Here is a 120,797-nt window from a genome sequence, read left to right as displayed (position 1 = left end):
GCAGGATTATGTATTTTTTGTAAATGTAAAAGCTAATAAAATTTTTGTATTAGTTTAAAAGAAATGATAAAGATGTAAATTGTAATATATGTATATTAAGAGAGAGAAAGAGAAAATATAAAAAAAATTGACCCGTATTTCAGGACTGGAAAGAATAAAAACTGAGCAGTACGCAGAGGGTTAAATTGATAAAAAGTTCTAAGCTTTTGATTTCCAAATAGAAAAAAAAAAAAATAGTCTGCAGTTGTGTTATCGATGGTTCCTTTCTTTTTTGGTGTACAATGAAATGTTACTTCAAAAGAGCAAAGATGAAATTAATTTTTGCAAAGTGGGAGGTTGTGCTTTTTATAAAGCATTTATTCCATACTTACAACCTGTATTTTTCTATGAACAACCAGTTAACATAGTGAACACCATTTTTTTAAACAAAATTAAGAAGTTACAGAACAATCTCCCACTTTTTTTTTTTGAAACGTAGATGGTATGAAAGTTAACTAATGATTATCAATAAGGTCATGTGTTTTAAAAATTAATAATTTGTTTGATTAATTAATTTAATTTTCATATGTATTTTAATAATACTGTTTTCTATACTTTCAATGGCAAAACTAATGTCTGTGTGTTTGATATTTATTTTGGTGCATGGGGAGGCATTTTGTTTTCCTCTGTAATCTTAACTTTAAAATTTTATTTACATCTAAAAATATTGAAAGTTTTTCCACAATTTTGCTTGTTTGTTAAAATTTTGATTAGAAATAGCAAAATAGTAGTCACAAAAATACATATTTTCTCACTTTTTATTAACCTTTTATGCATACTTTTGATAAAAAATGAACAGTATACAGTTGAACTCATGTGTTAAAAATTGTCAACAATCCTTGAGGGGCACCCTTGAGTAAACAATTATACTGTTTTTATTGGTTATGCAAAATATTTAAAAATTTTCTTGATACATGTTGGGCTTTTTACTACCTCACAAAATAAAGATTAATTTATAAAAAAGAAAATTACAGCATTCAATAATGAACATTTTCAGTGAAGAGGTCAGAAAGTTTTATTCATCTTTAGCAAAACTTTCAAATTATTGCACGTATATTATTAGTAATATTTTCATGCAATTATAACAAACCATACTTAACAAACAAAATAATCATTTTGACTGTGATTTCTTGTTACACAAGTTCATATTAAAAGGGTTCATTTGTACTTAAAAATTCAAATTAAGTTACAAAAGTAGCAGTTGGAAGTTTTTGACGATAATGCTGTTTTTAATGTTGCCAAGCTAGTTTTTATCACTATTGTTTGTGGATTATATTTTTTGAAAGAGTAGTGAATTAGTTTACACATTGATTGTTTAAAAGAATATAATGTGGTACTACTTTAATGTCTTAGCTGTTGAAATAATGTTTGTTCCTGATAAAACTGTTGTGACTATTAATTTTGAACAGCATAAAATTTTGTTATCTTGTTTCCATCAAATGCTAAATATTTAAAACAACCCAAAAATCATCTTGCAGAAAATGAGTTAAGCTTTTACAAAGGTGTATAACTGAACAAGACTTAAAAATGCCTAAATATAGTACTCTGTTGCTGAATGTTCTTTTTTTTTTTTGCTACTGTAATGCAAGTTTCTTACTTTTTACTTTTTAGGTTCAATTTCTCTCAAGGGGAATCACTTAGAAAAATACTCACTGGTAATTGAATCTTTTTACTTTTTTTCCTATTAAAAATACTTATAGTTTATAGATCTGACGTGTGAAACTATTCAAAAGGAATTTAATTCTTTTAACGTGCAGTGGAACCCTGATTTAACTCTCATGCATTTTAAAGTTTTCTCTTGTTGGTCCCAAATTTTTTCTATGCTACTCATGTTATTTCTTCCTGCAAAATGCGTTTCTCTATTCACCGCTTTAACCTTTTTTTACACAAGTAATGTCAACTTGATTTTGCTCTTTTGTTTATGAAAAATTCATCATTACATTTCTTTTGGGACCAGTCACATGATTTGTACCATTTCTCATGACTTCTTTCCATTCAACCTACTAAAAATACAAGCATGGGAAAAGCCTACCAACGTACTATAGCACCACGTTTCATATAATTTGCTTGAAAAAACACATAACTGACACAAAGCTACACAGCTCATCGATTCATTAAATGGAAATTTTGGTTAACACTAAATGGGGATTCTGATCAAAATGTTAACACACTACTGTTCATTTTACGAATATTAATTTCAATCTTGAAGAATGCAGGGGTTGTGATTCAAAACTTATCACAATAGCTAGATAAAGTAGACGCACGTTGTGCACGGATGTATTTGCTATAGATATGTGCGTTACCTGATAATTGTGAATCAATATCAATATTCAAGAATGAAAAGTAGATAAATAAGTGAAAAAAGTTTATATTTTGATTTTATGGATGCATGATTGAAAGCAAAAGGCATACTGGCTAAAAAAATTACCCTATCTACTGTATATTGATTTTCAAGCCAGCAGATAGTTTTGAGTTGTGTGTGCAGATACTTTTTATTTTTATATTACTGTGCTTATCACCTCAGCAGCTCCAGAAGCATTAGCCTTAGTAGAGTCAACCAACAGCAAAACTAGGAATTAAGTATTCAAGTTCAGAACTGTATTTTTGCTTGATGCTGCTGTGAAAGGACTAAATGACTTTAAAACCCTTTTGAGTGGTTATGATCCACAGGAGCAGCTCTTGCGAATTCTCTCAGTGGTCGTGAGGGCTCTTTCTGAGACGGAAACAAAAAATATGAGGCAGGCAAAAGCAAATTTGTGATAGTCATATCTGTACCTCAAAGCCAGGCTTATGTAAGTCACATAATCAGTACTTTACAGGAGGAAAAACGGTCGCTAGCTGCATATAAAGCATGGTGCAAGTGGACTCGAGCAAAATTTTCTGAAGTTCTATCCCCCCCCCCATCCTTTCCCCTTAAATACTCTTCGAATATGCCTTCACAGGGTTCGTGCGCTCTGGGAAAACCTGGAATTGCCAGGGAAATTGATATAGTTAAAAATGTCAGGGAAAGGTCAGGGAGTTTTCCAATTCCCCCCCCCCCCAAAAAAAACATAGACCCAGAAAATACTTTCACTTTCCCAACAGTTATTTTTTAATTATTTTTTTTAATGTCAGATTTGTCAAACAAGGCGTCGTCTTGATGACGTCACAAATGATGCTCTTTGGCACATCTTTCTACCATGTTTCAACGTTATGATAATCAAGAAGCGATTTAAAATTGCGCTGTATGCGCTAAATATATTGCTCTGTGAATGGCAACACTGAATGACATTTCATCATTTGTGATGTCGCCGGACAGAAGCGTAAATAATGAAAGCACACTGATTTAAGTAATTTTTTAAAAATATTATACCTAAACAAATTATTTAAAAAATGGTCAGATCCTATGTTTTTAAGCATGCTCTTTCACGAAAAAAAAAATGGAGACGACCCCATTATGCACAAACTCAACAGGGGAGAAGACAATTTACTGCTTTGGAATCACAAGCTTGAGGATGGGAGAGTTGATCGGGAAAATCGTTTTTTGATCAAAAGTTTTTTCAGTAACGTGTGAAATGTGAGCGGCATTTTTGGTCATTCACAAGATGGAAGTTGACACGATGCTTAGAAGCCCAAGTTTCCAAGAACAAAGCAGAATTATATGTTTTCTTTAACTTAAAACTAATGAAAGTAATGCAAAATGTGCTACAAATTGTTTTTTTTTTTTTTTTTTTGATTTGTACCTACTTTTCTTGAAAAAATCAAAATTTTGTTCTTAAAAAATAATCTTATCTTCATTGCCTTGAACCCAAAAGTGTTAAAAACTTTTCAACTGGATTGTAATTTCGTGATGATTTATTATTCTTGAACTGTTTTCATGTTACAAATTCAAAACATTATTTCTTAATTTTTGCCGTAATCGCCACATTTGGTCATTCCCAAGACGGAAGTACACAAGACTTTTTAAGTGCCTAGGTTTCCGAAAACGGCATTGTATGTTTATTCAATTCAAACTGTTAAAAACAATGAAAAATGTGCTTTTTTTTTTTTTTTTTTTTTGTGGATAATTTGTAAATATTTTCTGGAAAAATGCAAAATTTTATCTTTAGAACATTGTTTTTATTCTTGTTGATTTAGACGCTTATGTGCTAAAAACTGACTATTTTGTCTTAATTGTAGTTTTTTAAGGATTATTAGTTATTTACAACTACTTTTATACTACAAATTCAAAAATCTACTTATCTTCAATTTTTCATTCAGTCACCATATTTGCTCATTTGCAAGATGGAAGTAGACGTAATTTTCCAAAAACAAATTTGCATGTTTATCTCAATGTAAACTAATGAAACAAACATAAAATAAGCAATAAATGATGAATTTTTAAAAATTTAATTATTTTCTAGAAAAGAAAAATTGTAATTTTGATGTAAGCATCGTTTAATATGCGAAAAAAAAAAAAAAAAAAAAACTCATGATTATTTATTGGCATTGGGCTATGTTGATTGTTGTTATTATGCATAATGTGGTATGCCGATTGATGCAACAAGTTAATCATATTTATACTGAAAAATAGCTTTGTATTTTGCTCCCTTTGTTTTGTGTTATACAGGGTAAGTTCGATCGAATCTGCCATACAAAAGGGGGTGATAGAAGAGTCTAAGTGGAGCATAGAACCACCAACAAAACAGAAGTAGCCAGTTTGCAGGAATTGAGCAACTGGCTTGATGGAGCAGTAGTAAAGCTAAGAAATAAAATTTCACGTAGAGCAACAGTTTTTTTCCGTTCGCAAAAGGTCTAGGGCATGTATGAGAAGTGGCGGCAACCAATTTAAGCATCTATTGTAAATTTTGAAGGTTGATTCAATGTACTCATTGATGTTTGTGCGACTTTTTTATTATTGATTTTTCCTAGTGAAATGCACGGAAAAGAAATTCTTCTTTCATTTCTACTTATTCTTATCTCATTGTTTTTTCACTAAATAAAATGTTAAAACTATTATTTTGATTGAAAAATATCATTTTCTTTAACAAAGAAAGCAACATGTTTACGTGAAACAGAAAATTCAAAGCAGAGAAGTTCGACTCTTTGCTGGTTTTCCTTTTTCAACAAATACAGATTTTTACACTGTTTCAAACAAAGGCCTGAATTTCTGCTGAACGTGAAGCCCAATATGATTTGTTGTATCATCTGAAAGCTAAGGAAATGGGCCAGTTTTTGGTACATTTGACCGATTGTAGCTCATATGGTTGTTTTTGAAAATGTCGATTGAAAACTTTGGCACCATTTCAATTCTGAGTGTGTTCAATATTTCAAAGCTTGTAGCTCGTTGCAAAATGCGACTATTTTGATGAGAAAAGTGTCATTTTGTAGGATTTAGTCTGCTCTTTCCAAATATGTACTTATTTTGTGTGTAGGTTTAACAGGAATTTCAGAAATCGGTCGTTTTCTCAGAATTTTGTTTTTTTACTCATTTTCCTTGTATCTGCCATAACTCAGTTACGGTTAAGGATTGGAGACAATAATGGGTGGTTCTATGCTCCACTTGGGCTCTGCTATCACCCCCTTTTGTATGGCAAATTCGATCGAACTCACCCTGTATACTAATAAAAAAATAAACTGAAATATAGCATTGTTAACCAAAAGCAAATGCTATAAGACTGCTGCACAATTACAGCAAAATTCTAATGTTATGCATGAGATGTGGCATCAAAGAAACACTAAAATAAGTATGTTTTCAACAAGTAGTAAATAAATTAAAACAATTTTGAACAAAATATTGAAAAAAAAAACTTACATTTTGAGAGAAAAAAAGAAAAAAATCCAAGATTTCTTTTTTTAATCTAAGGGAAAAGTTTCACTTTTTTCTTATGGCTACTTTAAACAATTGTAATTATTTCGAAAGCATTGTAATTTAAACTTAATTTTGAATGAAGCGAGTAACCTGGAATTTTCTAAAAAACGACCTGGAAAAGTCGGGGATTTTTTTTTTTAAACCACACAAGTGTATGAACCCTGCTACAAAAATCATTGAAATAATTGAAAAAAAAAAACATTTAAAGGTTTTTTTTTTTTTTTTTTGTAATGTAATTTTTTAGTTTTAGAATGTTGCTAGATTAAAATTTTCGGAAACAGCAACCCAAAGTTTTCGGAAATTTCAGATTACAAACACCCCTGATATAAAGGATTAGACTCGTGCTTGTTCAACACTGTTCAATTATTACAAATAATTTTTTTTTAGAATTATGTTCGTATGAAATCACAATTTTTGGGCTTACGTTAGTCTGGCTCTGAGATAGACATTTTTCAAATCGTATACAAAATTAATTCCTGTGCAATGAATTCAATGGAAGTAGATTCACAGAGTAAAATATTTTTTACTGTGTGAATCTAGTTCCATTCAAATTATTTTTTGTAGCATTTAATAAGAACTCGGTCAACCCTTGTATAACGTTTTCCCGTCCATTAGGTTTTTTCTTGTCAGTCGTGCAAAAAATGTTATATCAGGGTTTTACTGTATTATTGCTATTGTTAGTTTAATTTTGAAGTTTAAAATGATTGCACGTGTTCTCAACTTATTAAGCTTCTCAGTACTGGCAATGCCTGTTGGATACAATAAACGACACTCACAAAAATGTAAATAAAATGTGTCAATGCTGCACAGTATTAGTTAATTTTCTTCTTAGTAGATGGATAGAAGATGTTTCACAGATTTATATTCATAGCTATTTTACAGTCAAGTTAAAATAGCTGTTAGCATAAAATATTATTTTATTTTATTTTTTTTATTCTCGGTCCACAGCCGATAATTTAAAGAAAATAATTTAAAGTTAAGTGTACCTACTTTAAGCCCAGTCTGGTAAAAGTAGAACCTGTGAACTAGTTGGTGCTAACACTTCAATCGACGATTCCCCCACGCCATAATTAATGGCGACTGTTTACTGAAATCATTGGAGATTGCATGTCTCGATGTGTCGATTCAGAAAAGTTGAGTTGTCACCTGATCGACTCGAATTAATTCCACTCGTTGACCGCACGTGCTATGGAGAGGAGTACGAATATTCGCGGCAGTGGAATATGCAAATGAGTGATGGTCGAAGTAGAAGTTAGTGTAGGTGACGTCATCGAGGCATGGAATCTCATTGGTTGATAAAACATATATATTGTGGCGAGTGGCAGCAAGCGATCACACTCTCGTTTTTCTTCTTTCAACGATCCCCAGTGGTTGGTTCTGATCGTGAAGCCTAGTCCGGCTCACGTGTAAGGGGGTTTTTCCCCGCGATGCTAGCGGGGGTTTTTGTGGTATGTGATGTTTAATATTCCAAGTCCTGGAATTAGTGAATCCAGGTGAAGAACCTGTTGTGTTGTGTCCGGCCAATTAAAATGTCGGGGATGTGAGTTCCACGTGTCTACCTGTGATGTTCACCGATCTACGAATTGTGTAATGTTGCCTGTTCAGTATGGACATTCCTGAAGTGTGATTCGGCGGACCTTTTTGTGAGTCTTCAAGCTGATCCTTCGGAGTGGCAAGCGATTGCATCGACGTTTTGGTGACATTTTTATTTATTTTCTGGAACCACTTTTGTTATGATATTTTGGGGGTGTATTTTATGGGGATGTTATTCTAGTCATATTTAATAAATGGTATTTTTCTGAAACATGTTTTTTGCTTGTCTCCAACTTGACATTACACGGCCAGTTAATGTTGGCTTAGTTTAAATATCTTAACTTCTGGATTTTAAACTTAACCTAAATTTATGCCAACAATAGCATTTTCGGAAAAAAGAAAATCACAATTCTGCACACCTGGAAGTGTAACTATTTTTAATTATTTTTATAGCAGAAATTATTAAACATGCTACTGAGTTCCTTTAATATTGTGTTTTGCAATGTGAGGTTATCATATCCCTTGCAAATCTCCCTTCTTCTGTTTTAGAATACTGTTATTTAAGTGTCACTTCTCCAAGAGACACTAATTTTCTCATAAATAAAAAATTAAGATTTAAAAATATTTTTTCTATATTTTTTATGCGTTTATCATTACATATTTTACTTGAATTTGGTCTTGAGTCTGAGGAGGTTTTAAAGTTTCATTTATTTATTTGTATTTTAATCTTTTTTTAACAGGAGGCATCTAAAGGAAATTGCATCGAGAAATCAATGAAATGATGTATCATGAGTAAGAGTTTCTCATTCTAAACAAAATAAGTGATGGAAGAACAGAGAATGCTTGATTTAATTTACTACTCATTCAATTGAAAAGTTGGAATGAGATGTGTTGTATTTTATCTTTGGTCAATAATTTTACTTTTTATATTTTACACATGTTTGAAAGAGTCAGAGCCATTGAATGAAAGTTTTTAAAACATCATTTATGTAAATTTTTCTGAGGTGAATTAATTTTAAATTTAATCATTAAATTGATAAAAGGTGATTTATATACTGTCTGGTATGTTTTAAAAATTTATACATTTTCTGTTTGTTTTATGATGTGAAACTGTGCTGTGGAAATAGTGCATTGATTTTAATTAATTATTTTAGATATATGTATTTACCTTTTAATTACTGTACTAATTTGTAATATCATGTTATCAAAATTTCTTTTTGAAAGGCCTGTTAGTTTAATCCTCTTAACTGCAGGGCCACACATACTCAATATTAAACACCATTGAACAACTTAAATATATTTGAGCCTGCTGTCAGGATTAAAATTGCATTTCAATAAGATAAATAAATACCTTTGTGCTGAACAGTAAAGTAAGACAAACAACGTTAAAAAAAGCACAAATTTGCCAATTACAGCAGACACGTGTTTCGGCGTTACAGGGAACGCCTTTTGTCGGATGTCTTTTCATCCATAAGCTCATTACTTTTTGCAATGAAAAAGGCGTTCCCTGTAATGCCGAAACACGTGTCTGCTGTAATTGGCAAATTTGTGCTTTTTTTAATGTTGTTTGTCTTACTTTATTGCATTTCAATCTTTGAAAATTGTTTTAATCATAATACTTGGAATGTATTGCATTGCAAACATAGCAATGCTCTTTAAAACATTATTAATATTTAAAAGAATGTTTTATAAATTATGTTAGAAAGGGCATTAGTCTTACTAATGAAATTACCTGTGCTTAGAACAGAAACTGCATGCGTCCACAACTCATTCCCTTTCTGCACTAAATGAAAGCTGTGTCCATTAAATAATCTGTTGTAATGATACTCATTTTCCTTCTTCACCAATCGATTTACCTTCCTTAGGGTACGCCAAAAGCGAAGCATTACTCAATTTTATAACAAATGTGACTCATGCCCTTTTTGAAATACGCAAGTCATTCATTTTCTTTTTTAAGGTTACTGCAACACAGAAAAAAAGATTCTCATATGAAATTGAAATTAAGTTCAGGTTAATATGTGTCTTTAAAGTTTCATTTTGCATTTACAAGTGGAAAAATAATAAAAATCATACAGCTGAGATAATTATTGAAGGAACTGAAATATAAAAGTTTATTTTTTTCAAGATAATCTTTAATTTTTTTTTCAAGAAATTCAAGTGAGATTTAATTTCTGTGCGTAAGTTTTTAACAAATCTGCGAATTTATGACAAAGTGTTGCTAATGACTTTAATTTGTTTATGTATAAATTTGTAATGATCTCATATTTAACAGTGGCTTCAATTTTAAAAACTTGGTAAAGATTAAAATGGTATCAAAAGTTAAAAATGATTTGTATCTACATTTGTAAAATTTAACTTATGTAAAATAAACAAAAAAAGTTTTATTTCTCAAATAAGTTTATTGTTTATAATTTGGAAAAAAGTAATGTATTTCGATGTTTCGATTAAAATCTATTTAAAAAATATTATTTTTTATTAATTCATAGTAATCACATTTTAACCTTTTAAGTTATCAAAACAAACTTTTTGTATGTAGTTAGTACGTTGGTTATCACTGTTCGAGATGGATAAAAAATGAAGTGTATCGGTGCTTAATGATTTCAATTTTATGTTATTACACATTTCCTTGGGGAAAAATATTTTTGATAAGCATTCTCTATTTTACAAATTATGTAACGACTTATGTATGGGGAGGGGGACAATCAAATCTACAAAACTTTAAAGAGTATTTCAAATGTGTAGAGATGCTTATAAATTAACATAACACCAAAGAAAAAAAAAAATTGTGAACATATTTTGACTTTTATTTATTTAACAGAACTCTTTGTTTTTTCTACTTTGTAGTTTTCCTCATACTCATACGGGCTATTTTTTTGTGCTCAGTTTGACTTTTGCACCTATATGGTGCAGGCATGAGCAGTCAAAGCTCTGGATTCTCTGGCATGTACCTCATTTATACTAGTTAACATTTTGATTCATAAATATCATTACTGAATTGTAGATCAAAACTTATCTTCTCATAATCTATTTTTGAGCGTAGAATCTTAGTGAATGGTTATCGTACCTTATAATATATGAAAGATTTATTTAGATAATCTTTAAGAAACTAAAATTATTTTTGATCACACTGGCAATACCAAGGAAGGCTGCTATCACATTAAATGATGGATAATTTCAATTTCTTTTCGAAATTGGAATTTTTTAATTTGCATCCTTACTGTATCTGTAGCTTGAATTTTGTGATAAATTTACACTAGCCCTTATACATTATTTTGGATGCAAAGAACATGGCAATAAATCATAATATCACAAACATTTTTATATTCTCACATCAAAAAAAGAAAAGAAAAGTTAACACTATTTACATGAAATACACCACCAGCTCAGTCATTCCATCCGAGGATGTCCTCGAATGGAATGACTGAGCTAGTGGTGTATTTCATGTATTTCTTCCTTAGAACTGGCTATAGGGTGGTAACTTACTGAAAACACTACTTAGCTTGTGCCAAATATTAATCCTTAGGGTTTTTTTAATTTCATTGCTTGAGCAATGGAAGCTTGAGCAATAGTTCTATAAGCCCCCCCACCCCCCAAGGAAGTAACTTAGTAACTTTACATGACCTATAAGTCAAGTTCATTTATTTAATGAAAGTTTAAGCATAAGAAAGATAGTCTCATTATCTTGCTATGATACAAAGAGAAAAAGAATCCCACCAAACACATAAAATTTTCAAAAATGAAAGTCTTACTTCCATCGTAAAAAGTTGTGTAATTTCATGTTGTGTGACACTCATTCCCATTGATTGTACTTTGAACAAAAATGTAACATTTACGTAATTAATTTTTGTTTGTCTTTTAATGCAAATTTTAAACGACCGGTGAACATATTTAAATAAATCAAGAAAGCCTCATGCAGCCTTTTGCTGCAGTTTCCCCGTCCTCGGTATGTACCTTTATGTGATTTTAGTTTTGTCAGTATTTTATGGCTATTTAGTTCAACTAATAAGCGCTGGAACTCACAAGAAAATGGTTGATATTTCGGATTTTATTTGTATTTTTACGTTAAATGTACAAACAATGTTGACGTTTTTATACCTATATTTGTAAATTGTAAAAATATGTAGAAATGCTAATAATTTTCAAAAGATTAATTTCTTGAAAATTTTATTAGAGAGAAAAAGTTATTTATGATTTCTGTGTATAACCTGTTATTTTATGATATTTTGTGCATTTGGCATCTTCAAAAAATGGCAGATTAAAAAAGAAAGTAAATATATTTTTAAAAAAAGGCAATTGGGACTAGGGGAAAACTAGATTAATTGGGCAATTATTATTTCAGTTTGATTCGAATTTTACCAATATGTACTGTAAATCATTCAATTTTAAGTTATGCAGGTTGTTTGAATTTTATCAATATGTGTAATCCTTCAATTTTAAATTATAATACTTACATTGAATGCATATTGCTTGTAATTTAACAACAAATTCTTTTTGTACGACAAAGTTTAGGTGACTTACTTTGAAATGTGTAATACTGATTGCATGCTTGGCACCAACTCTTTCTATGAGGTTTTTTTGCATAACATATATGAAATGTATTCTTTAGATTTCTTGAAAAAAGAAATTATTTTGTATCATAATGCACAGTGTGATCTAAAAATAACCAAACTTTTTAGTGGTAGAAAAAATAAGTTTGGTAATATATTTTAAAGTTAATATTTATTCAATATAGGATCCATTCAACTCAATACAATGCTTTGAATAGTCAACCAATTTATTCATAGACTTTTTAAACTTGTCTTGGGAATGTTCTTTGGCACTTGTGTTACTCTGCTTGAATGGCTGAAACATCAGTATAATAAACTTATTTCACTGCAGTTTTCAGGAACAGAAAACAAATTTGGGTCCTTGATCATCCTCTGTATTCGCCTGATCTGTCACTGTGCGACTATTTTCTGTTCCGGAAACTGAAAACTGCAGCAAAAGGAGCTAAAAAGCTCTAAAGAGATGATGTTCCAACCATTCGAGCAGCTGTCGCACAGGTTCTAAAGAACATTCCCGAAAGTTTTGAATAAATATTAGCTTTAAAGTATATTATCATGCTCCTTTTATTCCATTACTAACAAGTTCAGTTACTTGCAGTTCTCATTGTATTTTCTAGGCATGTCAACCTGGGGGGGGGGGGGTCATGGCACAGGGGGGACTGCACCATTGAAAATTTTAGGGGTGTTTTTTTGAGGTTTATTTCTTTTTTTTGGGGGGGGGGAGGGGAGGGAGGGCACCCCTGTATTTTCTATAACAAGATTACTTTTCATTCTAATGCTATTCTAAATTTCTATTCAAGTCGCACTGTACATATACCTCAATTAAATTGAAATGCATTCAGTTAAAATAATAAGTTTTGGACATGGAATTTGGGAAAAGTTGATTTCTATATTTATTTTAAGAAATTTAAACCAATCAAAATCTTCTCTTGAGCAAGTTTTTTTATAACATCTCCAGAAATCTTTGTTGTTGAATCAGAATTTACTTTCTATTACCTATTTTATTGGGTAAGCTTGTTTTACAAATCATCGACATGGAAGCATTTATTTCTGTATGGAAATGTACATAGTACATAAATTAATTTTTACTATAAAACTTTGTGAAAATAATTAAAATTCTATTTTTAATGAATAATTTTGATTTAATTTATATAAATCTAATAAAAAATTACAACATAAGTGCTATTTACGCTTTTTGGAAAAATCATATTTGGTGCAATAACAAATAATTTCAATTGCTCCACAGACTTGTAAAAAATGATAAAATTGGTGTTATAACTGAAAACGGTGATATTCCAAAACTTTATATAAAACATGGTTGAAAACATGCAAAGCCATTTCAGTGAACCATGCTTTCAGTTGAAGCATTAAACATAAATAAAAAAATACTAGAAAATTTTTTGCATTTGAGTCATTTGCTTCTTAAACATCATAAAAAATTTCATGAGCCAGAGAATACAGTATTTAATCAAGAACCAGCTATGAAATAGCATAAAATCATTTTAATTGCTGTAACAAATAATAGTAGTAACCAGTAAAAAAGTTTTTTTTTTTTGTACTGTATCTGATACTGTAAGAGAGCTTAGACAAAACATTATCTGTGAAAAGACTCAATGACAGTAAAATTCAGCTGATATAAAATCTTTTAGCTACATAAAAGTAATCATGACATATTTGTAATTCTTCTGCTTGGAAACTTGTCTAAGAAATATCTTCATTTTGCATGTAAGGTTATTTATGTTTTCTATATTTTTCTTTACTGCGATGAATGAAACAACAGTGTCATTTATGTCTAACTGTGCCAAATTAGTGTAGCTGCACGACCCTTGTGCCATATTCATTGTTTTGAAAATTTTTGTAAGAACTTGTACTGAAGTTTTGTAACTACACTTATTTTGAAGTTCTTTTTAGTCAGAACCAACACTAACTTTGTCACTCCCTAGTCCAGTGGTTTCCTATCTGTGGGGCATGCCTCCCTAGGGGCTATTGAATAATTTTGAGGGGGACACACAGCTGTTACCAACATATCATTTTTAATACACACACAAAAAAAGTGTTGCAGAAAATAAGGATCGGCTATACCTCATTGCTATGGCATTCTGGTTTGAGTGCCCTTACTAACAGGGTCTGGGCGAAGCATTTGTCATCACACCAGATGCCATAAAATTGTACATTCCGCAAAACATTTGTTTTGTTGAAGCTGTTGGTAAAAACAAAATCCTCCAAAAATTCAACGGGAAAAAAAAAGCTCCTCGATCCACAAAATTATGCTATAAGATTGTTAAAAATTCTGCTTGGAAAAATTAACTCTACTAAACAAGTGTCTTTTTTAAATTTTGGCTAATGTACCAGCTAACAATTTGAAATTCCTAGCGCAGGCTCTGAATTTAGAACATCAACATCTTTTCAATGACATCACAGTGTGAGAAAATTTGCTCTCATAAGCAAGCCTATCTATCTCATTAACATAGTACTAACATACTTGATTTATTATTTTAAGCATTGATTTTTCTGTTCTTTTCTATAAGTTGTTAAATGTAATGTAATTATCAACACTCATTTTACAAAATTATATATCAATGTACTTTGGTGCATAAAATCTATTTTAGATGAAATATGGTATTGTTTTTCCAACCAATGACATTAATTGTAACTTCAGGATAGTGTTTATGATATTGAATTATTACAAAAATTGAAATGGGGGGGGGACTTTTTTTTAAATGGAAAAAATAGGGATGCAGGTAGAAAAAGTTAGGAAACCACTGTCCTAGTCCTTTTTAGTCTACTTTCCTTTAAAAAGTTTAAAAAAAAGAAGAAAACTGAAAGAAGGAATGATGTATTTTTAAAATATTGCTTAAAAAATGAAATAAAAAATAAATGAAGTAATTAAAAATAAAAAAATTGGCAAGTAGGGTTTTCAGATGGGAAAAATATGAAAACCTCCCTTTACTTACAACCCTGGTACTTATTATGTAGTTTTCTGGTGTTGTAATTTAATACATAAAACATTTTTTTAATTTTTATTAAATTTACACCCTTGAATTTGAGCACCTATTGTTTATTGCAAACTGGGTTTTTGTTTAATGGAAGTATGCTAAGTGTAGTTACTAATTGTAACATAATTTATTTAAGTATTTACTAGAGACGTACCGAGTAATCGGTAACTACTCGGTACTCGGCCGAATTCTGATCAGATACTCGGCCAATACCGAGTAGTTGCAAAAAATTGAATATTGTCCGAGGCAGATACTAAAATTTATAAAAAAAGAGCAAGCATTATATTCTGCAATCATTTACAATAAAAATTTATAAGTCAAATTTAAATTTTGAGAGTAATGAAGTTTGTAATGCTTCAATGGAATAAATCTTTATTTTAGTGCCCCCAAAGTTAATAAAACTTATTTATTAAAAATTATGCAAAAAAGGTAAGTATAGAAAATATGGAATTTTTATATTAAAAATGGATTTTTGCTACAAACAAAAATTAGTTATAAAAAATATAAAAATACCTTTGCTTAAAAAATAAAAGGAAATAAAACAATGTTAAAAGCACAGTGCAGGAACACTGCAGACACGTGTTTTGGCGTTATGGGGAATTCCTTTTTCAATGCACAAAATGGGAGCTCGTGGATTTAAAGGCATCCGACAAAAGTCGGGTTTTTTTGTCGAATGTCTTTACATTCTTTAGCTCACGTGTAATGCACTGAAAAAGACGTTCCTTGTGATGGGGGGGGGGGCAGAAACACGTGGGTCTGCAGTGTTCCTGCACATTTGTCCTATTAAAATTATTTATGTTTGGCGGACTAAAACTATGATTGGTATAAATTTGTTTTAATTCCAACTTGATTAATCATACCTTTTATTTATTTATTTTTAATTAAAAAAAAAATTTTTTGTAAAATTTTTGACACAAAATTGTTTATATAATGCTTAATTGAATTTCAGCAGGAATTTAGTTTTAAAAACTATTATATGGACAAGGAGGTCTATACTACTATTCCAATAAGTTCAAAATTCATCACATGTGTGTCGGTGGTTCTTCTTAAAACATAATTGGGACTTGATAACTCGGCCGAGTAGTGAAAGGCCGAGTAATCGGTACTCGGCTACTCAGTACGTCTCTAGTATTTACCATAACTTAAGACTAGTGGCAGTGAAATAATGTTGAGAATCAAATATTAAAGCTATTAAAAATTTAACGTTTTGGAACTCCAAATCAAGCTTAAAAATTCAATTTTCAACTTGGTGATTCATCTAGCTTCAATGGTAAACAGCCAGTTTCGCAAGGTTTCAAAAATATAAAATAACTCTCCAATATACCTGCAATATGATTTTTAATGTTTGTGATACTTTTCAATTTACATAATTAATGCTATTGCATCTTTTGCTCAATTGTTACTATAAATAAACAGTATAACAACAAGCTAGTCATTATAAACTTGCCTTGTGTCTAATGCAAGACAGTTCTTTTACAGTGTAGTTAATGTAAATATATTTGTGTCTTTTTTTCTGCTATTTGCTTTTTAAACTGCAGTTTGTTCGATGTATAATATCATTAACATCTCTGAAAGTGTATTAAAATATTTAAAAATCCATGCAGTTTGTATATATAAAGTGAAAAAAAAAATGGTTTCATTGTGATGGAACTCTGTTTAAATGTTTGTAAATTTGGACATCTTTGAAGAAAATAAAGAAATAAATTTTAATTACTCAACACTTATTGAGGAATTTTCTGCCTGAATTTCTCTTAACTCTCGCATAACATTTTTGAAGAAATTTAAGAAATAAATTTTAATAGCCTCGCACTTGATGTGTGAAATTTCTTGCTTGAATTTTTCTTATGATCCTTTCTAGTAATATTCCAGACCAAGCCAAATAGTTGACAAAGAAACTTAAATCAGAGGTGGCTATTTCCGCCCAAAAATATTACACAGGATTTAATTAAAAGCCAAAACTTTTGTCAGATACCTTTTTATCCACAAGCTCACACTTTCTTGTGTTGAAAAAGGTGTTTGTGTAACCAGGGCTTGGGTTCCTCGCAAGATCTTGCGTTCTGGGAATTGTGTTCGAAATTCTTGAATTTGGGTTTATTTATGAAAAAGGTACATATTATTATTCATGAGAAACATATTTTCACTAAGATATAGTTTTTTTGGCTAAGCAATCTAGAATGCACATGCGTTAAATTTTTATAAAGGTTGAGGTGCGAAAAAAAAAAAAAAAATCTTCCCTCTAGCCTTGGATGTTACAGTAGACTTTCTGTTCTAAACACTCACATGGGACTGAACAAAAGTGTTCAGCTTATGGGGATGTTCATTATAGAAGGAGACAGGACAATGCTTGTATATATATCCTATTGCATTAATGGACTATGTTTAGTATTTTTCTAGGGAGCTATACCAGTTACTGAGATAGAAGTGCTGAATTTCGGATTGGTGACTAGTGCAATGTCTAATTCAAGTCTGTAAGAACTAAACTCTAGCATTTATTTCTTTCTTCTTTAATTTAAAAAGTTCAACATAACATTCAACAATAAAATATTACAATACAGGTATCAGTAAAATACTTGAGAAAAAAAAGAGTAATTTAAAATTGTTTTTGCATTGTGTATTCTCATGCAAGGTACGCGTTACTGTCCAAATAAAAATATTTTTTGGCAATTTTCAGCTGCATTTTGCCTAAAGGTAATCGTATATTAAAGGTATTGAATATACGATTCGTAATTCGATTTGAATACTACTTGATGCAATGGTTGGATTCTTAAAATACAGATCAGGTGGCAGAAACTTCAGGCTCATATTGCTGAGCTGCATGATTTTATATGATGAAATAATACAGTGAAACCTGTGTAAGTTGACCACTCGCGGTGCACTTCTTTAGTGGTCAACTTACAGAGGTTTATTTATGTGATAAGGGCTAATTCCGTGCCTGAAAACAGCGGTCAACTTAGGCAGGTGGTCAACTTCACAGGTTTTACCGTACCTAAGAAAATAATTTTTCTTCTTCCTCTCTCCATCTTCCCCTTAATGCCTTTCAATCATTTTGATGAAATTGAGAACGTGTTTTAGGCTTCCCAATTTGACTCATTGAAATTCCAGAGTACGGATTGTGAACATGTTCAGTTTTCATGTTATCATTCAGAAGTAATTGAACGGAGTTTTAAAAAAAGTTTATAATACTGAGGTGTTTATATTATAAGGTGTTCTGAGTACCAAGAGATCTGCCTATGCTAAGTCTATGTAGTTTCGCCTGGATCATCAAAATGTGTTTAGAATATTGGGGTGTTCACATTAGGGAGTGTTCAGATAGAGAAAGTGCACTGTATTACTTTATTTATGTTTAACTTTCCTGCCTATCTTATTGTTGTTGTCATCGTGTGCCAGCTAGGCTGGCAATTTGTAGTGTGCTGCTTCACTTTTCCAACTGTACAGTAATTTGGTGTGAAGTCCGACTTCTACAGTACAAAATCTCTATCAGCCTATCTTGGGCTATCTGTATGATTTCACCATATCAAGACATAAATAAAATGTTTTTCTTTTGCAGTAGGAAACCCAGTTTTGTAAGAAATTGAAATTATTACTGACCTCTCAATTTTAGTATTTATTATCATATTTTTTCACTTTATCATTTTTAAGATTAATAATTGGCTAACTACAATACTAGCAAGAATTTTTATTTACATGATCTTGGGAATTTCATGAGCTCAATCTTTGGTTTAGTCAAAAATCCCAACCACAAAACTTGTCTGAAGTTCAAGCAGTCTTTATTGCATTTTGTACCTTAAATGCTGTTATACTTTGTATTAGAGACGTATCGAGTAGCACTTTGGCCGAGTAGCCGAATACCGAGTACTCGGCCTTTTACTACTCGGCCGAGTTACCGAGTAACTCGGCCTTTCACTACTCGGCCGAGTTTCCCAGTACCAATTATGTTGAAAGAAGGACCACCGACACACCTTCGATGAATTTTGAACTTATTGAAATAGTAGTATAGACCTCCTTGTCCATATAATAGTTTTTAAACTAAATTCCTGCTGAAATTTAACTACAAAATTTTGCAAAAATAATATTTTTTAAATTAAAAATGAATAAATAAAAGGTATGACTTATCAAGTTGGAATTAAAACAAATTATACAAATTTATTCATTATTGGTCTAGTTCGCTAAACATAAATAATTTTTAAAAGCAAAAAAACAAATGTGCAGGAACACTGCAGATACGTTTTTCTGTGTTACAAGGATCGTCTTTTCAGTGCATAACATGTGAACTAAAGAATGTAAAGGCATACGACAAAAAATTCGACTTTTGCCGGATGCCTTTAAATCAACGAGCTCACATTTTGTGCATTGAAAAAGAAATTCCTCGTAACGCCAAAACACATGTCTGCAGTGATCCTGCACTGTGCTTCTAACGTTGTTTTATTTCCTTTTATTTTTAAAGCTAAGGTATTTTTATATATCTTATAACTAATTTTAGTTAGTAGCAAAAATTCTATATTTGCACAATTTTTAACAAAAAAGTTTTATTAACTTTCGAGACATTCAAACCAAGATTTATTCCATTGAAGTATTTGAAACTTCATTATTCTCAAAATTTAAATTTGAATTGTAAATGGTTGCAAAAAATTATATATGCTTGAGCTTTTTTGTAAATTTTAATATATTCAATTTTTTGCAACTACTCGGTATTGGCAGAGTATCTGATCAAAATTTGGCCGAGTACCGAGTAGTTACCGAGTACTCGGTACGTTTCTACTTTGTATGTTACCATGGATTGGGACATTATTACGCAGGTGTAGTGTGTAAAATGAAAATGACATTAAAAAAAGCTGCAATAATAAAGAGAAAGAAATATTACCTCGGATAAAAGATGCACAAAAGGAAGAAATTCACGTAACAAAGCATAAAATTGACTTCTTTTTCCATGTAGTGTGAGTGCCATTTGTGTTAAGAATCTATTCATGTTGTACTCATCAAGTACTTTTGTTACAGAATGTATTTATGTGAGAATAGAAATCAAGTCAATTGTAGTTATCATAAAATGGTTACTAGCAACTAAAGTGCAATGTAAAAGCAATTACAAATTCAAATCAGTTATACTACTTGAGAAGTTTTTTAATTTCGGGTTCAAAAACTTAACCAATTTCAAAATTCAATAAACTCATATTTTGAATCAATGTGTTTTTTTTTTCTAATTTTTTGTATCAATGTAGTAAATATAAAAAGTTTTGTTTTAGTTTTGAAAATCATATCAGGTAGAGACAATGCCACTCATTGTTCGTACATTTAATAAGCTGACTTTGTATTTTAAGAAGAGTAATGAGTGCAAAAAGGCATCCTTAACTCAGGATTAACTGATGCCTACTTATGCAATTAAATAGTTTAAATAGAAAATAATATATTATCTATAGTAAAAAAGTTACAAAAAAAAAAAAAAAAAGACAATATGAAAAAAGTTGTGAAGTTCAAAATGTTAGTCAGTGTAACAGTACATTGATGGAATTTATATGAACAAACAGAGATTGCAAAATTCTAAAAGTATATTTTTATTAAATCTGTGCACATAGAAATACTGACACAATCAACAACTAAAACATTATCACAACTTTTCTCTCAATGTACTTCATTATTGGAACAAAAGTTTTAAATAAATGAAACATATACATGTATAAAATACTGTAGAACTATTACGACTTTCTTTGTACAAAAACATATCAGTCTTCCAAATCCCATCAGACAGTTATCAGATAAATCAGTAAAAATGCATGAAACCACATACACATTCCCATCAGTTACTCTCTTGAATTCTTTGACATGACTGTACTAAAATCAAATATTGCCGAAAATGTTGGCTTATTGATGTAATATTATTTCAGACTTAAGTTGAATCATTCAAAGAAAATATCAGATGGGAAGGTGTTAGCCAATGCAGAACATGAAAATGGACATTTAGTGTCTTCCTTTACAGAATTATCTTGGAAATGTTTAAAATTCTAAATCTATACAATATAGTTTTCAAATTAAAAACAGAGACATAATGTCAAATTTGGTGAATTATTTGGTAGAATAAACTAATTCTATTAAAGATGGCGAACCCTTTTTGAAAACGTAAAAATACTGTATGTTATAAATTTCTTCCTTACATTTTTGATGAAATTAAAAATGTCATGATTTTTCTGCAACTATTCAAATGACAGGGAATTTTTCCAATACCATAACATTCTTATAACTAGAAGGTGGTGGGCAAAAATATAGACACATTTGGATGATTTTTCAAAAACTTTATGCTTAAAGAACTGTTGCGTCTCATGAAATGTAAACTATATATTATTTTAAAGATAATTTAACACTGAAGTGGATGCAAAAAGTAAATATTTGCATACGAAACAAGTTTTAAGTACTGTAACAAAAACAGCTATACAGTGGTTTGTAATATCTTTCTAAGTAACTTTTCTGGCCAATCACAGTTCTTGTTTTTAGAACCAATCAAATATTAATAACTGCTAGCAGATTCTGACATGTGAACAGTTGGAACAAGTCATGATTGAGCTTTGTTCTGCTGAAGGCAGAATGTTCAAACCAGAATCAACTATCGCTTACATTATTATTTTCTTATACTGTAAATGTTTGAATTTTGTTCTTTGTATTGAATTTAGTACAGTTGAACCTTGTTACTGCAAAATTCATAGGACCACGAAAGTTGTTTCAAGGTCACCAGATTTCATCCCATCTGATAAATTTATAAATGACAATCAACTCACGGAATCAAACAAGTATTTCATGTAAAGCAATATTTTACATTAAGCAATTTTGCGTTAATGCGGTTCATCTGTATTAAAACCTCTTTAAAATGATACATGCAAGTTTGCATTTTATGAAACATAACATTATCTATTAGTCAAAGGTTGATAAAATGCAAAAAAATGTCCACAATTTTATCCACCATTGTATATATATACTCAAAATGGAGTCATATGTATACGAATGAGTGGAAAAGTGGACATTTTTATTTTTGAATTTTCTTACTAATGTTGGGGAGAGTGCAGATCTCATGTTTGGCTTAGCCACTGATGACCCTCTCTGACTGCTTATCTTGCAATTTCTATACTTGAACGAATGTAATAAGTATGATATTTGCAGACATGCATCTATTCTAAGGCATATCCTACTGTTTCAACGTTTAAAATGTCAATTCATTGCAATATTAATCTGTATCAAGTCAAATCATTGTGGTCTTTATCATTCAAGTAAGGTAAAAATGCTAATTCCATGCTCTAATGATTACTTTTTACAGTTGGAAAAGGACACACACTCAAATTATTTACAAATCATAATTAATGTAAGAAAACAATAAATACAATGATACATTTAAAAATCGATCTTAAAAACAAATCCGCAATAGAAAACAGTGAATAATGAGTTGAAGCTAAAAATTTGTCTGAATACATGGATGAATTTATGTGAAAACTTCAACCATCAGTTCAGCACTCTGTGTTGTAATTAGACTTTAAAAGGGTAAATTGCAAAAACATTTTTGAGATTAACAAGAACTCCTTAGCAATCCATAAAGTTGTAAGTAGATTTCATAAAAATTTTTTTAGAAATATGCCATTAAATTTTAAAATAAAGCAGTCTGATGGGATAGTTTCTAAACACATTGCTTGATCAATATAAGTAATTTGAAAACTAACTACATAACATTACATTTTTCAAAAGCCTAGAAAACGAATTTAATGTTTTTTATTACGTTTCATTGGTTCGCCAAGTTTAATACAACTGAAAAATATAAAAATTTAATTTTATGCAGAAATCAAAATTACAAATAAAATACAAAACTATTTACCATAACATACTATCAAACTCAAGTATATCACTTTCAAGTATTGTGCGAAGTCAGTGGCAATCTTTAAAGTCATGCCATTTTTTTTACAGGATATATAAAGTTCTATAGTATATAAATGTAATGTATTATGATGGTGCTAAAACTTTTAGAAAATACATTGTATCTGTTAGATTAAAGAAATAAGAGATTATCTTAAATTTTAATAGGGATGCTTAGGTTTAGCCAAAATATCTTACCAGTAATGCTATTAGTTTTATCACTAACATAAAACTCATTGATAAATATTGCAGACAGCAACTGTCAAAGGTAAAGATCTAACTGAAAAAAACTTACTGTTATCGGAGCAGAGGCATCCAAAATTGTGGAGTTTAGTTTTGAACACGCTGAAACACGTCCAATTATCCTTTGTACCCATTAGAGTACACGAACTTTAAGTACACCAAAACCAAGAAAAAATATTTCTGCAGACATAAGTCCGAATTTTTCATGCATTTAATTTGTGTAGTTGGTTAAGAAAATAGATTTATTGTTCAATTTTTATACATGATAGATAGAATTCCCTAATTTCCAGTTACCTGTTTGAAATAAGGTCAAGTCCAGATGAGGCTTAACTTGAGCCACTGGAAGAGATACACACAATTAGTAGTTCATTTTCTCACACCTTGCTTTCGACTAAGTCGACAAATTTTAGCTATGAGCCAGGAATTTGGGGGAAGGGGACCTTCTTGGAGAAAACATAGTTAAAAAATTGTTTTTCAAACTAACTATATCAACATTCTAGTTTCAAATTGAAAACTGTTTTTGCAACAGGAATGAACTCTTAAGAATAATATTAGTACATTCTTGCATATCAACTAATTAAGTTCAGAGATTATAATTCATCGAGGTGGAAAAGATTTTTATGGGCCACAGATTAAAAAAACAGGTTTTTAATTACCTATGAAAAATAGACAAATTTCCTAAGTTTAAAGCACTTATCCTATAGAACTCCCCCTCCCCCCCTTAGAAAAAACTTCTAGAATTTATGAACATAGTGCTGGTTTTACCATGTGTGTGATGTTAAGAAAATTTCTACTGTTCTTTTGTGCATTCACTCTCATCTTTACTCTCATCTTTTTTTAGTGAAAACTTCAACATTTGAAAACAATCCACATTTTTTCTGAGCATATCAACCATGAGAATCTTGGGAAACAATACTTTTAATTAATGTAATAGACGTATGAGAATTGTTCGCTCATTGACTGTAAATCCCATAATTAAATAAGTTGATGTAACTGCATCTGTTTTTTGGAGAGTTATGAGTTATCAATTCTGCTATGAAGTAAGCTACTTGTCATTGTTATTGGTGGTGTTGTGTCCGCCAAAAGACCAAATAAATCCATGGGTGGCAAGCACACAAGAAGCAATCTGTGATGTTCTCACAGTAGAGCGTCGCTGTTGGTGTGAAACACATATCAAAAATCATTTAGACACAATAACGATAACTGTTTTGTTGCCATCACAGTCAATGTGAATCTAGCATCGCTGTTCCGTTAAACAAAACTACTACTTTTATCTATGAAAGATCCCTTATAGAATTTGTTGAAATAAAATGTGTTATGTAAAAAGAAATAATAGTATATGACACAAGAGGATAAACATAGTTTGCACTTCACGTAAGAACAATGCTTAAACAAGGACAACGTTAAAGACAACGGAAATTCAATACTTTCAAAAACAAAAATATTAAATTCATAACCATAATAAGTTATTCAAAAAATTCTTCATTATCTTGGACATAATAACTAAAACAATATATAGCTTCACACATATAAACATTTTATCTGACTTAGAGCACTTAAAACGAAAAACTATCTTTAAAATTATACACAAAAAATGACTAAGTTTAAAAAAGATTTCTTTCTTAAAAATCAATATTTTTGTTTCAACTCAAAAGCTAAGAAATAATGTACTTTTACACAAAAACGAATAAATTAATAACTTACAACAACAAACAAAATACTGTTAATCAAAGCAGGAAAAAAATTATAAAAAAAAAAAAAAAAAAAAAAAAACACAGTTTAAACTAAGAGGTATATCAAACAAACATGTACAGCTTCTTGTTTACAAGCAAAAGCCTCATCTAGTATAAGCGCCCATAATCCCCCCCCCCCAAAGTACGCAAAATGTTTGGAAGATAATTCAGACTTTAAAATCTTCTGCAATTTATCTGGTAGTTAATTGTGAAATATATTAAAAAAAATAAAGGAATAATTATTTGATTTTAATAGGTTTTTCCCCCCAATTCTTTTTTGCTGGCATCAACTCCCTTTAAAAATAGCCTATGACGTCAAAAGGAATCTCACTAAGCTTTTTTTAGCTAATAAATTTTAAAAGCCTAATAAAAGTTTTAATTTTTAGCTTAACCAATGTCTTTAAAACATCTAGACATCAAAATAGGACTGTACTGTAGCTCAGAATTTCCCTATTGCTTTTTCCCTTATGGGCGCTTATGTACTAGTTTTTCTAAACCTTGATAATTTGCGCAATTGCTGACAAGGTAAAATTTATATCTGCTATGTGAGGTAGGCTTTAAAAATTCATTCACAAAATTTAATTGCATTCATATTCAGAACCAATAATAAAATAGGGGAGTTGGGAGGTGAGATGGTTATGACATGAAGCCATCTCTTAGAGGCGAAGACAGATTGCTTACTTCTGCCAAATGGATATTGTTCTGAATCTAAAATGCATTACATAAATCAGAAATTTCCTGAACTTTAAATGCTGCAAACAACTTTTTAGAAGCCCTGTTCACACAGCAAAAAATACTTTGCGCATTATTTTCTAAAATATCTGACCAATTAAAGACGTTGCAGAAAGAAACCCACCTTAATTATATTTTCTGAAAGGAGTAACTAAAATGGGTGAAAGAGTTTTTCTACAGGCTGCAGAAATTAAGTTTAAGCTTAAGGCAGGTAGCACTACAGTTGTGACAATCTACAAGGGTAGGGAAAGGAAATTTCTGGTACAGGTAGGAAATCTAGACGTAACGGCTTATCGAGGTTTGGCTTTTAGTTTTGTCACAAAAAATAAAAATGCTTCAGATAATTGTTTCTTTTTTGAAAGTAGTTTCTCTTTTGAAATTTTCTAATTCACCCTGACTTGAGTAAGGTAAATACACATGCTGAGTGTCAGAAATTTCGCTTCGACACAATGGACAGGATTGACAAAGTGGGGCGCAAGTACTGCAGCAAGCTACATGTCTGCAGGGAAAAAATACAGTTCCAACATCAGAGTCCATGCACACTCTACAAAGCATTGAATCTTGGAAAGTCGCCAGCTGCTGTTGGATAATCTGAAAAGAAACGTGTTCAATACAATCTGAGAAACTGAAGAAGGTTGGACAAGGTTTTGCATTTGAAAAATGATTTGAGTTTCAAAGAGAGAAATGATGATTGCATTCTGAAGTGAGCAGATTCACTTCAGTTTACACTCTGGCTTAGAAATTCAAACTTGAAGATTAAAACTTTGTTGGCTAAAGAAAAAAGTAGTTTGGATTTTGAGATCTTGAATTCAAATTATGTTTTTTGCAATCACGAATTGATATGACTCTACTCGTTGGGTTTCTCGTTTCTACTAATGACTTTTATTGCAACTATAATTTGAATTTTAGACATCAAAGTTCAAATGAATGCAAGGAGCTGGATGTTGTGTGCTGGATACTGTTTTTGCATAAAAAGGATTGTGTAAAATTGAAAAAGTTGTTTATAAGTTATTCGATTCGGACGCATATAGACGCCTGCATCATAAGCATAGAAAAATAAAATCAAAGGACCAACCTCATTTAACGGTCAAGTGAAAAGAATAAGCAATTTGTGATAGTCAAAAAAAAAAAAAAAAGGTTTTATATAATGTAAATGCTCTAAATCTGAAGTTTTCATAATCGGTTTACTTCTATCACACAAGGTTTTCTAGCAAAATCACTTTAAACTTACATAGTTAAGTGAATTTCATCTAGAACCTTTTCATTGAACTTTATTTTGAAGAAAAAACAATACAGTCGGACCCGGACCTCCATATATCGAAGTAGCAAATTGCCGGGAAAAAATTCGATATATAGAAACCATCTTATTTTATCCTAAAAAACTCCTAAAACATTAAAATTAAAGCTAATTTTCATGTATGAAACCCAATTTCTAATTTATACAGGCATCGGATTAAATGAAAATTAATGATTAAAAAAATAACAGAAATTACATTTTTGCACCTTCTTACATCTTCATTCTTTTGGCAATTCAACTTGATCTGCAACCTTAGGGGGATTTTCGTTTTAACAACATAATCGAGAGAAAAGTAAAAAATCAATCTACTTAAATTGAATGATTTTTACTGCAGCTAAAAAGACTATGAATGATAATCAACGGACAAAAGGGATAACTTGATAATTTTACATCAATGTTACTGGTTACTACTAAGATTTGAAATAAACTTGAGGGAATTTAAGAACTCCAGAACAAAACAACGACCTAGCTACATATCCCTCAACCCCAGGTTCTTTATGAGTTTTGTAGCAATCTTTAGTGAACATTATTTTCTCTCAACAAGTTCAGTTTTTATGAGACAAACAGTCTAAAGTGGAAAAAAATCTACGAATGTCTCGAAAAAAATCGATATATACAGTTTCATTTTCGATATATAGAAACAATTTTTCTATGTAATGAACATAGAAATTTTCTGGGATTTCGATATATAGAAAATTTTGATATGTGGAAGTTCGATATATGAAGGTTCGACTGTATTTAATATGAATCGCTGTTTGTTAATAGGGCGTAAGTTTACTTACTAATGAGTTACGCCTTTAACGACTTACTCCTTTTTAACAAAAAGCGATTCATATCATATGCCCAACTTGCTAAATTTGCGTGCACGGTTGTTAATACATGTTAATACAGTTTTTATTTCACTTTGTCTTGCTTACTTCACTATTGGAAAGTAGCAGAAAAGAAATGTCAGATATCCTCTGTGTTTACTATTAACACATTAAAAGTATTCTAAAAACATTTGGTTCATGATATCACAAAACTACATATGGTTAGCAGCAATTTTTGCAGACTAATGGTATGGTTATTTTGTTCCCAAGCATCGGGCCAAAGAGGAAACCACCAATATGTTTGTGGAATTAAATCACTATACTTTTGAGCACAGCATTAGTTACAGAAAATGTTGTTCCAAAGAAGTCCATATTTGGAAGTCCAAATTTGGCATTTGGAGTTTTTCCAAGCATAGACCCCAGTCTTAAAATGGCACCCAATTCTTCCCTTTTAATCATATTTTCAAGATTTTTAACCTATTCAGTATCTTGTCTGAAAATTGATGTGGGAACATTTTCTTTCTATTTATTTCTTTTCTTGGTATTCTTCACATAACAGTATTTTAGTGTAAAACCTACACAAGTTCAGTATGTATCCTAATGCAAGTGGTGACCAAATAAAACGCTATTCTAATCTACAATCCAAGTCATTTGTATTGAATATTGAGTCTATAGTTGGGGCAAACCTAACTTAGCAGCATCCTAATGCTGTGATTAGGATCTGTGTAGCCTTCACAATGCTGCTAAGTTAGGTTTGTCCCAACTTTTGATACCAGCTTCAAAAGAATTAAATGGGCATGTACAAAGGTTTATTCTATGCAGGGGCTGATCCCGAGGGGGAGGGGGGATCATGAGGGCCAGGACTCTACCCCTCTTAAAGATCCCAAACATTGTCTAAAGGTGCATTTATTGACTCAAATCTCGAAAAATTTGCCCATAGCTTCCTATCTAAGCCCAAAAACTGCTTTTTCACCCCACCCTCTTCCGATAATGACACTCTCCAAAACCATAAGCTGGATCTGCCCTTGGTTCTATGAAATGAATGTCACAATGAAAAAAGTTTTCTCACCTTGCAAGTGGTGGAATGGCATTCTCCGTCAAACAAATCTGTTGCACAGTCACCAGGGAAATCTGCACTGTCCGAATCACAATTCTTGGCGTTCTGTTTGACATCCATCTCCATCTGGTACATGACCCTCCTGGTGTGGTCATACACTTCGCGACAAGTTCTCTGGATGTCGAACACATAATTTTTGCCCACGGCCGTGTTGTCGTTAAACAAGGAGGCTATGGTTCCCTTGAGATCCCTGATGAACTGTGCCGTCACAGCATTGCGTACCGTTTCACAGCTGTAGAAGGCGTGCTTTTCGGTCACGGCCCGGTACAGGCCGTTGGCTGCATCAGAGTTTTCCAGTTTGAAGCCCATGGTGTCTGCTTCTCCAGAGTGACCGACAAACGTGAGGAACATACAGCGGCCAGAATGAGTTGCTAAGTGGATGGACGCGTAAGTGATGCTGGAAAAAAACAATGAATAAGTAAGTACTGCATTCGTGCGGTTTGGACATAATCAGCATAAATGGGACTCAAGAACGACAAGACAGAAAAAACACATATCAAACTTGTCAACTTCTGAAGATCATAAAAAAGTAGTCATTTACAGTAACCTTGAGCCACGTCAGTTAACTTTGCATTTCTTCACCTTTTTTAATACATTTAATTTTTTTAAAAGGGGGGGGGGAGTAGAAGGCACAGTGTTGTACACCACTGGCTAGGTTATAAAAAAGTTTTCTACTTTTTGTTTTAGATTAAAAAAAGTACACAGCTAATCACATCAAAAAGAAGAATTATATCAAACCAATCTTTGAGGCGTCTTCAAAGATAGAAAAAACGGGAAAAATGGTCAGTCTATCAAAAATTCCCGAACTTTGAAATTAACTTTCTCGGCACTTATTACAGCTTCAATAACTACAAAGAATGCTTTTTAAAGATAATTTTATGCTCTTTAATTCATTATTGAGTATTTTGCTCACAATAGTTTTTTCAGTTATAAAACAAAAACTGAAAAAACATACCTAAAATCCAAGAAGCCAGCATGACCCCCCCCCCCCCTCCCTTAACACCGGGGACTTTTAGTATGCTCATCAGGAACCAAGGTTCGAAAATATCATGATATTTTCGAAAATATCCAATATTTTGATGTATATCCGATATTTTCAATTAACACAAACTAAAGTCTTCAAAATAGTAAGTGCATCCTCAAATCACTCTTTATTTTCTTATATAATTACAATATGCAGACTTAAAATTAATGTTTCTTTCATTATTTTTAAGTCAATATCTAATATTTCATTTTACATTTCTATCAATTTTAATGGAGTAATTTAGCATTAGCTGTTAAAAAGAAATAAGTAATATGCATTACTCGGTGTATAGTCATAAGACATTTTCTTTTTTTTCTGAGCAATGTTTAACATTTCACAAGGCACTTTTAATATGATTTAAAATTGTTACATTACTAATAATTTTATGAGCATAAAATACCAGTAAATATGGAGTATTATATTACTTTGTTATATTAATGATGTATTATGCATCATAAAAATACAGAACATAAGTTTTTGGTTATTTTTCATGATAAGTTATTATAAAAAAAATTTGAACTATGATTAATATACTATGATTAATATACGTTTTATTTAAAATACCATAGTCGAAAAAATGAATATCGAAAATATCAAAATATCATGATATTTCTAAAATAAATATGGGATACATGTGATATATATCATGATATATTTCCACTGATATATATCGGCGAACCCTGTCAGGAACCTTTTCTGTATGAGAGTACCAATTTTTAAAACTGTATGCTTCTTTGTTTTTTTAAATCGCTTGTTGACTAGATATTCGACGGCTAATATTAAGGGCAGGATGATGCATGCAGAAATTTCTCAAATCCCCTCCTTGGGCGGGAGATTCCTAGCCTAGGAAGATTCATTAGCTTTCAGGAAAAATAATTGATTGCTACAAAATTTGGAAATGAACACAACAATTCAAACACAAACTTTTACAATATATTGGAATGCTACAGAAATTAGAATTTTAGCCCCTGATATCAACAGGGTGCCACAAGATGAGCAAAATCATTTTCCCCTGTTGAACTAAAATTTTCCCTGATTTTTCTAATGGTCGGTTTTTTTATCCTCCTAAGGCTATATTTACATACACCTAGCCTTTTAAACTATTCAGACACTTATTACTCATGTACCAAAATGAGCAACAATCCACATGAAATGGGTTGAGACTGCTAATTTGTAAGGGATTTTTTTTTTCATAGTTGGTTTAATTTATTTAATAACTCTGCAAAAATCCATTAAAAATTGCAATGTTTTTTCATTTAAAATTAGTTTACCACTCTCCCTACATCTCCAAAGAGAGCATAAAACTTTTAGGCCAAAAGTTTCTTAGACTTCAGTTTTTAAAAACTTTTAAAGAACATCAACCACCATTACAACTTTCTCCAACTTCACAAAAGATAGCTTACAGTTGCAGTGGCGCAGCCAGAAATTTTTTCTGGGAGGGGTTTTCAAATTCGAAATTTGTTGCTTTCTTTCCCATTCATTTACAATGCGTAATTATTCAATATCAAAGAATTTGTATAGATTAATAATTATTCATTCACAGTACTTGCTCAAAAACAATTAATAATTCATATAGATATCACTATGAAACGAAGAAAGTGGGAAAAAACAACGAATATTAATTATTAGTTTTACTTTAGTTTTATTTTAATTGTTTGTGTTTTTTTTTCGCGAGATCATCCTCCTCAAAAACATTCATGTCTTTATGAATGTCAAATGCTAGCCAATAACGGTTTAGATCTTTCGATGAGAATTGGTAAAGAGCCTCAGAAAATCTGGTGCGGGAGGCTCTGTCTCTCTCTGTCTGTCTGTCTGTAGACTTCCTCTCTCTAGATTTCCTTAAAAAGGACTTGTGCAGTGATGGAAGTGCTGAGAGGACCATGATACCCTGTAGAGCTTTATTGACACCATTTTAGCTATCTTATACCAATGGAGACGCGGGGTGCTCATCATGAAATATAACTTTAAAATTTAAGAATTGAAAAGTAATTTCTGACTGCTTCCCGATCAGTAAAAGCAATAAGATATTTTGTTGAAACCTATTCCGCTTGGAAAAGCTCAAATACTCTGCTTTTCCCCCTTGGTTTTAACAGAGGAAATGAATGTGCTTATGTTCTGGGAGGGGTTTTAACCCCAAAACCCTTCCCGTGGCTGCGCCACTGTACAGTTGGATTTTTAGGACTTCAATTTCGAAAACTTTACAGAGGTGAGCCCATGAACCCTCCCAGCCTTAAATAGAAGTTTGGTAAGACCTCATTTGGAGTATGCTGTTCAGTTTTGGTCTCCTTATCTTAAGAAAGATATTAATGTATTGGAAAGGGTTCAAAGGCAGGCTACAAGGCTAATAAATGGACTTTCTCACTAAGGCTAATAAATGGACTTTCTCACTTAGACTATGATTCCAGGCTTAGAAGGCTAAAAATGTACAGTCTTGAGCAAAGAAGAGACCAAGTGGACATTATTCAGTTGTTTAAATTTATTAAAATGAAAGATGTTACGGGGCTAAAGTTTAGCACTGAAAACAGGACAAGGGGTAATTGTTTTAAGCTATTTAAATCTCAGGCTAACATGGACATTAGGAAAAAGGATTATTATAGCAGGGTAGTGGAACCTTGGAACAGCTTACCGGAAGAGGTGGTAATGAGCAATGGAGTAGATAGTTTTAAGAGGGCCATTGATCTTCACTGGGGATTGTAAATTGACTAGGACCAGTCTAGCTGGGCCCAGAGCCTGTTGCTGGTTGTCACTTTTGTATTTGTATAAATCATCTAAATATGACCTAAAATATTATTATAAATTCTTCAGCTACGAATAATTTTCGAGAAGGAGCCCCTGAACCCTTTCCCCTAAGTTCACAAAAGATGGCCTAAATTTATGTTTTTAACACTTTAGTATCGGAAATTTTCAAAGAAGAGCCTAATTTGTACCTCACCACAGCCCTTAAATGTTCAAAGACATTAATTTAAAATTGTTTTCAGCAGAGAGAGCCCTAGTCTCCCTCCTCCCCCCAAGGATTTCCAAAAGCATAGGCGGATTTAGGCTGTGAATTCGGGGGGTGCAACACACCGGGGATTGGGGGGGGGGAGGGACTAGTCAGAGAAAAAAAAATTAAAAAAAAAGGGTGGGGGGAATGAAAATTCGCTTTATCAGAAAAAAAGGGAAAGTTTTACCACGTTTATTTTTTTTAAACAATCGTTTAAAAAGTGGGAAAATTAAATGTTTAAAAAGAGTGGAAATGAAATGAAAAAACATTCACGACCAAAAATGTGATGTTCATATTTTTGTACAAAAAGTTTCGTTTTTGCGATCGCGATTTTTGTATAGGTATGGTTTCTGCGAGTGATTTTTGTAAAGGGTTAGTTTTTGCAATCGAGATTTCTAAAAAAAGTTTGTTTACACTACAAATTCTTTTAACTGTTTTTTGGTTTCTAATTTCTTGTATCCGAATTATTGATTTTTTGAAAACGAGAGCTAATTAATTATCTCTCGATCTGAAACAAAATGAATGCGACGCTTCTCTAGTTGGGGCAAACCTAACCTGGCAGCGTCGTGATGCTGTGATTAGGATCTGCGTAGAATTTACAATGCTGCCAGGTTAGATTTGTCCAAAAGCTCTTTTTGCACAGTCAATGTTTTACTGTTGTCTTTAATTAACATTACTCTCCGAGCGTCCTTGTGCCTATCACCGAGGTGACTTGTCCGTGTCAGTGCTGGTTTCTCTAGCGTTTATTCAAAAAAGTTGAACTCGAGTTTGGATTCTTTTTTTTTTTAAAGTTTTCTTTTCCAAGGGTTGAAAATTAGCCCCACGTATAGGTCTTTCCCACTGCTGTGAGTGGTGTCTATTTATTGAAGTATCATTGCATTAATATGATTTTTTTTTTTTTTAATGTGAGACTAATATAGAAACTATTTTCAGCATCTGGCAACTATTTTGAAAACTGTTTTTCATATTAGAGGCTACTAAAGTAACTATTTTCAGGAGCGGAACTCAGTGGCAGCCCTGTAGGGTATTTTCAGGACAAAAATGGGGTCTTCGGGGGCCTTCCTTCAGAAAATTTTGAAAATGTACAGTAAAAATGCTGGTTTTAGTTGATTTCCAAGCAATTTTATAGCACTGTTTACTGGAATGATATGTAAGGACTTCAAACAGTTTATATTGTTTTTGAGGAAGTATGTTACAATAGTTATATTTTTTGACGTTATTACCCATGGTTGTTTCAAAGCTAAAGAAATCGTAATGACATACCATTAAATATCCCATTATTTTATAATACAGCACCATAGGCGGATTTAGGACTGAGTTCCTGGGGGATTTTTTTTTGGAGCAACATTTTTAATTGCCCCCCCCCTCCTATGTTTTTGTCTCTTTTCTGTGATGCGTAAGGCCATTCTTTACTTCTTTATGTGTCATTTTCATTACTGTGTGTAATCATGCTGTCCTTTTTAAATTGACCTTAAAAGAGAGGGAGCTGGTATTAAGAGAGTAACACAGTGCTCCCTTTTAAGTGGGATATAGAATATCTCCAGTTTTAGGGGGCCCGGGGGTTACTCCCCCGGAGGAAATTATCTAAAATGGATATAAAATTCTGCATTTTTAAGTCTTATAAAGGTTAATTGGAAATAGGCAAATAATTTTTTTTTTAAGTTTTACGCTTTAAAAGTGCTTTGTGATGCAAGTTAATACTTTAAAAGAAATGGTGCACAGATTTAGAGAATAGGTATCAAGAGAGTACATACTACAAATTTGAACAATTCTTAATTTATACACTTGATAAGAAATAAAATTGAAGCACACTTTGCTTAGGAGTTTCAAAGACTTGTCTAATTATTTTCAAGGTTTGGTTGGTTAGATTGGGTTTTTGGTTCAAGAGCCCTTGTAGGCTATACTACGCCAATTCTTTTCTGGGACTTTAGAACCTATCAATAATTTGCACTTGAGTAGTAGATTATGCACTTGTACAGTATTGTTCAAACTTTGTAAGAAACGGCTGTTTTAAGTTTAAAAGAAAAAATAAACTTTAATTTCCTATTCAAAAAAGAAAAAATCATGATTTTTTTTTTGTTATTAAGATTTTGGAAGATAAGTTGTTACTTTATAAACTCCTCCCAAATCTGGGGGCATTGTCCCCTCCCCCCTATAAAGCCACCCATTCTCTTCTAAACTATTCAAAAACGAAAAAATAATGATTTTTTTTTTAATTTTTGGAAGATGTGTTGTTACTATATAAAGTCCTTCCAAAACTGGGGGGGCATTGCCCCCCTCTGACCCCCTATAAATCCGCCCATGTACAGCACTGAATAATAAATAATTTAAAAAATGTGTTTATTTGATGCATGTAATTATGTTTTTTTTTTCTTTCTTAAATGGATAAAAATACTTCTTAATACGTAGCACAATTTCTCTTGCACTGGCGATGTGTGGTGACCGAATCACACAATAAAACTGTATATTATTGTATTTTTGGGTTTGCTTTCAAGTATATTAACTTGCATTGTATCTGTAGAAAAGTATAAGTTCTTTTACAAACTTCCTGATGATTTTTTTTTCTTCCGGATAAAATGTATTCCATTTCAATGCTTTATGAAAATTCAACCAAAAATGTTGGGGGTGCGTCGCACCCCCTGGCAACGCACCCCCTAGCACCCCGTAAATCCGCCTATGTCCAAAAGTTGAGTTACTTACATACTTTAAATTTAGAAGTTTTTCAAGGAACATTCCTCCAACCCCTAACTTTACAAAAGATAGCAGCTTAAAATTGGGCTTAAATCATCAATTTAGAAACATTTCCGGGGGCTGGAAGAGAATCCCCAAACACTTTCCCTTAAATTCACTAAAAGAACCCCCCCCCCCTAAATTTGCACTTTTAAGACTTCAGTTTCAGAATTTTTTTATAAGTCACCACTCCCTCCTACATTTACATTACCTAAGACAAATTTAAGTTTTATAAATTGAATTTTGAAAATTTTTCGGACGAGAGCCTCCAAAATTCCCTACCCTTGAGTCACACAAAGATAGTTATAGTAGAGTTTTCAATAACTCACCTTCGAAAAATTTTCGAGAAGGAGTTCCCAAACCCCTTTGGTTAAATCCACCAGAATTGCGTTTTTAATGCTTCAGCTTCGGAACTTTTTCTACAAAGAGCACCTGCCCCACCTTTACATCACCAAAGACAATCTGAAATCTTTTGGCAAACAGCCTCCGACCACCATCTCCCGTAAATTACAAAAAAAAAAAAATTAGCTCAGAGCTAAAGATAACTAGAGAAGTTCTAATCCAGCTTCAAAAACTTGTCGGGGGGACGGGGGATGAAGAGACTGGAATCCCACCCTTTATTGCTCACTAAAGATTACCTTTTTCTCTACAAAGAATGCCTCTTCCTTTTACCTTGACCCTAAGATAGCCTAAAAGTTTTAAGATTTCAATATTGAAAATGTTTTGGGATAGAGTTTCAGAATCCTCTTTTCATTTATTCATCCAAAGATAACCCAGGACAAAATTCTTAATTTTTTTGTGTTTTCATGACTCCAGTTTCATAATTTTTTCAAAAAAGCCCCCCCCCCCTCCCTATTAATTTTAAGGTCCTTGAGCAAAAATAAGTACTTTTAAGAGTTCTTATTTTTAAAAATAAAAGATAAGGAGTTTCTAAGAACTTTAAGTACCGTGAGAATCCAGAAGGTTAAAAGGGGGAAATGGAATAAACAGTGATGCAAAAATGAAAATTATTTCAAAGACCGAATACAGCAAAAGGAAAATAAACAAAATACAGTCGAGCCTCCATATATTGAACTTCCATATATCGAAATTTTCTGTATATCGAAATCCCACAGCAAATTTCAATGTTTATTACACAGAAAAATTGTTTCTATATATCGAAAAAATCTCCATACATCGAAATTTTTTTCGAGACATTCGTAGATTTTCTTTTTCCACTTTAGACTGTTTGTCTCATGAAAAATGAAGGTTAGAGGAGAAAATTATGTTTGCTAAAGGTTGCTAAGAAACTCATAAGAAATCTGGGTAAGAAATGAGGGGTGTGTAGATAGGTCTTTGTTCGTTTTGGAGTTCTTAAATTTTCTCAAGTTTATTTCAAATCTTAGTTGTAACCAGTAACACTAAAATCAGTTTCACGTTATCCTTTTTGGCTGTTGATTATCATTCGTAGTCTTTAGCTTCAGTAAAAATCATTCAAGTTAAGTAGACTGATTTTTTACTTTTCTCTCGATTACATTGTCAAAACGAAAATCCCCTCATGTTGCGAATCAAGTTGAACTGCCGAAGTATGAAGATGCATGAAGGCACAAAAATGTAATTTCTGTTAATTTTTCAGTTATTAACTTTCGTTTAATCCGATGCTCGCATACATTAGAAATTGGGTTTCATGCACGAAAATTAGCTTTAATTTTAATGTTTTAGGAGTTTTTTATGGTAAAATAAGATCGTTTCTACATATCGAAATTTCTATATATCAAATTTTTTTCTGGCAATTTGCTACTTCGATATATGGAGGTCCGACTGTATTGTCACCTCATATTGGTCATCAAATTACATAAATAATGCTTATAAATTATTTCAAACAAAATACTTAGCAAAAAGAAAAAAAAAAAACTCCCAAACCACAACATTAAATATTTTTTATTCGTCAGAAATTACTAGTATGTTTATATTCTCATTCTTGATTATAAGGTTGCGAAAACTAACAAGCATTTTGTAAAGGGTAACCAGTGCCAGATCTACGATTTTTCCGAGCAAGAGCAAATTTTGAAACTACCGCTATTTGAACTAAATGACCCTCCTTCCTTCAAGTTTTAATATTGAGTTTCGACGGGGGGGGGGGGAGCACAAATGGCGTTAATCTGCCGCCTCCCAGAAGTTGCCGCCCGGGCCTATACTTCTGAGCTCCCGGCTCACCACACCCCTCCCCAAGACCGGGCATTGCGGGAAGTGCGTTTTCTGCTTATCAGAATTTGGTTCATTTGTTAAGAGCTTAGCTAACACGAAAAAATTCATTAAAAAGGGAGTACGAAAAAAAAAAAGATCGGTTGGTGTGCACATGACGAATGAAAAACGAATAATTGAGGCAGTTAACTGGTTTCATCACTGCCAATAGGTTTTTTTTTTTTTTTTTTTTGGGGGGGGGGGAGTTAATGCTGGGAAGTAGCAAACTGTTCTGCAAACATCCAATATTATATCGCATTCTTATTTGATGCTCAATGTAATTGTGTTCTACTTCGCAGCTGTCTGTGTCACGACAGTGAAAAGACAAACCTAGTTCCACATAAACTAAACAATATGTGTCCGATTTTGCGCATCCGTTGTTCATTCGTGTAAATAAACGAATGAATCAAAGAAGTAACAAGAAATGGGGAAATGGAATACGAACAAAAGATAGCGCAGAAGTAAAAACGCATTCTCGTCGCAAGTTGATGAAAACCAGGGGTTAAAAGTTTAATTGGAACAGCAGCATGCATTTTCTATCATGTTAGCTAAACCTTCTTTCACTTTCAGAGGTTAGTGAAACCTTCTTTCACTTTCAGAGGTTTTTAGATTTTGCCTTGCACTGCATTTTAATAACGAACGCAGCGATTGTTAAATGTTATGCAGCAACAATAGGAAGAATTAAGCTCGGTGGGGGTGATCGCCCCAGCACTTTTGCATCATCAATGTTCACACAACCGTTTTAAAGTTTTAATTTCAAAAAACTGCCTGTGAGATCATCCGAACCTAACGTTACCAAAGATAGCTTAAAATTGAAATTTTGAAAAGAACAAAGATGGCCTAAATTAGCATTTTTTTAGACTCCAGTTATAGAATTTTTTCCAGGAAGAGAATTCCCCCCCCCCCCCCAAGACCGCAGCCAGGGTTTTGTTGGGGGGGGGGGCAGTAAGGGAGTCATATGGAATGTCGTTGAATTAGACGTAGTAAAGATTTCAAGTTACTACGTATTTTGAAATATCGCATATATTTTATGATAATATTTCTAAAAAAGGGAGTAGGGGCTGAAGGTTTCCAGCAGAACAGTGGGGCAGGTCCGTCATTTCGAATTTTTCCAGGGGGGGGGAGGGAGCAAAGGGTACTTTAATGCAAATTATACCAAAAACAATAAACTACGCCCACTAACATGCAAATATATATAAATTTTCCAAACGAGGGGGGGGGGGCAACTGATCCCTCTAAATTCCAAATACCCAGTGGCGGCTCGTGTCTTGAAAAAGTGAGGGGGCTAGATAATGGGTGCACTCGTCCCCCTCCCCACCCCCGACTTCTTTATAAAAAAAACTTGTTTTTTAACATTTAAACTTTCTTAAAATAGTTATTTGTGTTAAATAAATAATATTAAATTCATTTAAAACTTAGAACTAGCTACAGAATACTTAATAATAAACGCCAAACGAGAAACCGGCACCTGAGAAAAATAAGCTTAAACAGTTGCTGTTAACATAAATCTCTATGGGGAAAGTTGACGCATTTTTACGTTAACTTGAAAAGATTTTTGCGTATGGTAATAAATAAGGTATCAAATTGTTCAGAATTAAATTATGCATAACATATATTTTTTCCAGAAAGTCAAATTTTGAAGGTTAAAGGTCTTTAGACTCCTTGATTAATCAGATAGGGAAAAGCTACAAATTGCATCACGAAAATGATTAATCTTACATTTATGTTTAGCACGCTTTTCGGCGCTGCAGTAAGCTTCCCTTGCAGCACCGGCAAGGGGCTTCAAGGGAGGCCCTTTCATCTCTGACTTTTCAAAATAGATCAATTTTATAAAGCAATATTAAACTTATATTTTTAATTGTAATATTATTTTAAATCTATTAATAACTAATTATATTGAATAAGTAAAATTAATTTTATTTTAAGAAGACCAAATTACAAAAGTGCAAAAATATTGTGATCAGAGAAATATGTAAAAATTATAAGTTAATTAACTTTAACAAAGATGAAAATACATCTTAGTATTCGCGTTAAAATAAATAAAATAAAAATAGATAAACTAAATTGGAAAAAAGAAAATATATTAATTAAAAACTAGTGAAAAAATTCTTAGTGATTTACATGTGGGTGTACCCTTTTGCATATAAATCTGCCGGCGTCCATGGGACAGATTCAGAATATTTATGCAGGCAAGAAAAAAAAAAATATCGAACCATTTTTATTGTCGTCAAATTATTTTCTTTAAAACTATATGAGCAGTAATTTAAAACAAGTATTAGTTTCTGTGTAACAATGGGAGGACATTTTTTGAATTAAAAAAAAAAATCTCGTAACGATATATGCACAAAACAGTGGTGCAACTAGAAAATAATTTTTAAGGGGAGGGGGAAGAGGGGTACAATAGGTGAAAAAAATCTCATCAATTTGATTGATTTGCTCATCAAATCTCTCAATTTTGAAACTTGTAGTTTTAAAAACGCAATTTTAAACGGTCTCTGGTGATGTTAGGGGAAATAGCGGTACAGGAGACTCCGCTGAAATTTGCAGAAATTGAAGCCTTAAAACGTGGTCATAGGCCATATTTATTGATGGAGCTCCGGGACTCTCCCCGATCGTTTTCTTTTCTTTTCTTTTTTAAAGAAAATAAATAGAAATAAGTTCCTCCTCCTCCCTCCAATTTTTCGAAATTGCAGTTCTAAAATGTATTGTAGACAAACTTTGAAGACTTTTACGGGAAGGGTTCTGGAGCTCTCTCTTAGATTTTTTTTCAAAATTGAAGTCATAAAAACTTAACCACAATATTCTATGATATTATGAAGAGGGGTTCAGAGATTATTCCACTTAAATTTTTCATAAGTGGCTGTTTAAAAACCTATTTTTTGTTATGATATTAACTCTTTTATTATGATATTAAAGTTTGGGGGCCCTTGCCCGAATATTTTCTGAAAATGAAGTCTTAAAAACGTGATTATAGGACCATATTTGGTAATATTAGGGACAGCAATCCTTCGAAATTGAAGCTCCAAAAACGGAATTTTAAGCGAATTTCGAACGCAATTTTAAACGATGTTGAAAGTATTCGGAGTCTTTCCATGGAAATTTTGCGAAATTGAAGATCTGAAAATGAAAGTTGAGACGTCCCATAATGTTTTTGGCTGGAGGTGGTGGTGTTGGGGGGGGGGGGGGGGTAGCTAATCAATTAGCTGTAATTATTGCAAATTTTTAATCCAAAGATTTCTTTTAAAAAATATATACATTATATTTAAAATCTCTTCTGCCCTATTGTATTTCTCAGGTACGTTTTTAGAAGTTTCAAAGAGGAAATGCTCTTTTGCTAGAAGCAGATGTTGCAGAATGCATAAAAAGACCCCGAAGAGCTCGGAAAAAGAGTAAAACTTGTCCGAATGGTTCTTGTTGTTGAAAAAAGACAAGATGGCCTTCAAAATTAAAAGTAAATTCTACCCTTGTCGAATTTCAAAGGTACTTTTCGATTTTTTTTTTTTTTTTGAGTTTTAAAATTGAGTAGTTATTTAAAAAATTCAACTTACATAGTAAAAGTCTTTGCACGCAAATAGAAACTGTAGTTTTTAATCCGAGTTGAAGCCTTCAAACTTGTTCAAATTCAGAGCTTTGAATGTTAACGAACACGATTTTTTGCGATAATCTTCATTCTTGGGGAAAAAAGGAACGGGAAAAACAATAACGTCTCCGACCTACCGAGGGAGTTCTGTTGGGTGAATACTTCCTAACAATGCTCTGGAGAAAAGGGGAAAACAGACAGGCCCTGGGAGAAATGTCCTGTGTTTTAGTGATCGGCCGGCTTCGCGCCGATCTCAGTGGTTGGAAAAACTACATTTTTTTGTAGCGAACTACAGCTACAACTACTTTGTTACAAATGTAGTTAACTACAATTGCAACTACTTTTTTCAAAATGCAGCAACTACAAACTACTTTTGAAAGGTAGTCGCTACTTCGCTACTTTCCAAAAAATAAGTAAATAAAAACGTCACATAAAAAGCATACACAATAGGTTGTCAATCAAAAAATGAAAGTCAATTTTTCAAGTCGCATACACTCTTGTATTTTTTCTCTTGTGTCAAAACAATCGTGAAAAAAAGTTTCACATAATTTGCACAACGGCAACCCGTGCCGACTTGCACCTGAAAGTGTAAAACAGGACTTGTATGCTAGGCCAAAAAAAACTTTTTTTAGAAACTCGAAATTTCTGTTGATAAAACATTGCCCCTGTACCCAACACCCCACATGTCCCACAAGAACATTTATTCAAATTAAAAAACATTTAGATATGCCACACTTGACCTAAAATTTATAATTTTATTTAAAAAATTGATATTTTTCAGTTATCTTTCAAAAAATTACATATAAATTTAAATAGAATATCAAGTTTAAAAATTACTGGCGAACACATTTACAGATCAACATTTACAAACGAATAATAAAAAAAAATATTTTAAATGAAAAATTTAACTCAACCTGGAAAAAATCCATATCTTTGAGTACTATGTGAGAGACTTAAAAATTGCAGGAAAACAAAAATTTCTATTTAATGCTAATACATTTTTTTTTTGACGTAAAGGAATAAAATATAAGAGAGTGTGCGACTTGAAAAATCAACTTTCGATTTGGGGGGGGGGAGGAGGAGGGACACCCTAATACACAAACACACCGTAAGAGGATTGAACAAAAAAAGATTGATAAATTAGCTCATCAGAAGACACTAAGAAAAATGTCCGTTATCATACTCTCATACATTGTAATGCTCGCAAGTCCTCCAGACCAGTTCAATTTCATCCTTTTCTATAACAGTTTCAGTAGCTTCTTTTTGTTTGGTGAATACTGTCGAAAATTTAAGCCTCGCTAAAATATTTTTGTTTTTCAATCTTCGGTCTGTTCATATAAAATTCACCAAATTTTCAACTTGCGAAATCACCAATATCTTTATTTTCACGGAAATAAGTGCTTTTTTTCAATATAAATATTGGTGAAATATGAAAATTACGACGGCAAACAAACTTATGGCGTCGAACAGATAGAAAGTATGGCGTCAAAATGAAATGCCTGAGGGCAGCTCATATTTTTTATGAGTCTTATTCCTCATTGCATCCGCTGATGTACTTATGTAAAATTTGCGCCAGTCAAATTCGTTTGAACATTATTTATTTATTTATTCTTCAGTTTATTTAAAAGTAGTTTCCAGAAATCGCTACAAACTACTATTTTTTGTAGTTAACTACTCACTACACTACGTTTTTTAAAAAGTAGTGCGCTACACTACAAACTACTCAAAAATGTAGCTACTACAGTAGCGTCACTACTTGTAGCGCGCTACTTCCAACTACTGGCCGATCTTTCTTGATGGAAAACTAAAGGATATTAGATACACATTTCAGGGGGAATACAACAAAATATATCTTTAAAAATATTTCCTGCCTCCCCCCCCCCACATTACAATTCATTTTTCTCAATTTCAAGCACGTTCGAACAAAAAAAAAAAAAAAGGGAAAATAAATAAAAAGTTATAAATCATTGCCTGACAAAAGTGAGAGGGTCCTGCCCCCTCCCACGAGCCGCCACTGAAATACCCAATAATAACCCACTTTTAAACCACCCAAAGATGGCTGGGACTTTCATTTACAGGGCACGGAAAAGCGCTAGACGTCTTATTTTATGCTTCAATATTTTACTGATGGACTATCTCCCGTTAATGATCCCTTGCAAAATTAGAAACCGGGTCCGTTCTTCTCAGCCTCAAAAGCTTAATTTTATAAATATTCTTGAAAATACAAGATGTTTGGAAATTTGTAAGCACAAAATACATGGTAGAGGGGGGGGGGGGATACGCATGAACATGCACTCGAAAAAGCCCCTCGTAATATTTTCGATTTTTTTTCTTCGAGCTTTGAAATTCGCGTTTTGTAGAAAATCCTGACGTGATGGAAGAATGGAACGAATTGAAGGTAATTTCCGAAGGTAATTGAAAATATAAATTTGATACCAAACAACTGCTGTTTCGCATAGAAACATTCTTCTGATATATGAAACGACAAATTCATCCAGCAAACACCAAAGGCGTATTCAAAGGGAAGGATTTGAGGATACAGTCGAGTCCCGACTTACGCGAGGGATGCGTTCCAAGATTCCTCGCGTAAGTCGAAATTTCGCGTTGTGGAAAAACATATGCATACAAATTTTTTAAAGCATATCAAATACTTTAAGACACTTATAAACAGCCCTCAAACTAAAACTTTAGATGAAAGTGACACTAAGGTGCCATTATATTTCATCAACTTTTATATTTAGAATGAAAAAAATAAATGAAAGAAGCTGAGAGTGATTATTTGATGCACTAGACTAGTTTGGGGTGTGAACTTTGACTGTCAGTGATGCTTACAGGGATGTGATAACATTCACGAAATCTATATTTAGTAGCCAATAACGAAGCTGATACTTCCTTCCAAAAAATTCGTGTTGTGGGCAAAAAATTCGTGTCAACTCTAAAATTCGTTATTCTTGAAAATTTCGCGTTATAGCCATTTCGCGTAAGTCGAATCGCGTTGTAGCCGGAGTCGACTGTATATCCTTTTCCGAAACCTAAAATACTTTCCCTTTTTGACCATAAAAAAACCTAATAGTAAGCAAAGTAACCATTTCCCGTGCCCCTCTATTTTTTTTCTTCTTTTGGCTACATCACTGTCTAATACTCTCTTTAAATAAGTTTCCCTTGCATGCTCAGCATTGTCGGAATTTTCAGCCATTCCATCGGAGAAGGCGTTCTCTGTGGTGCCGGGAACACCGGAATTGGAGAGACAATGAATGGGGACGAGTACTCTTTACAGATGAGAGCAGATTCAGTCTGAGTAGCGATTCTCATCGCATACTCATCTGGAGAGAGCGGGGAAGCCGCAATCATTTCCCGAACATCATTGAAAGGGACAGGTATGGAGGTCGCGGTGTTCTCGTTTGGGGAGGCATCATGCTTGGTAGTCGTACAGACCTTCACATCTTCGACGCAAGTTCAGTCAACGGGACCCGTTATTGTAACGAGATTCTTCTTCCATATGTGCGTTTTTTTAGAGGCGCTATGGGTCCGCAGTTCCTTTTCATGGACGACAATGCACCATGTCATCGCACAGTAGCTGCTGAACAGCTCTTAGAGAGCGAGGATATTGAACATATGGATTGGCCGGCACGATCTCCGGATCTCAGTCCCATCGAGCAGGTATATGATTTTCTAGGCAGACGCTTGGCAGCTCGTACCTTACCACCAGTAACGATTCGGGAGCTTCGATTGGCGCTGCAAGACGAATGGGCAGCAATGCCTCAACAACTCACTGACACCCTCATTCTCAGCATGGGCAGACACTGTGAAACCTGCCTAGCAGTCGGAGGAGATCATATCCCCCTACTAAAGACCGGATGTTTCTTGCTGGACACCCATCACAGGGATGTTTCGGCCTTCAATCGCATTGCGCTCCATGCTACTTTTTCAATAAAGCTTCTTTTTATCCCTCTGATTTCTCTTTTAGTAAGTGTTGCTTACATTACACATGTCCTTACGTATTGGGGATCTTACAGTATTAAATGTGTTGATTTGGAAAGCTTTTGTACAAAGTTATATTGAAAAAACCGTCTCGTCCTTAATTTTTGCACACCAGTGTAGTGTATTTAGCAATGAAGGTGCTTGAGAATCCTACAATTCAGGAAAATGTCTATTGTTAAAGATGGATAAATATTAACGAGGTTGAACACTGTATTAGAGTATTAACTCTAAAATTAATTAAAACTTAAAAGACATTTTGAAAAATCATTTAATGTTTCATTGTTTTCTTTTTCCTAATGGGAGGGGTTTAACCCCTAAAACCCTCCCCTTGGACACGGCTTTGGTGGCAGTTATTGCACATTCTTGCCGGTTGATAACATCAGAGTAGTCTGATGCATTAAAGTTAATCCTTGAATTATAGAATTCCCTTGTTTCTTCATGAACAGAAGTCACTTGTCTGGCCTTCAAAATCTTCGCAAAGCCAGTTCTCTGATGTACTTCGTTCATCAGTGATCACTGTTAAGAGAATATTTTCCGGGTGGCAAAAATAGGCATTTGGTTGAATGACAGGATCAATAATTTTTTCAGATTTTCACTTACGTAACGAGATGCTGTAATAACACTGATGAGGAACAGCAAAGTTTTTTTTCAATTCCAGAAGAAGAAAAATTGCAACGGCTATGCTCCCGCCAACAGAGCCATCAGCATTTTTTGGTGTTGATGTCACTTCAAAAGTGGAACAAATGCGGCTTTATCTGCCAACGCTATCAAGAGTGTGCTACTAGTACGGCATTTCTGACAGATGTGCGATGTGCTGCAGCAATTACTTCAGAAACATTACAGGATTTTGGTACTGTATCAAATAATTATCGCTCTAAAGTGGTTGATAGGAATAAAATTCGAAGACAGCGACAGAAGTGTCACAGGTGTCACAGACGAAGTACGTGCTTCTCTTGAAAACCTGCAAACTAGAAGTGAAAGGGTTTGAAAGTACATTTTTCGTTAGCCGAAAAGTCAAAACTTTGACAAAAAGGAATGGTTGGAGACAGATACCGTAGAAGAACCATAAGCGAAGAATCCATGGTTGAAAAATCCAATTCTCTTTATTTGAGTCATGTGACGCCAACTTCAGGAACGAGAAAACATGTCGCGACAGCAATGTGATTTTTGAACTGAAAATTTGTTTGAGCCTTAAGGATCTTTTAGCTTTTGACTTTGATGGCACGGCCACGAATACCAGAAAAACGAACCGTGCAATTGCGGCCATAGAGAATAAAATTGAACATCCTGTCCCATGGTTAATCTACGAACTGCATACAAGCAGTCTTTGCGTCACCTGTTCACATTACTTGATGGTGAAACTGCTGGCATACTTGCCAACCTTCGAAGGAAAAAAAAACAGGAGATTTTATTAGAGGTATATAGGTGATTCACTATCGACATATCCTCGCTACGGAATTATTAAATATTATGCTTTTAAATAACATGAATTCTAAATTTAAAGTGAAATGGGGATTTTTTGGAGATGTAAGCAAATTGGTAGCTGCAAGAAAAATATACTGCAAAGCAAAAACAAGATAATGAGGAATGAATTTGCTTAAAGCTTTGTACATTCTCCAGTCTCTACCAGAAAAGTAGCTACAAAAATTTAATTACTAAAATCCGAAAAAAAAAAAGAAAAAAGGAAATCAATACATGATGAAAATACAATATAAAATAAGTAGGTATAGAGTAGCACACACACATGTTAAAATAACTTCAAACATTAAAAGTAATTGAAATAATTTCAAGATGCAAAAGGATTGAAATCTGCTGCAATTTTCGGCAAAGCACGTGCTTCATTGAACATGCAATGTGGAAGAAGGCTTCTAAAAAAGTAATTATTACTAAATGAGTTATAAATTGGAAAAATTCTTATTCCCTGACATTGGTAGACTAGAAAAGGGCCCAACTATTGAGAAGAAAGTGAAACCTTTTGTTGATTGACTGAAAAAACTGCAAAAACGGGAGAAAATCATAAAAAACGGGAAATCAGGAGATGGAAGCAAAAAACGGGAGTCTCCCGTTAAAAACAGTAGAGTTGGCAAGTATGTGCTGGTTCGTGTGAATTTTGGCAGGATCAATAGGCAAAATGCTAGACAGGTGCGACAATTTGCCACTGGTCCAGTTTGAAGCAATTACGCTCCTTGTCGTAGGTGCTGGGCTGTTAATATAATCTTAATATAAAAAATCAATGTCCTGAGATAACATATATATATATATATATATATATATATATATATATATATATATATATTAGGACTCGACCGATGCATCGGCGCCGATATGGTTCAACAATTTAGCCATCGGCATCGGCGGCCGATGGTAACTTGCAGGAAATATCGGCCCATCGGCCTTAAAATCATCGAAAAGCCGATGGAATTGGCCGATGTTTTCGAAAAAAAAAAAAAAGATCTTTGCAGTTTTACTTTTTAATGCAAAGTAAAGGGAGTTATTGTTTTCATATAAAATTGTTTACTTAAACTTCAGTATGAATTTCTATTTTAGTCACGCTGAAAGAGTTTTTAATACTGCATTCAGGTACTAAACAAGTTAAATATTGCGTTGTTTCTTGCGGCTGGATGTACGTATGTCTCATGAGTCTTAACTCAAAAATGGTAAGCTGTAGAAGGTTAAAATTTCGCATGTGGAGTGTGCGTACGTTCCAGTTGTGCACTTCCCTTTTTGTTTTCAATCGGGTGTTCTAAAAAGCCTATTTACTCATTTTTGTGTGGCTATTAATTACTTATTTCAATACAAAACTAATATAGCGTCTCAGACTCTCATTTGTTCATACACTCTATAACAAAAAAAAATTGACGCACCAAGAAAGGATGATCCGATTGAGACGAAAATTGTAGATAGGAATACAATGCACAAAATAGTAAATGATTAAATTCTTAGAACAATTGAATAATTTATGTCAGAAGTTACAGTAACAAGTTCAATAAGGTATTGACCCGCCTCTAGCCTAGATACAAGCTGAAGCACAACGTGGGAAACACCGATAAAGAGCTCCCGGAGGTTGTCCTGCGGTATTTCCGGCCAAATTCGCTCCAATTGTCGGATGAGGTTATCAACATTCCTCGCCAGATGCAATCGCGATCCCATCATATCCCAGACATGCTCGATGGGAGAGAGAGATCTGACGATCTGGCAGGCCACAGAAGAGTTTGACAAGTTTACATACATGCATAGCAACACATGCCGTATGTTATCTTGCATTGTCCTGCTGAAAACCAGACGAGGGTACTACAAAAGGAACGGCAACAAAACATGTCTTGGGATGTCGTCGACGTACCACTATGCAGTAAGTGTAACTCTAATTACGACTAAAGGGGTCCAGTTATTAAAGGAAATGGCAGTCAAGTCTTCGATGATCGAAAGTTGGAATCGAGATTCATCGCTAAAGACTATACATTCCCCGTCGGCACCATTCAAACCTAATCGAGCCATGCACCACTGCAATCTGGCTCGGCAGTGTGTAGGCGTCAGTGGCGCGATTTTTTTGTTATAGAGTGTATATTGCCGAATTGGAGACAATGGAAACACATATGAGATGGAAAAACCGATTTTTGTGTCATTTTGTTAGATTCCCGTTGAACCAACGGTAATTTTTAGAACTCTTGCCTGCCCCCCTCCCCCTCGCTGTATTTCTGAAATTAAACTCTAGTTGCACATCCGAGTTGTTTAAAACTAACACCATTTATAAAATTAGAGATTTATTTTTTTCAAATTTAATCTATTGTTTAGAAAGCATTTAGAGCATTAATGTAAGAAATTGATTAAAGACGTTTTGAATGGTGACATAATTCGGAAATCAAAGGGACTTTTGAATTTTTTCTTCGGAAGTGCCAAAGTTGACTCAGAAACTCATCCGGGGCGTTGGTGGTAGCGCTTCTGCACTAAACAAATGAGGCCGAAGTTGTGAACGAAGTTTAATGTTGTGAGTTACTCCAAAATCAGCGGGTGCCCCCCTCCCCGCCCCTCCTTCGTCGTTTCAAGCATTTCTTAAATATTTCGCGATTATTTATTTTGCTCAAGAAATGTCATTTTGCGTATTTCTCGTTCTTGTTTCATCTTTATTTCGTAATGCGCCATCTTTTTTGCATCATTTATAGCGATCGATTTTTTTTCTATTGTAAGTAACTATTTTCATGTATTTTTATAAAATCAATGAACGAGTTATTTTCGTTTTCATCATATTTTTAATAATATGTTATAGAAAAGTTTCAAGGATTTTCTATTATGCAATTTTTCAAATTTCAGAAAATTATTGTTAAATTGAAAATTTTAATTTGAACTTGTTTGTAGTGCTTCATAAAACATTTTAAACAATCAAATTGTTCAATATTGTGTGTGCAAACATCAGATAGTGTAGTATATGTATTCAGTTATTATTAATTTGGAGTAAATATCGAGGTTTTTTTTTTATTGTAGCTGCGTTTTAAGAACCTCACTCTTTTCAAGGCTATTTCTTTTTTCAGAAAAATTTATGTCACTGTTATAGCTTTTGTGAAAAATGCAAATTTTTCTGTTCATAAATTTTAAATAAGTATAAAAATATTCCTATTATGATTTAATATTGTAATTTATCTGTTACCTTTTTTGTTTAATTTCATGACTAAAAAATGTCTACGTGCAATCTTTACACTTTAATTGCGTAATTTGTTGACGGTTTCCTTTTTTTGCGTCAATGTCGCCCCCCCCATGGCGGGGGGCCCTAGATTCCGACTAGGATGACATGGTCTCTCGTCGGGTCTGTGCCCCCCCCCCCCCAGCGTTGCCAATATAACACAAGCAGATTTTAAACATTTTATTTCTCTCAGTTACTCAAAAAAAGAAGGAACACTTTCAATGAGGAATAAAGAATTTAACAATATTTGCATTTACTTTTCATCGGCTAAGACTATTTTAGAAAGTCTCTTTTGGTTTTAACCTCGTAAAAATCTTTACAAGATAATCCAATAGCACTTTTACATGTCAATGCTACAAATAAAAAAAGTACTTATCCTAAACAATCCTTCACAGTTAATTACTTTTAGACATTTTTAGTCATCTATAATCAAATTTATCTTTTACCGGGACATGAAGTAAACCGGCTGGGATACCGGGCTTTTGTCTGAAATCCGGGACTGTCCCAGTCAAACCAAAACGTCGCTAGTTAGCATTTTAAATTAAACCGATTATTACTATTATTATTATTATTATTTAATGAGCAATCACGATTGCTAATTGTTTTCATTTGACCGTCCTTGATGTTGTGGTTCCTTTTTCCGCTTGGACCAGGGGCGTCTGCAGCACCACCGCCCTCTGCAGGCGCGCCTCCTCTGATTCTGAACACTGTCCCGTGTCCCCCGGAGTCCAGTGGTGTGCATGTCCTACACACACGCGCGCTCATACACACACACACGCGCGTGCCTTTACACACATACACACCCGCCTTTACATACATACACTCACGACTACGTACATACACGCAGTTCTACACACAAACACAAGCTTAGCCTACACATGTACGCATATACGCCTACACACACACATAACTATACAAACGTAAGCGCCAAGGAGGAGGGGCAGTCTTGACGGGACGAAGCCGTTTCCAAAAACAATAACGCCAATGAGTAGGGTTCTGTCAAAACTCGTGATTGCGAAAAACAATTTGAATTGAAAATTTCAGAATTCAAATTAGTTTTTTTTTAATTTTTATTTTTTTTTTACGATTAAAGTCAGGGACGTTCCGTTGGGAGGTCACGGTTCTCTGTGACATCCCATAAAATGTCCTATTCGGCTAATTTGGAGTCAACATTGCAAAATTGCAATTTTTTAAATTGTGATTATTATGATTTATATTAATTCTATTTTCCAGAAATCTTTAAAAATTGACAATTTCCATGGTCAATTTGGCCCTTTTCTGATATTCACCTATGTGCGCAGGTTCGTATTCTATCATTTGATAACATTCGGAGTTTCATTCGACAAACTGAAAATTTTGCCGCCACTCCCAAAAATTTCACTGCTGGGCGCCGCGCCGCTGATTATCGCTCTTTTTTTTTCACAATCGAAGGAAACCCGCAAGGGCAAACACGCTTTTTAAATAAGCCTTCGAATAACAAAGCAGAAATGCTGCCTTACTTCCAATGAAGTTTGCACAGCTTGGAACTGAAAACAAATGGTTCACCCATTTCTCTCACGTGAATAACCTCGAAAGCAGACACGGGAGATCCATTTTTTTTTTGTTTCATTTCCTACTGCGCTCAGGAAGTCCGACAAGGAAGCGAGAGTGTTTACTGTTCAGTGAAGTTTTAAAAATCACGAGGGTGTCGAATTCGGAATCGAAAAATCTGCCATCAACTAAAACGAAACAGCACGTTAGTTTATTTGAGCTGCATCCAAACATAAAAAATCAATTAAACAAGAAAGTTTTCGCAGAAACAGAGGAAACTAAGGAAATAAGAGGGACAAGCAAAGGCGGATTCAGCTTTTTTTTTGTTAAAGGAGGGGAGGGAGGGAGTGAACGCCCCAGCACTTTTGCAGCATCAATGATCGCATAAACGTTTTAATTTCAAAAAAAAAAAAAAAAAAAAAAAAAAAACTGCCTAGGAGATCATTCGAAACAAAAGATATCAAACCAAAGATAGTTTAAAATTGAAATTTTTAACCTTTAGTTTCAAAAAAAAAAAAAAAAAAAAATCTGGGGGATAACCCCGGAAACGCGTTCCTTCCATCTCCCATCTCCAGAGAACAAAGAAGTCCTAAATTTGCGTTTTTTTAGACTCCAGTTTCAGAATCTTTTCCAGGAAGAAAATCCCCTCCCCTCTCCTCCAAGACCGCAGCCAGGATTTTGTTTCGAGGGGGGGGGGTCATAAATTTTAGACAAAAACACGAAAAAAATCATCTGTTGCTATGATTTTGAAGCATATTGCGCATTGGTAGTCATATGAGGTTGAGGGGACAGAAAAATGAGAAGAATTTAGGAAAAAGACATGGTAAGGGCCAGGCGGTTGTTTTTTTGGAATCTTTTCTTTTGAAGATTCTTTTTTGAGTTTGCCTCAAAAAAGATTTCTCGTAATTTAGGTTTAATTACTTTAAGGTCCAATTTGCTTCCTGTTGATGTTCTGTTTATTTTATATTATTCTTTGATATATTCAGTTCTCAATTATGGTGTTCTTGCTTGGGGCCAAACAACTAAAAATAATCTAAACAGAAGAAATATTTTATTAAAAAGATTTCACAGAATAATTAATAGAGATTATATTGTGGGTAACAGTAACAGAAGCTTTTCAAAGATCGTGGAACAAATTCATAAACATAATGTTGGTATTTTTATGCATGATTTAGTAATAAATGGTTTGAATTTAGAAATAGTAACAATCCGTGAATTGGTTTTTAATTACCACACTAGAAACCGTGAAAACATTATCCCTATTAACGCAATAATGGCATTAACTCTTACGGACCAAGATTGTGGGATCCTTACCCAATTGTTTAAAAACCATTAATAATCGAAATTTGTTTAAGAAAAGGCTAAAAAATTTTATACCCAATTCTACTGCAGTTAATTTAGGATAAAGTAGCATATTTGTAATAGTATATCTGGGTTCCGTTATAAAATTAGACGTACTTTATTGCAAAATTTGTGTTGTGTTCATGTGTTCTTTGTATGATTATGCATTTGTTTTTTTGTTATTCTATCTTATGTTATAAATTGACCCTAAATTAAGTTCTTTTCTGTGGTGGGAGCTAGTCAGGCTATTGTTATAGACTTTATTCCCATTTACTCAAACAGGGATTTTCAAATAAACGGGGTGAAATATATTTCTGTTTGTAATTTCTTTTATTTTATATGTGAAATGCATATTTGTAAAAATAAATATTTCTCTGATTGAAATAAAATTTATTGAATTGAAAAATTTAATTAATTAATTGAACAGTAATTTTACTGAATAACTGAATTACCATCAAAATTTGAGCATATATTTTCTCAGATAATTTAAATGTATTATTATATTATCATTTAATCATAATTCAATAATGTACAAGTTTTGTTGGTTCAGAAAAAGATGCCTGGTGTTGTCAATCACATGTCGCAATTGCGAAAGATATCAATGACATAAAGACCTTTAATTGGATCTCAAGTTGGACAAGGAATAATAATTAATATATGCCACCAATCACTTTTTATGAGCAATGTGGGTCAGGAGCTCCCAAATGATTGTTTGTAAGGGAGGATAAACTTAGGAGTAAGGAGTATTTTTAAAATTTTGAAACACATGCCAAACTGATACTGGGTTTGGTATCTCATTTTAGACTCAAAAGACATTTTTTTTAAACACAATTTCAGGCTACATTTGGTAGTAACACAAGGGAAAGGGTTTGGTTTGTGGATGCTCATTGGAAATTTTTGAAGCCTTAAAAACGCATTTGGGACTGTCCTCGGAAAATTTTGTCATTGAAGTTTTAAAAACGCAATTTTGGGATAAATGTTGAGCTGTTAGGGGATAAGGTGATTGCTCTAACTCAGAAATTTTTTGAAGTTATAATGACGCTGGGGGAGAAGAGAAGGTTCAGGGGTTCTCAAATTTTTGAAAATAAGACTTTAAAAAGCCACTACAAATTTTCTTTAGCTGAGTTTATGGGAAGGAGATTGAAATTCGGGAGCTTTCCTTTCTTAAAACACATCCTTAAGTTCTCTTTGGCAACGTTAGACAAGGATCAGAGGATTCCCAGGGAAAATTGTTTGCAATCGGAGTTCATGAAATATGATTTTCGATTGTGTTTGGTACGACGGCATAAAAGGCGAGTAAGTGGCAGCTGTCCCCCCCCCCCGTAAATTTTCGAAATTAAAATTCTAAAAATGCAATTTTAAGTTACCATTAGTGATGTTAGGGAGTATAGCAGGGATCAGGGACTCTCCCCCGAAAAAATTCTAAAATTAAGGGCCTAAACACGCAATTTAGGATTCTTTTTAGTCCTGTCAGAGGGGTTAAAACCCTTTATCGGATCAGCAGTAAATGTTTTTATCACAACACTTAAACTTGCTGCCCTTTGTCACAACTTGCTGCCTGACTCTAAGTGCCATTGCAAGTTCAAAAAGGTAGGGAGGTATATGAAATTAACAGCCTCCTTTTTTATATCACATGTGTCAGTATACAGGGGCTTCTCCCCTAGAAAGTTTAAGAATCTTGAAAAAGCATCTTTGACGATCTTTGGTATCAAAGTAGGGGAGAAGAGGTTTGAGGGTGATCCCTCGTCTATTTTTCGAAACTGCAATTGTTATTTCTAATTATGTTAATAAATAAGTTCGGGAGCTTGCTAACAAAAGATTATTAAATTGTAGATCTAAAAATGCAGTTTTGGAAGATTTTTGGTGATGTTAAGGGGAGGAGAGATTTAAGGACCCAACCCCGCAAATTTTCTTAATTTGTAGTTTTAAAAATGCACTTTAGACAATTTTTGGTAATGAAAGGAGGAGTAGGTTCAGGGGCACTCCTCTGGTCTTTTTTTGAAATTGAATGTTTGAAAATGCAATTGCTGATTATGACCGATTTTCTATGGAGAATGTGAGGGGAGTTTGAGAGCTTTCTCCCAAAAATTTCGAAATTATAATTGCAAAAACGCAGTTTTAGACGATCTTTGGTAAAGTTCTGGGAAAGAGAAGTTCGGGTCAATCCTCGGGAATTTTTTGAAATTGAAATCTTCAAAACACGATTGTAAGACCATCTTTGGTAACTTTAAGGGGATTGACAATCTTTACCAATTGAAGCTCTAAAAACGTAATTTCAGTTGACTTTCAATGTTCGGGGGAGAAGTTTTTGGAAGCTCTCCTCCGGAAAAATTTCGAAATTCAAGTCCTGAGAAACAAACTTTAATAATGTTGACAAGAGAGGGGGAGGGGGCAAAGAGTCATTTCCCGGAAATTTTTTTGAAGTTGTCTTTTAAAATGCAGGTTTTAAAAGATCTTCGGCAATGTTGGTGAGAGGAGATGTTCAAGGGCCCTTCTTCGGTAATTTTTGGGGGAGCTCCAACGGAATTTTTTTTGAAATTGAAGCCTTAAAAACGATAGCTTAGACAAACTATGATGTTATTGTTGAGGACATCTTGAATTTTTTCCAGGAGTTGAAGTCCAAAAAACGAAAATTTTGACGGCTTTTTATAGCTCATGTGAAGCTTTGAATATTTCGGGGGGGGGGGGGGGAACCCTTTGACCCTCTCTCCCCGCTGGATACGTACTTGCTCTCTCCACCCTAACATCAGTAAACATATGTGAAGTTGAGTTTTTGTGTCTCTAAGTTAGAAAAATATCCAGAAGTAAACCCCAAATCTTCAGCTGAAGCACTAGCTTTGGGGGGGGGGGGAGAGGGGGGGGGCTCAAATAATTTGTGTTTATGTGTGTCATTTTTAGAGTGAGCTGCGAGTGCTTTTGCTTGAGCAGTGCTTTACTTTAAGGTACCTAAGCTTCATTTTGCTTGACGGGTGTCAATGAGAATTGGCATTTTAAAGAAATTTGTAATCCTTTAAGAAACATTTATACTATGGCAAAGACTCTATTTAAAGTACTAAAAGATGTTCTCTTCCACCTAGACTTAAATGTTCAGAGTATATGAGGAGCACTATGACGGTGAATATGAGAGGGGAGTTTGGTGGACTTCAAAAGATGGTTTTATATTTGCAGCCATATGTCCACTGCAGACTGCATGGCTTCAGAACAGTAGCCTTGGGGGGGGGGGGATTAGGGAGCAATGCCCAACCTCTTGTGTTTGATGCCACTTCCTACAACGTCAATGAAGATGGTTTGAAATTGCGCTTTAAGAACTTATTTTTTTAAAACTTCGGGACGAGGGTATTGTCCGTTTTTGTCCGAGAAGACACTTTGCCACGCCTCTTCTAACACAGAGTTCCATTTTACGCGGGGGTGATCGGTAAGCAATCCACGCGCTTCTAAAGGAGACAAAACCAGATATCCTTAACTTGGGCGTGCATTTTAATGTGCAAAAAAGTCTTAATCCTTTACATCGCTTGCTTCACTTGTCTGTTGCCATTTCAGTTATTCTTACATTTTAAAAACTGCTGCTTTTACTTCAAAATGCTATGACCCGAATATACCTTCTGTCGAAAACAGCGAAATAGAATCATAGGATACCACGTGACGAGGGAGGAGTCAAGTGCCTTCTCGTAGAAAACGGAAAATACTGAACTTCATCTCTCCAATTACATCATCCAAGATGACACAAAAAATCGCAATTTTAGGACTTCTAATTTCGAAAAATTTCCTTGAGAGAGCTCCAAACCCTATCCCTTCCTCTAATGTTATCAACTATAGCTTACAGTATAATTCAATTTCAAAAAACAATCAGGGGAAAGCCTTTGAACTTTCATCTATCTTAACGTCACTAAAAGACGGTTTAAAATTGCATTTTCAAAACTTTATTTTCGAAAAATTTCGGGGAAACGCTCCGAATTCCACTTTTTCCCCTAACGTCATTATAGATGGTCAACGGGTTTTTATATCAGTGGGGTTTCAAACTTTCAGGGGAAGAACCTCCTAACTTCCTTTACATAACAACTTTGGAGATTGTCTAAAACTGAGGTTTTGGAAATTCAGTTTCAAAGTCCTCAATAAAAAAATATTGATGATTGTATTATTACAGGGATGTTTATCGTCTATTGCAAGAGTAATGTCACCCTCCCCCCAAAAGAACGCGACTCTTGAAAAAAAAAAGTGGAAAAAGTTCTCTCGAAACATCTCTTTAAAGATTTCAATGACTCAGTTTGAGCCATGTTTCTCGCCTGGTGTGCACACCGGTTAATTATAATGAAACAAATGAATACAGTCGACTCCCGCTACAATGTAATCCGACTTACGCGAAATGGCTATAACGCGATTTTTTTCAACAGTAAAGAATTTTTGAACAAGCATGAATTAATCGACCGCAACATGAAATTTTTCAGAAGGGAATTGCGGTGTGTATCTTTTGTTTTTTTTTTCGCGAATGGACTTTCCTCCCTTTAGCATCACTGAGAGCAGAAGCACCCACATCGTACTACTCTTTTATCGCGTATACAAATAACTACTTCTCATTTTCCATTAATTTTTTTTCATTCTAAATGCGAAAGTTAACGAAATGTAACGACACCTAAGAGCGTTGTTTCATCTAAAGTTGTTGAAGATAGAAAGAAAAAGAGAACGTTTCTGACATTAAAGAAAGGGTAAAGCTTCTCGAAAAGCTGAAGCTGAACCAAAAAATGCTTCGAAGGGTAGCCCAGCAATTAGGTATGACGGTATGAGTGAGTCTTCCATACGTACAATTAAAAGTCAAGAAAAGGAAATCCATAAAAGTACACCGAATAACAGCATCCAAGCAAAATGCAAAAATTATGAAAATGGAAGCTGCTTTTTATTGTAGATTAAAGAAACCAGGAAGAGGGGTAATGGGGGTAACTTTATAAAAGAACCAATGAAGCAACTGTATTTAAAAATATATTAGAGTAACGGTTTGATCAAGCAGCATTAATTATCATCATTTACACTTTTTTTAAGTTACAAATATCATTACTGAATCAACTGTACATTACAACTATAGGGCATTTGCTTCCCTTACGACATGCTGTATGTACAGTAATGGTTTATTTGATGTCTTTCTTCCCCATTGATCATTGCTTTTGTGCATCATAGCAGTATTTTATGTTGAACAAAACGTTTTTTTTTTTAAATACAAATAAAAATTCAATTCTTTATGTAAGAAACAGTAATGTATAGTTAAGAAAAGGTTTTTAACTGTTTAAGGTGGTGTTTAATGTATAAGGTGGTCTAAAATTATTGGTTATGTTTATAAAAGTTTTTACACAAACCCTTTTCTACAACGCGAAATTTCGACTTACACGAGGGGTCTTCAAACGCATCCCTCGCGTAAGTCAGGACTCGACTGTATTAATATAATTTAACTTTAATTATGAGGGTGGTTCGAAATAATCAATTTTTTTATTTTGGAATCACGTTAACTCTTAATAGTTGCAGTTTGGTATCCTGAAGTGGGGAAAAATAATAAAAAAATTCTAATTTGACATCTTCAGTTTGCGCAGGAGACAGAAAGAATGAAAAAATATGCTAAAAACTGAAATTTTCAGAAAATAATAAAAGTTAGTTTTTTTTTTTGTATTCTATCATAATTGCAACAGCCATAAACTGCCAGTATATAGTGTAGTAATCTAAAAAATATTTTATAGCTTTCACGTATGATCTTTAGTTTGCACATACGCCTTAGACCAGGGGCGGCATTTCAGCGTTTCATTTGGGGGGTCGAGTTTCTTTAATATGTATTACCACAGTGCGGTCCCAAACACACATTAGCTAACAGGAAGTGGTCAAAAAATCGGTTTAATATAATAAAAATTAGTGTTTAGAAACAAATAAAATTTTGATTCACTTTCTAATAAGTTATCGTACAAAACATCTCGATACTAAAGTTTTTATACCTTTTGGAAAAGTTTTAGTGCACGATTTTTGAAATTCGGAAGAGCAGGGAATCCTGTTACTAATCTGTTAGTGCCCACTGCGTGCTGTTTTGCCACTATAGCCAAATAGATTTTTTTTTTGGCCCATTGCGCTTCGAAAATAAGTCTTTAATCTCCTGAGACAAAAAAATCTTTCTCTACTAGCAGAGCTAATTGAAATAGTTAAAAAACAATTAAAGTAACAAAGTTATGTATGCTTTTTATATCTTGCTCTTCAAAATCACCCAGACAGCTTCAAAAATTGTGAGGAGCTTAATTTTTCATCATTGAATAATCTAGTCTCCTGAGCGCTCTCAGCTTCAATGAGACGTCATCTGCCTCCAGCTCTGCTATTCACTATTCCAGACTGATGAGTCCATTACAAGGGCAAACTGCAGTCTCTGGTTGTGATAACCAGTTTTTAGGTATATTGCTTGTAATTTTTCCTGCCTCATGCTAAAATTTTTACTTATAATTGAAACATTTTATTTTTCGTTTTCAAAATCCAATCCAGATAATATAGAGCCAACCATACAGAAAAATAATTATCATCAAATCTTGTGTTAATTTCATTCGAAACTGAATCTATTACTTCATACAAAATATTGAAAAATCAATGTTTGACTTCACATCATCATGTGGATTTTTTTTTTTTTTTTGCGCCTTAAGTGGCTCGGAGGAAGAATTTTTTCGAAAAGTTTCACGATTGATTGAAATATACATCTATGTAAAATCCATTTTCAGTTTTAATTGTAGATTGAACTGTGGTTTGAATAGTCCAAAAATTAAGCGTAGCGGAATCAAGATGTTTTGATAGAGTTAAGCATTTCTCAAAAACTTTCTTCAATACAAACAAATTGAATAAAAATTCAAACGAAGTCATACATGAAAAAGGGCATGAGGTTTTTCACCATTGAAAGAATGGTTATGCAATCATTCTTCCAGTCGTCAAATCACTGCTTTGAAGTTATAAAGAAATCTTTTTATGGTTTTAACTCTTGAAGACCATCTTGTGTCACTTCGAGATTGCATAATTATAGAGCCCAATAAAAGGTATTTGCTGATATATTTTTTTTTCCCAATAATCACATACATTTTTAAGAAGTTTCTATGAAAGCATATAATGCATTGAGCAGCTGAAACGTGTTTCTAGCAGAAGAAAGCGATGAACACTCATTAAATAAATATACACTTAAAAAATGAGCGTAAATGTGAATGTAAAATATCAAGGAATTTTCTTGCGAAAACCTTGCAGCCACACCACTTTGCACGAGCCTCTCATATTGGACACACCATACTGGGCACAGAAGTATGAAATATTTAGCCTATATGAGGAAATGTCTTCTTTAGTTAAAATTAATCATGGTTCTCGATCAGTTTTCTGTGTTCTGAAAAGGCTGGAAAATACTTCATGAATTTCTAAGTCATTATACAAATAACGAAAAACACTTTTTCCAGTCTGAAAATGTGTCGAGTTTCATCAAATAGTTACTGAGAACCAGCGAGATTTTTAAAAAATGAACATTGATTTCCGTTTCACATAAATTGAATTCACCCATATTCTATCATTCTGCTCAAAAAATTTGGGGGTGCGACCGCACCCTCTTGACCCCCCTATTTGCCGCCCCTGCCTTAGACTTGGCAGGAGATGGGGGCGGGATGGATGGCCACCATAGACATTTCCCATCCATTTCAAAGTTCATGTCTTATGAAATAAGAAGAAAAAGTCCGTTTCTTTTGAATTTTTAATTTTTTACTTTCGTGAATATATCAATCTACCTTATAAAATTCATTTTTAAATTAATCATTAATTTTTAATTCTGAAAAGTGAGGGGGCAAGGCCCCTCTACTTTTAGAAGTGACAGGGCAATTACCTCCCATACGAGCTGCCTATGAAGTCAGACATTATTATCTAAGTCTAAATAAGTCTATCATGATTGAAGTCTAAATATTTCAGTTTTCAAAACTTTTGGTAAAATTTGCTAAAACTTGATAAAAGTCGCTAGTTTGTGATGATCCAGGCATCATAAGTTTCAGAAAAACTGCTGAAATTTGTTAAAAATCAAGAAAAACCTGAAGCAGATTTGTAGAACCGTAAAAACCATTCATGAAACCATAAAACTGATGAATTTTTGAAAAAAATCCCGAAAAAACAAACAAAAATGAGCAAGTAGGTATCAATTACAACTAAGGTTGCTTAAAAAATCTGTACCCTCCCCCCTTCCCCCCCGGACTCAGTCCTAAATCAGCCTATGCTTAAATGCAGCCGTTTTATTTTCACAGTTATTATTTTTCATTGCTGCCATTTATTGTTATTTTTAAAATAAACGCAAATATTTGTCTCATTTGTAATGCAGCATCAGCAAAGACCTTGATATAAATACATTTTTAATGACTACATTGCTGAACAATTAAAACTAGGGTTCGCCCAGTGGTCGAAATTCGACCATATTCATTACTGAATATTTGAGAAAACTTATATGAATTTTCCTGTTTTTAATATTTTAATTTTAACTTTTATACATTCGTTTACTGCACATCTGGGAACACATAATTTTTACATGTACTCACAATCTTCTTCTTCTTCAAGTGACACTACAGCCTGTTATGGGCCTTGGTCTAATCCACAATTTTGCTCCAGACCGCCCTCTGACCGACCTTCTCCCTCCATCTGCAGATCTTCATTGTTTCCAGGTCTACAAGAACATCATCCAACCATCTCTTTCTAGGTCGTCCTCTGGTCCTGGTTCCCAAAGGTTTCCATTTCAGGATCTTTTTCAGTCTAAAATTATTGTCTGTTCGCTCTATGTGACCAAGACATGAAAGATGGTGGGCTTTTATAAAGTGAACTATATTTTTTCCTTTAAGGATATTTTCAATTTCAATATTAGTTCTTACTCTCCACTGATCACCCACCTTCAAAGGACCAGTGATTCTACGTATGAACTTTTACTCAAAAATCAGTAGGTCTTCTTCATCGTTTTTATTCAGGGTCCAGGTTCCACTTCCATACGTCCCAATTGGTTGGATGATTGCTTTATACCGTCAGTATTTTAATGATTTTGACAGCGATTTGTTTTTCAGAAGGTAGCTGTATAGAAAATATGCCCGGTTTCCTTTCATGATTTTAGCCTGTATTTCTTCGGTGTTGCCTCCAGAGTCTGTGATAATGGAGCCTAGATAAGTGAAACTGTGCACCCTTTCGAAGTCATAATGATCAACAGAAAGTTTCTCTAACTGATCGTTTGCGGTTATGCCTCTTTCCATGAATTTTGTTTTTCCAGCATTAATTTCAATGTACTCACAATACCAAACAGTAATAATTTATTCCAATTTTGCTTTCTGTATGTGGCACAGCATAGCCTATTAAGGCTTCTGCACCAAAAAAAAAAAGCCCTAATAGAACCAAAGCTTTGTGTATTATAATCTCAAAATAAATGAAGAAAGGAGACATTTCGATTATTGGGAAATTGGCGTGGCCGTGAAAATTCTTGGTGGGAATAATTTTTTTTGGATACCATGTTGCCTCTGATAACCCGATATAAATTTCCCTACTCTTTGTTTACGTATGCAAAGGAAAAACATTTCTCACGCTGACATTGGTGCCAAAAAACTGACTCCAACGGATAAATATCGCCAATGTCTCAATTATCAAAATCATCCCGAATGAAATGATATGATACCGCAAAACTCAGTTTATACGTAAAACTGCGCAAAAAAAAAAAAAAAATCTACAAAAAGTCGACTATCATTAAGTTACCTTGACCTTTGCTACTAGAAGTGTAAAATTTCGAACAGTCAAATGAACCAACCCAACTTGCTGCATTAAAAATTCTCCACTTGAAAGCTCTGGACAGAGCAATAATAGTTCAACTTAAAAAAGTTTGTATTTGAGATTTGTTTATGGTTAATGGCTGTGTATAACTGATGTCACAATTCTTTTCCACATACTTGAACCCTTCCCCCTTTGTCAAAGTTTCACACTTTACCATACCCCTTCTCTCTTTGGCATACGTCATGCTGTTTTTCATAAACATTATTACAAAAAATAAAAAAAACTTGCGAAGTCACATTCTCCCAATTGTATGTTTCTGTTGGCATTTATTTCCTCCCCCTTGTCAACAACTAATACAATTTCATTAACCCCACCTTAAATCATGACTTAATTCTTGGACAGCACCCTACATTGTGATAACCAGGACCGTCGCTATTAGGGGGGTGGGGGGGGGGGTCTCACCCTCCCAATGATTTCATCCAGTTGGCAAAATTAGTTTGAGTCGGCATTTTCAATATATCGGAATTTCAAAGTATTCATTAATTTTAAAATTAAAAAAGAAAAGTCAACAAAGTTATTTCGGCATTCTTTCGCCGACAGTTTTCTTTAGCGCATCATTTTAACTGCGCTTTGACTGGTCCGTGAGAAATATGGCATTGCCCAACCGTCAAATTAACCAGAATCGGTACTTTAGACTTTTTAATTTCGACATTCACGAAACATTTGATTTTTTCAAAAATGTAGTACACATGGTTCACAGATTTATAATGAATAATAAGCATTGACAGGAGAAAAGAAAATACGAACAGTTTGTACAGGCATACCATGTTTGACAGTATTTCATATTCATTCTGATAAATTCTTTTTTCAGGCAGGATCATTTTTTTCAACTGCTCACTATATACCGATTGCTTAGTTTGCGATTGCTTATTTTCCCGACACAATAAGCGCCCACTGAGAAATTTCATTTATAGTCGGCATTTTTTAATCTTTTTCAATTGATTCTGGATTTAAAATCTATAAGTAAAGTAATATGCAGCTTGACATATGCACTTTTTTACCTTTAGAAGGAAAAATCAAAAACACAAATAGTTTGCATTGGCATGTCTTTGTGTATCACGTGAAAGATATAATCAATTAGCCTACAGCTAATTGCACTGCATTCTCAATTTTCCAGCAGTTACTTCAACAAAATTTGATTTTGCCGACATTGTATCCATTGTATCCCCGAACTGAAAATTTTGGGAAATTCTGACTTTGGGGGGGAATCTTAATTTGCCAAATGATAAAATAAGGGTATGCAATATGCACCCATGAGAAGGGACAATCGGGAATTTAAAAATTGCAATAATGTCTCCAAATTTGCCGAATTGTCAGACGAAATTTGCCAAATGAGGACATTTTGAGAGGTCACAGGGACCTCCCGTTGGAGTGCCTATAACAATCTCAGTCGGCAATTTCAGTTATAACCAGCTTTTTATTTTTAGAGCTAATTCTGAATTTCCATATCTTTGGTCATATTTTTTTCCATTTCAGCAGTTTTAAAATGCAAAGCGCGAATTTCTCGCTAAAACAAGGCTGAATTGCATTTCAGTGTTTATTTTGCAAAGGTTAGAAAGAAAATGTAATCTTAAAATATTATTTAGAAATATTTGGAAATCTGTATTACGCATTAAGATAACCTAACTATGAACAACCAAGATGTACGTTTCAAACATTTTTTTTTTTCAAAATAATTATTCATTACAGTATATAGAAACCAACGGCAAACCTCAGTTTGCCGTGCCTAATAAAATGTCAGATTTTGAAACAAACGTTTGAATACATATTTAGCACCATTTCCGCTTTTTCTAGGCTGACGGGTAAAAATCCAAATAGCAAAGACTCCTATTTGTCGATGTCGACCAACGAAGTGTATTGTGTCGTGATAACTAGTAACAGAAGAACAGGACATTAGTCCGTCTATTGTAGCATTCGGAAATGCCGCCGAGTAGACAGTGATGACTGCGGTGGCACTAGAAACGTCGGGCCTTCGGGGTCTTTTCTGTTTAGAATCTTTCTCTAGAACTAGGAGCTCGAGGGAAAATTAGGAAAGTCTTGGATAGTTTGTTGTGTGCTGTTGATTTTGGACTGTTTGTCGTGCTATGTGAACTTTCCGATTGAAAAAGAAATTGGTTATTGGTGCTGGAGCTCTGATGAGATAAGTGGCATTGATTTTGATGTTTTTCCTGCCCTTTTGCTGGCTGCATCATGGGTATCAGGCATTAGAAAAGTAGAAGACTTGAGTGATTATTCTATAAGAGCTATTTTGTTTATTTTGCATTCTGAACTGCGCCCCCCCCCCAAAAAAAAAGAAGACTAGTTGAAGTTTTGAACTTCATTTGTATGTGAATGAGCAATATTGTGGTTGTGGCAAGTAAGGGAAAAACTGAAAGCATTCGATCTTACTTTGAGCTTAAGAAAAAACATTGAAATGCAGCAGAAAAGGTATGATTATTTTAATATAATATTTTAAAAGCATTAATTTTAAGATTCCCTCTTTTTTTTAAAAAAAATCTTCCATTAAATACTGAAAAATGAAGTTGTAAGTAGGATCCTGAGATGGAAAACTGGGTGTAAATCTGCCTGTTACAAATTTGTAGGGTATTTTAAAATACCAATACACTCTATTGTGATTCTGGTTATTTAAAAAAAAAGATAAATACAGTGATCTCTCGCTTATACGCGATTTCTGTTATACGCGTTTTTCACTTATGCGCGTTTTTCTCACGGGCCGGGCCAGCGATATAGGAAAACAATGTTGACTCTTGTTCATTTATACGCAAAACCTAAAGTGCACCTTTCACTTATGCGCGATAAAAAAATTTCAAGTTTTAGTTAAATCGTCTATCCACGCTTTGCTTATCGGAAGATTCGTACCCTTCTTGATGTCTCTTGGAATGCTTTTACACACCTTTATTCCAATGTTCAAAATGTTTCCAAGAACGCATTTTTTTCGCACAAGTGTGCAATTGGGGGTGCAGTTAGTCTTGTGATTGACATCGAGATAGGAGAACGGGTTACATGCGAAAAGGTTGACGTTCCTAAAAGTGGTGGTCAAGCGGAAAGCATTGACATAGCATATCGAGGATCTTTTGTATCCTCATAGACTATGACACTGATCACGCGACAGTTTTTAGGTTTCGTGGAATTCGCTTACATACTGTACAATGTATAAAAAATGACAAAACGTACAACTTCAAATTTTACATTTTTATTAAATTATAATGCATAAATGGAAATTATGTGCGTATTTATTCATTAGTATCAGTAGTGTACTATTAGTATTACTATAACTGTTGATAACTTACTGCATTTAAGCTTATTTTTGGGGTGTTTCATTTATGCGCGAAAATTTCGCTATCCCCTTTGCAGAGGCGTAGCTAGACCCGACTTACGAGGGGGGGGGGGGTACTTCTTTTATATATATATATATATATATGTGTGTGTGTGTGTGTGTGTGTGTGTGTACATTTTTTTAGTATTAAAAAAAATAAGAGGGAGGTGAATCTTACATACTTCGGAATGGAGTGCCCCAATTCTAATACTTGTGTCAAACAAAACAAAAGCAAAGATTTTTTTTTTAATGTTATGGAAAATTCAACTTTTTTTTCTTTTCCCTCCATTTAATTTAAAGTGAAATTTTCTAGCAACGATTTTTTACTAACTTGGTTTGCACTAAAAGTATGAAATAAAATTAAAAAAAGACTTCTTGAATTATAACCCGCAAAAAATGAAATTGCTTTTCATATCGTTATATTTATATGTTGCTTTTTATGTATTTACATTTATGCTAATTCTAAAGCAGCTAATAAAATTTGAATGAATAAAGTTAGGGAAGAAATATAGGCGGTAGAAAGTTATTCGCTCAAATGCATACCATCTGTTCTCCTCTCAAGTCTTTATTTTTAATTTTATTAGCTGCTTTAGAATTTACATAAATATCTATTTGGGAGAGCAACAGCAATTTTCGTGTATTATAAACAGAAGTCTTTTTTATTTTCTACTTTAACGGAACAATTGCATTTCATTTCTTGATGTACTTGTTTCTCGTACTGAAATTGGTTTTGAAACTACTGTTTATCGCAAACCTTTTGCTGTTTCTTTACCTCCTCATAGACAATCGTCTCATCCTCCAAATCAAAAATATTCTGCTTCCAATTCTTTTGTTTATCGCGCAATTAATATTTGTTCTTCGTCGGAACTTTTTAAAGTGGAACTTAATTATCTTAAAGCTGTGGCAATTGTGATAGAGACTATCCGCCAATTTTGATTGATTCCATTTATAAAAAACTTTCAAATAAATCCCAAACTAATGTTCTTAACCGAACCTTCATCAGAAAGAATTTGGTTGTTTTGCCATTCTTTCCATCTGTAAGCTATCAGGTTGCTAAGATTCTAAAACGTTTCCAATTCCAGGTGATGTTCTCTCCTATTAATAAACTGTCATTCTCTTCTCTTAAAGATCCTATTCACCCTCTTAATTGTTGTGGAATTTATAGAATTAATTGTAGTTGTAAACTTGCCTATATTGGACAGACTCGGCGTGCTTTAAAAAATTCGCTTGAAAGAGCATCAAAATTATGTGAAAAAACAACAATTAAATAAGTCTAGTATTGCTCAACACTGTTGGGATTCGAATCACTCTTTTGATTTTAACTCTTATCAGATTATCCAAAAATGCCCCAAATCATCAGATCTTGACTTTTGGGAATCCTTTCATATTTTGAGGAACAGTTCTAACTTAATTAACGATCTTAGTGCAGTTCCATATTTTTCTAACATTTGGCTCCCATATCTTTAATACTGTCCTTTCCCAATCCCCCCCCTTTTTCCCATTCATTTTTATCTATCTTCCATTGTTTGTTTTTACCTTTTTTGTCTTGTTGACATCCACACCCCCCAAATTTCTTCTATTTATCTTTATTTTTCCTTTTTTCAAATATTTTTTGTTTCTGTTTATTTTATTTCATGGTTTTCCATTCAGCTTTTCCTTTCTTGCAGTTCACGGTTACTGACATTTTCTTTTTGTTTAAGCGTCGGCTTAATCTTTGTCCAATTGAATTCTTTCTTTCTGGGTCTCGTACCTAAGTGAAAGCTCTTGGCCTTTGCTTGCATTCCTATTGGTTCCTGATCAGTTTATAACTTTGTCATTGGTGTTTGGCTAATCCGCTGTTTTTATCTTTTAAGCTGCATGTTTATTTGCTCTTGGCTTTTGTCGGATGTCTTTTCATCCATAAGCTCATTATTTTCTGCATTGAAAAAGGCGTTTCCTGTAACGCCGTAACACGTGTCTGCTGTAATTTGCAAATTTGTGCTTCGTCTAAAGTTGTTTTGTCTTACTTAACAAAGGACAGTCGTTTCGCGCACTTTCTTGGCAGAAGAGTAAAGGGGTGAAATTCACAGGTTTGACATGTAAAAAAATGAACATTTCAAGTTCATGGTTAAAGGTCATTCAAGTTAAAAGCCATTTCGCTCTGTTATCTGGATTAGTACTGTTCTTTGGTTGCTCTCTTTCTTAAAATTGTGATTCCTTAGAAAACCGAAATGATTGGAGTGAAAAGAAAGTATAAGTTTTTTTTTAAGTGATGAAAAAAGGAAAATCGTAGAATACTGGCCAAGTTAGATTTGCAACAATTGCTAACCTCAAGTGGATAAATAATGAATCAAAAAAAAAAAAAAAAAAAAAAAAAAAATCAGGGACCAAAAAGTAATGAAAGACTTTCTTGAAAAAGATACGCTTAAAGTTTCTTTTACTGTCAAAATGATTCCTTAAACTCGCAATAAAGCACTTAATAATGTAATAATAGAATAAATACCTAACAAAACTAATAAAGAGGAATTTTAATCAAGAGCCCATATTGTCTTTAGTATCGATTTCCTACTTTCACCACCAAATTTTCACCATCATATTTCAAACTTCTATAAAAAGTTTCTTAAAGCCCCCGTATCTCAAAATCTCTTTATCTCAATTTGTTTTCTTTAATGTGAAATCTGATATATATACATTCGACTGTATGCAATATTCCCACTGCGCGGCTCATAAAATTAAACATATTTAACAATTTGCAGAATCTATGACAAAGAAAGGCTGCATATACGTGGATTTAATAAATCAATCTCATTTCTAAAGCGAAGTGTCAAATTTCACTAAATTATCAAAAAATTGTCGCAGCAGAGGGAGGAGTCTTTATGCTTGAGGGTCACACATGGAGCAGATTTTCAATGGCATTGGGGGGGGGGGGGAGCAAAGTGAATTTTTGACCTTTGTTATTCAGAAAAAAGTCTTTTTGATTTTTTTTTCTTTTTCTTTCTTTTCTCTCTTTTTTCCCTTTTTTTTTGAGACTAACGTTTCGGGGGGGGGGGGGGTGTTTGTCCCCAAAAACGCCCCCTTAGCTACGCCCCTGCCCCTTTGGTCGCGTATAAGTGAGAGATCACTGCACCTCAAAGTTGATGCATGGGTAATATGCTTAAAATATTATGCTTATAAATTATATGCTTAAAATATATGCTTAATAATTAATTGACGCCAAAATTGCAATTGTAGGAACTTTTTTGAAACTTTAAGGGAAATTATTGTTGTGTTTTTTCCTAAAATTCTTTCAAATTTGAAGTAAATTTGAAGCTATTTTTGCGACCTTCGCTTGGGGAGAATCGTGGTTCTTCCTGAAAATGTTCTGAAACTAAAGCACAGACTAAACTGTCTATTTCAATGAAAGTCAATTTAAGCATTTCATCCTGATTTTGTGTATCAGGTTTATGTCAGAGATGGATGTGTAATTGTTGTGTTTCGTTCACAGCAGATCCTAGGGTGTCGGCCTCCCGCATGCAAAGACCTAAGGAGCCGCCCCTCAAGAGTATAATTTGCATATTTTTGACTAATACTTAACGTCCTTATCCATCTACCTTCAAATTTCTGTATCAAGCTCTAAGGGAAAAAAAAAACAGAAGAAGGATGAATTTTAAAAAAGTAAAAAAAGTTTATACTAAGAAACTCCTTAGGTACAATATAGATCTTTAAAGAAATTAATAGATACAAAAAAATTACTAGTCATAAAAAAGCGTTTTAGTCTGTCTTCCATGACATCAGAGGAAAGACAAAGATGTGAGGAACGGCAGGTGAAGGGGATCCACCAAAAAACTTTAGAAATTGACGTATGAAAAAGTTTTAATTAATATCTGGTTCTGTTATAATGCAGGGGGGTATTCAAGGTCCATGGAAAATTTTCAAAATTGACGCCAAAATTGCAATTGTAGGAACTTTTTTGAAACTTTAAGGGAAATTATTGTTGTGTTTTTTCCTAAAATTCTTTCAAATTTGAAGTAAATTTGAAGCTATTTTTGTGACCTTCGCTTAGGAGGAATGGTGGCTCTTCCCGAAAATGTTCTGAAACTAAAGTTTTAAACATGCTATTTTCGGTTATCTTAGTTGACGATACTGGAAGGAGGGAGATTCGGTCCTATACTATCGAAACTTTTCGAAATTGAAGTCTGAAACGCAAATTTAGGCTGCCTTTGGTGAGGGTGGGGAATCCGGCAGCTTTTCTCAGGAAATTCTTCGGCACTAGTTTCAAAAACACATTTGTGGCTATACAACGATAGAGAAAACATGAAGGATTTCCCAACGAAAATATTTTTCGGGACTGAACTGTAACTTAACTGTTTTACTGGTAAGACTGTGTCATTTCAGGGGAATGAAGGAATGGAAAAAAGGCCAACAATGAACGCTACCTACTGGATTTTATGGTTAATCCGCTGGAATTAGGGTTACAATTTCAAACATCAAAATGTCACCAGACAGGCAATTGCTTCGTTCAGATGTAGGAGAGTAGAAGCAATTTTCAATGGTCATACCTTGATGGGCAACTTTCTAGTTGTTTACTAATGATAGGACAAAGAATGTGCGGGAGAAGAGCGAAAACTTCTGTTAGTTGTTCATATGTATTGGATATTCAGGGGAGCCGTAATTGTATATTGTCTTCCCCTGTATCCGGGCTAATTGAACCACATAATTTGTTGTTTGAAGTGCTTGCAAATGCATCTTAAAATATATCTTCATTATTTAGGGTCTACAAAAACTTGGGGGGAGGCAATAGTGGCCATCCTCAGTGCTCCTTTTAGAAGGCACCCTTTAATGCTTCAGGAGGCGGCCATTTCCCTCAGTTTCCCTTCCCTGTATCCATGCCTGATTGCTGGCTCTGCCATAAATTTTACAACCAAATGAAGCATGAGTGTAAAGAATGATGCTGTTAGGCATAAATGCCTGTTAATAACAACAGTAAATAATCCTATCTCACCACTTCACAACAACAATAGTAAAAGAGTATGTTTTTCGTTACTTACAATGTATTACGTCATTCTGCATGACTGGGGTAAAAACGCTTATTAGCACTCATTTCGCGTTGGTCGAATTGACCAAATGTTTGGTTTCATTTTCGTCTACCTTTGCGGAATTTCGTAGTGGATGACGTCACATCGTAGCTTCTAGAAGGAATCTGATGGCACGTGTGCTCAACGATAGCAGTGACTCAGACATGCTAATGACGCTGGGGATATTTAAACTGCTCACGCCTTATGTTCTTTCTCTTTGATTGTCTCTCATTGTCGTAGGAGGTTGCTTCGTCAGCATTCAAGCTTGCTTGTTCGTGCCACTTGCCCCTCTTCAATATCATGAGCTTATGTTAGCTTATTGCCTATGGGTTTAAAGTTTTACATCAAAGCTTTAATCGACAGTCATGCAGTTTAGATTTCATCATTTCTGTATTAGTCATCTCGTACATTAATAGCACATAGCACATGGTGTGCTATAGCTTGTAGTTAAATGTGAGATGGAATTAATTATGTTTTTAGTATATTTTATCATTTGCTAACTGTTTTAGCTATATACCTTGTTGTTTAATAAACATGGTTCAGGTATGAAATAGTATATTATTCTTCTGCCAGAACTCACTCTGCAAATATTAAAGGAAATATTGAGGAGATATTATCAGATTCGAAATTCTCCTCAACAGATGGACAATAGACCAGAAAACACTGTGAACTAACACATTCTTTTTTTCTTAAACTATGCCATGCTATCGGAAAATCAGGACCTATTTTGATTTTTCAATAAACATTTAAAACTCAGCATATTTTTTCGACTTAGATTGTGAGAAATTTTGCTTGATTAAAAGAACTATATAATGCAGCCTGCGACCGCCCCCGTGCGCTGCACACATGCTAGGATCGGCCCTGGTTTAGTTTAAATTTCATAGCCTCTTTCCCATTATTAATTTAGTGAAGTTGTTATTTGAGGTTGGCAGCAAGCAGTGCGGTTATCAAGTTTTAATGAGCTCAGGCTTTTTTTAAATCCGCAGTGTCACTAAAAATGTTATAAATAGATATATCAGCGAAATTTCCTAGAGAATTGAATGCAATTCTTTTACCATTGAATCTCTAAGGATTATATAAAATTTTCTGATGGAAAAACAGACAAGTTATCGTTGGTAGGCGCATAGAATGAAGATGTTGTATAAATATGGAGGTAGAGTAACCCAAAAGATGGTTACCCATGTGTCAAGGCTGGCACTGATTCTCTCAGAGATTAATGGTGCAGCAAAAGAAGAAAAATTATATTTGTATACAGAGATGATCATTTGATTCATAACTGTCAGTTATCCACTTTCCTGTGCAAATGCATGTGTATCATGAAAATGATAATAACTGCAACTATCAACAAAATTAGAATAGAATATTTTGAACAAAACAATTGAATGACAAAACTACAATGGGGGTGTTTTTTTCTGTAGTACTTTTAGTCACTGAAACTGATAGAATAAGCAATAAATAAATAAAGAAATAAACAAAATAACACGGAAGCAGAAAATACTTTTGTTTTCCCAGCATTTAATTTTTAATTAATTTTTTAAAGTGCCAAATTTCTAAAACAAAATGTTTCATCGTGCAACGTCACAAGTGAAAAAATCCATCTTGAACCAGATAGGGTGGTTGTCTTTACTGACAAGGTATTGCGTTTTGGTGATTTTTAATTGCGAGCAATTATTAGTGGAATGAGATTTGTTAGTTAAATAAAATATTCATTTGATGAAGAATGACAATGTCATGAAATTTGATTCTGGTAACAATAGCGATTTGCTCACTTGTGATGTCAGCAGCGAAAATGAAAACAACCACTGAACGTCTTTTAAGAATTTTTTTCAATAAAGAAAGTCGAAATTAAGAAAAAAAAGTAATTCACCCCAGGTTTTTGGTTATGCTCTTTCAGAAAAATATTTTGATCAAAAATGAAAAACAACTCAACTCAAGAGCTCGTTTCCCAATAGTCATTTTTTCCCATTTTTGAATAAAACCCGATTTTATTATACAAAACTTAATATTGAGTTTAAGAAAAAGAAAATGTTCCCAGCAATCTATGGATGATAATAACACTAAATGATATGGATATTATAATCCTTAAAGTATGGTTATCTAGAAATAAAAGAAGAAAAAATGACTGAACCCCTTTAGGAACAAAACTATTACTTTCATCATTTTAGCACAAACAAATAATGAAATAAAATGACTTACTTAAATTTGAAAGTAATTCACATTTTCTTCTTTTTTTTTTGTGTAACCACAGAATAAATTTTAGATCCATCCTTTTGAAAGGTAGTTAGTTACCACAAATCTTCGTTGACTAACTCTACTTCTTCATCAGTATCATTATCTTCCTTTACTTTAGGGTTAGGTGTATCTCGCAGTTTGCAAGTTCAGGGTTCATACTCCATTTGGATAAAAAAATTCCATGACTTTTCCAAGACTTTTTCATGACTTCAATGAAAATTTTCATGACATTGTACACACTATTTAATCTCAAACTTGCTAATTTTTGGAAATGCGTATCAGCAAAACGTCTGCATGAATGCCACAGCCTCATTCAAGCACTTACTCGTAATGGACAAAATGTAAGTGTACACTTAAAAAACTAAACTATTCTTATTTGTCTTCATCATATAAATTTAAGTAAAGTAAAAATGCAGTGAAACGAATATGATGATGCTTAAATATCTGATATTTGTTTTATAAACAGGCAGAATTATATTGAATAGGACAAAGGTTGAATGAGTCATCACTATGTTTCAATAAATTTGCTTCAAAAGTTGCCTTTTAGTGTCAACAGTGACACTAAATCTTGTGTGGTGGCATTTAATCATCTAGGTAACTTGACAGTATTTTGATTCTTTAAAGTAAAGCCACATAGTTTAGTTATTTATGTTTTTAAACCAGATCTTTTTTGATAGAACCATTCAGTAATAATTAATCTTCCGATTCCAAAGTATACTTGTTTTGCACATTTTCAAATGCAGATAAATTGACAGGTTCAGAAATTCTAGAACATGTTTGATTCTTGACATTGAACCTAGCAGTGGATCACATGGATTAGTTTTGCAGGCCATATGTAGGGCACTATTGTTTTAGAGTATTAGAATTCCTCTTTTTCTGTATTCTTTCGTCTGACTAAAGATCGTTATTTTTCTAAAACCTTCAACAAATTAAAATAAACTGTGATAAATTTAATAATAAAGTTCTAACAAGTAATGGAATCGAACTCGGATGTAATTAAACTGCTTTTTCAGTGATGTCCAAGCAGTAAAATCACATTGCAAGAAAAGGCAAGCGACTGCGAAAGAAGTGGATGCAATGATTTCAAAATTCAGATTTGATTTTGCGATCGTTCAATTTTCCCCTTTTAATAGCTTTTATGTGCTATACTGTTAAATCACTCAAGATTTCTAATGCTCCTTTAGTTACTGTTACTTTCTCTTTGTCCAGGACATTTTTCCATGAATTGAAATAAATTTCCATGACTTTCAATGAAAATTTCAATTTTCCATGACTTTTCCAGGTCTGAAATTTGCTTATTTTTTTCCATGACTTTCCAGGATTTCCATGACCCGTACGAACCCTGAAGTTTTAAAAGCGTTTAGAAATTTCAAAACATGATTTTTTTTTCTCTTTATTTATTTTGTACTCTTTTAGGTTTTATTTCAGAAGAGGCACACTAGGGTGGTTCAAAAATACATGTAAGAAAAAAAAAAGTTTCTCCTAGATAATGGGACACTTCTTATATTTTTAGATTAGTGGATAATAATATACTGGAAGAATTTCAGCTTCCTATTCCAACTAAAAGAGGGTGCTCAACCCCCTCCCAAAAACTCGTAAGCATGGGCAGGGGGGTTGAAAAAATACACTGAACTGAAAAAAATAATGCTACGTATTATAATATACACTAGTAATATGCATATTCATTGCAATAAATTAATTTACAAAAAAAAAAAGCTAAAGAAATTAAATGTTTCTAAATTTGTGGCATTTACTATGCTACAGGTAATGTTAAATTAAGGGGTCATTGAGCACCCTCTTTAAATTCGAGTAAGAAGCTAAAACTTTTACAGCACAATACTATTAGTAAGTCTAAAAATTAGGGAGTGTCCTGGACTCTAGCTGAAAAAAAGTTTTTTTGAACAACCCTTGGGAGCATGAGAGACTCCCCCCCCCCCCTCCTATGCATCTTCAATCTTCATAAAACAAAGCACGTGATAGCAAAGAAAGCTGCTACTGGATACACTTGACTTAATCCCTTTTGACACAAAACTTACTTGTAACTTAAATTTTTTCGAAAAAAAAAAACATGAATTTCACCTTCCACCAATACAAATAACTTTCGTTAGAAAAATTTACTTCTCTCTTTATAAATAATAGTGAAACTCAAAGCGTGTGTGCGAAGGGTAAATTTAGAAAGTACTGAACAGATTTAGCTGAAATTTTCAGTCAGTATAAAAAATACATAAAGATCATAATAAATATAGGTCATAAATGTTACCTTTGCTTAAGCTGCAAGTTAAGATCATGAATGAGTATTCCACTTGGACCAACACTGAAACGGAGTGTTTCCCCATTCTTGTCTTTCACAAAGTACTGTTCCATTCCAAAATCTTCAAGCTCGGATACTTCTTTAAGGAACTGATAAATGGCAGCATTCATTTTCATGCCTTTGAGGAGTGCATGCTCTTTCATAATTTCTTGACAAACGCGATTCATGGCTGTGCGATCAGTCTCAATGGACACCTTTTGAAAGAAAATCAAACATTAATAAGAACAATGCTTAAATATTCTTAATTTTAGTTGCTCAAGAATATGTACTTCTCATGAAATACTAACATGAACCTTTTCTTTAGCTGGGAATTTTATGTCAAATGATTCACAAAGAAAGACTTATTCCCTATCATACCAGAAAATCAAAGTGAAGCATTAAATCATTTCTATTCCAATGCCTGAGCCTATACCAATTGTTTCCAAATAACAAATTAAGTGGGAGCATAGTTTCAATTCACATTGGAACAAACTCAACTTAAATTTTGTAATTTGTGATAATTTTTAAAATATTATTTCTTTTAAATTTACAGTCATTTATTAAAAATTCCAATGGTGTTATATGTTTTAGATTTCCAATAATAATTGCTGCATTATGACTATTTTTTTTTCAAATTGGGAACAGGTATTCAAGAGGTTGCTAAATGATGAAATAGATTAGATGAAGAATGATTAATTAAAATTAGGATGATTTAGTTTGTGAAATCTTTGTTGAGGTGAACTGATATGCTATGGTAATTCTTTGATTTAAAAACAAAATTTTAAAATTTTAATGGAAGAAGGACATTGATAAAGGAGCTCCTTGTAGCCCTAAAGCAAGGGTCTGCAATCATTTGCAAATTTCTAATAACAGTATTGTCCTTTTCAATACAAACATGCTATCTTATTTTTGATTTTAATATTGGTTAAGATTTTATCAAAATAAAAATGTTACATGTGAAATATGGTTTTTAAAATCAAGAACTTCCTTATTCGGCTCCCTACTTTAAAACTACTTTTTTAATTAGTACCGTGAATAGGGGCTACTTTGGCGCACATTTTGGAGCTTTTTTCATGTTTTCCCAATAATTTTGTTAATACGTAATCCTATTTCTAAGCTGTGGTAACCATTTTTTACACATCTAGAGCACTCTAACTTATTTTTTAAATGGGTATCTTTTTTTTTCAAAGCGTTACTACGCTTTCTTATTATTTTTTATTTGAGCCAATGTTGTCCTTGCATTAGGGTAACTTGAGCCCAAGGCAGTTTGCCCTATTTAAAATTATTGTTGCACTTTTTTTTTTCTCAGTTTTGGGCCAAAGTAGCCTGCATTCACGGAACTCGAAATCTCATGACTGCTTATTACATTTTAAGACAAAATAAAATGAAATTGCATACATATTTACAATAGAGAGTCAAAAATCCACACAGCTTGGAACCAGATGTTGTAAACTTTGGGGACATAACATGATGAGCATTATTTTGAATTACTGAAAATGAATAGTAATTCAAACGAAACAAAAAACCTATTTCGGCAATTTTGCACTTCTATATTCAATGGAAGCAAAAAATTCCAAATAATACAAGTGCATGCAACAAAACTTTCAATAACTAAAAATAAAATAAAAACTGAGAAACTTTCAGAATATCTGATCAATTGTAATCGGTTACAAAACTTTGGTTTGAGCGTAGCTAGTTTTTTTTTCTTTGTACATTAAAATGATTATTAAGTCTTGTTCAGTAAGATAACTTTGTTTCTCCAAAGTTGGTAGACATTTATATCCAACCACTAAACAAAACACAGATGAATCATAATAAAAAAAAATCGTGAGCGGATTTTTGACCTTGGAGGAATTTAGGTTGACAGATTTTTAGCACTCTACTGTATTATTTTCTAGCATTCAAAATAAGGCAAATAGGAAAATAATAATTCTAGAAAGGCACTAACATGTTGCTGTTCTTCTTGACCTCCATCACAAACAGGATCATCAGAATTGCTGCTGATAGAATCGTTGCTTCCACCAGATCTCCACCTCACTCGCAAATGACGAGGACGATCCGATTCGTCTGAAAAAGCAGCTAAGCTACAATTGGATGGCAAAAACTTTGGATATTTGAGAAGGGCAGTGATGCTGGTATGGGTTGGATCTAAGTCCCCAACTTCAACTTGTGCTAATAAAGCAGCAAGTTTGCATATTTGGTGGGATGAAAGTGTATGGAAGTTGTTTTCAATGAAGGACTGACGAATGTCCAGATAAAAATGATACCTGCAAGAAAAAAAAATTAAATTCATGCTTCCATATACCACAAATTGAAATATTTTCACAAAACACGTTGATGAAAATTTTTTTCAATGAGTCAATCTAAAATTCACATGCAAGAGTGGTTTTGTACGTCTACTATCACTAGTTAAACTGATGGGTATAAAAAACTCAGCAGAAGTATTAAACAGAAAAAAAGGGCTAGGATGAGGAAAAAACTCAAAATGTATTAAAATTTTTTGTCTCTGTTTTATTACGCTCCATCCCCCCCATGAAAGTTATATATGACTTTTTTTAACGACATATTGGTTGTGATTTTCAGACATATGACCCAAATTGGATGAAAAATACTGAAATTGCATGGCTGTTTGGACAAACACATTATTGTCAGTATATTTTACTACATCTGCAAGTTCATTCCTGGGCTTTTGCCTCCATACAAATAACTATTTTAGCTGGAAGCATAAAAATTAACTGAATTCAGTGTGCAATGCCCCTTTTTTTTCTGCACCCAGTATTTTGCCCTCTAAAATATTACTGAGTTCAGTACAAATACTGAAAAAGCCTGTATTTTCTGATAACTTTTTTTATTTTAAATCAGAAAATCTAGTGAAGGATGAGTGAACCAAATGAGCTACAAGTAAAAATTGAGCAAATTTTGATATCTCTAATAATAATAAATTTCAAATTTCAGAGGCTCATAACATCAGAAAATTTAAAAAAAACTTCAATCATCCGTTTCTGATTCTTAAGCAGTTAGAGCATGTTTTAATTACAGTCAATTTGCGATAACTCGAAATATTACTATAACTCCAAGTTTTTATAGAGTCCCGACCCTTTTGTCTTTAACCCCATGGTAATTATTCTTAATATCTCAAAGTTTACTTCCTATAACTCAAAGTTTTTTCAAAGATGACTAAAAATTTATCTTGAAAGAACGAAAAAAAAATAATAATACAGTAGAAGACCATTATAACGCCGACCTGTATAACGCAATTCTAATTCTCTATTAACCGAACTACTTTTCAAAAGTAAACAATAGGTTTTGAAATTTAAAAAATCTCTCTGTTTTGCTTTGCAAAAATAAAAATTGTTGAGCAAATTAAATTTTGAAAGTGTTTCATCTTTCCATCTTTTTTCAAAGTTTTTAAATTGAAAATTAGTACTCATAGTAAACAGAAAATACCAGATGGCTCTTGAAAATGCAACTGTTATGCAATCCATGAAGCTAACAGAAGTGCAGGATTTTGATTGTGAAACATATTTATTTGTGAATAACTAATTGTAATATTGGAGTTTTAATACTCATTGCAGATAAAACTCACTTTGAAGTGCTAATATATAGATATATTCTGAATATTAGCTTCAAAATTTTCAAAATGATTTATAAAACGCAAAACCTGTATAACGCAAAAACTCTGGTCCCAAAGTGTGTGTTATAACGGGGTCTTCTACTGTAATAAACAAGAGACTATAAGAGAAAAATTAATTCACCTTCACTTGCAATTCTTGCACAATAGACCTCCAAAGCAAGAAGGGTTGAGAGAATGTGCGATAAAAGAGTCACAAATGCGGAAGTGAGAGACAGTGAGTTTTCCTTACTATTGAAGATATCTAAGCAAGTACTCTGTCCATGATATTAAAAGAAAAAGTGAAACTTCTAAAGCGGTAGAATCCATGAATCCAAATTTGAAACGAATGAAGATGTGCACCTTTCCTGAAGCAGAATCAGCAATACAGTCGGACTTCGTTATCACGACACCCTTGGGACTGTCAACAAAGTGTCGTCATAGCCGGAACGACATCATAACCGGAATAGTTTAAAAAATTCTTAATTAAACGTTAGTTTACCATAAAATTAGATTTAATGAAGAAATTAATAGCATATATATATATATATATATATATATATACATATATATCTGTTTTAATTAGATTAAACTAATGCAAATTTGAATTATTGGTAGATATAACAATAATTATTTAAAAAAAAAAAACTTCACTCTACCCCCCCCCTCAATTTTAAAATACTTTCCAATAAGTGTTTGCTAAACTTTTGAATAGCATTTTTAACACTCCTTTTCAACGAAATTATCAGCAAGAAAGAAACCAATTCAAGACCTCTTCACTTTTGTTTACAATTTGATTAGATTTTGACGGCTAAACCCCACCTTTCAAAGGTGAAAAACCCTTTAATTCTTTTATTCACTTGTGTGTGCCTGAGTTGTGTGTCCCTTTTCAATCTAATAAGGAGCTCTTATCCCTTTTTCTCTCATGGGAGAAGCTTGTAGTGTTGTAGTGACCACTTACAGCTTCAGGCAGCTATGGTTTTTCTCTTCTTCTGCTGTTTTCCTCGTCCAGTATTACAATCCACCTGCTTTGAATTCCTTTCTATTGTCCCTCATCTTGTCAAAATCTGAAACCTGTACCTTTCAGAACTTATCTACTCGCCCCCTGTCATTCTTGAGGTGTCATGCCTGGTCAAATCACTTGTCAGAGTCCGAAGTTCCTACAACAAACATTTCCAGGTGTTTTCATTATTTTACTGACAATCTTGCAGTTGCAAAGAAATGTTTGAGCAAGTCTGCGCAGATCGAAGTGTTGTAGTAACCGGAGTAGCACCAAAAAAAACTGTCGTAAAATCCGGAGCCACTTAATATTAAAATAATACGGCATAAGTTCGGGACTTTGAAAAAGTGACGTAACATTGGGAGTGTCGCGATAATGAGGTTTAACTGTAATTAAATGGTTCCAGCAGTATTGAAATCAAAACCATGCTTTTGCTTTTTTCTCTCAATAATTTTGATTAAACTGTGCATATTGTGCTTAAAAACTGTTAAGTTTTGTAATTTTGTCTGTTATTTGTACATATTAATTAAAATATTCGGTAGTTTTTCATATTAAAATGTCAAAAACCGAAACTAGTGACAAATCAAACTTTCGATAAGTCGAAGTTTTTTGTCGGTCCTTTCATTTTCGAGTTATTGTGAATTGACTGTACATAAAAGAAGCTAATTGTGTTTTTAAAAAAATGCAGCATGTAACTGCTTTTTTTTTGCATAGTTGTAGTTAAAAGTAAAGAAAGTCATTGAAAAACTCAGGAAGCTTTTCTTTTCAGTTCTTGACAGGGTTGGCAGGTTTCTGCTGAGGCGGTAAAAACCACTGGTAGAAACCGGTTGAAACCGGCATAGCAAAAACCCCTTTCTGCCACATTTATGGCAGAAACTGGCAGAAATTCAAAAAATGACTTAAATGCAATTCCTGACATACAATAGAAAATGTATAAGAAAAATACTTAAATATTAACCCAAATACAATTTGTATTCAGTAAATTACTGCCCGTTAGCCAAGGCTAAAGCAAAAATACGTGTCGGTCACTCGTCTGGTCTGCTGATTCTATATTGGCTACCAGTTTGTTTCGCACTCTTGGCTTCCTTAAGAGGTTTTCCATCTCCAGCTCAGTCACTTTCCTATGCCGGGCTGATGAGTGCTAATAAGCAAGAAACTGCAGTCCTCGTCTGGAAATGACTGAGCTGGCGGTGTATTTCACGTATTTCTGCTTTAGCCCTGGCTAACAGGCGGTAATTTACTGAATACACCTTGCCTCGTGTTCAATCTTCGAGTTGAACCGAACCATTGCTTCGGTCACTCGTCTGGTCTGCTGATTCTATATTGGCTACCAGTTTGTTTCGCACTCTTGGCTTCCTTAAGAGGTTTTCCATCTTCAGCTCAGTCACTTTCCTATGCCGGGCTGATGAGTGCTAATAAGCACGAAACTGCAGTCCTGGAAATGACTGAGCTGGCGGTGTATTTCACAAATACAATTTATTTACAACACTATCACCATTCAAAATCAAATTTTACATTGTTTTCACACTGCAGCAGCCTGTAACAAAATACAAGTTTTGATGCTGTCTTCAAGCATCTGCAATTAAGCAGTTCTCTTTTTGAACTGAATCCAGAGCAATAGCAACAGGTTTTATCTGCAGCAGCAAGTGTTTAACTTCTTTGTGAATCATCTGATTATTTATAATTTGAACATTGCCTTTGTCATGAATATCATCTTCATGTTCTTCTAGTATTTGTAAATAATATGGGCGATTCTTCATAAACGACTCTAAGCAGTCCACCTGGCTATTCCACTGTGTATTACAAGGTATGTGTGGTCTCACAGCTTTTGGGTACTCCTTTAGCCAAGCTCTTTGCCTGTGATGGTTTCTGAAATATTTCTGGACTGAAAACCACATGCTTAATGAGAGAATCTGGTGTGATATCCAGTCCAAGAAGATTTAAGTAATGAACTTGATTGGTTACATGAAATGTATATGTAAAACTGTTTCAACCAATGAAACTCCTTACATTTATGAGTCAGTGAATCTAACCAATTATATTGTTTCTTAGCGAACAGCAAAGTTGAAGACTGTCAGTACTTATATAATCGGATTATTAGCTTTCCATAGAAATCAAGATGGGAGGGGGGGGGGGGGGAGCTCTTTGAGAATAGCTTTATTCAGTTATATTAAGTGTAAATGACAAATTCCTGAATTTTAGAGTTTAATGAAATAAAAAAAATCTGTATTTATTTAAATATTTGATTATATTACACTTTATATTAAATGCAAACAAAATAATTATAAACAAACTGAAAAATTTGTTACTTACAACATTACAAAGCTAAAATTTCTAACACATAGCGATTTCAACTATGATAAATTTTACTTTGCTTTGGAAATGTCAGTCTTATTATTTAACATATTTTTACAGTAATTATTAAATAACTATTATATTAAGTTTTTACAATGATGAAATGGAGTTATATTTTTTATTTCACTTAATTGCCTTTTATTAAGTAATTACTAGAGCTATTAAAAACGTTTTATAGTTTTTGCCAGTTTCTACCAATTTCTGCTGGTTTTTACCAGTTATAACCAGTTTCTGCCACTGCCAGGGCAAAAACCAGTTTCTGCCGGCAAAAAGCCAACCCTGGTTCTTGATGAAACATGATAAAATGTTGTAGGAAAAAGTTTTAAAATAGAAAATATTTCTATAAAATTTTAGAACATATTCTGTGACTGTTGTAGTATCACTTTTTTCTGCATGATTGCAGTTCTTTATTTTTTAATGTATAAAAAGGTGAACATTAAGCAACACCTTTAAAAAAAATGATATTTTTGGAACAGTAAAAACAGTAAGCATTGGTTTATTCTTAGTTCAGTTCAAAACATAAATGAAATGCATGCAGAACTTCTTCTGAATTAAAAGCTAACGCACAAAACAACTTTTGTTTTGGACCTACAGGAAGCTAATTTCATTTATCAACAGCAGTGGTGCCCTATGGCTGGTGTGCCGAATGGGGCCCATGTAGCTGATTCCTGTGGCTCTTTGTTATGTTCAATGTTTCAAATCGTAATATATCTTCTCAAACCTTGAAAAACAACAGATACCGTATATACTCACATAAAGTCAATCTCGCTTATTGGTCGACCCCCCCCCCCCCTTAGGAGGAAAATCGGGATAAAATCGAAAACTCGCATGTAAGTGGAGCCCCTATTTTCAGAAAAAAATGGGAACCTTTTGAAGCTAATTTCGAACATAAACGCTGTAAAATGGAGGAAAATGAAATGCAATGAACATTTTTATGTTAAACATTCTTGATTATTATTCTTTTACACAAAGAGGGTTCACTTCTGAGATTGCGATTTTTGTAAAGGGTTTGATTTTGCTCTTATGATTTTTGTTACTTGTTGCTTTTATTTTGTATAAACATCAATAAAATACTGAGCTGTAGCCATTTTTTGCATTATTTCTAAAAAGACGAGCATTAATTCGCAATTACGGCAATTCCCACACTTTTGGCGTAGTCCATCTTTCACTGAAATTATTTAGTCTTTATTTCACAGTCAGTATAAGTATTTACTTCCATTACATCTACTTAAAAGGCTTGGACATTAAATCAGGAAAAGTTTCATGCTTCCGAGTACAGTCGGCTCCAGTGGCGCCGACTCCATGGGGCTTGAGGGGGCCCGAGCCCCCTCAAAAATATTTTTGAGGGGGCAGAGCCCCCCCCCCCCCAATAAATCAAGAAAATTATAAGTTACATTATGCTTTCTAAACTCATAAATTTATCTTTTATTTTCCTTGTTTGAAGATAGTTTACCTTGTAAAATATATTCAGTAATGAGTTAAAACAAATAATTATTACGGTTGTGTAAGCAGGTTAACTGAAAATGAGTGGTGCGAATGATGATAGTGTTACAGTGCTGCGAGTACTGTAAAAATTTGTCCCAGTGCGCGAACTTACGGGTCAAGTCTGTTGCCGGTGGGCAGCACTGCGGCGCGCTCACCTAAGTGTTGCTGATCTGGAAAAATATATATGAGAGTTTGATTCAGGGGCGGCAAATAGGGGGGTCAAGAGGGGGCGGTCGCACCCCCAAATTTTTTGAGGAGAATGATACAAAATGGGTGAATTCAATTTATATAAGTCGGAAATCAATGTTCATTAAAGGAAATCTCGCTGGTTCTCAGCAACTATTTGATGAAACTCGACACATTCTCAGACTAGAAAAAATGTTTTTCGTTATTTGGATGATGACTTAGAAATTCATGAAGTATTTTCAGCTTTTTCAGAACATAGAAAACTGAGAGAGAACCATGGTTAATTTTAACTAAAGAAGACATTGCCTCATATAGGCTAAATATTTCACATATGTGTGCCCAGTGTAACGATGGTATGTCCAATATGAGAGGCTCATGAAAAGTGGTGCAGCCGCATGGTTTTCACAAGAAAATCCCTTGATATTTTACATTCACTTTTATTTAATGAGTGTTCATCACTTTCTTCTGCTAGAAACACGTTTCAACTGCTCAATACATTATAATGCTTTCACAGAAACTTCTTAAAAATGCATGTGATTATTGAATAAAAAAAGACATATCAACCAAATACCTTTTATGGGGCTCTTTGATTATGCAATCGCGGAGTAACACAAGATAATCTTCTAAAGTTAAAACAATAAAAACATTTCTCTATAACTTCAAAGCAGTGATTTGACGACTGGAAGAATTATTGCAAAACGATTCTTTCAGTGGTGGAAAAGCTCATGCCGTTTAGCATGTATGACTTCGTTTGAATTTTTATCCAACTTGTTTGCATCGGGAAAAGGTTTTTGAAAAATGCTTTACTCTATCAAAATCTATATCTTCAATCCGCTACTCGACTATTCAAACCACAGTTCAATCTACAAATGATCTGTGCACCATACTACCACAGTTCAATCTGCAATTGAAACTGAAAATAGATTTTTTTATAGATGTATATTTCAATCAATCTTGAATTTTTTCGAAAAAATTCTTCTTCCGAACCAATTTTTAAAGTTCGCAAAAAAAAAAAAAGTGACAAAAATCTACATGATGATGTGAAGTCAAACATTGATTTTTGAATATTTTGTATGAAGTAATAGATTCAGTTTCGAATGAAATTAACACAAGATTTGATGATAGTTATTTTTCTGTATGGTTGGCGGGGATTATGGTTATTTGGATTGAATTTTGAAAACGAAAAATAAAATATTTCAAATGTGAGTAAATTTTTTAGCATGAGGCAAGAGAAAATTACAAGCAATACATCGACAGAATGGTTTTCACATTCAGAGATTGCAGTTTTGTCCTTGTTATGGACTCATCAGTCTGGAATAGTGAATAACAGAGCTGGAGGCAGATGATATCGCATTAGAGCTGAGAGTGCCGACATGACTAGATTATTCAATGATGAAAAGTTTAAATCCCTCACAGTTTTTGAAGTAGCCTGGGTGATTTTGAAGAGCAAGATATAAAAAGTGTTTTCATACATAACTTTGTGTTACTTCAATTATTTTTTAACTATTACAATCAGCTCAGCTAGTAAAGAAAGATTTTTTTTTTATGTCTCAGAAGATTAGAGAAATATTTTCGAAGCACAAAAGGGGGAAAAAAAACCTTTTCCATTTAGCTGAACTGGCAAAACAGCACGACATTGGACACTGATAGATTAGTACCAAGATTCCCTGCTCTTCCGAATTCCAAAAATCATGCATTATAACTTTTCCAAAAGAAATAAAAACTTTAGTAGAGAGACGTTTTGTATGATAACGTTTTAGTCAATGAATCAAAATTTTAATTGTTTCTAAACACTAATTTTATTCATATTAAACCAATTTTATGAAAACTTCTTGTTAGCTAATGTGTGTTTGGTTTCGCTTTGGGGTTATACATATTTAAGAAACTCGACCCCCCCAAATGAAATGGTGAAATGCCGCCCCTGGTTTGATTTGTATATAAAATGGGAGGCGTGATAGTTTTGAATACTTTTGGGAATCGTGTTTAAAAGAAAACCTTCACAAAATGATGATCCTTCCCTTCCTCGGAATTGACGTGTACCAAAGAAGTATGAAAACAATGAAGGCAGCTTACCGCACACTTTCAAAATCCCGAAGGAAAACATTTGACTCGCGCTACTTATGCGAAATAGCTATAACACGATTTTTTCTCCAGTATTCAGACCTAACGCGAATTCCTCAACGCAACACGAAAATTCTCGGAAGGGAATCGTGGTGTGTTCGTATCAGCTTTGTTATTGGCTACTAAAAATTTTTTTTTCATGAATGTATCTTTATCCTTTTACCATCGCTGAGAGTAGAAGTTCCCTTTTCATTTTAAATGCGAAAGTTAATGAAATATAATGACACCTAAGAGCGCTGTTTCATCTAAAGTTTGTGAAGATAAAAAGAGAAGGTTTCATGACAATTAAAGAAAAGCTAGAGCTTCTTGAAAAGCTGATGGTCAACTAAAAAATGCGTTGAAGGTAGCACGAGAATTAGGTATGAGTGATTCTTCCATACATACAATTACAAGTCAAGAAAAGGAAATCCGTAAAAATTCACCGAGTAGTGTCTTGCAAAAATTTATGAAAATGGAAACTGCTCATGTATTGTGTACGAATATCATTAATTGATCGACTGTACAGTACAACTAAAGATGCATTTGCTTTTCTTACTATATACTGTGTCTACCGTATACCGGTTTATTTTTTCTTTCTTTCCCATTAATCATTGATTTTGTACATCGTAGCAGTATTTTATGTTGAATAAAACGTTTTTTTAAAAATACAAGTAAACATTCAGTTCTTTATGTAAGAGACAGTAATGTACAGTTAGTTAAGAGATGGTTTTTAACAGTTTGAGGGGGTGTTTACAAGTGTCTAAAAAAATTGGGTATGTTTATAAAAAATTTTACACATACCCTTTTCCACAACGCGAAAATTCGACTTACGCGAGAGGTCTTGGAATGCATCCCTCACGTAAGACGGGAGTTGAGTGTACTACAAGGCAATATACATTGAGGTTTGTAAAATGGTGCAATTTTGCATTATTGGGCGATTTACATCAACTGGACGCACACAGGTCATTGCAGTTGAACAAGAGTGCTTGCTTTTATTAAACAGAGGTGAAAGAGAAGAGAACATTTTGAAAAATCAACTGAGTTTTTCAAAAATGACCTAGACATTGAGAGACTGCGTTTACACTTGAGTATGTTAGCCGATGTCACTAATGTAAAAACAACTGGTCTTAAAAAGCATGCGTAAATTAAATTTCCTTTTTACAAAAATACTGTGTGTGTTTGTATTTTCTTCCGTTTTTCGAAGCCAAAAAATATGTGTCGGGCTTGTCGAGTTTTCGAGGTTCTAATGTTGATTATATGATTTTAAAAAAAACTTTAAAACTCACTATTTTTCATCTCAAATTTAGAAAATTTCCTGCGGCATGCCCCCTTTCCCCCGATATTTTTTAAGTTGGCGTCTCTGGCAGTGCCCTTCAATGCAAGTCAAGCGCCCTACCTTTTCCATGCCTAGCTACGGCACTGCATGACTCCCCATAAAATAGAACAAAAAAATGTCTCTTACTAAGACAAGTGACATGATCTAGTTGAACCAGAAAAATTTGTATACCAATTTTTGGATTGTTTTACTTTGAAAACGCCATGCCACATACTGTTTGTTTTTTAAATTATACACACCAGAAAATATGTAAATTGGCATTTTCGCAGGAACAACGAATATTAGAGCTAAAGCGAATTTCTCGCTCTCAACGCGAAAATATTTAGAAAGATATCGTGATGCTACATATCGGCTTTGTTATAGCTTACTAAACATTGACTTCATGAATGTACTTCCATCCTTTCAGCATCACTAAATGCGCAATTTCCCACACACCACACTATAAACATAGCTTTTTATTAGTGTGTTTGTATCACCACTCCTCATTTTTCATTTATTTATTCTAAATATGAAAGGTGATGAAATATTGTGGCACCGAGGCACACGCTATTTCATCTGAAGTTTGAAGATGGAAACAAAAAGCGAAAGTTAGGAAAAAAGCTGAGGCAATTTAAGAAAAGGTAAAGATTCTTGATACGCTTTAGCAACTAGAAAGTGGGTCGAAAGTAGTTCGACAATTAGGTATAAGTGAATTTTTCATACGTTAAAAGTAAAGAGAAGGCAATTTGTATGTCCAGACCTTAGTTTTATTATGAAGCTGACAGAGTAGTGTTTAGCAAAATACAAACAATATGAAATTGGAATCTGCTCTTGTATTGTAGATTATAGAGACCATTAAAGAGGGGTGTTATCATAGATGTAAAGGTCATAAAAGTAAATGCAAAGCTACTGTATTGAAAAATATATTAGAATGACAATCAGATTGCTCAGCATAAATCATCATCTTCAATTTTTAAGTTATAAATGTAACTTATTGTATCTACTGTGTAGTAACTCTTACAGCGCTGTGCTTTATAATTACTACATACTGCACATACCACAGTACTGTTTTATTTTTATGTCTCTCTCTCCCACTGATCATTGTTTTTGCGCATCGTAACAGCATTTTATGTTGAATGATGCAACTTTTAAAAAAATACGGTAAAATTTGAGCTCTTCATGTAAGAAACGGTAATATATAGTTAAAAAATGGTCAAAAACAGCTTAAAATGTCTAAAATGATTCGGTATGTTAATTAAAAAAATCATATACACAACACTTTCCCACAACGCGAATTTTCGACTTACGCGAGGAGTCTTGGAACGCATCCCTCCCGTAAATCGGGATCTGACTGTAGATTTTTTTATTAGTACTATCTCTTGCCACATTACTGAGAAGAGGTTCCCCTATAATTTGTAACAGTTATCTCCAAAATTTTAAATTTGGTACTTACATCCCTTTGCTTCTCAGTTCTCACTGCCTCAAATGAACTTACAAAATGAGAAAAGTTTGGTTGAGTGTTAAGTACAAGTGAAATAAAAACAGCAATGAATGGGCAATCAGGAATACATAACTACATTCTCAATATTACGAGATAACAATTAGCAATTAAAAATTAACAAAGACAATTCTGACACTCAACATATTTTTTTATTACTAAGATAAAACACAAATAAATACTAGGCATATTAGCGTTATTTCAAAATAGAAACACTATAAGATAGATACCTAGTACTGTCTTGCAAAATTAAATGTGGTGGTACATAAAACTTGACTCGAAGTTGAAGACGATATGGCGGTGGACCTGGAACTTGCCTCCTTATCTGATTACGCAAATTAAGCCACAATTTTTCTCCTCGAGGTCCCGTATACTGCAGACCCATATAGTCTGATTCAATGATGCCTAGTCTTTCACATACCTATGAACATGAAATGGGTACATAGTATTTAACAATTTGATAACTTTTTAATAATTGTACAAGGCTTGAAATTAACAGTGGTTTTCTAGTCCCAAACCACATAAATATCCATTGAACCAGCAGAACATATATTTTAGTTGTCCATAGACCAATAAATTTTTGTTCTAACTTTCTTTTCAAAAATTTTAAGTTTCAAAGTGTTTTGAAACTTAAAATTTTTGAAACTGTAAATTTTTGAACTGCTCAAAGTTTTTTGAAACTGTAGAGAAATAGTTATTATTTTTATTTACAGTGTTTAACTTTGCCTCACAAGAAAAGAAATTTCAACAGTATTAAGACATATGTTTTGGCCTCCAAAACCAACAATTGAAATAAAATTGTGCAGGTTAAATGCTTTGGTCAATGCAGATGTTACAGAAAGATGCCCTTTCTCTTCTTCAATTGATTAGATGTTATTAATAATGGCTGATTGACTCTATTTTAAAAGGAATTTTGTTTTACATTTTAATACTTGTTTTCTATTATTTTCATTATTAAAAATTAGAGTGCTCAAAGCAGGCGCGAGTATTTGGTACAGATTCAGAAAAGAGAGTTGGATCAAAGACTGGCAGATAACATAAACAGGAATCCCAAGAGGTTTTTTGCATATGCTAATTTGGGGAAAGTTCGAAATAGTCATATTGGGCCACTGGTTGATGAGCACGGAATTTTAATTCAGGACAATAGTGATATTGCTAATGTTCTTAATAACTTTTTTTTCGAGTGTTTTTAATGATAACTGTATCTCAACAGTTGACACCAACAAGACACAAGCTATAGTACAGCTTGAGGACTTTGTATTTTCCAGGGATGACGATTTACTTCATTTGAAAAAAATTAAAGAGACTAAGGCTCCGGGGCCAGATAATATTTATCCGAAAATTTTAGTTGAATGTGCAGAGGAATTAGCAAATGTAATCACAAACATTTTCAATGCTTCTTATAATTCGGGGACAGTGCCATAGGACTGGATGCTGGCTAACATTACACCGCTCTTCAAGAGAGGGTCTAAAGGGAGTGCTGGAAATTATAGACCTGTGAGTCTAACTTCAGTGGTTTGCAAAATTTTTGAAACATTGACGAAGATTAAGATAGTAAATTTTCTAGAGACCGATAATCTATTGACTAGTTTTCAGTACGGTTTCAGGAAAGGTAAATCTTGTGCAACTAATTTATTACATTTCTATGACAAAGTTACCACGGCTTTGGACAATAAGAAGCCTGTAGATGTTGTTTACATTGATTTTCAAAAAGCTTTCGATAAGGTACCGCATGTTGCTCTACTTAGCAAATTAGCTGATATGGGAATAGGAGGGAAAACTTTCATTAGGGTAAAAAACTGGCCGACCGGCAGGAAACAAAGAGTAGTTGTAAGAGGAAATTATTCTAATTGGAGAGAGGTCTTAAGCAGGGTTCCTCAAGGATCAGTGTTAGGGTCTGTTTTGTTCATTGTCTTTATGAACGACATTCACAAAAATATTTCTGGGAACATGAATTGTTTTGCCGATAATGTCAAACTTATGGGGATTGTAGAAAATGAAGAACAAGCAAATCAGCTGCAAGAGGATCTAGATCATATTACGGAGTGGGCTGATAAATGGGGTATGGCTGTTAATGTTGGGAAATGTCAAGTGCTACATTTAGGGCATGGAAATAAGTGTACAAGTTATTATTTGCAAGGTTCAGTCATTAGTCAGGCAGACAAAGTTACTGATCTGGGGGTCTTAATAAGTCAGGAGTTAGTTTAGCCAACAGTGCAGCATTGCTAGCAACAAAGCCAATAAGATGCTTGGGTTTATCAATAGATCTATTTCAAATAAATCTAAAGAAGTTCTTCTGCCCTTATATAGAAGTTTGGTAAGACCCCATTTGGAGTATGCTGTTCAGTTTTGGTCTCCTTATCTTAAGAAAGACATTAATGTATTGGAAAGGGTTCAAAGGCGGGCTACAAGGCTAATAAGTGGACTTTCCCACTTAGATTATGATTCCAGGCTTAGAAGGCTAAAAATGTACAGTCTTGAGCAAAGAAGAGACCGAGGGGACATGATTCAGCTGTTTAAATTTATTAAAACGAAAGATGTTACGGGGCTAAAGTTTAGCACTGAAAACAGGACAAGGGGTCATTGTTTTAAGCTATTTAAATCTCAGGCTAACATGGATATTAGGAAAAATTATTATTTTAGCAGGGTAGTGGAACCTTGGAACAGCTTATCGGAAGAGGTGGTAATGAGCAAAGGAGTAGACAGTTTTAAGAGGGCCATTGATCTTCACTGGGGATTGTAAATTGACTAGGACCAGTCTAGCTGGGCCCAGAGCCTGTTGCTGGTCGTCACTTTTGTATTTGTATTTGTATACACACAAATGGGGGGGGGCATGGGGTCGAGCTAGTATGCTCCATAGTTTTTGAAAGTGCACCATTGCACTTAGGGGGATGGGCATCCCTGACTAAGTCAAGATCACAGCTGTGATTTCACCAACCTCACAAAAAATGACATGAATAAATAATTCCAATTACACAAATCCACCCAAGAGCAAAACCTAACCTTCATCAGCACTATGCTGCAGCTGCTTGGTGACTGTATCCAGTGAATGCAGAAGTACTTATTTTAATATTGGAATAAGTACTTAAGGTTTTTCAAAGGCCTTTTATGTTTTGCTCAATTTCTCACTTTTTACAAAGAGAAAAATCTAAACTTTTTAAAACAGAACAAATGTTCAGTTACTGTGCTGAATGTAAAACATAGGTACCTGAACAACAGTTTGATTATGAGGAGAAAAACATTATCTCTTCACCAAAAATAAAATTATTAAAACCCTACATATAAATGAAGTTCTTTGAATGTTGTGCAGTTATTTAAGAAGTGGATAAAGCAACTTTGTTAATTATTTGCGATCATTTGTATGGATAAAATTAACATCTCAAAATTCAAATTGCGATATGTAATTTAATTTTCGGACAGTTGTAAAACACGAAAATAAACGTACAAAACATCAAATTTTAAACAGAATTAAAAATGTGAATTTCTCTCCGAATTATTGGGCAAGCAATCACATTGTCAAGAAATATCAAACGCACACTACACACAAAGGATCGATGTCAATACCAGATAATTTTAAATAATGGAATGGAATGTTATGCCTTTAGAAATAGTAAATATTAAAAAACTTTGAATTTCCCAAACCTATTTACACAAAATTTAATCCGTTCAGAAAACCTTGAGAAAGTTGTTAAACGCTTTCAAGAATCTTCATTTGAAATTCGTTCGAACTTACTTTGTCAATGCATTGTTTTCCTTTAGCTTTTGGATCCACTTCTATTTCCAGTATCACAGAATCTGCTTGACGTACAAGGCACAACATCTTTCCTAATTTCAGTTAAAAATAAAGAAAAATGTTTCGTAACATTTCTATTGCTTCCATTTAATTGTGCCAGAAACACTTGCCTCAGCTGTCCAGTCCAGCTGACTTCCACTACTGAGCTGGACAACAATAACAATTGCATAAACTCTTTGTTTTTACAAAAATGTGAAGCCAGATTTCACATTAGTTCATCTTATTTTCGCCAGGTGATAGAAAACATCAACTTTGAAATTCGTAATTCATTATTTTTCCTTCTTTTCGCTCCAAATGCTATGCAGTAAAATTGAAAAAAAAAAACTATTTGTCTTTTATCAAAAGTAAATCGGAAGGATTTTAGCGTTTAGCTCTAACTTTTGGTAAGGCTTTCGAAATCCAAAGTTGGAGGTTTCGCTTTATAGGATAACTCGGAATTTCTGTGATTTCTTTGCTGAGAATGGAATACATGTAAGATTTTCAGGATAATAAGAAAACAAATTAGCTTTTTATTTCAAAATTATTAGTTTCTTAATAAAAAATCATCAAATTCATCATGATAAAAAACAGACAGACAAACAAAAGATTAACAAAAAATGCAGCATGACGGACAGAAACCTTAAAACAATAAAAGAATTTCCAGAATCTTCATGAAAGTTGTCAATTGTTGATATCAATTCTTCAGTAATGATTTTTTTTGTGAAATATATAAAAAAGAAATTATTAAGAATTTCATACTTCAAAATTGGCTTCATGCCAACAGCCCAAATCTGGGCAGAAGTTTAATAGGTTGGGAAATTCGTGGGGTTTGAAAAGTATGACGAAAATTTTTAAAATATATATTCTATCTTTTATTTTCAAACAAATATTTCAAGCATTTTCGTGCTGCTTCTAGCTCTGCTGAAATGTTTCCATTTACGGATTGTGGCTCATGTTTCAAAATCAAGCTGTAGTAATAGAATTTCCAGGAAGTTGGTTTCGATGTCAAATATATTGTCAACATAAATTACGAAATGTTTGTTTAATTTTTATGAATATGTTTCCCTTGATGGTCTGAAAATGGTAAGTTTAAATATTTCTTAATGTTGAGATGTCCATTTTCTTCGTTATTTTCTGAAATCGTTAAAAAATATGAGGATTGAAAGTCTTTTATTAGTGTTTTTAAACTGAGAATCTTAACACATTCTCATTGATGCATACTGTTTCACACATGCACAGCTTTCTTAAATAATAATAAAAAAAAAACGTAATAAGATCGAAAAAGTAACAACTGTCACTAGTCGGTATATCGTATCGACCAGAGGCGGCATAAAGTTTTTTGGCACCCTCTTAACGTGTTTTGAATTCGTTTATATAAGTTTGGCTTTATTATGACTCATCTTTTACCTGATAACTTAATAAGATCAGTAAATATAATGCTTATCATCGTTGTGTGTCCCAACAGAGTTGAAAAATTCAATGAAATAAGTGAAATTGTTTTAGTCAGCATTAACCTTCTTAGAGAAACATGGGATTCAACGGAAAATCTGCATGAAATAAGGTTAATTTTTTTTCTAAAACCTGTTAATTTGTGAGGATACATTATATGTATTCACCAAACAAAATACCAACACACTTGATCTTTGATTTTATTTTACCTAATTAATATGATTGCTTTAAGTTTCAAATTACTCCATACTCAGTGTACAGTTTTGTGAGTTACTCTTTGAAAAGCGGTTATTTGTGTTTCATCCCGTCGACCTTTTTTGCAGAATAAAAATCTTAACTAAGTGTGCCTATTGAGCTCCAATATTTGAGTTGCCTTGATTTGTATTTGGCTATAGTTTTGGTTTTGGTCGGCGAGATATGTCTGTATTGAATAATGGGCAGTTCAGATATCTGACAAGGAAAAAAAAGAAATAAGTGGTATTTTTGGTTGGAGTTTTTGAAGGTCATAGTTGTAATCCTCCAACTAAGCTGTAAAAATTGGCCAATAAATAATCGACTAAGTGGTTTGTGTGGTCGAATAAAGCCAACTAATCAGGGCAGAGCCTCAATCTCGGATACAAAGGGGATGACTCTTTAGTGGCCCAAACCTTTACAGAAGAGGACTTTAAGAAAACCAACTTGTTTCATGCACTAGTATGAAAAATTGCACATTTACATTCATGAACACATGCATCTTACTCTTCATTTTCTCTCTTTTTAAAGCATAATCAAATGCTGCAGTAATTTTTATGTATTTCTTATTTTTGCTTATTGAGGGTCTTGTGAATGTTCTAAATTTTTAGGCTATTAAATAGTTCTTTCATTTATTATTATTTTTAATATTTCAAAACTTGTAAGAATTTCTGATCTGTTTTCTTTATATTTTAAGACATACAGTGTTGGTCACAATTGCTGTATATACTTGCGAATAAGTCGAGGAATTTAGTGCAAAAAGTGAGGTCTAAAGTAGTGATGTTCCGAGTATCCATATCCGCGGATATCCGAGAGAAAATAAGGATCTGTATCTGTTACTTTTTTAGTGGATCTTAAACAGATCTAAAATTCTTAAATATTTGAACAAAAGACTCTTAAATTCCATTTAAATTAGGTTTTATTCCCTATTTAAATTATGCAGTATCTTTCCCAAAGCCACTTTGAACCCCCCGTCGTAAAAGGAAGGGGTAATAAGTTGTGTGTGTCAGTGTGTCTGTTTGTGGCATCGTAGCTCCTAAACAGATGAACCAATTTTTATAGTTCTTTTTTTCGTTCAAAATGTGACTTGATCAAAAATGTTCTTAGCTTCGCCTTGTTTTTGTAGAACTTTAACTACTGGGGATTTGATTTAAAAACCGACTTAACGTTTTTCACAATTATGGTAGTAAAAACTACCCGTACGTTAAAAATATTGGCCCCAATTGAAAGTATGAAGTTTTCTGCGTTTGATATTTGTTTGGAACTGCCAAGTTATATACAGTAGGAGCTATAATTTGTTAAGTATATTTTAAATGCTATTCTAAGCCTTTATATGCGTCATTGGTAGCAATTTCAAAGTCGGGAAAATAAGGAGAAAAAGCTCAATGATTTAAAATTTCTGCCTGCTGTCAGTTCATATTTGTAAACTATGTGTTCTGACCCGCGAAATTTATCTTAATATGAGATCGGCGCTCTGGAATATGTTTTTTATTTTGAATTTAATATTGGTTTTTGTCACTCATTTGGTGTTTGTCTTATTCCTCCTTTTTGGTTTTTCTCGGCATCCTTCAAAATAAGATTAAATTATCTACTTACTGTTTGTAAAGGTGTTCTTAGGTTTGTTATTTTGTCGGTCGGAGTAAGGTGGGTGAATTTATGCTGAAATAAAATGCGAAAAATTATTTTGAGCCTATCCAGAAGCAGCTTTACACTCTTGCTTCTTTATCCTACATCTACCAAGCTATCTAGAAATATTTTTTCACGTTCTGTATAAGCATTAATGAAGCGCTGACCCATTCCTTCCTACTCTCCCTAAATTTTAACCGAGATTTCATTAAAGAGTAAATCATAGTCTTGATTATATTTTCGCCGTAGAAGACATTTTTTGAAGAAACAGTGCCATTGTCCTAACGGGAATACCTTCCATAGCAAATTCTACACTTGAGTAGTTGATTTGAGGGAAAAAATTTTGAGATTCATATCTGTATCGGCGGATCTTGGCACTAATGATTCGTATCCTTAGTGTCAACGGATATACTTTTTTAACGATCCGGCACATCACTAGTTAAAAGTTAGGGGGTCGACTTATACGGCATGCAGAACTTCCGAAACTTTTTCTCGAACAATTCTTGGATAAGAAACCCTTGAAAACATGAACATTTTTCTGTTTTTAGTCCAACCTTTTTAGGCCGATGCTATAGAATAAATACTTACACATTCTGCTATAAGTTTATATGGTCTGACTGTGAAATAAAGTCTAAATAATTACAGTAAACGGCAGATTACGAGAAAAGTGAGGGAATTGCCATATTCGTGAATTTTCCCAATAATCGCGAATTACTGCTCATTTTTTAAAAAATAATGTATTATGGCTACAGCGCAGAATTTTATTGATATTTATTGAAAATCACAGCAGCAAACAACAAAAATCGTTGCAGCGAATCGAACCCTTTACAAAACTCCCAATTACAAAAGTAAACCGTTTTTTGCACACAAGAATAATAATTTGACTTTTTTAACATAAAAATGTTCATTCCATTTAATTTTCCTCCTTTTTACAACGTTTATATTCAAAGTTAGCGGCAAAATTTTTCTGATTTTTTTCTGAAAGTAGGACCTCAACTTATACCGAGGTTTTCGATTTCTCCCCGATTTTCCTCCGAAAAGTGGGGGGGGGGGGGGGGGGCATAGGCGGATTTAGGCCGAAAGTTTTGGGGGTGCAACAATAACGGGGTTCTGGAGAGGGGTGGGTATTCCCGGAATAACAAGGCAGTGGCGAAATCAGAAAGTAATTTTAAGGCGGGGTGCACTTTTAAGTCTAAAAAACGCGATGTGAACCATATTTAGTAACATTAGGGGATTGACAATTCTTAACACTTCAAACTGCAGAAAATCTTCAACGAAAGTCGATGTTGTTAGAAGCAATTGGTGAATCCAGCTTCTGGTTTGGAAGGGCATTCACTCCCCAGAAAAAAAATTGCAATAGTAGTTTTGAAAACGCAGTTTTATATTTCTGGGTTATATTTTAGTTGCAAGAAAGGTCGTGGAGCTCCAAGGCTATTTTTAGAAATTTAAGTGTTATAAATGTGATTATGGTTCATATTTATAGTTTGGGACTTATGGACTGCCTCCAATCGATTTTTTTGAAAAAACGATAGAAATACGTCCCCCCCCCCAACTACCTCATTAATTTTTCATAATTGAAGTTTCAAAAACGCTATGGTGGACAAGTTTTGATGCTGTTACCAGACGGGATGTTCTGGAGCTCTCCCCTGGAAAATTTTCGAAATTGAAGTCCTAAAAATGAAGTTTTTATGCAATATTCCACGGTATTAAAAAAAGGATTCTCCCACTAAATATCACGAAATAGTAGTTTTCAAAACCAAAATATTAACAATATTTTAATAATATTAGAGAAAGGGGGTCGGAGGCCGTTGTTCGAATATATTCCAAAATTAAATTCTTCAACACAAAAGTGTAAGACCATATTTGGTAACATTAGGGACACTGCAGTTTTTCAAAACTGGAGCTCCAAAAAGGCAATTTAAATGATTTTCAATGTTTTTAGGTGATTAGAGGATCTTTCTTGGAAATTTTGCGAAAGTGAAGCCCAATAAACAAAATTTGAGATGCTCTGTAATAATTTTGGCCGGAGAGTGGCTTCGGAGAAGAAAAATTTTGAGGACTATTAGAAAAAAAAACGAAATAAAAAAAAAAAACTTTCGAATTTTCAAAATTAATTTGAATTCTGAAATTCTGTATTCAAATTATGTTTTTTGCAATCACGAGTTGCGACAGGACTCTACTCATTGAAGGCTATTGTTTCTAGAAACGGCTCCTGTCCTCCCAAGCCTGCCCCTCCTCCTGGGCGAATACGTTTGTGTTTGTGTGTTAGGACGTGTATGCGGGTAGGCGTGTGTGTATGTGGGTAGGCGTGTGTGTATGTGTGTATGTAAGACATGGACGCCACCACTCAGGAGGGGGTATTCCGGTGGACAATGCTGCTTAGTGGTGGCCCAGGACCAGAGGAGCAGCTCCTGCTTGGGCCGGTAGATGACGGTGCTGCAGAGGCCCCTGGTCTATTTTGAAAAAGGAACCGGATATCAAGGACGGTCAAATGAAAACAATAAGCAATCATGATTGCTCTATAAAAAAAAGGGAGGAGATATGAAAGAAAGAGGATTGTGTGAGGAGGGGTGGGGGGAGGCACACAATTCGTTTTAAGATTTTTTCCCAAAATTCTTTTTTTTTTCTCTTAAAATAACTGCGCTTTCCTAAAATGAGATCTTTTCTTCCATTCAATAATTAAGAGTATTTTTTTTAAAAATATCAACTCAGCATTTTGTGGGGAGGGTCTCCAGTCTTGTGCCCCCTCCCCCTGGATGCAGCATGGCAGGCAGGGCCTGATTACTGAATAGGCCAACTAGGCCGTGGCTTAGGGCCCTCAAATGGCTAAAATTACTTCACTCTATGGCTGAAATTTTTTCAGCAAATGGCTAAAGTTATGAAGTTTAAATACAGGGGGGCCCCAAAATGTATTTGGCCTAGGACCCTCGATGTCTTAATCGGGCCCTGATTGCAGCAAAATGTATGGGAGTCCACCTTCAAAAATTTTTGAAAATTACCCTCAAAATGTTGGTTTTTAGTTGATTTTGGATTAGATTTTATTGATCAAGTTTGTTGCAACAGTCATGTTTTTTTTTTTTTTTTTGAACTTTATTAGCTATTGTTGTTTCAAAATAGAAGAATTGGTATTGATATACGAATTAATACCCAATTACAGAACAGGCAATTATTCACAGACACAATTATTAACACAGCACTGAAGAATAAATTGTTTGAGATTTCTTTATTTGCATAAAATTATTTATTAGGTTGTTTTTTTTAAATGGATAAAATTACTTTAATTCTTAATACTAGAACACAGTTATGTTTGTCTTGCATTAGCGAAGTGTGGTGATACACTGGATTCAAGTAAATTTACTAGTGTAGCAGCTATGAATTTTTTCCCCCAACTGCGTTTCAGGATGAAATATACTAAATTATTTTTTTCAAAATCCAACCAAAAATTTCTGGGAGTGTGGTGCACCTCCTGGTACCCCCGTAAATCCGCCTATGGGGGGGGGGCAACTAAAACGTGAGATAAACTAATACCCAAGTATATACAATATAAGGACAGTAGAAAAATTGCACAAAATTGTTTCTGAAATAATTCAGTAAAATTAATACACAAAATGCCTTTTTATGCTAAGAAATCATTGTGGAATACAGAACATTTGAAAGTATGAAATATAAATGTTTTGCCATGATTAATAAAAATGTCATTGTTAAATCTCAACAAAATTATAAGGATAACGACCGTTTTGCTCTGATAAACCCTAGTAAACAATAATACCTCCTTTTTTTCAATCACTTTTATCAGTCTTGAAGTTGAGGAACGTTGGTGAAAACTTTTATGGCGACTTTTTTCGATGGGGAGAATGAGTTCTTACTTGTTTCGATATTGAATACCATTTTTTCATGCTTTGGGAGCCAGAATGCCTCACTAAATTTCCATTAAATTTATATCAAGCATGTTGTCTGACCAGTACAGTAATTTCCCAAAATAAGCATCAAGCAATGATTTTGAGGTTTGAGAAACATGTACCTAATTAGGCTTTAAGGAAATTTGAAAAGCCATTAATTGTCACACTGGCCTCAAAAACCGTAAGCTAGTATTTCATCCTTATTCTTATAACTAGTAGTAATATGATGAAAGGCAATTATTCTAAAATTAAAACTAATGTGTCTTAACTTGTCTAAAATGTGTTACAGATATGACTATGACTTATCAAGCCCATGATGGGCATGTTGCCCGAAGTGAAGATTTACACCGTCATATCCTGCGAAGTCATTTGGCCTACTTGAATCAGGAAGAAACTCCATCCAAGCTAGAACAGCGCCGTAATTTAGAGAGCCTTATTTCTGAGTTCCTGTGTGTTGTTTCCCATGGTGCAAAATTTACATTCATTGAAATATCTAACATTCTGAGCCACAATATTGAAAACAACCCAAATTTCAGTGCTTATAAAGCAGCATCTGCATTTGAGGCTCTGGAGAAGTATGCCACCAATTTAATTAGCCATCCTTGGCGTAAAGAATATAAAACTGTTAAGGTTAGTGCTTCATATATTTTCTTTGCTTTTCTGTCATTAAATAAACAGTCAAGTCTATCAAATCCCCATGTGATTTAAGGTGTTGAAAGTTAAGGTATTTAAAAGGGCAGTCACATTACAAGTGTTCAATGTTGAAAAAGAACAAATCAACTCTTATTCTAAAGTTTTTTATTTTAAGGTTTAATTTCGCTAAATATATTTTCAGATAACTTTGTTATGTAATAATTTAACTTTGTTCTTTATAGTCATTTTATGATGTCTCACTATTTTATGCTTATTTTTTGCTATACCTGTTATTAAAATATTCTTCTAGACATTCCTGATCTTTAGATAATTTTATTAGTTGGGGTAAAATGTCTTATATTGTTTGACTTGCAAAATGTGTTCCAAAAGACAAAATCACTTGCAATTTCAAACATAACTTTGAGTCAAAGTAAGACAACAGAACATTGAGCAAAGTAAAGCTTTACATTAATTACTGCATGTTTCTATGTATGAATTTTGCATTATTTTAGTTTAACATTATAAATATATGCTAGTGCTGTTCAAATAAAATGGTACCAAACAATACTCTGGGTCTAAATGAAGACTTTATTCAAAGGCTACCACAGGCCTGAGTACCACAATCCCACTGATTAACTGACCAAAGGATATCTTATTCCCAGAATTTCTGTGGCTGTGACAAGGCTCAGTCTTTTACAGTGCAATTGAGTTTGTCGTCTGACTCTATGAGCACCATCCAGGCGGCACTGGCCACCTGGGTGGTGCTTTTTCTGTGGAAGCAGCTTAACCATCAGCCCTAGAACCCAGACATGTCCCCCCACAATTCTATGTGTTTGATCCTTTGAAAAAACATTTTAAAGGGTGAATTCAACTTGAACTTGAACGTTCATTTCAGCTTGAACGACAAACTCAAGAACACTGAAGGACTGGGTCTTGTCACTCCCACAGAAATTCTGGGAATAAAAAGTCCTTCGGTCATTTGATCGTGATCGGGTGGTGCTCGGCCTGTAGTGCATACTTTGAATAAAGTCTTCATTTAGATCCACAATATTATTTAGAAAACAAACATTGTATATTGACAAGCTTTCAATTATAATTTATTAATTTCATTGTCTTTCTTTGAATAGCTTCAATTTCTTTCACTCTTCAAGAAATTTGTATAGCTGCAAAAATAAATGAAAATTATATTTTAATTTACTATTACAGCTTTATAGTGGTTTCTACAAGCATTCAGTTGAAAGTCAGTTGATAGGTGGAGATTCTGTTCTTCAGTTGCTTGGTTATCAGTTTACAGATGAAGGTGTCCTTTTTCTTGATGAACCTGTAGATCCTGATAAAGTAGCAAGAGTAGCTTTAGATTGCCTTACTGCTTATGTTGAATGCCAGGTTTGTGAATTTCATTTTTTAAAAAACATTTTTTCAAAATCAGATGTTTAATGCTGTAAAGTTGTGAATGATACCACTCCAGGTTTCAGAGTCTGCAATGTCTTGGACTCATGGGCGAATTTCCAAATGGGCAGAGTAGGCAGCTGCCTAGGACGGCAAAATTTTACTTTGTCCATATTTTTTTTATTCTTGAAAATAAACTATCAGTATTCAAAACCTTTTCAGACCTTTTTCAAAACCTTTGTTTTCTTTCTTTCTTTCTTTTTCTTTTTTTTTTCATTCTTACATGAAAATTTTACCTCTTAGAAGTAACCATAAACAATGGCCCAGCTCCAATTATTTTACTCATAAATAAAAAAAATTAAAAAATGCCTTGTTCACCGAAAGAAAAAGACTTTTAATATTTAAAAATCGAGGCCAATTCATTATTAAAGTAGTAATTTTGTTAATTGTGCAAACAATCAGCTATTTTAATGATTGGTGGGGATATAATATTAAGCTCTCTTAATTAAAGTACGACTTAGCTAGTAATTTCAAATGTATGTTAAAAAATAGTATTTAGTAAATTTGAGGACAATTTATAATTTTGGTAGAAAGCCTATTATTGATGTGTTACCAGGGGTCTGGCCAGACCAAATTTGGGTCCGTTAACGGACCCTTCACAAAAATCCGATCAACCAAAACGGACCTTTCACAAAAATCCGATCAACCAAAACGGACCTTTCACAAAATTCTGGTAAACAAAAACGGATCTTTCACACTCTTGTGATGCTCCTGCAAGCCATAAATAATTACTACCGCCAAATAAATATAATGCCTGCTGATGGTTTCTTTGAAAGAAATTAACAGCTGAAAGTCAGTTTGGTTTATAATTTTGCTTGTTTGTTTTATGCAGCGGTGTTGTTGTAAACTTCTTTGGAAAAGCGTCAACATTCTCTGAATAGGCGTAGTAAGCACTTTTCTCCCTACTCATGATTTAATCATCAATAATATACAGCGAAATGAATTTAGAACTACAAAGGTTAGTATGGGTGGGGCGGATGTGATCGCTTCAGATAGGGTTACAAAATTTAAACTTATCGCCACTTAGTGTCTGGTGGTGCGATGTTAAACTGTTATTTTGGGTTTGAGTTATATGGGTTTGGTTTTTCGATACTAAAAAGGATAATTAACTTTAAATAAACTTTTATTTACCGTTATTTTTTTCTATAGATGTCTACATTTTGAAAAACGCTATCTTTTTACATCCGATATGAGAATCATATTTCATTCTTTTTTTCAAGCTAACTTCGCTTTATTAGGATGCAAATAAATGAAAAGTCTCTTTATTTTTGTAACAAAGCTTATTTCAAGTTTTTAAAGGGGAATTCCATTTTCTTTTATGAGTCAATAATTAAAATGCTAAATCGATGGTTTATTTTATTTATTTATTTTTGCTTCAACTGTGTCCAGATATTAATGATATGTTTATCATAGGACTCTAAAATGCAATTCAAAAGTAATTTTATCAAAAATATTTATTTTACAAGCCGTTTTTATACTTTCGATTCCTTCACTTTGAGGATTGAGATTGCTGTGGAAATCTGATTTTTCGAATTTTCGATGTTTAGTACGCTTAGTTAAGAGGTAAACAAATAAAATATTTTTTTATTTTTGTGAAAATCACTGAGTTTATAAGGTTTGAACGAAACTCTGTGCTCTTAAACAGTGTCTTGGGTTAAAAAGTTAAATGCTTAACTCCTGCCTAATTTTTTTTCTTACAGTTATTTTAAATACTATACAAAAAACATTTCTAGCATTATTTAACATGATGTAGAATGGTAGATAAATATTGATACTTGAGAGGTGCCCATCTCCCAGGGAGCGATGCCTCCCCCCTCTCTTCAAGTACTAGAAAAACACTCAAGAATGATATTCTCAACAGAAAAGAGAGAAAACACTCAACTTTAAGTGTCAATGATGCAGTTTCCACCACCTCAAGAGTCTAAACTTTCATTTTTACAAGAAAAAAAATTTTTTTTTTAATTATTTGATTTTTCACAAAAATAATTGATTTTTCACAAAATTATTTTATTTTTCACAAAAAACGGACCCTGTGAAAAATCCTGGACAGACCCCTGGTTACCTCTCCATCATTTATTTTCATCTCAGAAATAATGACATTACTAAGATCTGTCATGGAGGTGATGAATTTTCCATTACTATAGGCCTAATAGATACATTTTTCAGGGAATTTTTTTTTCTTGGTTGCTACAATCTGCACATTTTAAGCATATGAAAACATGTTTACTTCTTTTTTTACATTAATTTACATCCCTGAAATTCAAACTCACAGAGGTGAGAAGTCAGAAGAACCACACTAAGTTTTTAAAGCAAAATCTGTCTTCTTGTTTTTTGACAATAATCTCACAATTTCAACTATGGCTAAAAATAAACAAAGGTGCTCCCTTGTATCATGGAAAATGAAATTTGATGTCATTACTGCCACGTGTTAATGAGGAAAGGCATTTTGTGTTTAGGTAACTGAGGTGAGAATTGTGTGACATGTGACTCCTTGTCCTACTAAAACACAATATTAAAAAACTAAATATACTTGAACAGTTAGTATTTGAGACACTTGTGAAAGGAATAATATATAAATAAATATAAACTTTTAATTAAACAAGTTATTATGCAACATATACCAGGGGTCTGGCCAGAGAAAATTTGGGTCAGTTAACGGACCCTTCACAAAAATCGGATCAACCAAAACAGACCTTTCACAAAATCCTGATCAACCAGAACGGACCCTTCAAAAAATTCTGATAAACCAAAATAGATCTTTCACAAATTGTTTATTGAAAAAGCAAACCTTAAATCAAAATAACGCAGCATATTTCCGTGTATAAAAACGATAATGTTTGGAACCTTTTTTTAAAGTTAAATTAGAGGGATCAACTTTTTCAAAATTTGCTAATTTTGCAAAAGAAAAAAAAATCGCCACTCTTGTGATGCTCCTGCAAGCGATAAATAACTACTACCACCAAATAAATATAATGTTTGTTGTTGGTTTCTTTGAAAAGCGGGGGGGGGGGGGGGGATTAACTGCTGAAAGTCGGTTTGGTTTATAATTTTGCTTGTTTGTTTTATGCAACGGTGTTGTTGTAAACTTCTCTGAAAAAGGATTAATCTTCTCTGAATAGGCGTCCTAAGCACTTTTCTCCCACACTCATGAATTAATAAACAATAATATAGTACAGCGAAATGAACTTAGAACTGCAAAGGATAGCGGGGGTAGGGTGAAAATGTGATCGCTTCAGATAGGATTACCGACTTCAAACTTATCGCCACTTGGCGTCGGTCGGCGCAATGTTTAACTGTTTATTGCTACTTTGTGTCTGGCGGTGCGATGTATAACTTATTTTGGGGAGAAAGTTATATGGGTTTAATTTTTTGGTGTCAAAAAGAATAATTAACTTTAAATAAACTTTTATTTACCGTTTTTTTCTTTAGATGCCTACATTTTGAAAAATGCAATCTTTTTACATCTCATATGAGAATCATATTTTATTCTTTTTTCAAGCTAACTTTGCTTTATAAGGATGCAAATAAATGAAAAGTCTCTTTATTTTTGTAACAACGCTTATTTCAAGTTTTTAAAGAGGAATTCCATTTTCTTTTATGAGTCAAAAATTAAAATGCTAAATCAATGGTTTAAATTTTATTTATTTATTTTTGCTTCAGCTATGTCCAGATAGTAATGATATGTTTATACTGGTTACAGGTGTGTGACATGCCACACAGGTGAGAATTCACATGTTGTGAACCAAAAATATACTAAAATAAAAACTATTATTAAAAAATTGTTGGCAGGTTTAAATATATTTTTAATGAAATTAAAAATCATTGTTTAATGAATTGTTCCTTAAAATTTTAAGTGTAAAAGCTGTGTGACATTAAAGTTACACTTTTTAAAGAATGACCCAGTTGCGTATGGTTGGTTGATATAAAATTTGACATGCTGGCTGATGCATATGATTGCAATGTTTGCTTTATCCTGATCAGGGCCGTATTCAGACTTAACAGGGCCCTAAGCTATTTCAGGTACTATGGAGCCCCCTTTTGAATCTGGAAAATTTATTCTGATGGTGACAAAAGAGACAATTTTTAAGTGTCTTTGTTTTTTCACTACTTTAGCTCACTTCCTCCGATACATAAAGCAGTGCTTTACAGTTTTGTTCGTTTTTTGATGATTTGCCTGCTGTCCTTTTTGTATTGAGCTTAAGAGGAAGAATGGTGTCAAGAGTGATGCAGAGCTCCCCTTTAAGTGGGGTATAGAAGATCTCTAACTTTAGGTGCCTCCCTCCCCTTAGAGGGTTTCTCCTTCAAAAGAAATTTTGAAAAATAGATTTAAAATTCTGTGTTTTGAAGCGTTTGTAAGGGGTAACTGAAAATACAAAAATATCGGAAAAAGAAAAAAAAAAAGACAAACAAAACTTAAAGAAGTTATATACTCTTTTGCAAATTAAGATAAATACACAGTAAAAATTGTTTTTGGTTCCACAAATCTATGACAGCAGTCAACAAGAAAGAGCGAGGTGTAGGAGAAAAGATAATGCATTGTTACTTGCTCACATCCGCTTTTGGTACAATTAAGTTTCGATCGCCCCTACAACCCACCGATAAATACAACATTGAATTAAATATAAAATGATAAATAGTAAAAGGTGCTTTCAAAAAAATGATGTACAGATTTAGAAAGTAATTAACAAGAGAGTAACATATTGCCTATTAGGACACACCATAACTGATGCACTTGATACGAAATAAAATTAAAGCACACTTTGCTTCAGAGTTTCAGTGACATATCTAATTATTTGCAAGGACTCTAGAACAATCAAAATTATTCAAGGTTCTTGATTTGCACTTTCCAGTCTCTGACATTTTTGTTTTACGTTTAGCAGATTGACAATATGCAGTAGAAGTAAGATAAAAGAAAGCAATAACAAATATATGTCCAAAATACTGCATTCGGTATAAAATAAATAGCAAGATAAAAAACATGTGAGTCATAAAAATGTATCTCAAGTAATATGTTACAGAATCGTGAAAACCATGATTTTTACATATTTGATTCAGGATGTAGCAAAGAGCTAATTTGACATTTTTTGGCATCTTCCTCCCATTTGTTAGAAATTTAAAATTGAAAGTTTGTAGCCACATTTTTCCAAATTTTCAAGCATTTGAAAATTAAATTTATTTTTCAAGTACTTTTCATTTTTTTTAGGAACGAATCATGCAATTTTTCGGGAGTTGGGGGCCTCCAACAAAGCGGGGCCCTAAGCTATAGCTTGCTTAGCTTTATGTAAATCCGGCCCTGATCCTGATGCATGTTGGAGATAGGCAAGTCATTTATGTTGCTTATTGATTAACACCTTGGGTACAGATCTATATGAAGAAATTCTTGTGTTTAAAACAGATTTAATTTGCTGATGTCTAATTTGGTCCTAGTTTGAATGAAACATTCTTATCATCCGTTACTTAGGCAAAGCAAATTTTTGATACAACACCTCCATCAAATGTACCTAAGGGGCTGAATTAATTGTATTGTCATTAGAGTTTCTTCAAGCACTTTAACTTAGTCGTCAAAAGACCATGATGTGTTTATAGAAATGGCAATTTTGTGTGCATATGTATGATGGAAGGCATGAACTAAGAGAAGTAAGTATCTTATTCTCTGACAAGCTCCAGCCGCACCACCAGTTTTTCAGTTCCTGGAAGTGAATCAAAGCTTGTTTATATTGATCTCTTTGGTTTGATGTCTTCCATTATTACTGTCTTCATCATGGATTTGTAATGGTAAAATCCTGGCTGGTACTGCACTATTGGTGGTTACAATATACACAGGTGTAGAATATGTCCGATCCGGCGACCTGGGAAAATTTGAGACATCTGGGGAAATTTTGCAGATTTATTTTTTAAAAAAAAATTACGATTTTTTTTCTGCGTCTTTTAATGCATTTTCTTTTGCATCACCACTCTTTATGTTTTCATCAACTATTTGTTGAATAATAATTTACATTTAATAATAAATATTACATATGAGATTTTAATTAAAACTTACATGTATTTACTTAATTTACTTTTTAGGTACAGAGTTCTACAAGCTACTAGTTCATTCTATTACTTTTAAAGATACAATTGCTTTTTTTCTTCTCCAAAATTATCTTTACCTATTATCTGAAACATAAAGCTTATTTTAATATTTTGGGGAAATGTTGGTGTTAAAAACATTTTCTGCAACCCTGACGATATAGGTGAAAATTAGCGGTCAGTCTGTCGCCACAAGTTGCAAAAGTGACGATTAAAAATGTCATGGATCGCCACATGGTCGGTCATCACTCCTATGGAAGTATCGCAGGAGATAATACCTCCTTCACATTTAATACATTTTTGAATCCATTAAGAGACCTGGAATCCTTGAAGTAGTCATTACTGAACTACTGGCCACTACTGGTGTGTTTACCTTACCAGTTAATAATACTTTAGTGCTACAAATGTGAATTATTTCATTTTATAAATCATAGATTAATTTTTATCAAGTTGACGAAATATGAATGTTTTATACAAATTCATTTTTTTCAAAATTTGAAATAAATACAAATATGCCATGCAAGATTTTTTTATGTCTGTTACCTGTCAATTATAAATTAAATGCATTTTGCATATATCTTCTAGGACTTGCTCATGAATAGTTGGCAGGTTACAGATTTATAGAAAACAATGTTTAATATACTATGATGATAGGTTTCTTTCATTATCAAGGAAGTTTGAAGTATAGTTTCAATTTCAAAAAGTGGCTACTAACTTTAAAAAGTGGCCAAATAAAACAGTCTACCAGCCACTGGCTACTAACCAAAGTTCCCAATTTTCACTTACAGGTTACAAATTCATTTTCAACTTTGAAAGTTGAGATGTTTGTGCAGTTGTGATCTATGCCACTCTTTCTTTTAAACTCAAAGAAAGTGCGACTGATGCTATGATTCAGCTGAAAAATCCAACCTTTTTTGCCTTATGATAAACGGTTTGTTCAATTGCCTTGCATTATCAGGACAAAAGTACGCATTTATAATTTATTGGGATACTTATTTGGGCTACCATCACATATGGTAGTTGAAAACATTCAGCTGCTATATTTGGAATAATTTTACAAATTTGTGACCGAGATCACACATGTCTGTTGCTTTTATGTCAGCTTGCATCCAGGCAAGATGGAAGAGAACAGACAAGGGAGCATTTAAAGTAAGACAAAACAACGTTAGATGAAGCACAAATTTGTGCTTTATCTAACGTTGTTTTGTCTTACTTTACTGTTCAGCAAAGGTATTTATTTATCTTAAGGGAGCATTTGTTTGTATTGTATTCAGTTTTCTTATCAATTGATGCAACTGTGCTTCTAAAATTTTGTTTCATTATATGCAGCCCAACAAGTATAGCCCTCAAGAGCTCTTGCACCATAAAAATCAAATAAACCAACCAGCAGCCCAGCAAATTTTTTTTATAAAACTTTTTAATAGTTATTCTGAATCAAAAGTTTCTTAAACTGAATAGAAGCTTAATTATTTTTTATGTATTTAAGCATAATATAAATATTTCTATTTTAATAGATAATGGTGCAGATTTGTGAAAGAGTTAAAGCCTATAAATGCAGTTGGCTGGAAATCCACAATGTTCGTGAGGATTATATTTGTGGTGTGGATGAAGCAATTCGCATTTTACATCAACTGAAAAGAAATGCTATTGAACAGGATAAGCAAGAAAGATGGCTCAGAAATCAAGAAAATGGATGTAAGATTGAAGAAAATTTTAAACCCAATCTATCCTCAAGTTACCAGAAAACAGGAATACTTGTTGATGTTTCAAACACCTGGTCTAGTGATAACTCCTACCCCCCATATGAAGAAGAATCCTTGCTTTTGCAACCTACTACAGTTAGCAATTCTTATTTAAGTAAATCAGCCAAAGGATGTGTTCCCATCCATTCAAAATTATCGTCTTGGAGTGAAGAAATTAGCTCCCCGTTATCTGATTATCAAAATCAAGGTTTAGTTTCGAGATCAGATGAGACCGATTCCTATGCAAGTCGAAGCTTAGATGATCATATACAAATGAATTATAATTTTTTCAACAAAAGCCACAATCATGTCCCACGGTATTTGAATTCAGATTTAACTCCTGAAAATGTGAAAGATTCGTGGGATTTATTGCAACCTTCTTATGGTAGAAGGCACAATGCATATGTGAATTCTGATCATGATAGTCATATAACAGGTTATAGCAGTACTGTGCCAAATATGAAAGAAAGTTACACTTCTCATTTTGGACATCCATATCCTCCTCCTCCTCAAATGATGCCATTGGGTTTACCATCTTTTTCCTATCATTTGCCTCATGACATTTCAATTCCACTTTGTCAGTGTCAAATGTGTTGCGAACGTCAATTTTCCCTTATGCCCAACAAATACCAGCTCCCAAAGGATGTCAGCAACAACTTTGACTCAAACACTAGGACGAGCAGAATTGAAGCAAATCATGATGTGGACCCCAGTGACATTTGTTCCTCATTTCTAAAAATATCCGTGGATGATGCCCGCTCTTCTATCAAATCCAAACCCTTCCCCATAAGTTCAACAACATATTCCTCATATGAAAACCCTTCTGATTGTTTGAATGATGTTGCGAGGTCGAGTACTAGTAAACCCATCTATCACACACCCCAAAGAGGAAGCTATTATGATAATGTGCCCTCCCCATGTGACACGGAAGCCAGTTGTTCAATCGATATGAGTGGGCAGAGCTTAAATCCAAAATGTGATTTTCAATCCAATGGAATCATAACCTGTAGTGCATCAACACTTTCCATCAAGCCCAGAAGCCAGAAGGAAACCCCCACAGTTGATTCAATTAGTTGTACTCTGCCTACAAAACAACATAAGAAAAATCATGCAAGTAGTTCATTAACTTTAGTAAGAGAATCATCATCCAGAACTGATTTAGATTTGAAAAACACTAAATCCCTCCCACCTTCTTCAGTTCAGAGAGATTCTAAAGGTTTTAAAAAATGGTCTTGTACCTCCTGCACATTTTACAATGCTGCAGAAAAGAGCATATGTGACATGTGTGGGCGAAGCAAGCTTCCGGGACCTGAGATTACGCCCCTGGTCAGTGGTGGCCGTGAATGTCCTCAATGTACTTTAGTGAATAAAAAAGATACAGAAGATTGTACAGCTTGTGGTGCCAGTTTGAAGGACTCTCCGACATACATATGAGCTTATTCTGAAATTTTACTTGATGTTTATAAAACAGTTGTGAGAATTTTATGGCAGTAAGATTTGTCCATTTTAGACATTATATAATCTGTTGGTAATGAAATAATTATACAATGTTTGTGTAAAATCTTAGATACAATATGAAATGTTTACAATCAAAATTTGAATTGTTTCAAAAATCCTTCATTAGCTAATACGTCTAAAATATCTGAGGTATGAATATTATGCAACTGGTGTACCAAAATTACTTTCTTTTGTGATGCTGACAAATACATTCTGTGATACAGGGTTAGCATAAAAGAATATCCTGGTTTTAAATGTTTATATTTCATAAACTTATATTTAGCACTATAAATGATATACATGCAAATAAAGTTTACTGTGAAAGTTTTTTTTAATGTAACTACTTAAAGGTGCACATTGCACACTAGTGCAGCCAGAAAATCCTTCTGGAGGGGGCTTTTTGGTTGTAACAGTCGTTACACGTGTATTAACTACTGTATTAGGATTGGCAACAATGTTAAAACCAAGACCAAACCAGAGATGCGCAGCAGAGGGGTCCCCTCCCTCTGCTGCGCCACTGAAGCCCAGCAATGCTGGATTGGCCGAGCAGGTGATGCTTTACCCTTTGTGTGTTAGCCAGCTAGATATCTAAACCTAACCCATGTGATTTTTTTAACTAGGTTTCGTTGAAGTCTTTTTACATCATGATTGCATTAAACATTGCAAGCCAAAACCCTAATCATGGGCCAAAAAACCTAATCAAGCCAACCAACATTGCAAGAACGGAAAGATCGCATATATGTAGCATTACGAAAAATTCACAGTGAAACACTCCAAAATGTATGTTATAGATGTGGGTCCCATTACGAAAGGCGCACACTTCGAACATTAGTAGGTGGGGAAAAAACTTTCAGTTTCTTTATTTTTATGTATCATTTGTAGTGCTAAGTGTAATAGTTTGTGAAATATAATTTTTTTATAGCTGGGATATTCTTTTATGCTAACTCTGGATTTTCAAAATTAGTGGAATTATTAGATCAAAAATCTAATTTTGATGTTTGTTCGAATATTAAATTTTTTATTATTATAATGTGTCCTGTGATGAGACTTAGATTTTTAAATTTTAACTGTAATACTGAAAAAGATCAGTCAGATTATTTTTTCATCTTTCTAGTATTGAAATTACTTTTTTTATGACCCAAAATTTAAGTATTCCTGCAGAGCTGTTATTTAATTTGATAAGGCACTAAATTTTGGATTAAATATCATCTTAGAACCAGGAATTGGAAAAAATGAATAAATTAAGTAAATATAAACAAATACTTAGAGTTAATTATGACACCTGATGCTTTATTGGTTTGTGTAATATTTGTAGGGGGGTAGTATTTTGGATGTTAATTAGCGTGAAGTATTTTTGTGTAACAGTAAGTGCTTACCTTTGTGTGCAAACTAAGTGAGAGAACAATGTTGCAATGCACACATTGTAAATTATATTGCATACTACTGTTTTTGATATTACAAGAAACTGCTTTTCAAATATATAAGAACTTGAGTTTGGGGATTTCGCTGTCATAATGTAACCTTTATTATGACTGCTGCTTGAATATTGAAGCTTAAATATTTTTTACATTGGAAAAAAAGTTTCTTGTGACTTTGAAACATGTTTATGTATCATAAGTAACAATTTCTGTATCACAACATTGTTTTCCCTTATTAATCCTAGTTTTGTAACACTATTACTTCTTATTTGCTGATCTTTACTTTGTTTTTTAAGCAATCATCTTTTTGGAATAGTTAACTATAAACAATATTCTATGATGCCCATAGATTATGATAATTTGGTATTTCAAATACTCTCTGATTATTAGTGATCGCACTTCAACTGCATTAAAAAATGCACTTGAAGTGTGATAAAATTACCGAATTCTCATGGAATCCAATAAAGCTCATTAAGCTTGGAATTATCATCAAAAACTTGTTTCTTATGCTCAAGAAATTTTATAAAGTTCCATGTAGTTAAAATTTGTCAAAATTTCTCTCTTGATATTTGTTAAAAACAGAAACCTTATTTCACTTTCACATAAAAGTAATGCTTAGTTCGTCGGTTCCTAACTGTAACTTGATAGAAAGTACCACTTTTAATAATTATTAAGTTTGAACATATCATTAATACATCGGTGTTAAGCATAAATTTATAGTCTCTGAAATTTTTTAAATTGTGGAAGAACCTTTTCCGAACGATTAAAACTTTTCTTAACTGATATTAGAGTTTTACGAAAGTTATTTTAAAAAATAGATTCATTTGAATCTTACTGTTCTGCCTCATATTGAATCCAATTTCATTTTTTATAAATGTTTGAAAGTTGTGATTACTTTAGATGATGTTTTTTGCTTCATTTCCACTTGTTTACAAAAAAAAAAAGATACCGGTGAATCTTTTATTCATGTATGTATGTATGTGCTTCATCAATAACTTCATTTGACATTGGACTGAGCTTATTATTTCAAAATAATGTCGTCTTAGTTACTACTTCACTTCCATTTTAAGAAGAAAAAAAATCTTTTAATAGGTTTATGCAGTGTCATAAATTTTTATATTTCAAATTACTTTGCTTAGTCTAGGCTACATGTTAAAAAATGTTGTAACTAATTGAATTAAAGTGGAACATGTATTACTATTCCTATTGGTTCCTGTTCCTATTGGGGTAGGTTCTTATCTTCTATCTTTTAGTATGACAATAAATTTATTTAGTATGGGAAGGAAAAGTTTGCGCATATCTTTTGGAGGTTGTAGAGTATAGGGATCCTAGGCTGCTTTCATCAGATATCTTAAAAGTTTTGAAAATTTCACCATCTTAGTATAATACCAGGGTTCGTACGCTCCTTCAAAACTCCTCCAATATTCCTTCATTTAGGAAATTTTTTTGAAGAACCCTCCAAACTCCTTATTGTTTAGTTCAAGACTAGATGATTTTCCTCTATAACAGTCATTTGTCATACTTCTATCGCCAACTTTTAACTTCGTCACAATGGGAGGGGGCGGAAGCAGCTACTCACAGTCGCAGTTGAGAAAGAAAAATATTGTATGCAGAGAAACACACTATAATATTCAAACAAATTCATTCTTGAACTCATGTTAGCCAAAAATTTACTTTGTCTCATTTTAATACCCTCAAAAGTGTCCTCAGCTTGCCAAGCTGTTCTCTTCTCTATGTTTTGTATGAAACTATAATCTTAGAGGCTTATTTTTTCACCTTTTATGATTTTATTGCTTTTCCCCCCACCACTCTCAAGAGCAAAAGTCAGCTTCTCTAGATATTATTTAAATATTTTAAAATACATAAATGAATGTACTATATTAAGTGATTGTGTCAAAAGAAAAAATGTTTTGTAAATAGCAGTTTTGACTTGGTAAAAAGGGTCATCCACAAGTGATGTCATGCCTTGAGAGGAAGACAGGCTCATGAAATTGTTACAAGGAGAAAAGAGAGGGTAACAAAAGCGACATACAGTTATTATAACAATATGTATGACATGCAACAAGAAGAGGAGTAAGGCGTAGGGTAACACTTAGTGACAAAGGGGGAAGAGGTTCAAATATGTTGAAAAAAGTGGCATTTATGGACAGCTCAAAAGTACTCCTTCAAAATCTCTTTTTACTCCTTCATTTTATTTCTGGAATTGAGTACAAATCCTGAATACAAATTTGAAAATTTTGGTTAATCTAAGGATGCATAAAAAGAAAAAGAATAGTTTCTGCCTTAAATAAAACACTTGATTTGAAAAACAATTATTATATCAATAACGAAGATATAACTTGCACTATTTGATGAGAATCATTTGGAAAGTTTTCTTTTGAAGATTAAAAAGTTTAAAATGTATTTTTAAGCTAGAAAAACATACTATTAAAAGTACTTTTAGTTAGCGTCAATAATAACGATAGCTTTTAAATGGTTTTGAATTTTAACTCTTCATGTAGAAGATATATATTTAATTCTTCCTGACATATTTTTTCCATATTATGTTTAGCCAATTTTACTCTGAATAGATTTGAATGTAAATTCTATTCTAAGGTGTTGTATTGCTTTGAATATAATTTTTCAATATGTTGTCTGACATAACCATATAGCGATTTGACACTTAAATTTTTTTTAAAAAATGACAGTCAAAAGAGTTTCTTAAAATGAGGATGGTTTTGAGCTGTATGAATTATTTTTGCTTTATTGCTTGTTTTTCCTCATAAGAAATATCTGCAATTATTAGTTTAAAAATAATTGATTTATAGGTTTCCTGATGTCTGAAGGTTTTTTGATTCTTTTTCATTATTTGATAATTGTAAAGTATGTAAAGTTATTAACTTATTTTCAATTTATCATTTCCTGGGGGTAGTTTGTATAAGTGTTACAGCTATGATTTTGGTTAAATTGATTTTTGCTGAAATTAAACATACGTACAGTCGAGCCCGCTTAATGGAGTAGCCAATTTGCCACGAAAAAGTATTCTAATAAGAGGGATATTCCATTATCCGGGATAAAGATTACGAAATACAATTGTGTAGTATTTTGAAAACTTATTACAGTAAACGGGGTATTCTTTTAACTGATATTAAAATAAGCTGGCTCGACTGTACATAGATTTTTAAAGCTATTACTAAAATATTTCAATTGTTTAATACAACTCCATGTTCTCTTTCTTTTCTATAAACAATATCAGTAGCATTCCTGCTTTCTTAATTTAGTGACAATCGACTTTATATGTATGATATATAAACTAGTGGAAAACTTAACAATGTCTTTTCTTATCAATATAAACTGTAACAACCTTACTGCTTGTCTGAGATTTACTTCATTTGAAAACAATTTCTAAAAATATTAATAACCCAATCTGTTCCAAAGTAATGAATTTCCAATGTTCTGTTAAATATGTGATAAACTATTTTATTAAAATCCTCTCCCATGTGTATATAATTCATTCGATTTATTACAAAGAGAAATTTGTTCTGTAAAATGTTAACACTTCTAAGCAAATATATTGAAAATTGGTGTGGCTATCTTTGACTTCTTGATGAGTTTATTGTACATGCCTTTGCTCATGCTATAGAAAATATTTATATCATATTCGCTGTGTAATACATTGACTTAGTAACATATTTTACTGTGATATCCAGATTTGTTTTATGTGTGTTACATACTGCCACAATTATCTCGCAACTGTTATTACTATATGGGGGATTGTTTTTCTTATCAGGAATCTATTTTGGCACAGATGTTTCGTTTTTGTTAGCTGCTAATCTTGTTTTTCTTCCTGTTTGTAATATATATGATCATAGATTTATTATGCCGTGAAAAATCACTAGAAAAGTATTTTTCTGATAGTAATTATGATTGTTTGCTATGTGAGGCTGTATGGAGAATGCATTAGAGCTTTAGAATAAAAATGTGACATTTTTTTGAAACTGAAATTCAACAGTCAACGTGTTTTCTTTTAAGAAAGTAACTTTCTGTGGACCAGCTAAGAGCTTTCAATGCAACTTGAGTTTTAAGTTTCAAACCATTACCTATGCTTTGAATAATCTACTTTCTTACTACTTACAAGTGGTTGATTCTACTTAAAAGTTTTGCTAAAATCTACAATTTTAAATTGTATATGCTTAGAAAATTAAATGAACTTATTTCAATTATGTGTCTCAGTAATTAATATTAAATGATCATTTTATACTACTACACATCTAAACTCATATTCACGTGTAGATTTACCGGTCAGAGAAATGTCATATTTTTTACCATCAATGATACTCTTTGATCAAGATTATATTTTTTGAAGGAATTATATTTTAAATTATAATCAAGGATCTTTCATTTTTATAAAAGAAATAAATACAAGGGATTGTTCTAATCATTTTTGTGCTATAAAAAATATGCTCAAAAAGTTATATAAGGTAATGCTATTACTATTGCTAATTAGATTGCAAATTCCTCCCATTGTCTGACTGAAAATGAAATTATGCAGAGCAAATTTCTGTCAGTGCTGATGCTAATTGTTGTAATTTTAGTAGACTGGATTTAAAATAAAATTATTGGACAAAAAGAAGTATTTTATTTGTCCGCACAACTTAATTGACTATTGTTATAGCTTTTTCACCATAATATAAACCAGTGGTACCCAACCTTTTTTTCGCATGAGGGCCACAACACACATTAAAATATAAATGTATTTTAAATTTTTGCAACATTAAAAGGAAAGAAATTTGCTATCAAAGAATTGTTATCATTACTTAATGTTTATTAATAAAGAGTCAGTTTTTTTTTTTGAATATTTGCTACCAAATTTATGACATTTATTCTTAATTCTGAATTAGCGGCGACTCGTAGGCGGATGCACATATGATCTGGCCCTCTCACTTTTTCAAGACACGAGCCGCCCTTGCAATGAATATTATAGGTTGTTTTCGAAGGTTTCAGAATGGTTTTCGAGTTGTAACACTGAAAATAATGACGGGCGATATGGGCCGTAGGTTGGGCACCTCTGATATATTTTTCAACAAGTGAGAATTTTTATCATGGTTACAAAAATAACTACCTTAACAGTGTAGAAATACATTCTGTAGAAAAAAAACCAAACTTTGATTAACTTTCTTGGATTTTTTATAAACTTCCAAGTTTTAAATCTTTACTAATAACAAAGCTGAAAGTCTCTCTGTAAGAAGGATGTCTGGATCTCTGTGATGCGCATAGCGCCTAGACCGTTCGGCCGATTTTCATGAAATTTGTCAAAGTTTGTAGCATGGGGTGCTTACGAAATTATAACGTGGAACCGTAACATGGGCACAAGACAATTGTCGAGATACGAAGTTATCATAACATGGAACCGTAACATGGGTACAAGCCAATTGGCGAGGAAATTCACCATACATTATTTGTAAATATACAGGCGAACCAAAAGACCTTTTGATTTTTCTATTACGGGCAAAACTGTGCGGGTACCACTAGTTAAAAAGTAAATTTGAAGCGCTCGGGGCAAGAATGATATGCCACATGATGTGAATTTTTCAGTAGGCCAATTTCCAACTTTAGTAAAATACTACAAATATAATAGTTATAGGTTTTATACATTCTATATTCTGACTACTAAAACCAGATATGTTTTTCTCCAAATGACATAACCCATTGTCATGTTTATCTTAATAATCAAAGCAGCATTTAGACCAAAAACTCCTTTTTTCAAAAGTGTGGCTTATCACCTTCTTGCCTAAGCCCTTCCTTCATTTAATTTATTTTCCAGCTGGCCTCTTTTTTTTTTTTTTTTTTTTTGGAACAACATAATACTTTTTGTACATAACCTTTAACCTATTCATTTAGGATTCACGAAGTTTTAAATGTAGCTTTAAAAAATACTATTAATGCAGTATAGAAATGATGCATGAAAAAACTTGAAATTTTTGTGGTATTGGGAAATGTATGCAATACATACTTATGCAAGTTATTCAAAGTAGGACAAGTAGGGATGCAAAAAGTCAAGATAAGGATTAAAATACAAAACTAATTACCTATAAATCTTATAGTTTTTTTTAAAAACAAAGTTTCTTTGTAAACACCCTCCACAGGCATCAAAGTTGATACCTAAAAATTAAAAACCCTCATTATTGACAAATAGTTATGGAAATTAATCCATAATACAGATTTTCTAAATAGGAGACTGTTCCTTTTTGCTAGCAATAGAACAAACTTTCAAATAAACCTTTGAGAAAGTATTGAATTGTGTTTTTCCTTTTTAAAACCATTCTCATGGGGTAATTAGGAATGAAACACAGATGTCGTCCGGACCTGCAGAAATTCTTTGCAGTAATATTTCTCTCAAAAATCAGTGGCATAAGAACTAGTGTGCTCCTCATTTCCAGATTTCAAAAACCTGCTTAAAGTTTAAAATTTAATTGTAAAACTGAAAAATGGAAGATATATTTTTTGCCGTAGAATCCATTTGTTTATGTAGAGAGTTTGATTGCTTCTATTTACATTTTTAAGTATTAGATCAGCAATTAATATTCTGGATATTCCTTGAATCCTTGCGGTTTTAACCTTTAATTTTTTTACACCAATACAGTGAAACTTAGATAAGTCGAAGTTGCAGGGAAAACGAAAATAATTTGTGTTATCGAAAAATTTTCTTCATCGAAAACGAAACTGTAGGATAATATAAATTCACACCACCGGAACTCATTAAATTTATAACATGAGCAGAAATTGATAGAATAATGTGTCAAGGAGATTATATATCTACTCAGGGTGTGCCTAGAAATTTTGGGGAACATCACAAATGACTTTTCCGGGCCCCCTCCATATTGTTTACCCCTTTATTTCACCCCCAGTTTTAAAAATATTGGGCCCCCTTCAGGCTTGAGTACAGGCCAACAGGTGTTCCTTCTCCACAACCCCCCCCCCCCGTCCCTGTGCACGCTGCTGTATCTACTTGACAAAATTAGCATGTAGTATAATTACTAGTACATAAATTCAAGAATTTGTATGGGTTGGAAAACAAGTTAAATGTTTATGCTAAAACATAAGTTTTTACTTATTAAATTAAAAAAAAGAGATATCATAAAAAAAATCTGCTAACAAGGAGTCGGGAAGATTTGGACGGGATTCCATGAAAATGCGAAATACATCTCTCCTCTTCTAATATTTTGAAGGTAGAAGGTAATTTTATTATATTCTGTCTCAAGTTCTTACTTCTCTTCAAAACCAGAAACGTTTACTCTATTTTCACTTAAGCATGAAGAAAATATCCAAATCAGTTAAGTACTCTGTGACTTAAAACCAGTTATCAACTGCAACAAAATCCATAAAATCTGTGCTTGATTTAATGTAATTTTTTTTTGTAATAAAACCTACTCAATTTGTAAATTTAGCCTTTCTTTTTGTTCATGCTATTGGAGGGGAAAACAATTTCGACTTATGTAATTAAGTTAACAAGGAAAATCTAACGATGGTAATAAAATAAAATTTGGCTTTCGAGTATTTCGACTCAATGAAATTCGGCTAACCGAAAATAAATAACACTAATTCTCCATTCAGTTAAAAGGGAATAAAAATTCGCTTTGGCTGACCAAAGTTTTCTGCCCATTGAAGTTCGACTGTATGTTAATTGACAGAGTGTCAAGCCGATCTGGCAAAATCATAAGTGAAGAAAGACATTCACTTCACCCTAAACATGCAAATTTTTTTTAGCTCTCAGCAGAGAAATATACTGATGAACTAAATTTACTATAGATATTCCAGTCAATGAACACATTGTAGCGTGCATGGAATATGCAATAATTTTTGACTTCAGAATATTGTTGGGGTAGTTGCATGTTAAAAGTCCCTGCCCCTAGCTAAAGGTGGGAGGGGGGAAGACATTTTTGGGTTTTTCCAGGAAATGTCGGAAA

At 33.3% G+C, this 120,797-nt stretch overlaps 2 protein-coding genes across 2 annotated transcripts; one reads left to right on the top strand and one right to left on the bottom strand.

Moving 5' to 3' along the window:
* Positions 1 to 25,830: 25,830 nt before the first annotated feature.
* Positions 25,831 to 93,000, bottom strand: LOC129220647 (E3 ubiquitin-protein ligase MYLIP-like). The gene is made up of 6 exons (XM_054855076.1): positions 92,800 to 93,000; positions 89,297 to 89,487; positions 77,466 to 77,784; positions 75,488 to 75,732; positions 28,710 to 29,154; positions 25,831 to 26,125 (listed from the first exon to the last, which is right to left on the bottom strand). The coding sequence occupies exons 1-6, from the start codon at positions 92,884 to 92,886 to the stop codon at positions 25,871 to 25,873; spliced, it is 1,542 nt and encodes a 513-aa protein (XP_054711051.1). The 5' UTR covers positions 92,887 to 93,000; the 3' UTR covers positions 25,831 to 25,870.
* Positions 93,001 to 93,670: 670 nt separating this feature from the next.
* LOC129219973 (uncharacterized) lies at positions 93,671 to 111,384 on the top strand. Its single transcript, XM_054854294.1, has 4 exons — positions 93,671 to 93,921; positions 100,333 to 100,673; positions 101,883 to 102,062; positions 109,709 to 111,384. The coding sequence occupies exons 2-4, from the start codon at positions 100,335 to 100,337 to the stop codon at positions 111,368 to 111,370; spliced, it is 2,181 nt and encodes a 726-aa protein (XP_054710269.1). The 5' UTR covers positions 93,671 to 93,921; positions 100,333 to 100,334; the 3' UTR covers positions 111,371 to 111,384.
* The last annotated feature ends 9,413 nt before the right edge of the window (positions 111,385 to 120,797 follow it).

This window comes from Uloborus diversus, chromosome 4 (assembly GCF_026930045.1).
Source record: "Uloborus diversus isolate 005 chromosome 4, Udiv.v.3.1, whole genome shotgun sequence".
In the NCBI taxonomy this organism is placed as follows: domain Eukaryota; kingdom Metazoa; phylum Arthropoda; class Arachnida; order Araneae; family Uloboridae; genus Uloborus; species Uloborus diversus.
This window is presented reverse-complemented; position numbering and strand designations above follow the sequence as displayed.

Bases quoted from the DNA above. Each gene is read 5' to 3' on its own strand.
- LOC129220647 (XM_054855076.1), bottom strand. From the start codon at position 92,886: ATGTTGTGCCTTGTACGTCAAGCAGATTCTGTGATACTGGAAATAGAA. The intron at 77,785-89,296 runs GTATCTATCTTA...TTTTTCTTGCAG, and splicing joins ATTTTGCAAGACAGTACTAG to GTATCATTTTTATCTGGACA. The intron at 26,126-28,709 runs GTGAGAAAACTT...GTTTCTTTTCAG, and splicing joins GCCATTCCACCACTTGCAAG to ATTATCCAACAGCAGCTGGC.
- LOC129219973 (XM_054854294.1), top strand. From the start codon at position 100,335: ATGACTATGACTTATCAAGCCCATGATGGGCATGTTGCCCGAAGTGAA. The intron at 100,674-101,882 runs GTTAGTGCTTCA...TTACTATTACAG, and splicing joins AAGAATATAAAACTGTTAAG to CTTTATAGTGGTTTCTACAA. The intron at 102,063-109,708 runs GTTTGTGAATTT...CTATTTTAATAG, and splicing joins CTGCTTATGTTGAATGCCAG to ATAATGGTGCAGATTTGTGA.